This window comes from Nuphar pumila, chromosome 2 (genome assembly GCF_984573655.1).
Source record: "Nuphar pumila chromosome 2, dmNupPumi1.hap1.1, whole genome shotgun sequence".
NCBI lineage: Eukaryota > Viridiplantae > Streptophyta > Magnoliopsida > Nymphaeales > Nymphaeaceae > Nuphar > Nuphar pumila.
The window spans coordinates 71,648,495-71,792,673 of NC_143250.1; positions in this window are offsets into that span (position 1 = coordinate 71,648,495).

The window sequence follows — 144,179 nt, forward strand, 5'->3', positions numbered from 1 at the left end:
GCAATTTTCATTCATGTAAGGTGAGCATCACAATAATTTCTTAACAGTACACATATCTAATCGTTTATTGAATTTTCATTTACGAAGGGCGAACATTACAAGCCTTTGTTCACCGCATACATCACTAATCTCTTTTGCGATTTTCATTCACGTAGGGTGAGCATCACAACGATTTATGAACAATACATGTCTCTAATCGCTTATTGGATTTTCATTGATGAAGGGCCAACATTACAAGCCTTTGTACACCGCATACATCGTTAATCTATTTTGCGATTTGTAAGATATTATGTGTTTTCGAGTATCGATTTGTGAGATATGGGTTTGTTTGTTAATATCGATTTGTAAGCTATTGTGTTGAATTTTCATATATCGATTTGTAATATATTATGCTCAATTACTGTATATCGATGTGTAAGATATTATGTATTTTCTAGTATCAATTTTTATGATATTTATAATATGATTTCTATTATAGAATTACAACAAAGAATTATAACATTACAACACAAAATTATCGATTTACAACAAAGAATTATCGATTTACAACAAAGAATTATAGAACTACAACAAAGAATTATAAAATGCTAAACATTACAACGATTTGTAAGATATGAAAATTAAATGCTACAACTATTTTGAAGCTGAAGAATCCACACGCGATTCCTGTATTGCGTTGCTCGCTTTTGAATTGAACAAAGCCTGTCATGAAACAGAACAATATCAGACACTATATTAAGTTCAACAAGAAATGCTAATATTCTCCCAAATTGTTATATACCAAAAGACTTGTCATACTCATGCCATCGTTCCACTCAAAAAGGTCGTGTGGATTGCAGGTTCCAACATTATAGTGCACGTCTGTATGGTATTGGTGCATGTTGGAAATTACACAAGTAAGATATTGATAGGTTGCACGTAATACAATTTACATGGGAAGAAATATACTTTATTACATACCTGTTCATGCGAAGGGCTTGGTTGTTTCTTAGACATTTTCTTGCCAACCAATTCCAGTGCACCCTTTGTCCTCCGGCGACCGCGATTAGAGGCAAGTTTCCTTTTGATACCCTTCGCTAGGTGAATATTTTTATCATAATTTACCATGTTTACTTCTGACTTGTCGAAGATGATGTTTACGCTTCGGTGCAACTTCTCACAAGGGTAAGGGGAAGCGTGATTTTCACCTACTTTGTTCGATCCCATTTTCTTAGATTGATCTTTACGAGCTGCACCAGACTCATGGTAAATTAACTGCACTTTTTCAAGTAATTCCCATGACACGTTTTTCATACATACATAGGCTTCTTCACTTTTCGATGCCAAATCTGCAACATGCATAAGTGACCTACACAGTTGTTAGTAACGGAAGGCTATCTGGCACTTCTCATCAACACTAGATGGACTGACATTATTTGTCTCTAGCAGTTCAATCTTTGCTTGTCTTGTCCATCTTCGCATTATATATGACTCAGGTATTTCTTATATCTTCTCTTGATTAAGTGCCTTTAATGCATGACGACATAAAATACCTTTGAATTTAAACATTTTGCACATACATTCAACTATTTTGTTGTCAACATTATACGTAACATGTGCTTCTTGTCTTTTTGGATACTCTTCGCCATCCCATACAACATGGTATTTGTGTATATTCTCATATTATATACGTTCTTCTATGTTGTAATTCATGACCTGTATAACCTCCTTCTTAGTCCATTCAAATACAGTTAGTGTATACAGATCTGCAGGTCGCGTCAATATTTTTATGCCCAAAGTTATAGGGCGGGTGTTGAAGCATTTCACATCTTATTCAAGCTCATTCCGTCTAAGATCGTCTACAAATAATTCATATTATTCCATGAAATGAAACATTGTTAAACATGAATATAATATTTTTTTCAATATGGCATGCATAGATTTAGCTATTTGTGTGATTATCATACCTGCACAAAAGTATTGTCTTCCATATGCCAATGCCCACTTCTCTTTGTCTGCATATAAATGTTGTAACCACACACAGTCTTCAAGGTCGTACATTTGAATCATTTGCTTCCTGATCATGAATACATTTTAGGGTTTTATTCATATTAAACTATGCATGATTTTATAGAAAAATGTATTAAAAACTTAAGTTTATGTTAGTTTCGAGAAAATATGCAAAAAGGATAAAAAGGGGAAAAAGCTTGAAAATTAGGTTTAATTTGTAATTTAGTGCATAGATTAATTAATGTAGTAGGTTGAGTTCTTGAAATAATGAAAAAAATATAGTTAGAATAGGTTTAGTCATAGTTTTATTAAAAGATAGAAAAATTGAGGTTTTTAGCAATTAAGTTTTGTATAGAAGTAAGGTTGTTAGAATTTTCTAAAAAATTTAGAGTTGTGGTAATTTTACCACAACAAACTCCATTCCTTTTTAAACTCACGTAGAGGAGAGAAAGGCTTGTCTTCTCTTCCATGTGCATGAGCCCTCTCTTCTTCTTCTTTTTCTTCTTTCCCTTCTTTCTTCTCTGGTGGAGTGACACAGTCCGACGATGGTGCAAGGAGGAGGAGTCCAACCTTTTTTTCTCAACCAAGTCTATGGTAAAAACTTCTCCCTCATCTTATTTTTTCCTCTTCTTCTTCCCTCTTCTCCTCTTTCATTTCTTGTTTTCGATTAGTCTGATTTGATTCAAAAAAGAAAAAAAATGAAAAAATGAAATAAATTAGTTGCTAAAATAAAGTTTTACATTTCACGGTTCAGATTGTTTTGAGTCTGTTGTTTTCCTCTCACAAGTTTGTAGTTGTAGTGTGTGTTCTCTTTATTCAGTATATGCTTTCTGAATCTGCATTGCATTTTTTTATATAGGCATCAACATGTTTTTTTTCTCATTGATGCATCACATATAATCGACGCATCTGGCATCCGTTGTGAAAGAGTAAATCCGGATCTACAGGATCTTCTGCATCGGTCAGATCTTCTCTGCATCGGCCAGAATACTTCCATTTGTCGGATCCATTTTCAGTTGGCCAGATTGCTTTCATTTACCGGCATCCTGTTTTGCCGTGAATCACCCTGAACATCTGTAAATCGGTTGAAAATTCCTCTGAATATGCCGGATCTGTGATAGACCAGACAACATTCAAGCACATTTCTGGTCGGATTTCCTTGCTTATACCAGAGTTTACTTGCATTCACTCGAATCTGTTGCATTCATCAGATTTCCATTTGATTGAACGAAATCCTCTTCTGCTGCCGTGAATGCTTGATCGAACAGAATCACTCCAACGACTGCTGGAATCCAGATCGCAACTGTCGGATCCTCCTATGTCGTTGTTATCATCACAAAATTTTTCCCTCCCTCTGCGAGCGAGAGAAACGATTCTGCGAGTCAAACTTGACCAAAGTTTTGAAAATTGGTTTTGAAAATTACTCGCCTCCGTTTTTGAAAATTTACGGGAAAATTCCGTAGAATGGAACTCGCCTGTTGGTACGAGGTTCAACCATTCCTAGCGCCTTTACCAGGGGTAATTGAATCAAGGATCAATGTGTGCTTTGGCTAAGTTCAAAATATCTAATCATGCTCTATTTTCCTAAAATGCACAGAGAATCAAGCTTGTGCTATGAATTTTTGAAAAGATGCACATTTGAGAAATATGATGTTTGCTTGGAAAATACTTGGAAAAGGAATTCCTTGGAAAATCATTAATTTCATTAGAAAATGATATTTGAAATAGAAAATGGATTCTCAAGAAAATTGCAACTTTGAAAAATCGATTTTCGAGATTTGGATTGCTTTTGAAATGAAAATCGATTTCCAAAAGAGATTTGAGAATTCTGAGAAAACCAATTTCAGAAATAATTCAAGGATTTTGGGAAAATCGATTTTAAAACTTTGAAACTTGAAGTTGAAAATGTTAAAACATTGGAAAATTATGATTTGAACTTGGAAATACTTGAAATATCATTTGAAAACTCAGAGTTTTGAGAAAATCATTTTCTGAGAAAGACTTACAAAAATTTTGAGAAAATTGATTTCTCTGAAATGAAATTGGAATTTGCAAATTGAGTGAAATGAATGAATATAGATTTGAAAAACATTGTTTTGAGGAATTAAGAAAATCCTTTTGTATTTTTGAGAAATGCAGTACATTTTTGAAGTTAGCCTAAGAGTGTAGGCTGAATGTGGATAATACGAAGATCACAAATCTGGGTCTCATTCGTATTCTGACTATGGCCAAAAATATGAATTCCACCAAGTTTGTCAACTCCCTAAGAGCTTGTGCACGTACTATTTGTGTCAACCATAGTGAATTTGCATAAAAATGCACATGAATCATACATCAAATATTGAATTACGAAAGCAAACTATATGCAATGCACCATATTCTAAGCAGAAAATGTAACTCTTATTCCAAATTTACAACTTGATATTACATTGAATGAAAAAAGAAAAATAAATAAAATAAAATATTCTTCTTGAATATCCCTGTAAAATTAGAAAATAAGTTAGCACAAAAATGTAAGTTTATCTAGATTTATCCGACAATATTGGGAAATTATCAGATTTTACCCAGATATAAACCCTGATTCATATCTCCCTAATATAAACATAAATGATAAAAATAGATTGAAAATATGAAAATAGAATTTATAATTTTGAATTTGGGATGAAAATGACCAAAATGCCCCTGATAGCAAGACTATGGCCTTGAAATTAGGGTTTTTCAGAAAGATATTTTATAAAAATAAGATTTTGAAATTCAAATAAAGATAAATCAAAATCAATATGATATGATATGATGAAAATACGAAAATCAAAGTTTGGAAATTCGAAATTGAGATAAAATGACCAAAATACCCCTTATAGAAAGACTATGGCCTTGAAATCGGGGTTTTCTGAAATAATTTTTGTAAAAATGCAAATTTTAAAATTCCAATGAATGCAAATAAGATGAAAATCAAATATAATATGATCTAAAATGATTATATGTATGCTAAAACCCTAAAAATGCAAAAATATCACAAAACACTGAATTTTGCCTGATTTTTGCTTGAGTTTCGCTTTTGATTTTAAAAGTTAACTAACAAACAAGGCAAATGACTTTGAAATTGACTCAACTTTGGCATGGACACATAGACTAACCCTAAGAACAGAATGGAATCCGAAAATTCATACTTTTGGTATTTTTCAATATAGAAATTAATTAAAAATCTTAATAAAACCTGATTTTTGCTTAAAAATCTAGACCTATCCTAATGACAGTAGGGTTTTGGGTACTAACCTACCATAAAAATCTACTAAATTTTATGAGATGATAAAGGACAGTTAGTCAAGGATTTTTTTTCCTTTTACAGATCTGAGATTCGACCTATAGTCAGAGATTTACAGCTCCAGCAAGTTCAGTCAGAATCCGGTGACTCTAGAATTTAGGGCAGACTGACAGGTTTTCACAAAAAATACAGGAAAAATAATGAATAGTGGCTAAAATGGCTGAAAATTTAGGGAGATGTCTTTGACACACATAGAAACAATTCCTATTTTGACAGTTTTGACATTGGACCTATGGTTTAGGAGGACACAGAGGATTATTAGACCTCTAATTCTGATAAAACTAAACTACCAAGGAATTGACAGGTGAGTTTGTAAAATATAAAAGCCATATAACCTAAATTTTAAAAATCCTGAAACTCTGAGAAATGACAGAGGAGTTCATTAGAAACAACTCTTATTTTGATAGTTTTGGCATTGGACCTACGGATTGGAGCGCCACAGCAGATTAGGGTTGGCCTAGACCCTGAAAAATAGATGACAAGATTTTCACAGGGGCCTGTAAAATCCGATTTTTAATAGTCATCAAACCTTCTTATAAAATTTCCATAAAATACAAGAAATTAGTAGGTCTAATCACGGGTCTACTGTATTTTTTTGGGAGTAAATAGGATCTCCCATGAGGGATATATTGAGTCCACAAGTCTGCTAAAAGGGAATTTCAGGTTTTTTATAGGGTTTAAAACCCGTTTTAATATTTGATTTATTTAATGGGGTTAGAAAACTCGAATTAATTCTAAATTTCGGCAAGAAATCACAGACAAGATGTTATAACTATCATGAATTTTTCAAAAATTTTGAGTGAAAATATGTACATGAAATGACAACTGGACTTTGCATGAAACTGAAATTCTATAAATTTTAAATCAACTACTAGTAAAACTATATAAAATGAACAAAATGCATAATGAAATTAAACTAAATGCAATATTTAAATATGAAATTATATAAAATATGAGAATAAAATCAAAACCAACAGGGGCATGACCTACTTTGATATTGGCTCTCAAAATGAGAGATTCAATCCAATAGGTGGATGAATCTCGTTGTTCATATAGCCTCAATACGTAAGATGAAAATCTTATCGTATTTATCAATTTAAAAACCATGAGAAAGGAATTCATACAACTATAAATCCAATCCTTGATTTGATTCCATAACATTCGCAAATAATAAAAAAAAAATGAAGCCTAAAGGCCTCAAGCCGATGGGCGACAAGGGTGACCATCATAGGGGGTTTTATCAAAATGAAGAGCATGAATTTAGAGGATGATCAACTCACCTTGGGGGCCCTGTTGCAATAGGGAGGAATATAGCCTCAGCTAAAGGGGATCGATGGTGTGGACTTGGAGGGGCTATAGAGGAGTTTTTGCCGCTGAAACAAGGGCTGCTACAGGTTGGTGATGAAGGTGCTTTGGAGAGACAGCAATGGCTGGAACAATGGAGGGATGTCACATGTAGATCTTGGAGATGGAGCAGATGCTGACCACCAATGGCTGCTGCTATTGTGCCGTGGCGAGTGAGGGTTGGAGCAGTGGATGCTGTGATATCTACCTGCAACGGTTGAAGGTGGGAGGTAGCAAAGGTGATGTGTCAGTTGGCTGGATCCAATGGAAGCTTGCAATAGGTGGTTGTAGCTGCTGCAGTGAGAGAGTTGTTGGGGTTGTAGGTGCCGTCAATGTTGAAGTGGCTAGAGGTGGAGATGGCAGCCACAATGGGGGAGCTTGCAACAGTTGAAGGAAGCTGTAGCTGCTGCAGGCAAGAGGAGCTGATGGAGGAAGGTTTTGGAAGAATGAGAGCTACAGTTGAGAGGGAGTGAGAGATGGAATGCGAGAGGCTCAATGTGTGTGTGAGAGAGAGTTGCTATGCGTAGAAATCAAGAGAAGAAAGAGGCTAAAGTGCCCAGTCGTGTGATGCTACAGTTATGTGAGAGAGAATAGGAGAGAAGGGAGAGAGAATGAGAGGTGTAATGAATAGAATATGAAAAAGAGGCTGCTGTATGATTAGAGAGGAGAGACTTGGAGAGAAGATTAGGTTTTGCGAGAGGTGAATGTGAGTGAATTGTCTCAGCTGTATGGCATGACTTAGGAGAATTAGAAAGTAGATGGGTAATAAGGAGAGAAAGAAAGAAGGAAAGAAGAAGAAGGAAAGAAGAGGAGGAAGAAGAGAGGAAAGGAAAGAAAGAAGAGAAGAGAAAGAAGAAAAGAAGAGGAAGGGAAGAAAGGAGGAATGAGCTGTACGTGAATGAGAAGGAGAATGGAAAGAAAGAAGAGAGAGAAGAAAGGAAAGAAGAAAAGGAGAAAGGAAAGGAAAAGGAGGAGGAAAAAGAAGAGAAAAGAAAGAAAAATGGAAAAGTAGAGAAAGAAAGGAGAGGAGAGGGAAAGGGAAGAAAGGAAAGAAAAATATGAATTTTTATTATTATTTTCCTTTTTATTTTATTTTATTTTATTTTTTTACATGTGGCGCCACCATTGGAGTGGGGCCCACATGGTTTTTCCAAAAATTGTTCTCAAAGTGGGCCCACACGGTTTCTAAAAAAAGGAAATGTTGAAATAAAAACAAAAAGCTTCAGTGTGACACCACTTAGAGTGGGTCCCACTTGTGACAAAAGCAAAAAGAGTAAAATGACTTTGTAAAATTCCTCAGAAAACTTTTGGCTATTTTTGGCAGTTTTGAAATAAGTTCAGAATTTGAAGTTTTGTACCCCATTGCAGAGCAAATCCAATTTAGAATTTGAAAAATCAAGTTTAAAAAGAATCCAGATTGTTTTCTAGGGAAATTATTTCCAAATTTAGAGTCCTCAGGGTAAAAATGTCTATTTTGAAAACCCAGGGTTTGAAATTGATTTTGAAAAGCTTTAAAATTCAAATCTGGATTGAAATTTTCAAAATTAGAGTTCTGGATCTCGAAAATGAAATGAAATGTAATATAATGAAAGGTAATGAAATGACATGAAATGATGAGAAATGATATGAAATGCCATGCAAAATGCTAACCCTGAATGAAAAGTTTTAGGTATTGGACCCCGATTGACAGTTGTACCGGTTCAGAAAGTGATAAAATTGATAAAAAGGGCAAAATGGTTCAAGAAATGGTTTTTGTCTCTGCCGGGCCAGAGTGACACTAAAATTTGATGTTTGAGCTGGTTTGAACTGAAATGAACTGGATTGAGCTGGATACTAAGGTTTTAGAAATCAACTAGACTGATAAGACACTGATTCAACTACACTCCCAGACTGAATTGTCAAGAAAAGCTGTCATTTTTAGAGAAATGGCGAGAAATGGTCACCGAAGTGAAGTGAATTACAGACCAGAGCTAGATTTGAGTTGGAACAAAGATCAATAATACTGAGATAAACTAAAATTGAAGCTTAAACACTAGCTTAACTGACTGGACTCAGCTCAATTTCAACTAAATGAGCTGAAATGGGCTAAAATGGGCTCTTAGACACTTGAAAGTGGATTTGAATTGAAACTGGAGCACTTAAACTCTTGGTGAGCTCAAGCTAGACTAAGAGGAATATGATTGACTGGGAATGACTGACTCAGAGACAATTTGCTTGGATTTGAGTGAGAAAGGAGCTCATTTCTGAAGAAATGATCCCATTTTGGCAGTAATGGTCAGAAATGAACATGGTCTGCTCATTGTGAGCTCAGGTGAGCTTGAAATGACTGATATTCTAACTGTTCTGAGCTTATAAATAAGCTTGGTTGACTCTGACTGACTAGGGGCTTAGGATGACCTAGGAGTAAAATGGTAATTTTCCTAATAAAAGTGGGTAAAATGGTAATTTTCTAAGACAGACTCGGGGTTGGACTCTTATACTGACCTATCAGGGTTGACACTGCACGAGGAGGGTGACTGAGAATGGATGAGGAAAATTTGGGGTGTGTACAACCGTGAGGTCAGATTTCTCTCTGTTAGCTGCCGGAATCACTTTTCAGAGTGTCTTTACATCAGCCGAAAGTTTTCCATCCACCGGATTCCATTCCTTGCTCTGTCGGATTCTTCTACTGTCTGGAATCCTCATCTTTAGATTTGTCAGATCCCTTTGTTTGTCAGCATCTCTGCAGCCTCCGATCATTCTCGAGTCATCATCCTCAGCCGGAATCCTCATCCGATACGTCAGATTAGTGATTACCTGTCTGTCGATGGCACTGCATTCGGCACCTTGCTATTGTTGGATTTCTACCTTGTTGTTGCCAGATTTCCCATTGCCACTGTATTTACCAGATTCAGTCTTTGTTGCCGGAATCCCGACATTTCTCCGACAGCTCTTCACCTGAGTAACCATGAAGCCTCTTTTTCACGATTTGATTTTAAAACCAATTTTCAGGTGTGTGTGATTTTTAAAGCTCATTTTCATCGGCCTGTGTGTTTTTAAAACTCATTTTTACAGGTGATATTCATTTTGTATCATAAGTTTTGCATTTTAGTTTTATTTTAGTCATCGCATTTTATAAATTTTAGACATTTTAGTTTTGATTTTTTTACGTATTGCATTTGGTTTTAAGCATAACATTTTATACATTTTAGGCATTTTTAGGTAATTGAGTCATTTTAGTTTTTACATATTGCATTCTTTTATTTCGCACATTCTTACAGTATTTCTACATTTTTTTAGTATAGCACTATTTGTTTCATATTTCTGCTTTGTGTGCTTGTGTTGTGCAGGAAAGCGCGAAGTGAAGGCAAGTGAGCGAGATATGTCACGTTCGACATGCAATACAAGGCACGAGTGCAGAAGACTTTTTGCTTTTCTTTTAGAATTTAGGATTTTTCATTTAATTTTGGGGTTTGTAATAAAACCATTTTAAACCCTCTGCGTAGGGTATTCATTTGATGTAATAGTTTAGTTTTATTTTCTTATACTTTTTCCATTTGGCAATAAAGTGTAGTTTAGTTGCATATTTTGAATACAAATATCCCCCGTTCCCTGAGATCGACTTAGACTCCACGACTCGTGCGAGCCGGTTTTATTTTTGGTGTCTGGCTTTCACGTTGCTTTTCATATAAAAATATTTTAAAAAATTATTTTCTCAAAAAGAGATCAAATTTTGGCATCGTTGCCGAGGAACGGCTAAATACGAGTATTCACTTTATTGCCTTGTGTTTGTTCTCATATTTTAGGTTGTTAGTTTAATTCAGTTCTTTAATTAAGATTGTTTAGTTGATTAATTAGGATTGTTTAGTTTGCTTTTCGTAATTAGGCTTAAAACCACATGTGTGCATACCGTACAGACGAGCTTACTTCTCTGCACAACCCACCCACAAGGATCTCCTTAGAGGTGACTGTGTACGATTGGTATCGTGCACATAGATTTCATTTTTCTGCATAAACCCTACTGTGTGCAACTGCATGGTGCATGTTTATTTCCAGTTTTAGTATTTTTTTTGCTTACTCGCTTGTGGTTTGCATGGTTTGGCCGCTAGCATGTTAGTTAGGTAGAAAACCCAAAATTAGGATGTGTGCTACACCGGTCTACCTCGTGGTGTTTGCAAGGGCGATGTTTGCTTGACCCCGAGCTTGTCGAGCCAATCAAGGACCTTGAGTCCCTTATCAGGAGAGCTCGTAGAGCTGCGACCATGGTTGACAATCAGCAGATGATTCATCCTCTTAGGGAGTATTTCATGCCAAATCTGTATACTCTCGCCTTCTGCATCACGAGACCTGATGTAGGAGCAAGTCATTTTGAGATCAAGGCCAGCGTTATCCAAATGCTACCATCATTTATGGCCTTAGCAACAAAGACCCATATCGTCATCTCAACAAATTTCTTGAGATTTGCTCGACTGTGCGAATCAACAACTTTGAAGATGACGCGTTAAGGTTGATGTTGTTAAAATGAATCAGTTTTGTAAAGCCATAACCAATTTTTCTCAGATCAAGGGAGAACGGTTTCACGAAACTTGGGAGAGGATGAAGGATCTTCTCCGCAAGTGTCCCCACCACCAGGTGCTTCGCTGGCAACTGGTGCAATATTTCTATGACGATCTTACTGAAAAGAACTGTCAAATGGTTGATTTGTCATGTAGGGGCACTTTCATGCTCAAGAGTGAGGATGAGGCTTGGTCGTTATTTGAGACCTTGAGTGAAAGTGTGATGCATCATGCCTTGTCTTCACGGCTCGATTGGACCACATTTGTGCCTAGTGGTCCTAGGAAAGGTGGGATTTCTGAAATAGGGTCCGAGCACGATTTGCGAACCAAAGTCGACATGTTGTCTAGGAAATTAGATCAATTCCTAGCCAATTCTTCGCGAAGTCCAGTAGAAAAAGTGTGCAAGCTATGCGCTAGCCCTGCACACTGTGTTTTTGAGTGTCCGGCAACACCGCTATATCCTGAATTTGTTCAGAAGCAGGTGAATGCTGCCCAAGGCTTTGCTAGACCCATGCATGATCATTTTACACCCACATATAACCTAGGATGGCGAAACCAACCCATCAGTCTACCCCATCAGCCCTCCCAGACACAACATAGATAGAGTAACTTTTCACAAAGTTACTCGCATCCCATAGTTTCACAGGTTCACCCCCAGTATAGTCTGCCTTCTCCTCAGGAGCCCACATCGCACATATCATTTCAAGAGAAAATGTTAAAGGCCTTTTCTGATATTAAGGCCACTCTTTGTTTCCATACATAGTCAATAGCGAAGCTAGAGACTCAAATGGGACAGTTGACTCAGGCCTTCAGCAGACAAAGCGAGGGGCACCTATCTAGTTGACCTGTTGTCATCCCAAAGGGAGAGGATTCCATATCATTTGACCTGCACCCCACAGATTCATATCCTGCGTAGGTTAAATTTGTTACATCCCTTCAGAGCGGGAAAGCGTGTCACCCCATTCAGGAATCGACTCAGAAACCCAATGTCATACCTACTAACGAGTCAATCTCCTCCATTAGGCCTCAGGAGAAAAGGCAAGGCCCACAGTTCATATTGCCATCATATATTCACCGAGTCCCAGTCTCCCAGGCATTAAGACCATCGATTGCTTACAGCAAGCAAGAGATGCGAATGCAAAAGATGCTTGACCTAGTCAAGCAAGACCATATCCATCCTTTGTTTGAGTCTATATTCAGTGATAGTCGAACGGTCATTGACTCTCCTTTCGAGAGTAGTTTCCCATAGGAGACTAACCTCCGTTCTTCCTGTAGTGAGAGTCATGATACTACTTTTAGGGGTCAAGTAGGAGGGAACACAGTGCGCAGTATCATAAATGACACTCTTTTTCTCTGAGAGCCCGATTGAGCCTGACTTCATGTCCATTGATCTCATGGATGATGAAGGGTTTTTCCAGGGATCCGTCTGGCTAGGGATGTGAAACTTAGCGCTTTATGGGAGGCAACCCATATCTTGTATATTATTAGATTTTTCCCTTTGCATTTGTAGATTTTATTAGGTTTTATTTTTTTATTTTTTCGTTTCATTCATGCATTTTCATGTTATGTCATGTATACATTGCATTCATAATTCAAAAAAAGAAAAGATGTAGAGATGGACTCAGCTTTCCAAGTGTACAGGTATTTGATCAAGATAGGATTTATGATGACATTAGTAATTCACGATAATCTCATTAACATCTTAGGTATGCATAGAATGAGCATGTTGGAGTTAGAAGATGCAATCTTACATGTAGTTTGCTCGTTATAATATCATGGCATTTCACTACAGCAACTTACATTGGCTGGTTCAAGGCAGTACTTCATTACAGTTAGTTTATGATAGCATCTCATATCTTCTTGTATCTTTTGGTTCACTGATATCAACAAGGTATATGTTCAAATATCTACTAATTTTTGTACCTTATTGCATTCACTATGTCCTCTTATGTCACAGTAAATGAACACAGTGAATGTGTGACTCATGTTCCCTTTGTATAACTGGTTATGATTTTCATTGATTGTCTTAGGTAGTCAACCTGAGCATGAACTTCCAATCTTCAATATTCGTTGTATCATAAAGAATTCCATCAGAAGTTTGTATAACCATATTCCTGTATACATATATCCTGTCTGTATGCATATCTTGAGGTGTAGGCCAAACTGATCTTGAATCATTGAATGTTCCCTGCCCAATGCTTTCGCCAACGAGCGACTTCTTGCCTTTATGGCACTTTGCCATAGGCATTCACAGCAGCCAGTGGCTGCTGTGACTTCTTGCCTTCATGGCACATTGCCATAGGCATTCACAGCAGCCTAGCAGCCTGTGACTGCTGTGATTTCTTGCCTTAGTGGCATTTTACCATAGATTTTCATAGTAGCTTGATAAGTTGTTGTGACCTCATACATCCATAATATTTTGTCATAGACACTCACAGCCGTCCACATGCTGATGTGGCCTCTGTATATTTTCATTAACCTAATGCATCTCACACGCATTCTCGTTTTGATGGATGTATCCTCACATGCATGTAGGTGGGTGCATTCTCGTATGCATTTCATCAGTAGGCATATGTATGGCCTTAGGCAAATACCTATAGATTTTCATTTAGACTAAGGCATTACACATGCCTTCTCATATATAGATTTTCATTAGTCTAAGGTATTGCCTATATATATATATATATATATATATATTCTCATCAATATAGGGCATGCCATATGCATTTCTCATTTAGCATAAGTATAACATTTTGCATATGCATTCTTCATTAGAATAGGTATAATCATATGAATTTTTGTTTTCAATGTAGCATTTTTTAATATTTTGCATTTTGCCTTGTACTAACTCAGTTTTTGCAGGGAAAATATGGAAGATGTTGATTTCCCTTCTGTAAACACCCCAAATTTTCCTTATCTATTCTCAGACACACCCCCTCGTGCAGATGCCAACCCTGGCAGGTTAGTACAGGAGTCCAACTCCAAGTCTGTCCTAGAAAATTACCATTTTACCCACTTTTATTAGGAAAATTACCATTTTACCCCTAGGTTATCCTAGATCCCTATCAGTAAGAGTCGATTAAGCTCATTCTTAAGCTTAGAACAATTAGAATGTCAGTCATTTCTAGCTCACCAGAGCTCACAGTGAGCAGGTCATGTTCATTTCTGATCATTCCTGCCAAAATGGGTTCATTTCCTCAGAAATGAGCTGATTCCTAGTTCAAATCGAAGCCAATTGTCTCCAAGTCAATTATTCTTAGTCAATCCTATTCTTCTGAGTCTAGCTTGAGTTCACCAGGAGTTCAAGTGCTCTAGTTTCAGTTCAAAACCATTTCCCGTAGTGTAGAAGTCTATTTTAGCCGATTTCAGCTCATTTTAGCTGAAATTGAGCTAAGTCCAATCAGTTGAGCTAGTGTTTGAGCTTCAGTTTTAGTTCATCTCAGTATTACTGATATTTGTTTCAGCTCAAACCCAGTTCTTGTTTGTAACTCACTTCACTCCAGTAATCATTTATCACCATTTCTCTAAAAATCTCACCATTTCTCGACCATTCAGTCTAGGAGTTCAGTTGAGCCAATGTCTTGTCAGTCCATTTGAGTTCTAAAACCCTAGAACTTAGTTCATTCCAGTTCAAATAAGCTAAAACCTCAATTTTCAGTGTCACTCCCGGTTCAGTAGAGACCAAACTTTTTCGGAAAAGGATAAAATTTAAATCTTTTCTCTGCTGATCAACCAAAAGGATGTAAGAAATATCCTTGATATGATTAGCGAAAGAAATATTCAATTATGTTGAAAAGCTAGAAGCGAATTGATATTGTTCATATCTATGACACATGCTTAAAGATGAATTTCTGGCAATAAGGCAGTGGAAATATCCTGAGCGATAAAAAGAATCCACTCAATCCATATCTCCTTATTCATTTAAGCTGCAATCAAATACCTGCAAAAGGGATCTTTGAATTGTCGTCAAGTTGAAGACGCATATGTGAGCTAGACCCCCCGGGCCAAAAGAAGATTCAGATTATCTCCGAGATAAAGGAGTTTGTGATGGATCCTTCCAGGGAACGTACAGATCACCGTCAAGATGAAGGCGACTGCGCTGAACCTCCCAACAAACCCTAAAAGATATTTGATTTCTGCTGTCATCTAAAGATCTTTTGACCAATGAGCCAATATCACCAATATAATTCCTGAGAAAAAGAAGGATCAGAGCATCTCCAAGATGAAGGAGTTTATGGCGTACCCTTCCCCGAAGAAAAAAAGAAAAGTCAGGACATCTCTAAAATGAAGGATGATGTAATAAACTTCTCCCCGAAACCCAAGGAAGCTCAATGTCTAAAAAAGAGTGCCAAAAAAATCATTATGAGAAAAAACTCAGGATATCAAACTGCCAAAATTGTCAGAAATCATCTTTTTCTCATGCAAAATCCTTTCATCAATATCTTTTCACTGCTTGCTTTTATGAAATTAAGAGTATTTCTTCTCTATTCATATCAAGGAAATGGATAACTTCCTTGAAGAAACTCAATAACATAAAAGTTTGAATCTGACTCTGGAATTCGGGAAGTTAACCTCATTTTGAAGGAAATACTCTAGGTAAAAAGAAGGAATATCTTTCGCACATACGTGCACACTTTCAAGCATTTGAATCAATTACAATTTCATCTTATTGGCAAAATTTTTTGGTTATCCAAAAAATGAAATAAATGCTCAATATCTATTTTGATGCAACCTGGCATTTATATTTTTCAAAGAGAGTTGCCTCATTCTGGTGAGGTATTTCTTCCAGTCCCATCATGGTTTTCCCCATCAAGGAATCCACGCTTTGTATATCGATTCAAACAAGGATTATACCTGAACCTCGTCTCACGAGGTATTTTTCAAAAATATCCCATCATGGGTTTTTCAAATATCTTCGTCCCATCCAGGTTAAGGGCTAAACCTGAGTCTTTTTAAAAATTCTTTTTTTTGTCTCAGCCATGAAACTTCTTCAAAATCTCGCTTTTTTTTTACCATTTCGGGATATTCATCCCAAAGTCCCATCACGATTTCCTCATTTTCTTTTGTCCAAATTATTTTCATTCTCGAGGATTTCATCTCTTTCCAGGCCATTTAGGATAAGGTGCTAAACCAGAAAATAAAATTTTGCAAAACAATTCTTCCACACTCACTTCAGACCTTCTCACTAGGGCATTTTTAGAAGAAAATTTGGTATGTTTTCTTTGTCACTATGCTCGGCTTACAACCGGCTTAGCAGCAAAGAGGGGCATCTGTGAACACCCCAAATTTTTCAAAAAAATATAAAAATTCCCCTTTTGCCCCTGGCCCCATCTTCTGAATAATCAGATCAATTTTTAATCAAAATATCCATTCCTTTCTCGGATTCGCTGGAACCGAGACTCAATTTTCATTTTTGACCCAACTTCTGATCCAAATCGGATATCTGAATCCAATTATGATCCCAGATCCCTTATTCTTTAAAAAAATCAATTCTTTGAATTTTCTCAGATGTTTTGTCTAGATTCGATCTCAAATTAAGACCCAAACCCAATATTTTCTGAAAATCTTGATCCAGATCCATTTTGAGGTTGATTTTTTGAAACAAATCTGCATTTTTCATAAAAATCTTATTTTAGAAAAATCTTAAAGTCTTAAAACAAAAAGTTTGTAAAAATGCTTCAAAAACCTCATTTGGGTCTCGCTTGTTAAAATCCTCCCATTTTCCTTACATTTTTGGGTCTTTCCTTCAGAAATTTCAGAAAATTAGTTTGCATGCCTTTTCTAAAACCCCTCTTTAGCTAAAAACCCCTTTTTACAAAACACTTTTCTAAAAACCCTCTTTTGAAATTTTTGGAAAACATAGGGGAGCCCTATGGTAAAAACCATTACGGTTTTCCGTTATAAAAACACGATCGGGGGCTCTCTTCCTCATCATCGCGCTTCACCCCACCATATTCTTCTTCTTTTCTCAATTTTTCCCTTTTCCCACCTTTCTTCTCCTTCCTCTTTCAGCATCGCATTGCACCCCTCCACCCTCTTCTATCATCCGATTTCCTTTTTTCTCTACTTCTTCTCCTTCAGAAATCACTGATTCTCCACCCCTCCATGTTCACGATTCTTCTTCCTCTTCTTATTTCTTCCCCTAGTTTTTCCCCAATTGACAGAGGACTGCGTTCTGAGGCTTTTTCGTTCTAAAGCAACAAGTGTTCGGGCTCCTGTGTAATGCCCCAACTTTTTATAGTAAAAATTTTAGAGTAATTTTTTTTTTTGAAATAGCGGAAGTAAGAGAAACACAAGTCGGGTGCATTACAGGGTAAAACAGAGAAGTACTAAAAGCATACCATTCATTAATTAAAGCATTAATGTCATTAATTACATCTCATAACCGAAATGTAAATCTACTAATCAGAGTTCAAACATAAAACACTGAAAAACTGAGATCTCTGGACTACTGCCATATGCGACGCCCACGATGCTCCGATTTAGTTGCTTCCTGAAAAAAAATTTAAAGCAGAAGGGTCAGACTCCCCTGTCTGCGTAAGAAGCATTATATTTATATGTGGTGCTTAGTGTCCCGTGTACAAATATGTGCAACAACTGCAGATATAATTCTAAGAAAAAGATTATGCTTTATAATTCATGATACAATGCAAAAGATAGATGAACTAAAGGTACATTTATTCACATTAGTATAAGCTGTAGATTCTACAAGTTTTACGAAAGTCATATCAGTAGTTCACGATTCTTCAAGAATGAGTATTTCATTTAACTTAATTTATTTAATGTTTATCTTACTCCTACCCTGTGGGTACGCACAGGCATAGACCTCGTAGAGGACCGAGACCATACAGGTGTCTATTAATTAATAACCCGTATGACTAGCCGTACGGATATCCAAAGGGGACGGTCAATTGAAATTCCACTAGAGGGGGGGTGAATAGTGAAATATGATAATGATCGATAAAATAAAATAATTAAGCAATAAGGCACAACACATAAAACACAGAAGTTATACTGGTTCGGTCAATATCCAGACCTACATCCAGTCCCCAAGCAAACCACTTGAAATTCCACTATAACATCCGAGTTACCGGATAAATAGTACAACACCCTCTTCCCAAGAGGTCTTCTTCTCTCAACAGAGAAGGGGCACACCCTCTTCCCAAGAGGTCTTCTTCTCTCAACAGAGAAGGGCAACACCCTCTTTCACAGAGGTCTACTTCTTTAAACAAAGAAGGAATATAGTGAATAAACAGAGTTACAATACTTCCTATAGAACCTTCAGAATGATATGAATGCACGAATGAAGGATTCTAAGAATGTTCTGTTTGTCACTCAGAGGATACTCTTTGTCAAAGAGCTGGACTTGACTTTTTCTCTTTTCTTTCTTTTTCTTTTTCTCTTTCTTTTTCAAGGCTCTCTTTTCAAATCACGAATAGAATATTTTTCTCTTTGTAAGCTCACACGTCTATTTCATTCCTCTTGTCTGAATAGTTTATTTGAGTGTGTTTATATAGCCTTTTAAAAAGTAGTCGTTACATTTTGGAATTGTAACTTTTTTGAAATGTGAAATGTTATGTCATTTCAAAAATATCTTTTAGAGAAGTTCGAGAATGCCTTTTTCCATAAGAGTAAAATAGAGGGTACACTAGTCGTTGTATTATTTTAGGTAATACATATTTTATGTAAAAAGTCTATTTCTTACAATAGTACATTGAACGTTGGGTTGTAGTTTTGTCTTTATTCTAATTAATGATTTGAGGTACATTAGTACTTCTTTGCTTTAAATGAGTGTAAGTACTATGAGTGTTTTGAGATATTTATTTGTACATAGTCATGTCAAGTGTTTTCTTTATGTTGTGTTTTTCAAAGTCTCCAGAAAGAATAAGGACCAAAAGAAGGTCGACATTCTTTGAGAAGGATATTAACAAGGATTTGTTACAGGAGGCATTTAATGCTTTGTAAAGAGAATGATGACTTCAAGTAAGTCGACATTCTATGGTTATGAGAAAAAGTAACTAGAGTCCTTTCAAAAACATATTTTGTTTGTTTTTCTTTTGTGTAGCCGATTTATGTTTTTGTCTTCTTCTTGTATTAAGAAATATTTCATTAAAGAAAATAACTAAAGTCTTTTCAAAGACATATTTTATTTGTTTTTCTTATGTAGTCGATTTTGTGTTTTTGTCTTCTTCTTATAAAAAATATTTCTTTAAAGAGGGAAACTAAAGTCTTTTCAAAAACATATTATATTTGTTTTCTCCATGTAGTCGATGTTATGTTTTTGTCTTTTTCCTACATTCCTTTTTCATGTTGTCTTGTAAGGTACAATGTCAAAATGTCTTTTTCATAAAAAGTTGTAAGAAGGTACAATTATTATATGACAAAATATCTTTTTCATAAAAGGTTGTAAGAAGGTACACTTATTGGTTTTCAAAAAAGAAGCTTTTTGAAACTATCGTATACTTTTATGATATAGTGTTTATGAATGAGTATGTAATATGCAATATGCAAGTTCCTGAAGGTTCTGTTACATATGACTCTAAAGAAGAAAAAAAATCTTCATCTTGAGGTAGCTGATTTCTTCATTTGAGCTTTAGGAAAGCATGGCTCATCAAGCTTTTTCTTCAAGGAGTATGATTGCACCATAGTTGTACTTGAACAGGAAGTCTCCATCCTTATTGGGTGAGATATCCTTGCATCAAATACTCGTTAGATTTAAGGCAAAACATATTCAGTCATAATATAACATTATTTCAAGAGAACATATTATCATATCATATAAAATCAAATGAGACAGTGTATCATATTATGTGACATCAAAACCGAATTTCTCAACATTCTCCCCCTTTTTGATGATGACAAAATATGCTCCCCCTGTCAAAAAGACATTATGCATAGAAATAATAATATGATAAAAAAGTGAAATAATGTTTTAAAGAGAGAATGTTTCTCCAATAATGGAGACAAGTTTTCTCCCCCTTTGTCATGGACAAAAAGGAGGGATCATATTATGATCAGAGTAAAAAAGTTATTATAGACCAAAAAGTAATTTAAAAGTTATTACAAACTAAATATAAAAATGCGTCTATCTCGAAGGTGGAGAAGGTGAAGGTGTCCGGTTGGCACGATTCCGCTTGCGAGTCTGCTGCAACAGGGCTTGATTACGAAGGATTCGATCTTGAGTTTGCTCGATATCCATCATAGCAGAAAAGTAATTGAAGGAGGATATTGGATCTGCTTCATCAGAGCCGGGCATGTGCAGGGACCTTAGATTGAAGGTGGTAGCATCGAGGACGTGAGAGGGTCGAAGGATGACTTCGTTGTGAAGTGGTACTTGGAAGTAGTTGAAAATGGGAGTTATAAAACACCCAAAAAGAAGAGGCTCAAATTTCTGATAACGAATAAAGAGGTTGAAAATAATGGATGACCAATTTATCGGAAGAGAAGAAAGGATTGCGTAGATAAGAAGAGAGATTTTTCGAGGAACTAATCCCTGGCGGGGATGCTTGGGATAGAGGTTGTGGAGAAGAATCTGGGCAAGTAGCTGAGCTTGAGGTTGGAGATTCCTCATGTGCCACGGAAGTTGGTAGCAGTTGGTGCAGAGAAGTATTTTTCGAAGTACCGATCGGTCGATTGGTACTATGGTGTTAAGGTCGGTACCGGTGGAAGGTAGATTTAGAATTCTACCTAGGTCGGAAGCATTGAAAATCATCAGCTGTCCTCGGACTTTGCTGGTGATTGAGGTTTGTTCATGATCAGAAGAGAAGTTGGTATAAAACAGTCGAACTAGTTCAGGATAATAGGCGACTGGGGATGAAGATCCTATGAGAGGTTTGAGTTCGGGGAGATAGGTGTCTAAGTCGAAGAACATGAAGTCGTCAAAGTTGATCAATTTTCCTTCATGAATGGGGCGAGAGCAGAGTGAGTTGTAGGTGTGAAACAAATCAGGATACCTTAGATCGGCGTTGGTGATCACATTGGTAGAAGAGGAAGCCATTTTCGAGTGTCTTGAAAATAAAGCACTAGGAGAGAAAGGAGCTAGAACCGAGAGAAGGTTTGTATAAGGATAGAAAAGATCGAATGGAATGGTAAGAGATGAACCAATTGATTAAATAGAAGAAAAAAATAATTGTTGATATGAAATGAATGACATTGGAAGTGAGTAATTTTTAGATTTTAGTCAAATAAGGAAATCCGTGAGGAGTAAGTTAATAGACTTGTGAATGACAAATCAAATCAATGTTTGAAGATAGTGCATTATATTAGATTGAGGAGGACATAGTTATTGAAATATATAGATTTTACTATGGGTGAGTTTATCGACTAGTGAGAGAACCCATTAATAGAGTATGGGGTGTCATGTTGAATAACAAAATGATTGATCTTTGAGAATAATGGCCTAACAAGACAAACAACTTGTTATTCTATGTGAAGGGATTCTAAATTCGTGAATGGAGAGTTAAAGACATAAAAAAGGTGATGTGGATATCTAGAGAGGAGAGAAAGAAAATAAAGGACAACATTTACTTGATTGAGATATGACATAAAGTAAAGATAGAATAAATAAAGGTTCTTGATTTTAGAGAGATATATAATAAGAGAGAGATAAGGTCACAGATGGAAAGAAAGGTCATAGGGTGATCATGTGATATGACATTTTAAAAAAAAGTTTATGATTAATATTTGTAATAATTTTTTTTTTTTTTAAGAGTATACGTGGATATGAGAAGGACATATTTGGACTTAGACTAGTGGTGAGAGAGATGATGAGACAAAAAGGAGAAAGAGTAAAAAAAAATATATAAGAATTGAAATAAGAATAGACATGTAGGAGTCGGATTCAAAAAATGTATAAACAAAACGTATTCGAGAGATGAAATGAGGAGACAAAGAAATATTTATGAATGAAGAGTAATAAATGTGAGTTGTCATAGAGAGAGGTGAGATGACATATATGGATTTTTGTGAAGGATAAAGAAGTAATAAAAAAAGGTTGATGAAAAACATGAGGTTATGATTGATATGAATTTTTATTTATATTCTTAAAGAAACTCGACAAGGTTAGGTTAAAACAAGAGTTGACAAGAATGGAGGCTTAATATGTATATGAAAGAGATGATAATAGAGAGTTTATAGGGCTATGATATAACATATGATATAGTAAAAAAATAATTTACGTGAGAATATAGCAACTAGATCTCCTAAGAACTAAATAGTCATTTGATTTTAACTAATGAAGAGTAATAAGTTCTCATAAACTAAGTAGGACCATTTATCGTAAGAAAAGTTTTTATAAAAGGACAAAAATAATAAAGTAGTAGAGTGATGTGAACATTGTTATGATGGCTGTTAATATAATTAGTTCTTATGGATATGAGAGAAAGGAGATAGGACAAGGAGTTATAATGGATGTGTACTTGAAAGATGACAAGTTAAATGACATAAAGAATGAGTCTTATAAGAATACGTGAATATGGAAACTTAGTTTGACTAACTAAAATCGATAAGAAGGAAAGCAATTTAAAATAAGATTGAAACAAGACTTATAAGAAGTATAATAATAAGTGTGATTAATTTATAAGTCACTTAGTTTGCATATTCCTAGTTCTCTTCTAATTCGTGTGAAGTCTTCATATTTTAATGGTTTAGTGAATATGTCTGCTAACTGTTGATTAGTGGGTATGAATTCTAGTTTAATTATGTTGTTTAAGACTTGTTCTCTTAAGAAGTGGTGTCTTATTTGAATGTGCTTAGTTCGTGAGTGTAAAATAGGATTCTTAGATAGGTTTATAGCACTCGTATTATCACAGAAAATAGTTGTATTTTCAAAATTTAAACCAAAATCTTTTAAAGTTTGTTTCATCCAGATGACTTGAGTACAAGCTAGGCTAGCAGCAATGTATTCGGCTTCAGTAGTTGATAATGATACACAATTTTGTTTCTTACTGAACCATGATACTAGTGAGTGCCCTAGCATGTGACATGTTCCACTTGTGCTTTTTCTGTCAGATTTACTTCCAGCAAAGTCAGCATCACTGTATGAGATTAGATCAAATGTAGAGGATTTTGAATAGAATAATCCAAAATCAACTGTGTCTTTTAAATATCTCATTATTCTTTTTACAACTTTAAGATGTGATTCTTTTGGATTTGACTGAAATCTAGCACACAAGCAAACACTAAACATTATATCTGGACGGCTAGCAGTTAAATAAAGAAGTGATCCTATCATACCTCGGTATACCTTTGTATCAACAGTCTTACCATCTTCATCTTTGTCCAACACAGTAGTAGTGCTCATAGGAGTAGTTTTTGAAGCAGTTGAGTTCATGTTGAACCTCTTCAGAAGTTCACGAGCATACTTAGATTGATTGATGAAAACTCCATCCTTGGTTTGCTTAATATGCAGTCCAAGAAAGTAGGTGAGTTCTCCCATCATACTCATTTCGAATTCCTTCTGCATGGACTTAGAAAAATCTTCACAGAGAGTGCTGTTAGAAGATCCAAAGATGATGTCGTCGACATAGATTTGAACAATTAGGGTATGATTATTCACTACTTTGACAAATAGTGTAGAATCTGCTTTGCCAACAGAAAAACCAGTTTTCAATAAAAAGGTTTTAAGTCTTTCGTACCAAGCACGAGGTGCTTGTTTTAAACCATACAAAGCACGTTTGAGTTTAAAAACATGATTTGGGTATTGTTCATTTTTAAATCCTGGAGGTTGTTTTACATAGACTTCTTCATTTATAAAACCATTTAAGAAAGCACTTTTAACATCCATTTGAAATAATTTGAAATCCATATAGCTTGCATATGCTAAGAGCATTCTAATAGATTCAAGTCTAGCAACAGGAGCAAATGTTTCATCAAAGTCAATACCTTCCTCCTGGTTGTATCCTTGAGCTACTAGTCTGGCCTTGTTTCTTATAACATTACCTGTTTCGTCTAGCTTGTTTCTGAAGATCCATCTTGTCCCAATGATTGGATAATCCTTTGGTCTCGGTACAAGATCCCAAACGTCATTTCTTTGGAATTGATTCAGTTCTTCAGTCATGGCTAGCATCCAGAACTCATCAATGATGGCTTCATCAATCTTCTTTGGTTCAAGTTGAGAAATGAATGCCATGTTTGCAATCCGTTTTAGCTGAGCTCTAGTTTGAACCCCCTTTGTTAGTTCTCCCAAAATCTGCTTTTGAGGATGATCTTTGATATCGACAAAGGTTCTTTGGTGATCATCTTCATTAGACTTAGCTGTGTTATCTAAAAATAAATCTGTACTTTCAACATCATCATCATCATTAGTTTGTATATGAACAAATTGATCAATAGATTCACAAAAACTAACATGCATAGATTCTTCAATAGTATTATGACTCTTATTGAAAACTCTGTATGCTTTACTATGACTTGAATATCCTAAGAATATGCCTTCAACAGATTTAGCATCAAACTTATCCAGGCTATCTTTTGTGTTTAGGATAAAGCATTTACATCTAAAGACTTTGAAATAGTCTATTCTTGGAGTTCTGTCATAGAATAGTTCATAGGGAGTTTTATTTAATAAGGGTCTAATGAGAACTCCATTTGTTATGTAGCATGCAGTATTAACAGCTTCTGCCCAAAAAGATTTTGCAAGATTATTGTGTTGGAGCATAGTCCTGGCAGATTCCTGAAGGGTTCTATTCTTTCTTTCTACTACACCATTTTGAGGTGCAGCTCTAGGAAAGGCAAAGTTATGAGAAATACCATGCAAGTTACAAAAATTTTCAAAGAGTTCATTTTCAAATTCTCCTCCATGGTCACTACGGATTTTAACAATAGAACATGATTTTTTGTTTTGTAATTTTTTACATAAGATTTCAAACTGACAAAACGTGTCACTTTTGTTTTTCAAAAATATTACCCAAGTAAATCTTGAGTAATCATCTACAATGACAAAAGCATATCTATTATGATTAAGGCTAGCTACCCTAGAAGGACCAAAAAGGTCCAGGTGGAGAAGCTCTAAAGGTCTTTTACTTGAAATGACATTCTTTGATTTGAAAGAAGATTTTGACAATTTTCCTAATTGACATGCATCACAATAATAATCCTTTTTAAAAGATATGTTGGGTAACCCACGTACTAACTTATCTTTAGCTAGTTTAGACATGTATTTAGAATTGACATGGCCCATTCTCATGTGCCATAGATGTTGAGTGTCATTATTAGCTATGAGGCAATGTTCTGTGATGTTTTCTAGGTATAGTTCATATATATTATTCTTTCTTATACCTTTTAAGATGATGTTTTCATTTGTGTCAGCTATGAGGCATGCATCATGATTAAAGCTAACATTATAACCTGTGTCACACATTTGACTGATACTCAGTAGGTTATGTTTTAATCCTTTAACAAGGAGAACGTCTTTGATAAGAGGTTTGTCTATGTTACCAATATTTCCAATACCAATTATCAAACCTTTGTTGTTATCTCCAAAGGTGACGGTTCCTCCTTCTTTATGATGAAGAACAGCAAAAAGGTCTGGATGTCCTGTCATGTGCTTTGAACATCCACTATCTAGTATCCATCTGTTCTTCTTCTTTGGAGCCTGCAAAACATTAAGTAAATCTTCTTTTTGGTACCCAATCGGGTCCTTTTTTGTTAGACTTTGGAACCCATATCCATTTGGATTTGGGTTTGTCTATCTCTTTAGAGGAGTTAAAAGGATTATCAATATAATACTCCTTATTTGGTTCAGATGAACTTTTCACAAACGTGGTCTTTTGATTTATACAAGAAGGTTTTTTGAAATGAGAATAGCCAATCCCATTCTTGTAAAAGGAGACCTTCTGAGAGGATAAGAGTTTATCCAAGTTCTCTTTACCTTTAGTAAACTTGAAAACCGTTTTCATGAGGTTCTCAGTTTTACTTTTTAGCTCTGAAATTTCTACTTGCATATCTTTAGTTTTGGAGCTAGTAGAAGAAATTTCAGATATAAGCAAAAGATTTTTCTTTTTCAACTCAGAATTTTCACTGCTGAGTTTTTCATTCTCTTGAGAAAGCTCTAAATTTTCAGATTTTAAAGCTTTATTTTTGAAACTCAATTTTCTAGATTCTTCAAATAGTTCTTGAAAAGCATCTAGAAGTTCTTCAAAGGAAAAATCAGAGATTTCACTTACCGAACTTTCGTTTGCTATGAAGCACATATTTGCAGTTTCGGCTTCATCATCACTTGACTCTTCACTAGTGGATGGTTCTGAATCATCCCATTGAGCATGCAGAGCCTTTTTCTTGAAGAACCTCTTCTTTGGTTCCTCAGTCTTGGACTTTCTTTTGAGAAGGGGGGACAGTCACGTTTTAAGTGCCCTGGCTTATTACACTGAAAGCACATGGGATCTTCTTTAAGATCTTTTCTTTCCTTGTGCCTGTTTGGAAGCCGGTTCCTTCTCATGAAGCGCTGGAATTTTCTGGTAAGTAGCGCAATTTCTGATTCTTTATCTGAGTCTTCATTCTCAGATAGGGCTGGGAAAGCTAGAGTTTTCTTTACTGGTTGCTCTTCTTCCCTTCTTTCTTTCATGTGGACTTCATAGGCCATAAGATTGCCTATTAAGTCGTCCAATGTAAGCTTAGATAAATCTTGAGCTTCTTCAATAGCAGTGGTCTTTTTCTCCCAATCAGTTGTGAGAGATCTCAAGATTTTCTTCACCTTTTCAGTCTGGGAATATGTTACACCCAGAGATTTCAGATCGTTGGTGATGTTGGTGAATCTGGTAAACATCTCTGTGATGGGTTCATCTTTGTTCATTTTGAACAACTCATATTTTCTAACAAGAGATGATATTTTGGCTTCTTTAACTTTGTTGGTTCCTTCATGAATAACCTCCAAAGAATGCCAAATGTCATATGCAGATTCACATATAGATATTCTGTTGAATTCATTTTGATCAATGGCACAATATAAGGCATTCATAGCCTTTGTATTTAAGTTTGCCATTTTCTTTTCTTCATCAGACCATAAGTTATAGTCTGCGGATGGAGATGTGTATGGATGCTCAACAATTTTCCATACAGCAAAGTCTATGGATTTGAGAAAGATAGCCATTCTGCACTTCCAATATCCATAGTTGGAGCCATTGAAGAAGGGAGGACGAGATGCGTGTTGACCTTCAATATCACGAGCATAAGAGGTAGATGCCATTTGTGCTGAAAGACTTGTTACGTCGAAACCAACAAACCTGCTCTGATACCAAATGAAATTCCACTAGAGGGGGGGTGAATAGTGAAATATGATAATGATCGATAAAATAAAATAATTAAGCAATAAGGCACAACACATAAAACACAGAAGTTATACTGGTTCGATCAATATCCAGACCTACATCCAGTCCCCAAGCAAACCACTTGAGATTCCACTATAACATCCGAGTTACCGGATAAATAGTACAACACCCTCTTCCCAAGAGGTCTTCTTCTCTCAACAGAGAAGGGGCACACCCTCTTCCCAAAAGGTCTTCTTCTCTCAACAGAGAAGGGCAACACCCTCTTTCACAGAGGTCTACTTCTTTAAACAAAGAAGGAATATAGTGAATAAACAGAGTTACAATACTTCCTATAGAACCTTCAGAATGATATGAATGCACGAATGAAGGATTCTAAGAATGTTCTGTTTGTCACTCAGAGGATACTCTTTGTCAAAGAGCTGGACTTGACTTTTTCTCTTTTCTTTCTTTTTCTTTTTCTCTTTCTTTTTCAAGGCTCTCTTTTCAAATCACGAATAGAATATTTTTCTCTTTGTAAGCTCACACGTCTATTTTATTCCTCTTGTCTGAATAGTTTATTTGAGTGTGTTTATATAGCCTTTTAAAAAGTAGTCGTTACATTTTGGAATTGTAACTTTTTTGAAATGTGAAATGTTATGTCATTTCAAAAATATCTTTTAGAGAAGTTCGAGAATGCCTTTTTCCATAAGAGTAAAATAGAGGGTACACTAGTCGTTGTATTATTTTAGGTAATACATATTTTATGTAAAAAGTCTATTTCTTACAATAGTACATTGAACGTTGGGTTGTAGTTTTGTCTTTATTCTAATTAATGATTTGAGGTACATTAGTACTTCTTTGCTTTAAATGAGTGTAAGTACTATGAGTGTTTTGAGATATTTATTTGTACATAGTCATGTCAAGTGTTTTCTTTATGTTGTGTTTTTCAAAGTCTCCAGAAAGAATAAGGACCAAAAGAAGGTCGACATTCTTTGAGAAGGATATTAACAAGGATTTGTTACAGGAGGCATTTAATGCTTTGTAAAGAGAATGATGACTTCAAGTAAGTCGACATTCTATGGTTATGAGAAAAAGTAACTAGAGTCCTTTCAAAAACATATTTTGTTTGTTTTTCTTTTGTGTAGCCGATTTATGTTTTTGTCTTCTTCTTGTATTAAGAAATATTTCATTAAAGAAAATAACTAAAGTCTTTTCAAAGACATATTTTATTTGTTTTTCTTATGTAGTCGATTTTGTGTTTTTGTCTTCTTCTTATAAAAAATATTTCTTTAAAGAGGGAAACTAAAGTCTTTTCAAAAACATATTATATTTGTTTTCTCCATGTAGTCGATGTTATGTTTTTGTCTTTTTCCTACATTCCTTTTTCATGTTGTCTTGTAAAGTACAATGTCAAAATGTCTTTTTCATAAAAAGTTGTAAGAAGGTACAATTATTATATGACAAAATATCTTTTTCATAAAAGGTTGTAAGAAGGTACACTTATTGGTTTTCAAAAAAGAAGCTTTTTGAAACTATCGTATACTTTTATGATATAGTGTTTATGAATGAGTATGTAATATGCAATATGCAAGTTCCTGAAGGTTCTGTTACATATGACTCTAAAGAAGAAAAAAAATCTTCATCTTGAGGTAGCCGATTTCTTCATTTGAGCTTTAGGAAAGCATGGCTCATCAAGCTTTTTCTTCAAGGAGTATGATTGCACCATAGTTGTACTTGAACAGGAAGTCTCCATCCTTATTGGGTGAGATATCCTTGCATCAAATACTCGTTAGATTTAAGGCAAAACATATTCAGTCATAATATAACATTATTTCAAGAGAACATATTATCATATCATATAAAATCAAATGAGACAGTGTATCATATTATGTGACATCAAAACCGAATTTCTCAACATCAATGACCGAGAGAGAACTTTCCAGTGAATAGAATAATAATTAGGATGCACCCTGTACTTCTGCAGAAGACTTGGATCTACCACCTAGGACGCATTGGTAGTCTTGGCCCCCTAACTTCGTGGACTGAGGACCCGGTGAGACGCCTAGCTCTCACGAAGACAATAATGTCCACGAAGCTTGTACCACCTACCCTCTCCAAGGTAGACCATGAGTCCGGTAACATATACTATAATTCAGGTATACCCAGAGCCCAGAGAATCCGGTAACATATACCGTCTTTCAGGTATACTCAGAATCTCAAAAGTTTTATGTTTTTTTTATATTTCATTTCACAAATTCTTTATAATCATGTGCGAACCATCGCACCACAAGGGGTCCGGTAACAAATACCGTCTTACAGGTGTACCCATAACCCAACAAGCCTCATGATTTGGCATACATTTTTATTATTTTATTTTATTTTATTTCATTTTTTTCAATTATGTCCTTATGCGAGCCCTCGCACCACGGGGATTTCCAAAATCCCGAACCCAGCTCGGGGTTCCAAGCCTTGTATGCATTTGAGAACCAGATCTTTATAAGCTCCCTCAAAGTAACATTTCATAGAACATGGCTTGACTTGAAGCCCACAGTGTCATCTAAGTTAGGAGCAAGGGTGTATGCGCTTGCATCCCGCGTACCAAGCCATCTATGTGGCACAATAGTATCATATATATATCCAAGGTACGCCCAATAGAGAAGTCACATGGACTTCAACCAACAAATCGGCTGTCATAAGTCTAGTTAGTATCAGAATGAGGATTCGTCCCAACATCCACAAAAGTGATACAATGTCGCATCCGATGCCGGAGGTGGTGGTGAACCCCCGCCATTGACCAAATTGTGCCAATAGTGGTCCGCGCCACAACTCGTTCCATTGTTGCAGTCCTACAAGACTGGCCCGTTCCCGACTAGTAGTGCATACACAACATAATAATGATACCTGCCACCCAACCAAAAGGGTCGCAACTCTGGCCGAACCCAGTGGCTCACGTCTGTTTTACCCGGATCCGGTTCTGTCAGTCTGTAGCATCTTAGCCGCTGCTGGAATCGGCTCAGGCCCCCAAACAAAATGTTGGGTTACCCAGCAAATACCCACACCGGTTGGTGTGGCCATCCTGCATCGAGCCACACCGATGCAGGACAGAAACGGGTTGACCGAATGGGTCAGTCGGCCCACTGTCCTAGGTAACCAAGTGAGGCAATGGTCAATTGACCCCTGTTGACGTTTTTTTTATGCTCTTTATATCTGCATATATTTTGAATTATATATATGTAAATGCTTTCTTGAGAATTGAAATTATTCACTGAAACGTCTTATTTATTGTAGATCTTTTTCCTTGCCAAGAACATCTCAATCCTAAAATTTGTTACATTAGATCTACGACAATTGTGGGGATGGATTTGAATAATTCAGAAACACCCAAAAAGGAAAGCCAACATTTACTGCATGGTTAAAATGTATACGAAGTGCCTTTTCTAATTTTTCCCTAGTAAAAATTCTTTTACCATGGTTGCTGGAACCACCTACCTAGCTTGAGAAGATTTGTTGGAAGTTGTTTTGTAACTCAAAGCAACATTGTTGTTTTTTTTTTTTAACTCATTTATCTTCATGAGAAACGTGCAGCCAAGGACTCCAGATTTTCAACTTCCATTAAAAGAAAACAAATTTATAATAATACCACTACAGTTTACCTATTTTCATTACCTTATAGCAATGCATTTTCTATAGTTTCTTAAAGCACAAATATTTTCACCTTCAGCTTATTCATTTGATGAAAAATAATCAAGTCAAACATGTAAACACTTTCTTATCATCAAAACCAGGGAAATACTAAGAAGCCCTCTTGTCACATATCCTATGCATAAGAACATGCACGTATAAAATCCATAAGTGTCCTAATCTTCTCCTTTTCATGACTAGATAATCTGATTCTTTGTCAAGTGTAAAATAGATATAATGCCATACACATGTGTGCACAAACACACCTCACGTACACACATACATATAACAGATACATGACTTTGAAAACTAAAATAGAACAATGTCCATAACACATGAATCTGAAAGCTAAAACGGAATAATGTCCACAAGGTCATAGATAGAAACATACATACATACACAGATCAAACAACATAACGTATGCCATCTTGCCCCCAGAAATCACGTTTTCAAGCAAGCCATCATCAAAAGAAAAAAATCAGTGAATAAAACCATCCATAAGCATCAACCAAAATAAAATGTTTACTTTCTCAATACCCCTTAATAATGGGTTACTATATATATATTTATATATTGTTTTTTCTTTGTTGTAGCATGATCATGCATAATATTTGCATTTTATTAATCATTATTTATGCATGATCCGTGTTAAAATCGCTCTAAAAACCCATTTTTATTGATAGTTCTGAAAAATTGCATTGAATTGAATTTTATCAGAAATTCGTATTTTTCAAAGCTTTCCCTGCATATATTTTCTTTAGTGTTTCTATTATAGTTAGAATGTTTTAATCATAGTTTAGTTTGCTTAGGTTTTTTTTTAATTTTTAGGAAGTTTGTTTGTTTGTTCTTAGACAATAAAACTTGTTTTACTAAAATGGGTCTTTTGAAAAATATGGAAAATCGTGGACTTGTTTTGAAAATTTTCTTTTACCCTAATTTAGTATTATAAGTAATCTTCTACAGCCAAAAAAAAGTCGTCTCTCTCTCACGTTGGAATTGACGCAGCCCACTTGGAAGCTCTCTCTCTCTTCCCCTCCTCTTCTTCTTCTTCTTCTTCTTCTTCTTCTTCTTCTTCTTCTTCTTCTTTTCCTTCTCTCTTCCTTCTAGTCTTCTTCTTCTTCTTCGTCTTCTTTCAGCACAAGGGAGCAGCATGATGATCTGATACGGGAGAGACCCCTCTTTTCTCAACCACTCCAGCCGACCTTGGTAAGTCCTCCATCTTTTTCCTTCTTTTTCATCGTAGATTAGGATCATTCATTGCATGCATCGTAGTTTTGATTTTTACATCTCATAAATCATATCATATTCTGCATATTAAGATTAGATTGGATTGTATTTAGTGTTGAAAAATAAGAAAAACATAGATTTTGTTTTGATAGAATAGCCATGTAGTCGTTTCCTGTTTTGTTTTAGTTAATGGTAGCGTCTTTTGTTAATTTTATGCAGCCATGTTTCAGTGTTGTTTTATGTTTTTTTACAGTAAGTCTTTCTTTTGCAAACTGCATGTTAATGTTCTTACTTAGTGATTTTTTTAGCACCGTTTCTATACCTGCATACCACATTTTTCTTAGTCTTTAGATTCATCGTCGTTTTTTGTTAAATAAGTTCAACACTTCTTCTTTTTATTATTTAGGTCAACGTTTTTTTCCCTTTTTGTTATAGTTTATATTCTGTAACATGTTGCTTAGTTTAGTTATCATTGTGTTGTTTTATTTATTAAATTAGCTACATTAGTTATTGTTTGCCATGATGTTAATTTCTGATGTTAAGCTATTTCATCAAGCAGAGCAGCGTGAATCTTAGAGCACGTTGATCTGTGAAATTTTTATAATTGGGTGAACCAGTTTACTGTGGACCGATTAGTGGGAGACTCAGGTTACGTGTGCTGGTTAGTGTGCACCGATCTTGTGTTTTGATCTGGGCTCTTAAGCAATCTGCTGAATTTGTATCTTCAAGCATGATGCAATTAACGATAATAAATTAAGTAGAGTTGGATTTCAGCAGATTGTGATTCTCTGAGTGTATTCAAATTTTTTAGAGCCATGGGTCTTGTCATCATCGTTAATCACATCTACCAACGTAATCAACGATGATGACGCTTCAGCTAGGCAGCACTTTGTGTTGGATTGAGTAGAGTCTATCAATTATTACTGCAGAGAGTTGGGTTAACATCAATTAGTCTTAATTTCCTGTTTCGCAATTAGGTTGCTGCAAGGTTTTAGTGGTTAATGTGAGGTCAACTAATTAGTAGTTAGTATATTAGATCTATCTTCTTTAATAGTAATAGTTAGTTTAGATTTAATGTTTTACTTGTGACTTGAAGTTAAGTAGTTTATCACAATTAGGGTGCAGCTTCATACAGTTCCTTTGTTTTTAGTTACTACGTGATTAGTTTAGCATTAGCTCATTAGTGATAGTTAATTGCATTTCAGGTTTAATTAGTTAGACCATATTTATGTGTCTTCATATGTCCTTTAGTTAATTTGTCATTAGTTGGTTATAAATTAGTTAAGTTGTTTTCCTATTTTGTCTTTTAGTGTTAGGTTAGATTAGTTTGTTTATGTTTAGTTTAGTTACATAATTCAAATCATGTATTTGCTGAATATTTTTAGTCATTAGCTATTAAATTCTTGTTAGTTTTTCTCGTACTGCTTTGTTTTGTGTTTTTATGTTTTGCAGGGAAGCGTTGGATGTGCAAAGAGATCAATTTTTTTGTGCCCTCAAGTGAGCCCTCAGAGGACCCTGAATCAAACCATACCAAAGTGTTTAACCTGGAAGGGACAGGAAGGGACCACCAAAGCCTTAAGCACTGAAGACTCCTGTTTTTCTCTTTAGACTAGGCTTTTATTTTATTCAATTCATTGGGTTGTAATAAAACCATTTATTTATTTTGTTTAAGCCCTCTGCGTAGGGCCGTACTCTCGTAGTTAATTATTTAATTAATTCTTTTTATTTTGGCAATAAAGAGTAGTTAGAGTGTGTGTTTGAATACGAAGTATTTTCCGTTCCCTGAGATCGACCCGGACTCCACCACTTGTGCGAGCCGGTTTTTATATTTTTGGTGTCTCGCTTTCACTGGATTTTCATTAAAAATATTGTTTTAAAAAGGGTTTTCATAAAACTCACACCAAATTTTGGCGCCGTTGCCGGGGAACGGCAAAATACTAGTATTCACTTTATTGCCTTGTGTTTGTTCTCGTATTTTTAGGTTGTTAGTTTAATTCAGTTCTTTAATTAGGATTTTTTAGTTTGCTTTTCACATTTAGGCTTAGAACCACGAGTGTGCATACCGTAGAGACAAGCTTACTTTTCTGCACAGCTCACCCATTAGGATCCCCTTAGAAGTGACTGTGTACGATTGGTACCGTGCACATAGATTTCATTGTCATAAATTCTCTACTGAGTGCAACTGCATGGTGCTTGTTATTTCTTGTTTTCAGTAATTGTTTTTGTTACTCGTTTTGTGGTTTGTGTGGTTTGGCCGCTAGCGCGTTAGTTAGGTAGAAAACCCCAATTTAGGACGGTTACTGCACCGGTCTACCCTTTGGTGCATGCACGGGCGACGTTCGCTTGAACCTGAGCTTGCCGAATTTGTTGAGGATCCCGAATCTTTCTTTAGGAGAGCCCATCAATCCAGCCCCATGGATGAAGATCAACAGTTGATCCTTCCTCTTAGGGAGTACTTCATGCCCAACACATACACTCCTGCCTCCTGCATCACAAGACCTGATGTGGGAGCGAACCATTTTGAAATCAAGGCCAGTGTCATCCAGATGTTACCCTCCTTTTATGGCCTTAGCAACGAAGACCCATACCGTCATCTCGACGAATTTCTCGAGATCTGCTCTACGGTGCGAATCAACAATTTTGGAGATGACGCGTTAAGGTTGACGTTATTCCCCTTCTCCCTTAAGGATAAAGCCAAGCATTGGCTGAAGGCCCTCGATACAGTTCAAATTACCACTTGGGAACATATGCAAAGGGAGTTTTTAAAGAAATACTTCCCAATTGGTAAGACGAACCAGTATCGAAAAGTCATCACTAGCTTTTCACAGATCGAGGGAGAAATGTTTCATGAAACGTGGGAGAGGATGAAAGATCTTCTTCGCAAGTGTCCCCACCACCAGGTGCCCCGCTGGCAACTGGTGCAATATTTTTATGATGGTCTCACTGAGAAGAACCGTCAAATGGTTGACGCTGCCTGTGGGGGCACTTTTATGCTCAAAAGTGAAGATAAAGCATGGGCCCTTTTTGAGACCTTAAGCGAGAACTCCATGCACCATGCTTCTGCTTCACGATCTGAGAGGGCCACACCTGTGCAAGATGGCGCGAAGAAGGCTGGTATATTCGAGATAGGGACGCACCTTGAGTTGCAAAACAAGGTCGACCAACTGTCCCAGAAATTGGATCAGTTGTTGTCGGGTCCCTCTCCAGTCCTACAGGTGTGTGCGTTGTGTGCTAGCCCTACACACCATGTTGCTGATTGCCCCGTTGCGCCACAGTACCCTGAGTTTGTCCAGGAGCAAGCTCAGATGGCGCAGAGTTTCGCTAGGCCCGCACCCAATCCATATTTCAGTACATATAACCCGGGCTGGCGGAACCATCCCAATTTTTCATGGAGAAATCCACAAGCCCAACCTCCCAACCCGTCCCAAAGCCAACCCAGACAAGGCGGTTATGCGCCTGGATTTCAGAGAACCAGCTACCCTTCAGCTCAGCCTACTTATAGTCAGCCTCAGTCCTAGGAGCCTTCGTCCAGCCAGTCTTTTGAGGACAAGATGTTGCAAGCCTTCTCGGATATCAAGGCCAATCTGAGCTCCCATACACATTCTATTGCGAAGCTTGAGACACAAATGGGACAACTCGCCGAGGCGCTTAGCAGGCGAAGTGAGGGAGCTTTACCTAGCCAACCGGTGGTGAACCCTAGGGGTAAGGAGCTGTAAACACCCCAAATTTTCCTCATCCATTCTCAAACAACCCTCCAAGTGCAGTGTCAACCCTGTTAGGTCAGTGTAGGAGTCAAACCCCGAGTCAGTTTCAGAAAATCACCATTTTACCAACTTTTATTCGGAAAATTACCATTTTACCCCTAGGTCATCCCGGACCCCAGTTAGTCGGAGTCAACCAAGCTCATTGGTCAGTTCAGAACATTTAGAATGTCAATCATCTCAAGCTCATCTGAACTCACAATGAACAGGCCATTTTCATTTCTGACCATTACTGCCAAAATGGGATCATCTCTTCAGAAATGAGCTCATTTCTCACTCAAATCCAAGCCAATTGTCTCTGAGTCAGTCATTCATAGTCAGTTATACTCCCCAGAGTCTAACTTGAGCTCATCAGAAGTTCAAGCGCTCCAGTTTCAGTTCAAAACCATTTCCAAGTGTCCAGGAGCCCATTTTAGTCCATTTCAGCTCTTTCAACTGAAATTGAGTCGAGTTCAGCCAATTGAGCTAGTGTTCAAGCTTCGATTTTAGTTCACCTCAGTATTACTGACCTTTGTTTCATCTCAAACCCAGTTCAGGTTCGTAATTCACTTCATTCCAATAACCATTCCATACCATTTCTCTAAAAATGGTAGCTTTTCTTGAAAATTCAGTTGAAAAGGTCAGTTGAGTCAGTGTCCGGTGAGTTCATTTGAGTTCTGAAACTCTAAAACCCAGCTCAATCCAGTTCATTTCAGTTGAATCCAGCTCAAACCCTAATTTTCAGTGTCACTCTAGCTTGGCAGAGCTCGAAAATCATTTCTTCAACCATTTTTGCAGATTTTGTCAATTTTAACACTTTTTGAACTGATACAAGTGTCAATCGGGGTCTGACATCCAAAATTCTTCATTCAGGGTTTGCATTTCGCATAACATTTCATGTCATTTCATATCATTTCTCAGCATTTCATAACATTTCATCACATTTCATTTCATTTTCGAAGTCCAGAACTCCAGTTTTATAAATTTCAATCCAGATCGAGTTTTAAAAGCTTTCAGAAATCAATTTCAAACCCTGGGTTTCCAAAATTGACATTTTACCCCCAAGAGTCTAAATTTGGAAATATTTTCTCAAAAAAAATAATCTGGATTTATTTCAAACTCAATTTTTTTTGAATTCTACACTGAATTTGCTTCGCAACGGGGTATTGAACTTCAAAATCCAAGCTCGTTTCAAAAACTGCCAAAAATAGCTCATTTTGTTGAAAGCATTTTCTCGAGAAAAACAATTTGGATTTCTTTCAAAATTACATTTTTAAATTCTACACTGGATTTGCTTCACAACGGGGTATTGAACTTCAAAATCCGAGCTCGTATAAAAAACTGCCACAAATAGCTCGTTTCGTCTGGAAATTTTCTGAAAGACTATTTTACCCCTTTAATCGTCAAAATGAATTTCAAAAGTGGAATTTGGACCCGCTCTGAGATGGCCCATCCATTTGCTTTTTCTGTTTTAATTTATAAAAAAGAAAAAAAAAATTACCTTTTTCCTTTATTTTTTTTTGTTTGTTTTATTTTATTATTTTATTTTCCAAAGGTGGGACCCACAAGGGGGTCGACCATCCTAGCCCTCAATCCAGACCATTTCCTTTCTTTCTTCCTCCATTTTATTTTTTTTATTTTTTATTATTTTTCTTTTCTTTCCTTCTTTCTTTCTTCTTCCCTTTTTCTTTCTTTCTTTCCTCCTTTCTTTCCTCCATCTCCACTTACGTAGGCTTTTTTTCCAGCCCCCACCTTCTTCTTCTTTCCCTCTCTTTTCTTCCTTTCCTTTCCTTTTCCTTCTTCCCCTCTTCTTTCCTTTTCTTTCCCTTCTTTCCCCTTTCTTTCTTACTCCCTCCCTATTTCCTCCAAAGAAATATGGCTACAGCCATTCACGTATGCTGTTTCTTGAAACAATATTAGAAACTTAGGTTTTGATTTTTATCAAAACCTAAGTTGTGATAAGAGAAAGAAGAAGAAAAAAGAACGGCTGCAGCCTATTCCTCTCATCTCACGCATCTCTCTCTCTCTCTCTCTCCCTTGAACTCTCTCTTTCTCACCCCTTGGCTGCAGCTTCCAGCCATTGAAACAACACCCTTGCAGCCCTCAGCAGCACCAACTGGAAGCCTCCACGCACAGCACCATTGCAGCCATCGATCACAGCATCTGCATCCTCCAACTCCTTTGCTTCAGCAACTCCCTTGGAGTATCAACCGGCTCCATCATTGTTTTTGGTAGCAGCTGACCTCCACCAGCCATTACAGTATGTGAAGGCCTTTCATTGGGTGCAACCACCTCCGATTTTCAAACTGTTGCAGCCAGCTCCACCAGGGATCCACAACAGCCACCAGCTTGTAGCCACAGCAAACAACACCTCCCTTCTCCAGCCACCTGCGTCAACCACACTTTGACAGCCACCTTCATCTCCCATTAACCCATTTTTTTCATTAGAAACTTAGGCCTTTGGTTTTATTTTTCCTAAGTTATAACAAAAAGGGCACATACGGCTGTGCATCTTGACCTCTATCCTCAGCTCCCTCTCTCCTTCACAAGCTGCCATCCTTAGTCTCCTCCAACAACTATAACATCTTCCAGCCACCTTGAAGCCCAGCAACATCCTTCAGCCTCCTCCGGATCCAACCAGTTTCAAGCTTTGCGGCATCAAAGGGAGCCTCCAGCCATCTACAACCGCCTTTATCATAGCTTCCTTATTGCAGCCGAGTCCAGTCCCCTTCAAGCTTCGCAACATCAAAGGAAATCTTCAAGCAAATCCAGTCACTTCCTTCAACAACTGCAGTCTTCTACCTTCACCACCAGTTCAGCACCATCAAGATACTACTTGCAGCCCAACCTTCCTTGCAACCTTGTTCCAGCCAGCCCTTTTCATTGCAGCAGACTCCTTCTCAAGGTGAGCCACTATTCTCTTGATTTGTGATTTCTATTAGCTATTAATAAAGCCCCTACGATGTTCATCCAAGGAATCCATGGATTGGGGGTCTTTGGATTTCCTTTTGTATAAATGTCATGGAATCAAGTTAAAAGTCAGATTCGAAATCACATGAATGTCTCTTTCCTAGTTTTAAATCAAGTAGATGTGATACTCACCTTGTCTATTGAGGCTAGTGAAATAAGAGGTTCATCCACCGGTTGGATCGAATCTCTCATTTTAGAGCCAACATCAAAACGGAATCATATCCCTGTCAATTTTTATTTTTTATTTTTATTTTCATATTCCATGTAGGTTCATATTTAAGTATTGCATTTATTCTAGTCTCATTATTCATGTTGTTCATTTTGTATGGTTTTGGTTTGTATTTAATTTAGAATCTATAAGTTGTAGCCATAATACTATCATTATTTCATGTGCGAGTTCTCATTCATAAATCTCAAAAAATTTAGGTTAATTAGGTTTACTTGTTGTTAATTTTCTGCCGAAATTTTGATTCCCTTTGAATTTTATAGTCCTATTCAATAAATCTAAAACTGAGTTTGGATTTCGAACTCATTGGGAATTCCAGATCCATCTTTAGTAGACAAAAACCTCCGGCACTACCCTTGTGGAAGATGTGGATCATCCTCAAAAAATCACAGTGGATTTGTAATCAAATCTACTGATGATCTGGAAATTTTGAAGTTTTTCCAGTTTGTTTTACTCTCTGTAAAAAATCGGATTTCCCAGACCCCTAGGAAAATCTCGATTTTCTTTTGTCAGGGTATAGACAGATTCTAATGCATCAAGTCCTCCCAATCCGTAGTCCGTATTCAAAAACTTTCAACATGAACGTTGTTCCTAACATAATGTCCTGTCATTTCCCAAAATTTGGGAATTTTTGAATTTGTTTAATTATTTTTACCGGATTTTCTCTTTCTGTCTAACAAATTCCAATATCCAGAAATCTCAGAGATTTAGGTCTCTGATAACAGTATGGACTTTTCCAAACCATAACCCAAATCCCAATGGTGTCAAAAGATAAAATATTTCTCTGTTTGTCAGGGACATTTTCCCACAATTTCAGTCATTTTCTCATCTTTCTTCCTATTTTCCCACATTTTCTACCGAAACCTGTCTGTTTCCCCTAAATCCTAGAGTCGCCGGATTCCGATCCGACTTGCCGGAGTGGCACAGCTCCGACCATAGGTCAAAACCAAAAAGTGTAAAAGGCAAAAATCCTTGCCTTACTGTCCTATGTCACCCCATAAAAGTTGGGAAATTTTTATGGAAGTTTGATATCTTAAATCTCCTTTAGAATCAACATTTTAGGCAAAAATCACAAAATTTAGGGTTTTTATTTGAATTTCCATATTTAAAAATACAAAAAAATAGATTTTCGAGCTCCATTATGTTTCTAGGGTTATTTTAGGTGTCCATGCCAAATTTGGTTTAATTTGAAGTTCATTTTCTCTATGTGTTAGTTTATCTTTAAATTCAGAAGCGAAAATTAGGTTAAACTTGATATTTTATGATATTTTCGCCATTTTAGGGTTTTTATCATGTACATGAGCATGTAGAATCATATTAGGGTTAATTTGAATGTCATTTGCATTTCACATTTTTTATTTTTTTTGCAAAATTTATTTCAGAAAACCCTGGTTTCAAGGCCATAGTCTTGTTATCGGGGGTATTTTGGTCATTTTGATCTAAATTTCGAATTTTCAATTTCTAATTCTCCAAAATTTCATGCATATCATCATATTTTATCATATTATGTTTGATTTATTTCATTTGATTTTCAAAATTCCAAAATTTACAAAAAATTCTTTCATAAAACCCTGATTTCAAGGTCATCAGGGGTATTTTGGTCATTTTGACCCCAATTTCAAATTTTCAAAATTTATTCATTATTTCTCATGTTTATATCAAAGGGGGTATGATTCTGGGTTTATATCTGAATAATATCCGATAATTTCCCATATTTTCGGATAAATTCAGAAAAACCTACATTTTTGTGCTAACCTTGTTTTCTAGTTTTGCAGGAACATTCAAGAAGAAGACTTAGTTATTTCATTTATTTATCTTATTCAATTCAATGTAAAAAGCAATGTAATATTTGGAATAAGAGTTACATTTTCTGCTTAGAATAGGACTACATTGCATATAGTTTAATTTCTGCAAATTTCAATATGTGATGTATGATTCATGCATAGTTATTTCAAATTCACTATGGTTTACACGAATGGCACGTGCACAAGCTCTTATGGAGTTTATAAACTCGGTGGGATTCGTATTTATGGCCATAGTCAGAATACGAAGAAAACCAAGATTTATGATCTTCATATTAGCCACATTCAGCCTACACTCTTAGGCTAACTTCAAAAATGCACTGCATTTCTCAAAGTTTCAAAAGAATTTCTCAATTCCTCAATGAAATTCCCTTTTCAAATTCATATTCATTCATTCATATTATTCAAATTGCATTGTTTTCAAATTCATTTTCCAATTTCAATTAAAAAAAAATCAGTTTTCTCAAGAATTTCCAAGTCTTTCTCAGGATCTGATTTTCTCAAAATCCTAAGTTTTCAAATGACATTTCAAAGCATTTCCCAAGTTCAAATCAAGATTTTCCTATGTTTTCAAATTCTCAAATTTCAAAATCCCAAGTTTTCAGAAATCGATTTTCTCATATTTTCCAGTTTTCCTGAGAATTCATTTTCCATTTCAAAAGTCATTTTCCAATGAATTTCTTAGATTTTCTCAGAATTCTCAAATCCATTTTATCAGAAAAGCAATTCCAAATTTCAAAATCGATTTTCTAAAGTTCAAATTTTCCTGAGAAATCACTTTCCAATGCAAATTTCTGATTTCCAATAAAATTCAATGATTTTCCTAGGAATTCCATTTTCAAGCATTTTCCAGTCCTTGTCTAAATGCATTTCTATTTTCCAAAGCAAACATCATATTTTCTAAAACTTGCATTATTTTCAAAATTTCATAGCACAAGCCTGATTCTTTGTGCATTCTAGGAAAAATAGAGCATAATTTAGATATTTGAGTCAAGTTAAAGCACGTAATTGATCCTTGGTTCAATTACCCCTGGTAAAGGCGGCAGGAACGGTTGAACCTCGTACCGACAGGCGGATCCCATTCCACCGAATTTTCCCGCAAATTTTAAAAACAGAGGCGAGTAAATTTTCAAAATCATTTTCAAAACTTTGGTCGAGTTTGACTCGCGAAATTCGTTTCTTTCTCGCAAGGGAGGGGATAAATTTTGCGATGATAACAGGTTTGGCGACCGTGATGGGACCTGTCTTCGCCTGATCAATTATGTGCATTGACTTAGCTCAATTATCAAAATTATGCTCTATGGAATGACAACTTTAATTCCTGATATCATGTGAACCTAGGAGCCTAGGCTTGAACCCAGCTGACATGGATTGCATGTAGACTAGGCATGGTTTGGTAGGACCATATTGAGGAGAATTATGCATGCTCACTTAGACTTAGGTCTGAAATACAACACTCCTCAATCTAGGACTTGTATGAAAACAATGTTTGCTTCTTCAAAAGTTTTCAAAATTCTATCTCTTTAGGACTTAGAGCCCTCTGTTTGCCTGCATGTGATCATATTTCAAAAACCACCCTACCTATGTCTACCCGGTCTTCACGTTGCTGGGCTCTCTTCCAGAACCATAGTTCGGGACAGAGCCTCACAACTGGGCCACTTATTTGGGCTAACGCCCCCCTGCCACGTACCAAGGGTCATAGTCCAACGTATATCGGCAGGCGCTCAAGGATGTTGGGAAAACACAAGCCTAGACCCGGAGATGAGTTTTATGCCACGTACATCGATCCTCGGCTCGAGTATATCGGCATAGCATGATTAGACACAGTTGATCTGAGCCTAGAGTCAGGATTAGGGTCCTAAAGCTCTTTCAAAATCAATGCATTTAGAGTTGGCTTCTTAGGGATTGCTGTATGTGCATAATTGTTTGTAATTGAATGTATGATATTCATTTTCGTCTTATTTTCTCATATTTTTCCCAATTTTTCCAAAATACCGAACAATTTTCCAAAATACCTCATTTTCCATCTTTTGTGAAATATCTCCTTTTTCTCAAAAACCCTGGACGATTTTTCTAAATTATCCACCTTTTCTTCAAAACTCCAGGAGATTTTCCATTCTTTCATTCCTCTGGACTTCGAATTTCCAGCTTTCATTTTATCCTGCCTGCAATTTTCAAAATTCTTGTATTTTTCCAAAGTCTAATTCCAGTCTTCTTGTCCCTAAGTCCAATGGCATCTAGTCAGCTCGATTCTATTTTTCCCGAGGGTCACATCTCCTACGAGGTGCGACAAAGTCTTCCTGAGCATCGATCTCTTAGCACCGGACCCTTCTTCCTCCGGTGGTACTATGTCTGGTTCAAAAACTTCTCTCGTATGTTTCTGGACCACTTGAGCGATTGCAGGTTGGAATTGGCATCTGCAGTGGGAAAGTTGACAGTCAATGACAATCTGATTCATGCACTGGCAGAGCGGTGGAATCCACGCACTTGCATGTTCTGGTTCCCGTGGGGCAAGATAACACTATTGATGGATGAATTTTCAGAGATTATGGGACTGCCCGAGCCAGTCGGTCAGCCTGGAGATCCATTAGAGCAGCAATTTCTGATCAATGTCAAGGGTCTGGACCCCAAAGATGTCGTACCTCGCATGACAGGGGGCAAGTCTTTGCCACTGATTGAAGAAAACGAGAATGAGTACGTGAGCCTGATCGAGATCTACCGACAGCATGGAAAATTTGCAGAAGTCAACTCGCTGTCCAGAACAGCTCAAGAGAGAATTCAACATGCGATGGTTCTATGTACTGTGGGACTTGCTTTCTTTCCAGATGGACAAAATTAAGTGGATGTCAGAATAGTTCAGCTTTTGAGAAGATGAGGAAGTTGACGGACGAGCCGTCTCTCGATAGCCATGGCCGTGCTTGCTTTTCTATACAGAGGATTGACCCACTTCACACTTGGAGAGTCCATCCTAGTCGAGGGATGTACCTATGCTCTTCAGTCTTGGTTCCTTCAGCATGTGCCGAATAGAGCTAGTTCGTTCAGATACAATGGCAAGGAACTTCTTCCAGTTGCGCGGTACCGATTCATGATCGATTATCTGTAGGAAGAAGAAGTGGTGTGGGACTACTTTGATCGAGAATTATCACCTCCCAGATACACCTATGCATATGGCAAGAGATTCAAGCTACTTGGCCCATTTTCCGGTACCTACTACTATCCAGAGTGATGCATCAGGCAATTCTCTCAGAGACAAAAGCGCGTAGAAGCTCGGCTACTATCAGGGGTTATGCCAAAGTTTGACCTTACATCAGCACAATGGTCTGAAACATACCATTCTGCCATATATGGCTGAGATTCTTTCATCATTCTCACTCTTTTCCTTGGTCCTCGTGTCTCTGTTGATCGTTAAGAGTGGTGACAGACTGTCTATATACTCCCTCTTTCTCAAGTCCACTATTGATGCAATCATATTTTTACTTCAATAAAGAAAAAAAAATCCTTCAATTTTCATTCTATTATGGTTTGATAACCTCGCCTAGGTGACAAGGCATATTTGCAGTTGTTCGTTCTCCTTGCAAAGAATGACAACATAATTGTCGTGACTCCAACGGTGACCCAATCCCTAGTAATGGGATGTTCTTTCAATTATCTATCAAATTCTCATCAAATATTTTTACTATATTCATTTCTATCTTGAATCTTCATCATCGAAATTTAATCATCCATTCTACAAAGAGCATCAGTATTCCCAAGTGGTTCAGATCAGATCAAGCAAGAAGACACCACTGTATCAGGGCATCAGTGATTTTAGAAGCAGGCAAGAAGAAATGGATTCTCCAAGATCTGCCAGAAGACAGAGTTTGAATGATAGGGATGGCATTGATACTACTACATATCAAATGTTCAAGAAAATGATGATTAGGATGATGTCTGTGCAAGCTAAGGACTGTTTCAGAAAGGCTCCCATAAAAAAGAAGACATCTGTCTCCTTCTCTTAGAATATCACTGGTAAGAGTAACGAGCGATTTGGCATGTGTCTGCCCGATATTTTATTATTGCCGATGTCCTCTATCATCGTGGATTCAGTTCTAAATATTTCAGATGCCTAGACGAAGATGAAGCCAAAGAAGTTGTCCAGGAGGTACACGAAGGCATTTGCAGTAGACTCATCGGCTACCAAACTCTTATCAAGCAAATCATCCGGGCATGATCTTATTGGAAGACTATGCAGCAAGATTGCTACCATTTTGTGAAGAAGTGTGCTCTATGCCAAATACATGCACCTTCTATTCATGCGCCAGCAACATATTTGCGAATCACCATCTCTTCATGGCTATTTTCTATGTGGGCCTTTGATGTTGTGGGCCCCATCACTCCTGCTTCAAACAGCTACAAATATTTTCTTGCCGCAACAGAATATTTCACTAAATGGGTCGAAGCTATCACTTTGCGTATAATAGAAGGTCGACACATGGTCTTATTCATCCACAAGAATATTGTTGTTTCGGCATACCGCACGATATCGTGTCAGACAATGAGAGTCATTTCAAGAATAAGAGAATGAGGACATTTGACTTAAAGTTCAGAATTCAGCATCGTTTCTCCGCTCCTTATTATCCTCAAAGGAATGGTCAGGCAGAGGCCACCAATAAGATTCTGATTCGAATCCTGGAGCGAACCTTGGAAACAGGCCATAATTGGCATGAGAAGATCCACGATGCATTATGGGCATACAGAACCACCATTTGTACTCCAACTAATGCTACTCCGTCAGAACTTGTCTACGGAACTGAAGTAGTATTGCCTCTACATGTTTAGAAACCTGCCTTGAAGTTCGCATCACTGCTGGAGTTATCGCTTGATCAGTATTAGCAGCAGCGACTGGTACAACTTGATTTGCTCAATGAAAGAAGACTCAAAGCAACAGAGCACGCTCAATCATATCGTCAGAGGATAGCCAAACAATATGCAAAATTTGTCATTCAAAGAAAATCTTGAGTCAATGATCTAGTGCTCAGATCAACGGCCTATCTCAAGCACCGTCTGGGTGGCAAATGGTCGCCGAATTGGGAAGGTCCCTATGTTGTTGAGGAAGCATTACTCTGCAATTCATATCTGCTCATCAATGCCGATGGTGTGGAATTATTAGACCCCATCAATGATTAACATTTGAAAATTTTCTATACTTAAATCCTCTATTCCATCCTTTGTAATTCCTCAATATATTTTCCTCAATAATGGTCAAATCCTTCTTTCCCAGTTACACTGGGGCATTATTTTAAAATTTGTCTTCAAAACATTATGTATGCAGGCAGGATCAAACAAATCTCTCATTTTGCATACATGTGCATTCATTTACATCATTTTGCATACATTTGCATTCATTTACATTTACATGCATTCATTTGCATCCATTTACATTCATTTGCATCAAATTCATTTCCCCTTCAGGTTAAGGGATAAACCTGAACTTCCCCTTCAGGTTAAGGGATAAACCTGAACTTCCCCTTCAGGTTAAGGGATAAATCCTGAGACCCCGACAGTTGTCCAAGTCGTCGTGAGGGTGAAGACTGAAAATCTTCTATCAAAATCAATTAGTAAATTCTCAAAAATCCAGTGTTTGTGCTGGAAAGATTTTCAAAATCCAGGGTTCGTGCTGGTAAAAATTTTCTAAATCCAGTGCTCGTGCTGGTAAATTTTCAAAAATCCAGTGTTCGTGCTGGTAAGATTTTCAAAATCCAAGGTTCGTGCTGGTAAATTCTTCTAAATCCAGTGCTCGTATTGGTAATCTCTCAAAATCCAGCGCTCGTACTGGTAATCTTCCAAAACCCAGTATTCGTACTGGTAATCTTCCAAAACCCAGTATTTGTACTGGTAATCTTTCAAAACATAATGCTTGTACTGGTACATTTTCAAAATCCAATGCTCGTACTGGTACCCTTTAAAAATCTAACACTCGTGTTGGTGTCTTGCCCATTGGTCGCGTTATTCGATCTATTAGGTGCAGTCTTCACGCTGACCTTTCATCAGAATTCAAGTTCAATATTAATTATGTCAATTTCGACCTTCGGGTCATCCAATTTCTATCCCCGTTCAGGATAAGGGGATAATCCTGAAATCGTTCATAGAAGCAATCCAACTCTATATAATAGTTCTCGTTCTTCATTGAACTGATAGTGTTCCATGTGAACTGATAGTCGTTCTTCATTGAACTGATAGTGTTCCATGTGAACTAATAGTCGTTCTTCATCGAACTGATAGTGTTCCCAAGTGAACTGATATTCGTTCTTCATCGAACTGATAGTGTTCTAAGTGAACCGATGGTCATTCTTCATTGAACTGATATTATTCCCACTGAGAATCGTTCTTCATTGAACTGATAGTGTTCCAAGCGAACTAATAGTCGTTCTTCATTAAACTGATAGTGTTCCAAGCGAACTGATAGTCGTTCTTCATTGAACTGATAGTGTTCCAAGTGAACTGATAGTCGTTCTTCATCGAACTGATAGTGTTCCAAGCGAACTGATAGTCGTTCTTCATTGAACTAATAGTGTTCCAAGCAAACTGATAGTCGTTCTTCATTGAACTGATAGTGTTCCAAGCGAACTGATAGTCGTTCTTCATTGAACTGATAGTGTTCCAAGCGAACTGATAGTCGTTTTTCATTGAATTGATAGTGTTCCAAGTGAACTGATAGTCGTTCTTCATCGAACTGATAGTGTTCCAAGCGAACTGATAGTCGTTCTTCATTGAACTGATAGTGTTCCAAGCGAACTGATAGTTGTTCTTCATTGAACTGATAGTGTTCCAAGCGAACAAATAATCGTTCTTCATTGAACTGATAGTGTTCCAAGCGAACTGATAGTCGTTTTTCATTGAATTGATAGTGTTCCAAGTGAACTGATAGTCGTTCTTCATCGAACTGATAGTGTTCCAAGCGAACTGATAGTCGTTCTTCATTGAACTGATAATATTCCAAGTGAACTGATAGTCGTTCTTCCTCGAACTGATAGTGTTCCCAGTGAACTAATAGTCATTCTTCATTGAACTAATAGTGTTCCAAATGAACCGATGGTCGTTCTTCATTAAACTAATATTATTCCCAGCGATGGTCATTCTTAATTGAATTGATATTGTTCCCAGTGAACCGACGGTCGTTCTTAATTGAACCGATATTGTTCTCAATGAACCGATGGTCGTTCTCAATTGAACTGATATTGTTCCCAGTAAACTGATAGTCACCTCCTTTGAGGAAAGGAGAGGATAATTTTTGTCATGGGTGCATTAAACCGGACTTCAAATGCTCTTTTTCACCTAGGATTTCAAGAAAACTTTGTCAATTTGTCAATCAAATTATTTGTTGATTTCAGAACTTTATTGCATAAATTTTTACCTCAGTTTACCTTCAGTATTACTTCCAAAAAGGCAAAGCTTTTGAGAAGAAGGATTCAAAAATCCAAATTCTTTCTATTGGCCAACCAAAAGGATGAAGGATAAATCCTCGATATGGTCAGAAAAGAAGATTCAATGTTTTTGCAAAGCCATAGATGATTGATATTGATCGCAGTCAATGGCACATTTTAAAGACCATTCTTGTGAAAATGAGGCAGTGGAAATATCCTGAGTGCTAGAAAAAGAGAGAATTTATCCCAGCCCTGTCTCCTTAAAATCACCTAAGCTGCAATTAAATATCCGCAAAAGAGATCTCTCACTTGTCGTCAAGATGAAGGCGAATTAAGCGAGTAGACCTCCGGGGCCAAAGAAGATTCGAAACATCTCCAAGATGACGGAGTTTGTGACGGATTCTTCCAGGGAAAGTCCAAAGCACTGTCGAGATGAAGGCAGATGCGATGAACCTACCGACAATCCCTAAAAGATATTTAATTTCAGCTATCCTTCAAAAAAGAAAAAAAAAACTCCAGCCAAGAAGCCAATATCGTCAAAGAAGGATCGAAACATCTCCAAGTTGAAGGAGTTTGTGACGTACCCTTCCCAAAAGAGAGCAAGAGAGGAAAAAGAAAGAGAAAAAGTCAGAACATCTCCGAAATGAAGGAGAATGTAGCAAAAACCCAAGAGAGCCAAAAGAGTGCAGAAAGATTATCATGAGAGAAACTCCCAGGATATCAAACTGCCAAAATTTGCCAAGAATTTCTTTAAATTTGTGCAATTCTATTATCAATATTCTTTCATCAATTGCTTTCATAATATCAAATTCTCTTTCTTGGTCATATCAAGGAAATTGATAACCTCCTTGAAGAAAGTCAATCGCAAGAAATTTGGATGCTAAATCTTGATTCTACGAAATGAATCTCGTTTGGAGGTAATGCTTCAGGTAGAAAAGAAGGAATATCTTTGCAACAATGTGCATCATTTTCAAAAACTTTGAATCAACAACAAAATTTCCAACATTTTGACAATATTTTCTAGCTATCCTGACGTGAAGTGAGAGCTTGATGTCCGTTTTTGATACATCCTGACACCAATTTTAAATCCTTCTTAAGGACTTGATTTCGTCGCCCAATCAGGATAATGGTATAAACCTGAGCCTCCTTTGATGAGGTATTTCATTTTTCTTCCCAATCAGGATAAGGGTACAAACCTGAGCCTCCTATGATGAGGTATTTCATTTTCCGCCCGATCAGGATAAGGGTACAAACCTGAGCCTCCTTTGATGAGGTATTTCATTTTCTGCCCAATCAGGATAAGGGTACAAACCTGAGCCTCCTTTGATGAGGTATTTCATTTTCCGCCCAATCAGGATAAGGGTACAAACCTGAGCCTCCTTTGATGAGGTATTTCATTTTTCCGCCCAATCAGGATAAGGGTACAAACCTGAGCCTCCTTTGATGAGGTATTTCATTTTTCTGCCCAATCAGGATAAGGGTACAAACCTGAGCCTCCTTTGATGAGGTATTTCATTTTCCGCCCAATCAGGATAAGGGTACAAACCTGAGCCTCCTTTGATGAGGTATTTCATTTTCCTCCCAATCAGGATAAGGGTACAAACCTGAGCCTCCTTTGATGAGGTATTTCATTTTTCCGCCCAATCAGGATAAGGGTACAAACCTGAGCCTCCTTTGATGAGGTATTTCATTTTCCGCCCAATCAGGATAAGGGTACAAACCTGAGCCTCCTTTGATGAGGTATTTCATTTTTCTGCCCAATCAGGATAAGGGTTAAGCCTGAGCTTCGTTTCTACACGAGGTATTTTCTGTCCCATCCAGGTTAATGGCAAAACCTGAATCTCACTTCTTTTGAGGTAAATTTTTTCTTCTTTATTCTCCATTTCATATCTACCATTTTCATCAAGGCTAATATCTTCATATCTAGTCAGTTCCTTCTAACTGGGGCATTTTTATAGCCCAAATTTGGTGTGTTTTTCTTTGCCACTAAGCTCGTCTAAAACCCAGCTTAGTAGCAAAGAGGGGCATCTGTAAACACCCCAAATTTTCTTCACCCATTCTCAAACAACCCTCCAAGTGCAGTGTCAACCCTGTTAGGTCAGTGTAGGAGTCAAACCCCGAGTCAGTTTCAGAAAATCACCATTTTACCAACTTTTATTCGGAAAATTACCATTTTACCCCTAGGTCATCCCGGACCCCAGTTAGTCGGAGTCAACCAAGCTCATTGGTCAGTTCAGAACATTTAGAATGTCAATCATCTCAAGCTCATCTGAACTCACAATGAACAGGCCATTTTCATTTCTGACCATTACTGCCAAAATGGGATCATCTCTTCAGAAATGAGCTCATTTCTCACTCAGATCCAAGCCAATTATCTCTGAGTCAGTCATTCATAGTCAGTTATACTCCCCAGAGTCTAACTTGAGCTCATCAGAAGTTCAAGCGCTCCAGTTTCAGTTCAAAACCATTTCCAAGTGTCCAGGAGCCCATTTTAGTCCATTTCAGCTCTTTCAACTGAAATTGAGTCGAGTTCAGCCAATTGAGCTAGTGTTCAAGCTTCGATTTTAGTTCACCTCAGTATTACTGACCTTTGTTTCATCTCAAACTCAGTTCAGGTTCGTAATTCACTTCATTCCAATAACCATTCCATACCATTTCTCTAAAAATGGTAGCTTTTCTTGAAAATTCAGTTGAAAAGGTCAGTTGAGTCAGTGTCCGGTGAGTTCATTTGAGTTCTGAAACTCTAAAACCCAGCTCAATCCAGTTCATTTCAGTTGAATCCAGCTCAAACCCTAATTTTCAGTGTCACTCTAGCTTGGCAAAGCTCGAAAATCATTTCTTCAACCATTTTTGCAGATTTTGTCAATTTTAACACTTTTTGAACTGATACAAGTGTCAATCGGGGTCTGACATCCAAAATTCTTCATTCAGGGTCTGCATTTCGCATAGCATTTCATGTCATTTCATATCATTTCTCAGCATTTCATAACATTTCATCACATTTCATTTCATTTTCGAAGTCCAGAACTCCAGTTTTATAAATTTCAATCCAGATCGAGTTTTAAAAGCTTTCAGAAATCAATTTCAAACCCTGGGTTTCCAAAATTGACATTTTACCCCCAAGAGTCTAAATTTGGAAATATTTTCTCAACAAAAATAATCTGGATTTATTTCAAACTCAATTTTTTTTGAATTCTACACTGAATTTGCTTCGCAACGGGGTATTGAACTTCAAAATCCAAGCTCGTTTCAAAAACTGCCAAAAATAGCTCATTTTGTTGAAAGCATTTTCTCGAGAAAAACAATTTGGATTTCTTTCAAAATTACATTTTTAAATTCTACACTGGATTTGCTTTACAATGGGGTATTGAACTTCAAAATCCGAGCTCGTTTCAAAAACTGCCACAAATAGCTCGTTTCGTCTGGAAATTTTCTGAAAGACTATTTTACCCCTTTAATCGTCAAAATGAATTTCAAAAGTGGAATTTGGACCCGCTCTGAGATGGCCCATCCATTTGCTTATTCTGTTTTAATTTATAAAAAAGAAAAAAAATTTACCTTTTTCCTTTTTTTTTGTTTTATTTTATTATTTTATTTTCCGAAGGTGGGACCCACAAGGGGGTCGACCATCCTAGCCCTCAATCCAGACCATTTCCTTTCTTTCTTCCTCCATTTTATTTTTTTTTATTTTTTATTATTTTTCTTTTCTTTTCTTTCCTTCTTTCTTTCTTCTTCCCTTTTTCTTTCTTTCTTTCCTCCTTTCTTTCCTCCATCTCCACTTACGTAGGCTTTTTTTCCAGCCCCCTCCTTCTTCTTCTTTCCCACTCTTTTCTTCCTTTCCTTTCCTTTTCCTTCTTCCCCTCTTCTTTCCTTTTCTTTCCCTTCTTTCCCCTTTCTTTCTTACTCCCTCCCTATTTCCTCCAAAGAAATATGGCTACAGCCGTATGCTGTTTCTTGAAACAATATTAGAAACTTAGGTTTTGATTTTTATCAAAACCTAAGTTGTGATAAGAGAAAGAAGAAGAAAAAAGAACGGCTGCAGCCTATTCCTCTTATCTCACGCATCTCTCTCTCTCTCTCCCTTGAACTCTCTCTTTCTCACCCCTTGGCTGCAGCTTCTAGCCATTGAAACAACACCCTTGCAGCCATCAGCAGCACCAACTGGAAGCCTCCACGCACAGCACCATTGCAGCCATCGATCACAGCATCTGCATCCTCCAACTCCTTTGCTTCAGCAACTCCCTTGGAGTATCAACCGGCTCCATCATTGTTTTTGGTAGCAGCTGACCTCCACCAGCCATTACAGTATGTAAAGGCCTTTCATTGGGTGCAACCACCTCCGATTTTCAAACTGTTGCAGCCAGCTCCACCAGGGATCCACAACAGCCACCAGCTTGTAGCCACAGCAAACAACACCTCCCTTCTCTAGCCACCTGCGTCAACCACACTTTGACAGCCACCTTCATCTCCCATTAACCCATTTTTTTCATTAGAAACTTAGGCCTTTGGTTTTATTTTTCCTAAGTTATAACAAAAAGGGCACATACGGCTGTGCATCTTGACCTCTATCCTCAGCTCCCTCTCTCCTTCACAAGCTGCCATCCTTAGTCTCCTCCAACAACTATAACATCTTCCAGCCACCTTGGAGCCCAGCAACATCCTTCAGCCTCCTCCGGATCCAACCAGTTTCAAGCTTTGCGGCATCAAAGGGAGCCTCCAGCCATCTACAACCGCCTTTATCATAGCTTCCTTATTGCAGCCGAGTCCAGTCCCCTTCAAGCTTCGCAACATCAAAGGAAATCTTCAAGCAAATCCAGTCACTTCCTTCAACAACTGCAGTCTTCTACCTTCACCACCAGTTCAGCACCATCAAGATACTACTTGCAGCCCAACCTTCCTTGCAACCTTGTTCCAGCCAGCCCTTTTCATTGCAGCAGACTCCTCCTCAAGGTGAGCCACTATTCTCTTGATTTGTGATTTCTATTAGCTATTAATAAAGCCCCTACGATGTTCATCCATGGAATCCATGGATTAGGGGTTTTGGATTTCCTTTTGTATAAATGTCATGAAATCAAGTTAAAAGTCAGATTCGAAATCACATGAATGTCTCTTTCCTAGTTTTAAATCAAGTAGATGTGATAATCACCTTGTCTATTGAGGCTAGTGAAATAAGAGGTTCATCCACCGGTTGGATCGAATCTCTCATTTTAGAGCCAACATCAAAACGGAATCATATCCCTGTCAATTTTTATTTTTTATTTTTATTTTCATATTCCATGTAGGTTCATATTTAAGTATTGCATTTATTCTAGTCTCATTATTCATGTTGTTCATTTTGTATGGTTTTGGTTTGTATTTAATTTAGAATCTATAAGTTGTAACCATAATACTATCATTATTTCATGTGCGAGTTCTCATTCATAAATCTCAAAAAATTTAGGTTAATTTGGTTTACTTGTTGTTAATTTTTTGCCGAAAATTTGATTCCCTTTGAATTCTATAGTCCTATTAAATAAATCCAAAACTGAGTTTGGATTTCGAACTCCTTTGGAATTCCAGATCCATCTTTAGTAGACAAAAACCTCCGGCACTACCCTTGTGGAAGATCTGGATCATCCTCAAAAAATCACAGTGGATTTGTAATCAAATCTACTGATGATCTGGAAATTTTGAAGTTTTTCCAGTTTGTTTTACTCTCTGTAAAAAATCGGATTTCCCAGACCCCTGGGAAAATCTCGATTTTCTTTTGTCAGGGTATAGACAGATTTTCCTGTCATTTCCCAAAATTTGGGAATTTTTGAATTTGTTTCATTATTTTTACCGGATTTTCTCTTTCTGTCTAACAGATTCCAATATCCAGAAATCTCAGAGATTTAGGTCTCTGATAACAGTATGGACTTTTCTAAACCATAACCCAAATCCCAATGGTGTCAAAATATAAAATCTTTCTCTGTTTGTCAGGGACATTGTCCCACAATTTCAGCCATTTTCCCATCTTTCTTCTATTTTTCCCACATTTTCTACCGAAACCTGTCTGTTTCCCCTAAATCCTAGAGTCGCCGGATTCCGATCCAACTTGCCGGAGTGGCACAGCTCCGACCATAGGTCAAAACCAAAAAGTGTAAAAGGCAAAAATCCTTGCCTTACTGTCCTCTGTCACCCCATAAAATTTGGAAAATTTTTATGGAAGTTTGATATCCTAAATCTCCTTTAGAATCAACATTTTAGGCAAAAATCACAAAATTTAGGGTTTTTATTTGAATTTCCTTATTTAAAAATACAAAAAAATAGATTTTCGAGCTCCATTATGTTTCTAGGGTTATTTTAGGTGTCCATGGCAAATTTGGTTTAATTTCAAGTTCATTTTCTCTATGTGTTAGTTTATCTTTAAATTCAGAAGCGAAAATCAATCGAAAATCAGGTTAAATTTGATATTTTATGATATTTTCGCCATTTTAGGGTTTTTATCATGTACATGAGCATGTAGAATCATATTAGGGTTAATTTGAATGTCATTTGCATTTCACATTTTTCATTTTTTTTTGCAAAATTTATTTCAGAAAACCCTGGTTTCAAGGCCATAGTCTTGTTATCGGGAGTATTTTGGTCATTTTGATCTAAATTTCGAAATTTCAATTTCTAATTCTCCAAAATTTCATGCATATCATCATATTTTATCATATTATGTTTGATTTATTTCATTTGATTTTCAAAATTCCAAAATTTATAAAAAATTCTTTCATAAAACCCTGATTTCAAGGTCATCAGGGGTATTTTGGTCATTTTGACCCCAATTTCGAATTTTCAAGTTTATTTTCAAAATTTATTCATTATTTCTCATGTTTATATCAAAGGGGGTATGATTCTGGGTTTATATCTGAATAATATCCGATAATTTCCCATATTTTCAGATAAATTCAGAAAAACCTACATTTTTGTGCTAACCTTGTTTTCTAGTTTTGCAGGAACATTCAAGAAGAAGACTTAGTTATTTCATTTATTTATCTTATTCAATTCAATGTAAAAAGCAATGTAATATTTGGAATAAGAGTTACATTTTCTGCTTAGAATAGGACTACATTGCATATAGTTTAATTTCTGCAAATTTCAATATGTGATGTATGATTCATGCATAGTTATTTCAAATTCACTATGGTTTACACGAATGGCACGTGCACAAGCTCTTATGGAGTTTATAAACTCGATGGGATTCGTATTTATGGCCATAGTCAGAATACGAAGAAAACCAAGATTTATGATCTTCATATTAGCCACATTCAGCCTACACTCTTAGGCTAACTTCAAAAATGCACTGCATTTCTCAAAGTTTCAAAAGAATTTCTCAATTCCTCAATGAAATTCCCTTTTCAAATTCATATTCATTCATTCATATTATTCAAATTGCATTGTTTTCAAATTCATTTTCTAATTTCAATTAAAAAAAAAATTAGTTTTCTCAAGAATTTCCAAGTCTTTCTCAGGATCTGATTTTCTCAAAATCCTAAGTTTTCAAATGACATTTCAAAGCATTTCCCAAGTTCAAATCAAGATTTTCCTATGTTTTCAAATTCTCAAATTTCAAAATCCCAAGTTTTCAGAAATCGATTTTCTCATATTTTCCAGTTTTCCTGAGAATTCATTTTCCATTTCAAAAGTCATTTTCCAATGAATTTCTTAGATTTTCTTAGAATTCTCAAATCCATTTTATCAGAAAAGCAATTCCAAATTTCAAAATCGATTTTCTAAAGTTCAAATTTTCCTGAGAAATCACTTTCCAATGCAAATTTCTGATTTCCAATAAAATTCAATGATTTTCCCAGGAATTCCATTTTCAAGCATTTTCCAGTCCTTGTCTAAATGCATTTCTATTTTCCAAAGCAAACATCATATTTTCTAAAACTTGCATTATTTTCAAAATTTCATAGCACAAGCCTGATTCTTTGTGCATTCTAGGAAAAATAGAGCATAATTTAAATATTTGAGTCAAGTTAAAGCACGTAATTGATCCTTGGTTCAATTACCCCTGGTAAAGGCGCCAGGAACGGTTGAACCTCGTACCGACAGGCGGATCCCATTCCATGGAATTTTCCCGCAAATTTTCAAAACGGAGGCGAGTAAATTTTCAAAATCATTTTCAAAACTTTGGTCGAGTTTGACTCGCGAAATTCGTTTCTCTCTCGCAAGGGAGGGGAAAAATTTTGCGATGATAACAGGAGCCGATGCATGGCCTGCATATGACAGATGCCCATCAAGAGCAGGCTCAAGCGGTAATCACCCTTAGGAATGGGAAGCAATACCAAGCGAGGGAGGCTGCAGAAGAAAGAGAGAGAACGAGTGAGAAGCAGCCTGTCCCTATCGTCCCACCTCAGGAAAGCGAGAGGGCTCTACCATCTAAGCCTTCAAAGTCCTATATTCCCAAAGCCCCCTTTCCTGAGGCGTAGAGAGGCCGAAGTCATTAGGCAAACATGGAGTGAATATGCAGGAGATGCTTGAGATATTCAAGCACGTTCAGATAAACCTCCCCTTGCTTGATGCCATTCAGCAAGTCCCTGCATACGCAAAGTTTCTAAAGGAGCTTTGTACGCAGAAAAGAAAGTTGAAGTCACAAGTACTGAAGAAGATATACTTGACTGAGCAGGTGAGTGCGGTGTTTCAGCACCAAACCCCACCAAAGCTTAAGGACCCAGGGACTCCAATTATTTCGTGTGTCATAGGAGACATCACTGTCGAGCGTGCATTGCTCGACCTTGGGGCAAGTGTCAATATCTTGCCGGGTTTCTTTTATGACAAATTTAGATTAAAGGAGATGAAGCCAACACCTATGACCATGCAGCGGGCAGATAGATCAATCAAGGTCCCGCGAGAGATTTTGGAAGATGTTCTAGTCAAGGTAGAGGACTTCTACTTCCCTATCAACTTCATCATTTTAGATATGGAGGGAGTTAATGATATGCGACAGACCCCCATCATTCTTGGACGCCCCTTTCTGGCCACTGCCAATGCGTGCATTAATTGTCGCACAGGCGCGATGGATGTCTCATTTGGCAACAGGAAGATGAGGCTGAACATTTTTCATGCGGCGATGGGACCTGCCGGCGATGAGGCTTCTTTTGAGGTCGACTTCATTCAGGACCTGGTAGAAGCAGAGCATACCTGGTTATTGAGTGATCCACCTCAAGAGGAGGTTGATGAATCACTCAAAGAAGATTGCCATGGGTCGATAGAGAGTCAGACAGGTGATCTGAGTGGGACCTGGCACTTCGAGCTGCTTCCTGAATTGGCAGAAAAGCCAGCCCGACCATCCATAGAGAGTCTGTCTGAGCTTGAGTTGAAGCCCTTACCGGCCTCACTCAAGTATGCCTTCCTAGGCAAGGATCAGACTCTCCCCGTCATTATTTCCGCAGACCTGACTGACACACAGGAGTGTCAACTTTTACAGGTCTTGCACGAGCATAAAGAGGCGATTGGATGGTCGGTGGCAGATTTGAAGGGGATAGATCCCTCCTTTTGCATGCATCGGATTATCATGGATGAGGGGGCTAAACCCTCAAGAGAGGCGCAAAGGAGACTAAATCCCCATATGAAGGAGGTGGTAAAGAAGGAGGTAGTCAAATGGTTGGATGCGGGGATCATTTATCCCATCTCCGACAGTTAGTGGGTGAGCCCTACCCAGGTTGTCCCCAAGAAGTCTGGGCTCACTGTAGAGACGGATGAAAAAGGAGAAAGTGTCCCCATGAGGACTACCACAGGATGGCGAGTATGCATAGATTATAGAAAGTTGAACAGTGCAACTAGGAAGGATCACTTCCCTTTGCCGTTCATCGACCAGATCTTGGAGAAACTCGCGGGCCAGCAGTATTTTTGTTTCCTGGATGGTTATTCAGGATACAACCAGGTGGCCGTTCATCCCGAGGACCAGGAGAAAACGACGTTCACCTGTCCATATGGCACTTTTGCTTATAGGAGAATGTCGTTCGGGCTCTGTAATGCCCCGGCTACATTTCAGCGGTGCATGATGGCGATCTTCTCACATATGATGGATGATGTCCTGGAGATTTTCATGGACGATTTCTCGGTCTATGGCTCTTCATTTGACGATTGTCTCCAAAAGTTATCTCGTGTGCTTCAACGTTGTAGGGAGACAAATCTGATTCTTAGTTGGGAAAAGAGTCATTTCATGGTGAGACAGGGGATTGTTCTTGGACATATTGTGTTTGAGAAAGGAATCGAGGTTGATAAGGCCAAAGTGGAGACCATTGCTAGATTAGCTCCACCGACCTCTGTGCAGCAGGTGCGATCATTTCTAGGGCACGCAGATTTTTATAGAAGGTTCATTAAGGACTTTAGCCAGATTTCTCGACCGTTGTGCAATCTGCTAACGAAAGATCAGTCGTTTGTGTTCGATGATGCCTGTCTGAAGGCATTCTTGGCCCTGAAGGAAGCTCTGACTACTGCTCCTATTCTTCGATCTCCTGAGTGGTCAGTGCCATTTGAGATTATGTGTGACGCGTCAGATTACGCGGTTGGAGCGATTCTCGGTCAGAAGATTGAGTGACGATCTCATGTGATTTATTATGCTAGTAGGACCCTCTCTGATGCGCAAATGTATTATACCACCACAGAGAAGGAATTACTAGCCATAGTTTTTGCTCTTGAGAAGTTTCGATCATATTTGTTAGGCTCCAAGGTCATCATTTACTCAGATCATGCAGCATTGCGATATTTGATGAGTAAAAAGGATGCCAAACCGCATCTCATTCGATGGATCCTTCTGTTACAAGAATTTGATCTCGAGATTCAAGATAAGAGTGGATGTGAGAATCTTGTAGCAGATCATTTATCCAGACTGACAGTGGAGACATCCACTGATCAGGGTCAGATTGATGATTCATTTCCGGATGAGCAGCTCTTTCATGTCAAGCATTTGCCTTGGTTCGCGCATATCATCAACTTTTTGGTGACTGGAGAGTACCCTTCGCACTGGAACCGAAATGAGATAGATCGATTTTTCTCGCAGGTAAAGCACTATTTTTGGGAGGAACCAGAGTTGTTTCGATTATGCCCAGATCAGATGATTCGGAGGTGTGTTCCTGAGGAGGAGTATGACTCCATTCTATCATTTTGTCATTCCTTGGCTTGTGGAGGCCATTTTTCTAGTCGAAAGACCGCCGCGAAGGTCCTCCAGTCAGGATTTTGGTGGCCGACACTGCATAGAGATGCCCATGATTTTTGTAGGAGGTGCTTGCGCTGTCAGCAGACGGGACGCATCGCCAAGCGTGATATGATGCCCCTCCTTCCTATTTTGATTGTTGAGATTTTTGATGTGTGGGGCATTGATTTTATGGGTCCTTTCCCGCCTTCGTTCGGATTTATTTATATTCTAGTGGCGGTTGATTATGTCTCAAAATGGGTCGAGGCCGTGGCCACTCGAACCAATGATCATAAGGAGGTGCTTCGATTTATCAAGCACAACATTTTTAGCCGGTTCGGAGTCCCTAGAGCGATCATTAGTGATGGTGGTACGCACTTTCGTAATGTGCAAGTAGCTTCCTTACTTAGGAAATATTCTATGCATCATCGGATTGCTACACCTTACCACCCGCAGACCAGTGGCCAAGTTGAGGTCTCTAACAGAGAGATCAAGCGGATTCTTGAAAAGACTGTCCGACCAGACCGCAAGGACTGGTCTCAGCGCCTTGATGATGCCCTTTGGGCCTATAGGACTGCTTTGAAGACTCTGATTGGCATGTCCCCATACCGATTGGTTTTTGGGAAACCATGCCACCTTCCTGTTGAATTGGAGCATAGGGCATATTGGGCTATCAAGAAGTTCAATTTTGATATGACCCAAGCTGGCGCTGAGAGGAAGTTGCAGTTGAGTGAGCTTGAGGAGTTGCGCAATGAAGCCTACGAGAGTGCCAAAATATACAAGGCTCGAACCAAGCATTTCCATGATCAACATATTGTGAGGAAGCAGTTCGAGCCTGGTCAAAAGGTGTGGCTTTATCATTCACGTCTCCATCTTTTTCCAGGGAAGCTGAAGTCCAGATGGGATGGACCATTCATAGTCCATAGAGTTTTTCCACATGGAGCGATAGATCTTTTGGACCCTCGAACGGGTAGCATTTTCAAAGTTAATGGGCAGCGACTGAAGCCCTACATTTCTGATATGGTGGTGCAGCAAGACATTGAGGCTATTAACCTCGTGGATGCATGAGGGGGAGCACAGGTTTGTATGTTGTATTTTTAGTAGGATCTAGTAAATATCATAGATGGTTTTTCGTTATTTTGCTTTGCTTTGCTTTCTTGTATCTCATGAGTGTTTTGTTAGATCAGGTATGCATTCTTGTGTAATCGTAGGACATGCATTCATATGTCATCTCAGGTGACTTCTGCTCTTTTCTCCCAATTATTTTGTTCTCAAGTGCAGCCTCTTAGTTTCATACAAGCATGGGGGAGTGCCACTGAGGACAGTGTCATTCAAGCATGGGGGAGGGTGTAGTTTGCACACCTAAACTTTTCATGTCTTTATACTTGCATTTTTTATGTCAACTCATTAAAATTAGGCTTTTAGGGAACGAGTTTGAACTTATATGACTGCTTTGCAACATCTAATATTTTTAGAGAATTTTTAAGCCCCACGAAAAACTTTTTCTAACAAGAATCTAGAAAACCATGGTTGTTTATGTGGATTTCAAAGAAATGATTATGGATGCATGTTAGAGTTTATTTTGAATCACAAGTATGAATATGCACAGTTTTATTTTTGAAAACTAAGCAAATGAACAACGTTGCAAAAGAGCTCAAAAAGTGAAACGAGCATACGTTTAGTTGTTTGATATCTTCGTACTCCCTAGTAGCTGGGCTTAGACACAAGTTGAAGTGTTTGAGTCCATGTTGAAAAGGATAACGAAGGAAGTCAATTCTTTGTCTACGTTAATATCTGTGGCCTATTTTGTTTGAGCAAGTAGAGTCTGAGGGGTGTTTACACCTGGTGCCCTAAAGCCATCTGGTTTCGGAGTCATCGGCCCGAAAGCTCGTTACATGGACTTTATAGAGAGCCTAATAGATATTGACATTGCACATGACAGAGAAGTAGACTATACGTAAACTATAAAAAATTGAAGGTCTAGTGACTCGAGCAATTAAGTCTGAGGGATACTTTATATCTGGTGCCCTAAGGTCGTCTGGCCTGGGAGTCACTGACCCAAAGCTCGCTACACGGGTCACAAAAACTGGAAATTGGGTATAGTGCTCAGAAAAATTGATTGAAAAATGTGGAAAATTGAAAATCAAGAAAGAGAAAAGAGCTTAAAAGAGAAAAGTTCATTGCTTAAAAGCAAATATTGAGAAAACCTGTGCAGAACACATATGAGTGAGGATAAGTAAATAATGATATGTATGTATTTAAATTTCTAAGGATGAAACATAAATGATTATGCTATTTAGAAAAGTGAAAGAAAATATTTTATTCTGTAGTGGCAAGTAGAAGACTCTAATCCTGTTTTGATGATGCAATGGCATGAAATATTTGTGGAAACGAACTCCTTAAACTGCCTAATGCTTTGTGTTTTAAAATTCTTTTACATACTTGACACAGATGTTTGTGGGTAGCATCAATGCAAACCCTCACGAGACCTTACTCGTCCACTGGGGTAACTCAGGGGTTGAAAGGGCTTGTTGCATATGCTAAATGCAACCATGATTCCTACGAAAGTGAGTTAGGTATTTATTGTGTGTCTAGTTTAGTTTTTTTTGTTTTTGCTTCAGTTTGCTCGAGGACTAGCAAACGATAAGCATGGGGGTATTTGATCATGCATAATATTTGTATTTTATTAATCATTATTTATGCATGATCCGTGTTAAAATCGCTCTAAAAACCCATTTTTATTGATAGTTCTGAGAAATTGCATTGAATTGAATTTTATCAGAAATTCGTATTTTTCAAAGCTTTCCCTGCATATATTTTCTTTAGTGTTTCTATTATAGTTAGAATGTTTTAATCATAGTTTAGTTTGCTTAGGTTTTTTTTAATTTTTAGGAAGTTTGTTTGTTTGTTCTTAGACAATAAAACTTGTTTTACTAAAATGGGTCTTTTGAAAAATATGGAAAATTGTGGACTTGTTTTGAAAATTTTCTTTTACCCTAATTTAGTATTATAAGTAATCTTCTACAGCCAAAAAAAAGTCGTCTCTCTCTCACGTTGGAATTGACGCAGCCCACTTGGAAGCTCTCTCTCTCTTCCCCTCCTCTTCTTCTTCTTCTTCTTTTCCTTCTCTCTTCCTTCTAGTCTTCTTCTTCTTCTTCGTCTTCTTTCAGCACAAGGGAGCAGCATGATGATTTGATACGGGAGAGACCCCTCTTTTCTCAACCACTCCAGCCGACCTTGGTAAGTCCTCCATCTTTTTCCTTCTTTTTCATCGTAGATTAGGATCATTCATTGCATGCATCGTAGTTTTGATTTTTACATCTCATAAATCATATCATATTCTGCATATTAAGATTAGATTGGTTTGTATTTAGTGTTGAAAAATAAGAAAAACATAGATTTCGTTTTGATAGAATAGCCATGTAGTCGTTTCCTGTTTTGTTTTAGTTAATGGTAGCGTCTTTTGTTAATTTTATGCAGCCATGTTTCAGTGTTGTTTTATGTTTTTTTACAGTAAGTCTTTCTTTTGCAAACTGCATGTTAATGTTCTTACTTAGTGATTTTTTTAGCACCGTTTCTATACCTGCATACCACGTTTTTCTTAGTCTTTAGATTCATCGTCGTTTTTTGTTAAATAAGTTCAACACTTCTTCTTTTTATTATTTAGGTCAACGTTTTTTTCCCTTTTTGTTATAGTTTATATTCTGTAACATGTTGCTTAGTTTAGTTATCATTGTGTTGTTTTATTTATTAAATTATCTACATTAGTTATTGTTTGCCATGATGTTAATTTCTGATGTTAAGCTATTTCATCAAGCAGAGCAGCGTGAATCTTAGAGCACGTTGATCTGTGAAATTTTTATAATTGGGTGAACCAATTTACTGTGGACCGATTAGTGGGAGACTTAGGTTACGTGTGCTGGTTAGTGTGCACCGATCTTGTGTTTTGATCTGGGCTCTTAAGCAATCTGCTGAATTTGTATCTTCAAGCATGATGCAATTAACGATAATAAATTAAGTAGAGTTGGATTTCAGCAGATTGTGATTCTCTGAGTGTATTCAAATTTTTTAGAGCCATGGGTCTTGTCATCATCGTTAATCACATCTACCAACGTAATCAACGATGATGACGCTTCAGCTAGGCAGCACTTTGTGTTGGATTGAGTAGAGTCTATCAATTATTACTGCAGAGAGTTGGGTTAACATCAATTAGTCTTAATTTCCTGTTTCGCAATTAGGTTGCTGCAAGGTTTTAGTGGTTAATGTGAGGTCAATTAATTAGTAGTTAGTATATTAGATCTATCTTCTTTAATAGTAATAGTTAGTTTAGATTTAATGTTTTACTTGTGACTTGAAGTTAAGTAGTTTATCACAATTAGGGTGCAGCTTCATACAGTTCCTTTGTTTTTAGTCACTACGTGATTAGTTTAGCATTAGCTCATTGGTGATAGTTAATTGCATTTCAGGTTTAATTAGTTAGACCATATTTACGTGTCTTCATATGTCCTTTAGTTAATTTGTCATTAGTTGGTTATAAATTAGTTAAGTTGTTTTCCTATTTTGTCTTTTAGTGTTAGGTTAGATTAGTTTGTTTATGTTTAGTTTAGTTACATAATTCAAATCATGTATTTGCTGAATATTTTTAGTCATTAGCTATTAAATTCTTGTTAGTTTTTTTCGTACTGCTTTGTTTTGTGTTTTTATGTTTTGCAGGGAAACGTTGGATGTGCAAAGAGATCAATTTTTTTGTGCCCTCAAGTGAGCCCTCAGAGGACCCTGAATCAAACCATACCAAAGTGTTTAACCTGGAAGGGACAGGAAGGGACCACCAAAGCCTTAAGCACTGAAGACTCCTGTTTTTCTCTTTAGACTAGGCTTTTATTTTATTCAATTCATTGGGTTGTAATAAAACCATTTATTTATTTTGTTTAAGCCCTCTGCGTAGGGCCGTACTCTCGTAGTTAATTATTTAATTAATTCTTTTTATTTTGGCAATAAAGAGTAGTTAGAGTGTGTGTTTGAATACGAAGTATTTTCCGTTCCCTGAGATCGACCCGGACTCCACCACTTGTGCGAGCCGGTTTTTATAATTTTGGTGTCTGGCTTTCACTAGATTTTCATTAAAAATATTGTTTTAAAAAGGGTTTTCATAAAACTCACACCATAGCAACACACCAAATCGTGTGCACACTTGTAACAGTATCATGCGACCCCTGTGGATGCCACAGCCAGGCTGTTGGCTGAACTTCCTTAGGTCATCATGTGAGTGAACGGAGGGTTCGACACACACCCAATCTAGTGCCATCCATACTCAAGTCGATAGCACTACAGTCATATTTATGCTGCTGGGCATCGAGCACACACATACAAATTAAAATACTCCTTACCTCTTTGGAGTCTCACGATGACAACCTCCCCACTTCCTTATCTTCGTTGAAGCGGTGCACTATGTCGCTAATGGAGGTCCACTTGCACAGCAATAGGAGGTTTACACGTCCAGCAAGAGAGGTCCAAACTCACGAAAATGGAGAGAGAGAGAGAGAGAGAGAGAGAGAGAGAGAGAGAGAGAGAGAGAGAGAGAGAGAGAGAATATGAAACGTTTTCTCCTTCTCTACTTTAATTCTTTCTCTCCCCACTTAGGAGAGTTTTGTTTTTTTTAAATCCTAACTTCCAGCCCACCTTTTTAGTGGGTGTTTGGAAGTTCCAACATTGTCCCACTCTCTCATTTGTAAAAATACCCTAAATTTCAAATTTTCTCTCTTTTAGTGGTACCCTCCCCCATTTGATGGGATTGTTACTTGTTTCTTGAGAAAAGAAGCTAAAAACACTCCCACACGTTTTTGGTGGGGGGTGGTTATGAAATAAAGTTTTTTTTTTTTATATATATATATATATATAAATTGTCACTTTCCTGTGCAAAAAGAAAAATTCGTGCACAGGGGGTTTTGAACCAAGGTCTTCCACCAAAGGGGCAACGAACCCGACCACTTGTGCTATGTTGCTTTTCGTTGCAATGTGTATGAATAAAATTGTATTTACCCCTTTCAGTTTCGTTCCAGATTTCATGAAAAATATAATGCTTTTAACTTCTACGTGGGTGCCCCGGGGTTTTGAACTCGGGTTGTGGCACCACACAACCGTGCATCCTACCACAACACCACACCATCACTTGGTGTTTACTTTTGCAAGAAAATTCTATTTATGTCATATTTGAACGTTTTTCCTTGTTGATGGATTTCTTTCATTTTCAAGTTGATTTTTCACCCGTTGGTTCTAAACTTGCACTCTCTTACCTTACATGTGCTTCAGATCTCATGCTATCATCCCGAAACCATCGGGTTTCCCGTTGGGTCCCGTGAACCGGGTCGAATCATCGGATCTTACTAAAGTCCGGATCCAAGTACCCTTTCTAGTATTCGTTACAGGGTTCGCTCTACTGGCCCGCAAGCCTCAAAATCATGTTGAATATTTCATAAATCATATTATTTCACATAAACACACGTTTTTATTTCATTGAAAATTTCTTAAAATTCATGGGTTTTACATCCTACCCTCCTTAAAAAGGATTTCATCCGCGAAATCACAAACATCAATCGACAAAAAGGTTATGGTATTTCTTAGTTAATGACAAGTCTTTTCCTTCAATGGAGTTGAATCTGCTCAAACTAAATTTTCAGTAGACTTCTTCGGGCAAAACTTAGCAATATGTTCTGGTTGCTCACATTTGAAACACTTGTCATTAAAGAGAGGGCAAACTCCGAAGGGATGATCCTCATTGCACCATCGACAAATTTGTTGAGCCTTTGGCTGTTGCGATTTCCTTTGTTGTTGGCGGTTTGGGTAGCCTTCTTGCCGCATTTTCTTTTTTGTAGGTGGTGTGAACTCCCTTTCACTAGGATTTTTTCTCATTAGTACTCACCTTGATCTGTTGCTCGGGTTTATTCCATTGATTCTTTTGCTCTTTGACTCAGTCTTCTTTCAATAGTGTTGCTACCTTGATGGCTTCATCGAGTGATTTTGGACCTCGAGTGAACACCTTGGTTCTCAGAGCTGGCTTCAATCCACGAGCGAAATTCATTGCTCGATCCTCTTCCACGGTGTATACATTTGGGTAATATCGTTCCAGACAAAGAAACTTAGTGATATAATCCGCCAGTGTTGTTGCCCCTTGTTGTAGGTCTAAAAATTCTTGCATCTTCTTACTACGTTTATGCTTAGGGAAATATGCAGAGTTAAAAACCTCAACAAACTTGTCCCAAGTAATATTTTTATTCTGAAACTTGACCGTAGAGATCGTGTCCCACCACTTCTCAGCGTGGTCCTTCAAACGATAGGTACCAACATTCACCTTATGTTCCTCTGGAACATTCAAAACTCGAAAAATACGTTCTATCTCGCATATCCATGTCTCTGCAGCTTCAGGGTCTGTCTTGCCCTTAAAAGCAGGAGGATCCATTTCCATAAAGCGCTTGTAAGTGACTGTACCTATGTTCTGCCTATCTTGGGTCACCTGTTGGAGGTTCGCACCTACTTGTTGCATTGCAACCACCTGTTGTTGCACAACCTCGGCAAGGTTGTTCACAATGTCCATGATATCATTGCACCTGCCCTTCCATGCCATCTATTAGGACAAAAACATAATAATAGTTAATCGTTAGGTTACACAATTATGCTTGCTAAGTAATATCCCTAGCAATCTTTCATAGTTCTCAAATACACGGTGCACAATTCAATCAGTGCCATAATAAAATTTATTGGTGCAATAACTCATTCTATACATATATTCTTCGAATAACCTCAAGCGACACCGCATAAGGCCGCTATCGTCATAAAATCACCATTCTAGACGACCCACGTTAGAGAATTTCCACTCTAACACACTATTTGGAAAATTACCACTCTGATATCATAAATAAGGGGTCATCACTCGAATGACATCGTTAGAAGATCATCATTCTAACGACATTGCTGAAGAATCATCACTTCATTAGAGAATCATCATTCTAATGACATCGTTAGAGAATCATCACTCTAATGCCATTGTTGAAGAATCACCACTTCAACAACATCATTAGGGAATCACCACCCTAACAGCATTGTTAGAGAATCACCACTCTAACGACATTGCCTGAGAATCACTACTCCAACAACCTTCATTAGAGAATCACCACTCTAATGGCATCGTTAGGGAATCACCACCCTAGCGGCATTGTTAGAGAATCACCACTCTAATGGCATCATTAGGGAATCACCACCCTAGCGGCATTATTAGAGAATCACCACTCTAACGGCATTGTCGGAGAATCACCACTCCAACAACCTTCATTAGAGAATCACCACTCTAATGGCATCGTTAGGGAATCACCACCCTAGCGGCATTGTTAGAGAATCATCACTCTAACGGCATTGCCGAAGAATCACCACTCCAACAACTTTCATTAGAGAATCACTACTCTAATGGCATCGTTAGAGAATCACTACCCTAGCGGCATTGTTAGAGAATCACCACTCTAAAGGCATTGTCGGAGAATCACTACTCCAACAACCTTCATTAGAGAATCATCACTCTAATGGCATCGTTAGGGAATCACCACCCTAACGGCATCGTTAGAGAATCACCACTCTAACGGCATTGCTGAAGAATCACTACTCCAACAATCCCTCATTAGAGAATCACCACTCTAATGACATCATTAGAGCATCACCACCCTAATGACAACGTTGGCATTATCAGAAATCACCATCTGAGCCAACACAACTCACCACAATCCCTTTCGAATGTGGTTGGGAAACAAGAATTCTCACAACGCTCTCTCAAAAACCCTAACACCCAGAAGTCTGGTGTTATGTAGTCCCCAACTATGACCCTCTCAGGAGTCGATTGCCATCATCGACAACCCAGAAGCCATTTGCTAAGCATATAACATCATTTACGTTCTCATCACCAAGAACAACTGGGGATCTAACACATCCTCCTACGAGGAACTCAAAAGTTCAACATGCACAAACAAGGCTTTCGCCTTCTGTCCGAAAGATTATTCGGAAAGGTACCCTTCATCAATGATAGGGTCACTAACATCTCCAACGAAGTTGAAAAAGAAAAAACATTAACTTAGAGCCTCATCCGATGACTCTTATCAAAACAATCATCGTTTCCAATACGATTGGGATAATTTTGAGACTTGTTATGATTCACCAATCATTTTTTAGAAGGTAAAATACAAGCAGTCTCTGAGTTTCGGTCTAGAACTTCAACTCTCGCAGAAGTTGACACAAAACTAGCTTGGGAAGCTACGCCCTCAAGAGCATCCATATTTCCCATCCAGAAAAAAAAAATATCTATACCGTACTTTAAGTGGCACTCATCTTTTGTGTATCCTCTAATGGGTCACATGATGTAAATTGTCGCCCACCAGCTACATTGCAGCAGCCTGCCGACCTACCACTTCGGCTAGGTTATGTAGCATCTTCATAATATCATTGTAACGGTTTACCCAAGCCACTTGTTTGAGCAATAAAAAGGTTGTTACAACCTTAGTTATAAATTCATGAAAATATAATATGCAATTATATGTTTTTATCTCTACATTAAGAAAACAACATTTCAGCATACTTACAAAGCCATCGCGGTCGCAGGAAGAGCCAAGATCTCATATTTTTCAGTCCTGCTCTGATACCAAAGCTGTAACGCCCCAATTTTTTATAGTAAAAATTTTGGAGTAATTTTTTTTTTAAATAGTGGAAGTAAAAGAAACACAACTCGGGTGCATTACAGGGTAAAACAGAGAAGTACTAAAAGCATACCATTCATTAATTAAAGCATTAATGTCATTAATTACATCTCATAACCGAAATGTAAATCTACTAATCAGAGTTCAAACATAAAACACTGAAAAACTGAGATCTCTGGACTACTTCCATATGCGACGCCCACGATGCTCCGATTTACTTGCTTCCTGAAAAAAATTTAAAGCAGAAGGGTCAGACTCCCCTGTCTGTGTAAGAAGCATTATATTTATATGTGGTGCTGAGTGTCCCATGTACAAATATGTGCAACAACTGCAGATATAATTCTAAGAAAAAGATTATGCTTTATAATTCATGATACAGTGCAAAAGATAGATGAACTAAAGGTACATTTATTCACATTAGTATAAGTTATAGATTCTACAAGTTTTACGAAAGTCATATCAGCAATTCACGATTCTTCAAGAATGAGTATTTCATTTAACTTAATTTATTTAATATTTATCTTACTCTTACCCTATGGGTACACACAGGCATAGACCTCGTAGCGGACCGAGAGCATACAGGTGTCTATTAATTAATAACCCGTATGACTAGCCGTACGAATATCCAAATGAGACGGTCAATGAACGAGAGAGAACTCCCTAGTGAATAGAACAATAATTAGGATGCACCCTGTACTTCTGCAGAAGACTTGGATCTACCACCTAGGACGCATTGGTAGTCCTGGCCCCCTAACTTCGTGGACTGAGGACCCGGTGAGACACCTAGCTCTCACGAAGGCAATAACGTCCACGAAGCTTGTACCACCTACCCTCTCCAAGGTAGACCATGGGTCCGGTAACATATATTGTCATTCAGGTATACCCAGAGCCCAGAGAATCCGGTAACATATACCGTCTTTCAGGTATACCCAGAATCTCAAAAGTTTTATATTTCATTTCACAATTTCTTTATAATTATGTGCGAACCATCACACCACAAGGGGTCCGGTAACATATATCGTCTTACAGGTGTACCCATAACCCAGCAAGCCTCATGATTTGGCATACATTTTTATTATTTTATTTTATTTTATTTTTTTCAATTATGTCGTTATGCGAGCCCTCGCACCATGGGGATTTCCAAAATCCCGAACCCAGCTCGGGGTTCCAAGCCTTGTATGCATTCGAGAACCAGAGCTTTATAAGCACCCTCAAAGTAACAATTCATAGAACATGGCTTGACTTGAAGCCCACAGTGTCATCTAAGTTAGGAGCAAGGGTGTATGCGCTTGCATCCCGCGTACCAAGCCATCTATGTGGCACAATAGTATCATATATATATATATATATCCAAGGTACGCCCAATAGAGAAGTCACGTGGACTTCAACCAACAAATCGGCTGTCATAAGCCTAGTTAGTACCAGAATGAGGATTCGTCCCAACATCCACAAAAGTGATACAACGTCGCATCCGATGCCGGAGGTGGTGGTGAACCCCCGCCATTGACCGAATTGTGCCAAAAGTGGTCCGCGCCACAACTCGTTCCATTGCTGCAGTCCTACAAGACTGGCCCGTTCCCGGCTAGTAGTGCATACACAACAGCATAATGATACCTGCCACCCAACCAAAAGGGTCGCAACTCTGGCCGAACCCAGTGGCTCACGTCTGTTTTACCCGTATCTGGTTCTGTCAGTCCGTAGCATAGCATCTCAGCCGCTGCTGGAATCGGCTCAGGCCCCCAAACAAAATGTTGGGTTACCCAGCAAATACCCACACCGGTTGGTGTGGCCATCCTGCATCGAGCCACACCGATGCAGGACAAAAACAGGTTGACCGAATGGGTCAGTCGGCCCACTGTCCTAGGTAACCAAGTGAGGCAATGGTCAATTGACCCCTGTTGACGTTTTTTTTTTATGCTCTTTATATCTGCATATATTTTGAATTATATATATGTAAATGCTTTCTTGAGAATTAAAATTATTCACTGAAACGTCTTATTTATTGTAGATCTTTTTCCTTGCCAAGAACATCTCAATCCTAAAATTTGTTACATTAGATCTACGACAATTATGGGGATGGATTTGAATAATTCAGAAACACTCGAAAAGGAAAGCCAACATTTACTGCATGGTTAAAATGTATACGAAGTGCCTTTTCTAATTTTTCCCTAGTAAAAATTCTTTTACCATGGTTGCTGGAACCACCTACCTAGCTTGAGAAGATTTGTTGGAAGTTGTTTTGTAACTCAAAGCAACATTGTTGTTGTTTTTTTTTTTAACTCATTTATCTTCATGAGAAACGTGCAGCCAAGGACTCCAGATTTTCAACTTCCATTAAAAAAAACAAATTTATAATAATACCACTACAGTTTACCTATTTTCATTATCTTATAGCAATGCATTTTCTATAGTTTCTTAAAACACAAATATTTTCACCTTCAGCTTATTCATTTGATGAAAATAATCAAGTCAAACATGTAAACACTTTCTTCTCATCAAAACCAGGGAAATACTAAGAAGCCCCCTTGTCACATATCCTATGCATAAGAACATGCACGTATAAAATCCATAAGTGTCCTAATCTTCTCCTTTTTATGACTAGATAATCTGATTCTTTGTCAAGTGTAAAATAGATATAATGCCATAAACATGTGTGCACAAACACACATCATGTACACACATACATATAACAGATACATGACTTTGAAAACTAAAATAGAACAATGCCCATAACACATGAATCTGAAAGCTAAAACGGAATAATGTCCACAAGGTCATAGATAGAAACATACATACATACACAGATCATACAGCATAACGTATGCCATCTTGCTCCCAGAAAGCACGTTTCCAAGCAAGCCATCATCAAAAGAAAAAAATCAGTGAATAAAACCATCCATAAGCATCAACCAAAATAAAACATTTACTTTCTCAATACCCCTTAATAATGGGTTACTATATATATATATATATATATATATATATATATATATATATATATATATATATATATATATATATATATATATATATATATTGCTTTTTCTTTGTTGTAGCAACACACCAAATTGTGTGCACACTTATAACAGTATCATGCGACCCCTGTGGTCGCCACAACCAGGCTGTTGGCTGAACTTCCTTAGGTCGTCATGTGAGTGAACGGAGGGTTCGACACACACCCAATCTAGTGCCATCCATACTCAAGTCGATAGCACTACAGTCATATTTATGCTGCTGGGCATCGAGCACACACATACAAATTAAAATACTCCTTACCTCTTTGGAGTCTCACGATGACAACCTCCCCACTTCCTTATCTTCGTTGAAGCGGTGCACTATGTCGCTAATGGAGGTCCACTTGCACAGCAATAGGAGGTTTACACGTCCAGCAAGAGAGGTCCAAACTCACGAAAATGGAGAGAGAGAGAGAGAGAGAGAGAGAGAGAGAGAGAGAGAGAATATGAAACATTTTCTCCTTCTCTACTTTAATTCTTTCTCTCCCCACTTAGGAGAGTTTTGTTTTTTTAAATCCTAACTTCCAGCCCACCTTTTTAGTGGGTGTTTGGAAGTTCCAACATTGTCCCACCCTCCCATTTGTAAAAATACCCTAAATTTCAACTTTTCTCTCTTTTAGTGGTACCCTCCCCCATTTGATGGGATTGTTCCTTGTTTCTTGAGAAAAGAAGCTAAAAACACTCCCACACGTTTTTGGTGGGAGGTGGTTATGAAATAAAGTTTTATATATATATATATATATATATATATATATATATATCGTCACTTTCCTGTGCAAAAAGAAAAATCCTTGCACAGGGGGTTTTGAACCAGGGTCTTCCACCAAAGGGGCAATGAACCCCACCACTTGTGCTATATTGCTTTTCGTTGCAATGTGTATGAATAAAATTGTATTTACCCCTTTCATTTTCGTTCCGGATTTCATGAAAAATATAATGCTTTTAACTTCTACGTAGGCGCCTCGGGGTTTTGAACTCGGGTTGTGGCTCCACACAATCGTGCATCCTACCACAACACCACACCATCACTTGGTGTTTACTTTTGCAAGAAAATTCTATTTATGTCATATTTGGACGTTTTTCCTTGTTGATGGATTTCTTCCATTTTCAAGTGGATTTTTCACCCGTTGGTTCTAAACTTGCACTCTCTTACCTTACATGTGCTTCAGATCTCACGCTATCATCCCGAAACCATCGGGTTTTCCATTGGGTCCCGTGAACCGGGTCGAATCATCGGATCTTATTAAAGTCCGGATCCAAGTACCCTTTCTAGTATTCGTTACTGGGTTCGCTCTACTGGCCCGCAAGCCTCAAAATCATGTTGAATATTTCATAAACCATATTATTTCACATAAACACACATTTTTATTTCATTGAAAATTTCTTAAAATTCATGGGTTTTACATCCTGGACTTGTCAGAAATCCTGTAAACCAAGGTCATTTGAGAGCCCTCAAGGAGGCAGCAACACAACTTGTTGTTAACAATGTTGTAACCACGATGTATGTTGACTTACATGTATTCACTGCAAAACTTCTGTCAAGACTGACAAGGTCCTGTTGGATGCTCCTTGCTCTGGAATGGGTGTCTCCTCCAAGCTGATTGGTATGACTAGTGGTTGGCCATGCCAATCAGCATATAAATGAAGAATTTACAAAGCTTTGCTGTTAATGAGAAATTACCTAACGTTTTTGCTCAGTAGTTGGGCCTAAGTGTTGGAAAGAGGGATTCCTCTACCATAACTGAGAATGTTCTGATACTTTTGTAACAATTCAAAACGACATATGCTATTGATTTGAAATCAGGTATACATCTAACTCTCTACAAAACTGTCTGATATGATTTGCTGAGAACTGGATCCACCAATAAATCTTTTTCCACAGAGAATTCATTTCACCAATGGTCCTTTGGGAAGTCAGTCTTATCTCGAATTTGCTATCAGAGATCTTTTTGCTTTTAGAATGCCTTTTTTTATTGTAAAGTCCTTGCCTACTGTGAAGACCCTTTGCCTAAGGATATAATAGGTTCTTTGTTGCATTTCTAAAAGAATTTGCAGGAAAAGTTTCTGCATTGGGAGCTAAAGCATCATTCGCAATCAGGGTGATACATGTCTTTGAGACCTGGATTCAACTTACAGACTCATTGGCTTTCATTTTGTCATCACTAATGATTGCAACTTTTGTGCAAAAATAATCAAGTTGTGCTAAGATGATGTTTGGTCGTCATTATGGTTGAGATCATACTTTGTCCAAAATGTTTGTTCCATAATTCACCACATTATATGCAGATTCAAGTATAAAAGCTCTAATGATCCCAATGGTGATCATGGTTCCCCTGCCGAAGATTCTCATAAGCCTATCAAGGACCAGGCTGTCCAGAAGGTGCTAGAGTAAAGAGTTCCAGTGCATCCCAGAAACCACTATCGCTTGTAAATCCCCCACGAAAATCATAATAAGATGTTGGACCTGCTATAATACATGAGATGCCTCATAATCAAGATTCCTGATTTACTGTAAAATTTGGGATCCGCTGGATCGAAATTAGGTATTTTGCAAATTCAAAATCGATCTACTGTCTTATTGCTGGATATACACTGCTCCATCTCCTGCAACATGTCCACCGTCCCTGTACATCTTTTCGCTTAATACATGTTATCCATTCAAGTAGAAATTTAGATGTAATTTGATTTCAATCATATCTTGCCTTTTCCTTATTTCTCGTCTATTTTATATTGTTTGGATTTCCTATTGTACTCTGGCACCTTCTGTTTTGTATCTACTGATTTCTTCTTTCTTTCTTTTTTCTTTTCTTTCTCCTTTCTTTATCAATAGCTGAGTTACACTCTCACAATATGAATATGCATTGTATTTACTGAAGAACATTTCATCCCTGCATATTACACTCCTTCATTTATCTACAACGCCATCATACCACCGCACTTCCTTCACAAGCACTTTATGTGTTTCCTCTTTTTTTTAGTACCTGCAAAATTCATGTTAAAACAGTCATTGACATATGTAGTTCCAAGCAATGTTGGATATCATAATCCAACATTCAATTAAATATGCTGGTTTGGAGGACTGGGAATAGGTCAAAATGACAACGAATTTGGCAAGGTTGAAAGAAAGACTCTAGTGGTAGTCAAATGCAGTGGAGATATTCCTACAGACACATGACATCCTGAATGTTCTCAATTTGGTGTACCTAATCATGATCTCTTGGTATTAGTGATTCAAGGATTGAAACATGTGCCCCTGCAAAAAAGAAAAAAAAGACTTTAAGTCATAGGATGTAACAAACAATACTCACTTCTACACTTCATCACCATTACCTGCTATGCACCTGTTCTACAGCCCCACTATATACCAATTGCAGATTAACTTCCAGCACCCACTCTTGCTTTTTCACAGTTGTACCTACATTTTCAGCCATAACTACTTCATCATCAACAGCAATGCACACAGCTGCCAGTCCACACCCTCATTCGATATTTTGTGTATTTCATCAAGAGCACTCCTTATAACCCATTAGCAGCCTTTCCAGACACTTCCCACCACTTTCCTCTACATTTATCATATAGCTCATGAATGTGCATCTCTAGTATGCCATATGCACTTTTTTTTTTGTACGGATATCCTATTCAAGCATATGCATCTCCTCACTAGTTCAATGCATCACATATACATCCATTCTCCTTTATCATTTTAGGATATTATATACACATTTTGATATTCATAACTTATTAGCTTAAATACATCATTCCAAGATATATTGTGTCATTTGCATGGCATCTCCATTAACATAAAAGTACATATCTAAGCATTTCATCAGTCGCACCAGTTCAATGTGATATTTTTTTTGTAAATTGCTTTCTATATACATCCTTCATTTGGTGCTAACCTCATTTTGCAAGAGATGTGTGAAAATGCTACTTTTCTTCTTAGATTAAGGATTTTCAATTTTCAATTTTCAATTTTCAATTCAATTCAAAAACTTGTAATAGCTAGATTGTAATGAGAATTTACATTCCTTGCACTAGATTAGAGTGTATGAGCATACATCTAGGTGTTTCTTATCATTTTATTCTTTTCTTTAAAAAATTCAAAAATGGGAATACAAATGGCACGTGCACCATTCTAATAAAATGTGATTAAATCCTAAGTTGACGATTTGCATCAATGGCCATAGTCAAGGTGTAAACAAAGCTTAGGATTTTCATTTTTTATGAAATAACACTGGATCTACACTAGATCTCTTTCCAAAAATCATCATATTTTCCAAATATTTTCTCCCTTTATCAGAGTTTAACTTAAAATCTACTCAAAACATATATCAATGGTCACAGTCAAGATATATTGAGAGTTAATTTCATTTTAGACTCTATAAAGACACCAAAAATGTGTTTTATTCTTCACTTGAATTTAAATACGATTATTATATAATACATCTTATGACCATAGTCAGAGATGTATTATATTTTCAATCTTATTTCAATTCATTTAAAGAATGAAATATGCTTTTCAAATATTCAATTTTCAAAATTCTTTTAATTCATTCATCATTTAGGATAGAATCATATCATATTTTCAAAATTCTTTTTCAAAACTCTAAGCGATTTTGATAATTCTCCAAATACCTTCTTCATTCTTCAAATCAATTCTTATTTATAAATTTAAATTTAATTCTATCTCATTTCAAAATTCAAAAATTCAATTTCAAAGTCCCATTTGACTTTGAAAATTCGAATTCACTTCCATATGCCAAATTCAATTCTCAATTTAAGTCCAAATTCAAGGTTCAATTCAAAGATTCAAATTCATTTCCATTTTCAAAATTCAAAATCAAAATTCAATTTAACATTTCAGATCAGATTTCAAAGTTTAATTTAACTTTGAAATTCCCAAATTTATCATCTAAATTTCAAGTTTTACTCTTTATACTTTATTTCAGGTTCTCAAACCTTCCAGATCCATCTTCAAAGTCCCATTTGGATTTTCAAAATCTAATTCTATTTAGGATTCCAGATTTCAGATTCAGATTCATCTTGGATCCCAGACTTCAGATCCAATTCCATCTTGGATTCCGGACTTCGGATCCATATGCTTCTCGGATTCCAGATTTCGGATTCAAATCCATCCTAAAATCCAGATTTCAAATCCAATTCTGTTTTCAAATTTCACCTAGACCCAAGATCCATTATAGTTTCAGATTTTAAATCCGGAATTCAATTCTCTTTCAAAATTTCACCTCAAAATTGAATCCTAGATTCAAAATCAAATTCAAAGTTCATTCTGACTTAAAAAATTCATTTTTTTCAAAATTTTTATCTCACTTTCAAATCTTCTATTTTCCTTCATTTCTTCAAATTCCAGATTTATTTTCAAGTCTCTGATCATTCCAAGACTTGGGATTTCAAGTCTCTTCCTCCAGATCACTTTCAAATTTTGAGTTGGATTCAAAATCTAACTTTCTCAAATCAAATTTCAACTCTTTGAATCATTTTCTCCACTATATCATCAAATTTATTTTAGAATCACTTGAAAAATCCCAAAAATTTTAAAACTATTTTCTCAAAAGCATACATTTCTGCATTTGCATTGCACAAGCATGATTCTTTGTGCATATTTTGACTTATAATAAATTCTTAGACAATATTTTAGCAAAACAAAAGGCATAAATTTGATCCTTGGTTCGATTACCTCTGGTAAAGGCACCAGGAACTGTCGAACCTCGTACCGACGAGCGAATCCTGTCTCTCCCTTTTTTTCTGCAAATATTTCAAAATGGAGGTGAGTAATTTTCAAAATCTCTTTAAAATTAAGCTCAAATGAGACCTTGCAAAAGAGTTTCTCTCTCTTCTTCCTTTTATCTTCTCTCTTTTTTTTGTCTTTTATTTCTCCTTCAAAAAGGGAAATAGAGGCCAGAAAGGAAAAAGCGGAAGAAAAGAGAGAAGGATACAAGAGAAAAAAATTTGCGATGATCACAGAAGTGGCGACCGTGATGGGATTCGTCTCCGTCCGGTCGAATTTATGCCTTTTGCTTTGCTTTGATATTATCTAAGTTTTTATTCTACAAATGTTAGCCTCATTTTCATGCAAGCCTTAGGAGCCTAGACTTTGTCCTAGCTGACATAATGCATATATGATTTAAGTATGGTTTGGTAGGACCATATTGAAGAGATTGATGCATGCTCACTTAGACTTAGGTCTAAAATACAACTCTCCTCAATTCTAGGGATTGAATGCAAACAATGTATGCAAGTGTATGCTTCTCTTCATTTAAATTCTATCTTTTTAGGACTTGCATTAGAAACATCTAATTTTATTGCATGTTGAAAATATTTTTGAAAACATCCCTACCTATATTGTCTTGGTCTTCGCATTGCTAGTCTGTCTCACTAAACCATAGTTCAGGAGAGAGTCTCACAACTAGACCACTTATTTGGGTTAACGCCCTCCAACCATGTACCCAAGAGCATAGTCCAAGGTATATCGGTAGGCGCTCAAGGATGTTGGTAAGCCATTACCATAGAACCGGAGAAATATTTTATATGCCACGTACTTCGAGCTTCGGCTTGGGTATATCAGCGTACCTTGATTAGAATCAGATGATCTGAACCATAGAGGTAGGATTAAGGTCCTACGAACCATTTCAAATATTGCATCTAGAGTCAGCTCCTGGGGAGTGCTATTATGTGCATCATTGCTTGTATAATTTGATTCTTTTGTGGATATTATCTTATAAAATCCTATTTTACTTCATCTTTTCAAAACCTTGGATATTTGTTTCAAAATTTCCTCTATTTTTCAAAATCCAGGATTGTATATTTCTCATTCTTTATTCTTTCATAAATTAAAAAAAAAAAATTGGACATTCTTTTAAGTCTTCCTCTATCTTTCAAAAGTCTAGGTGTATTTTTATCTTTTCTTTTATAAATTATTCAATTCTCTTTGATCATGCCTGCAATTTTTCAAAATATCCAAGGTCTTGTCATCCATCTTCAAAATACTCTTCTTCGTATATTCTATCTTCTTCATATAAAATCCTTTTTATCAGGAGATCTCTTTCAAATCTTTTAAACTTTTTCTTCACTATCTCTCTTCCTTTCAAAAATTCTTCGATCTGAACCCTTCCTTTATTCTTCAGAAAACATCGACATTTCATCATGGTTTAAACGAGAGCAAGAAGGAGGGCAACTCAGCAACACGATGACAGTGAGGTGGAGGAAGTGAACTCTCCCAGATTGTCCCAAAGACATGATTCAGAGGAAGATGATGTTGACCCGACAATGTACAAGATATTCCAAAAAAATGATGGCAAAAATGATGTCCAAACAGACTGGGGCATGTTCAAAGAAAACATCCTCTAAAAACGAGATCAAGAGAAAGCCAGTGAAGAAGCATGTCAGGATCAACAAGAAGTGGATCCAACAGGACAACACCTCTGAGGGTATAGAATCGACAAAAGAGGAATCCGAAGAAGAGCAGCTCGTGTTCGTTCCAAGACATTTATGGCAGCCCAGGAAGGTGGCAGAAGAGCCTGAATCAGCAAACAAGCCTAGAGATGGGGTCCCAACAGAAGATTCAATTCAAGCACTGACTAAGATGGTCAAGGATCTGCAAATCCGAGATAAGGGAAAGAAAGTATATACCAGGCAAGACTTCTACCTCGGTCTAGATGGGGACAGCAGCTTGGAAGACCTCCCTAGAAAATTCATTAAATTTGATGGATCCGGCAACCCAAAGGCCCATCTTGCAATGTTTTTCGTAGAGTGTGCCAGATTCAGCGAAGACAACCATGCTCTTTTCTTGTGCTTCTCGCACAGTCTCGAAGGCATAGCAACAAAATAGTATGCAGAACACATCAACCCTATTGAACTGCGAAATTTTGACAAAGTTATTAATATGTTTGTAGAGCAATTCATGTTCAACACTGAGCACTGCCAACCCTCAATCACTTATATAATCTGAAGCAAGAGGACAAAAAAAAGGCCATAGATTTCATTCGCAGATAGAGAGACACATGCAATAAAATGAGAACCCCCATCTCAGAGGAGCACGCGCTCCAGGTCATCTTAAACAATTTATCTCAACCTCTCAGGAGCCTTATTTCTACCTATTTGTCAAAATCATTCATCAAACTTATTGAACGAGCTAAGTGGATCGAGATGGGGATGGACAATGTGATGTATGAAGGCATCACCCTCATCAAGAGCAGTCAAGATTTCAAAAAGAAGGTGAATTATATTTTCTCGACCAACTCTGGTGGCAGTAGCAGCAAAGATGGCAGGAACAAGCAGGCAGGTCAGCGAGAGGAACCCTTCAAGCAGAACGACAAGCCAGTTCTGGCCAAACAGAAGGAAAAGATAAAACGTGATGGTTGGGGTTATGACCGCCAATTCACTGCTCTGGAACAATTCCTCAAACAAGTTCTCAAATACATGTTGAGAAAAGAGATGGTCAAACTTCCGAGAGTTGCTAATCCCCTGGTCACCCTGGGAAAATGAAAAGATAAGATCTGCAAGTTTCACCAAGAAGTGGGGCACGATACCGAACACTGCTTCGTGCTCAAGAACATCATCCAGGACTGCATCGATAAAACTCTTTTGATAGAGGACGAAGACGAAGAGCAACTCCCTGTCCTGACCAAGCCTTTCCCAGACCACTCAAAGAACTAATGATGCCAAAGTTTCTATGCTTTTCTCCTTTTCTTTTAGCAGTCATCTTGTAGGGGCAAGTCAACCCCAGTCTTTTGTGATCCTTTTATCGCATACTTGTAAACATTCAAGTTTTGTTTTCAATCATTACATATCAATGAAATGTCAATTTTCTTTATATCTTTTGTGTTCAATTCTTACTTCTTTCGCCATATTGGGGCATCTTTTATTGTTAAAATTATATTTACACTTCAAAAATCTTCTTTGCCATCAAATTTCTACTCTTTTCAGGATAAGGGATAATCCCGACATCATCCACAAGAGAAATGAAATTACCTATGAGGGTTTTTCAAAATTGTGAAATCTTCTGCAAAATCTTCATCATGATCACCAAAAGTTCAAAATTTTGGTCCACTCTTTTTCAAAATCAACCATTGTGTTGATTTTCTCAGTCTCAAACCATTGTTTTCAAAAATCAACCCTCATGTTGATCTCTCTTCAAAATCAACCCTCGTGTTGATTCTTCTTCAAAGATCAGTTCTTGTGTGGATCAACCTCGCAATTGATTCTCTTTCCAAAAATGATTTTCTCATGAACATTCTCATCCTACTTTAAAGATCCCACGTGCAGGCAGGATCAAACAAACTCTTTTCCTCAATTTTTATTAATTTTTTTTGTTTGGCAATCTTTATCAGTCTTATCAATTTTTGTTCATCTTTATCAATTCTAACAATTTTATTGATTTTTCATCAATTTTATTAATTTGTTATTCAACTACCCATTCAGGTTAAGGGATAAACCTGATGCCTCTTTCCCATGAGGTATTTCTTTTTTCTTCTTTTCATACTTAGGCTAAGGGATAAACCAAAATTTTCCACTTAGGTTAAGGGATAAACCTGGATTTTCTCGCTCAGGTTAAGGGATAAACCTGAGCCTCGTCCCATGAGGTCCTTCTTCCTTCAGGATAAGGAATAGTCCTGAAGTCTTTCATCATCTTTCAAACATCGTCAATTTTTCTAACAATTTTACCAATTTTTCATCATACCTTTGTCAATTCTTTATCAAAGTTTTATTCTTCATTAATTTTTATCAATTTTCTTCATCATTTTTTATCAATTCTTTCATTTTTTCATCAACTTTTATCAATTTTGTTGATTTTTGTCAAAATTCCTATTCTCTTTCCCATTCAGGATAAGGGATAATCCTGAAACCCCTCATAGGAGCGATGATGCTACTTATGAGAATTCTTTTGTAAAACAAATTTTCATCAATTTTCCTTGATTTTATAAATTTCTATCAATTTTTTATTTCCTTTTAAAAAAAAATTCTCCAATTCTATTCTTTCCCATTCAGGATAAGGGATAATCTTGAGACCACTCATAGGAGCAACAATGCTAACTGTGAGAATTCTTTTACAAGACAATTTTCAACAATTTCCTTAATTTTTATCTTCATTTTTATCAAATCTTTCATCAATTTTTATCTCTTTTCATCAGTTCTCAAATTTCATTCTTTCCCCATTCAGAATAAGGGGTTAATCCTGAAAATCAGGCCACATACAACTAACTATGATGGTATATCTCAATCCACAAATTGAACTCTTCCTTCTTAAATTATGATCCTTAGGTTGAACCCCTATGAAATCAATAGCTTGTAGGTTGAACCCCTGTCAAACCAATATGGCTCACAGGTTGAATCCCTTCGTGAACCAAAATTCCGTCTCAACCCAGTTGATCTTTAGGTTGAACTCCTACTGATCAGTGATCTTTAGGTTGAACTCCTACTGATTTGCAATCCTTAGGTTGAACCTCTTTCGGACCATTCAAAAAGTCCATCTCTAGGTTGAACTCCTACTGATCCGCGATCTTTAGGTTGAATTCCTACCGATCCGCAATCCTTAGGTTGAACCCCTTTAGGACCATTCCAAATCGATCTTTAGGTTGAACTCCTACTAATCCACGATCTTTAGGTTGAACTTCTACTAATCTGTAGTCCTTAGGTTGAATTCCTTTAGGACCATTCCAAATCGATCTTTAGGATGAACTCCTACTAATCCGCGAGCTTTAGGTTGAACTCCTACTAATCCTCAGTGCTTAGGTTGAATTCCTTTAGGACCATTCCAAGTTGATCTTTAGGTTGAAGTCCTACTGATCCGCGATCTTTAGGTTGAACTCCTACTGATTCGCAGTCCTCATTTTGAATCCCTTTATGACCATTCCAAGTCGATCTTTAGGTTGAACTCCTACTGATCCGCAGTCCTTAGGTTGAACCCCTTTAGGACCATTTTTTTCAGTCGATCTTTAAGTTGAACCCCTACTGATCTGCGAACTTTAGGTTGAACTCCTATTGATCCGCAGTCCTTAGGTTGAACCCCTTTAGGACCATTCAAACTCGATCTTTAGGATGAACCCCTACTGATCCCCGATCTTTAGGTTGAACTCCTATTGATCCGCAGTCCTTAGGTTAAACCCCTTTAGGACCATTCAAACCCGATCTTTAGGTTGAACCCCTACTGATCCGTGATCTTTAGGTTGAACTCCTACTGATCCGCAGTCCTCAGGTTGAACCCATTTAGGACCATTCCTTCAGTCGATCTTTAGGTTGAATCCCTACTGATCTGCGATCTCTAGGTTGAACTCCTACGGATCCGCAGTCTTCAGGTTGAACCCCTTTAGGACCATTCAAACTCGATCTTTAGGTTGAACTCCTACTGATCCACGATATTTAGGTTGAACTCCTATTGATCCGCAGTCCTTAGGTTGAACTCCTTTAGGACCATTCCTTCAGTCGATCTTTAGGTTGAACTCCTAGGAATCCGTAGTCCTTAGGTTGAACCCTTTTGGACCGTTCCAAGCCGATCTTTAGGTTGAACCCCTACAGATCCACGGTCTTTAGGTTGAACTCCTACGGATCCGTAGTCCTTAGGTTGAACCCTTAAAGACCATTCCAAGTCGATCTTTAGGTTGAATTCCTACTGATCAAGGCCCTTAGGTTGAACTCCTTATGGACCATTTTTTTTTCAAAAGTCAATCTTTAGGTTGAACTCCTTTTGGACCTATGTTCATCAAAAAGTCGATCTTTAGGTTGAGTTCCTATTGATCAAGGCCCTTAGGTTGAACTCCTCTTGGACTTATTTTCTTTCAAAAAGTTGATCTTTAGGTTGAATTCCTACTGATCAAATCCCTTAGGTTGAACTCCTCTTGGACCAATTTTCCTTCAAAAAGTCGATCTTTAGGTTGAATTCCTACTGATCAAGGCCCTTAGGTTGAACTTCTTTTGGACCAATTTTCCTTCAGTCGATCTTTAGGTTGAACTCATTCTGAACCCATTTCATTTTTTTCAAAAATCCAATCTGTAGGTTGAATTCCTACTAATCCATATTCTTTTATGGTTCTCAGGTTGAATCCCTATCAAACCAAATTCATTATTCAAAAATCCAATCTGTAGGTTGAATTCCTACTGATCTATATTCATTTGCGATTCTTGATATGATTAGCGAAAGAAGTATTCAACGATGTTGAAAAGCTAGAAGCGAATCGATATTGATCATAGCTATGACGCATGCTTAAAGATGACTTTCTAACAATAAGGCAGTGGAAATATCCTGAGCGATAAAAAGAATCCACTTAATTCATATCTCCTCATTTATTTAAGCGGCAATCAAATACCAGCAAAAGGCATCTCTCAATTGTTGTCAAGTTGAAGACAAATATGCAAGTGTTATCATCGCAAAATTTTTAACTTTTGCAAATCAAACTGACCTTTGAAAAAGGTTTTGAAAATAACTCGCCTCCGTTTTTAAAATGCGGGAAAATTCCGAAGAATGTGACTCGCCTGTCGGTACGAGGTTCAACCGTTCCTGCCACCTTTAACAGGGGTAATTGAACCAAGGATCAATCTTATGCTCTAATCTATTCAACTTGTCTAAATCATATTCTAATTTCTAAATGCACGTAGAATCAGGCATGTGCTATGAATTTTCAAAAAATGCACATTTTGAAAACATGATGTTTGCTTTGAATATTGGAATACATAAAAAATGTAAATCTTGGAAATGATATCACATGAGAAATCGTGAAATGGGATTTGAACTATACTTCTGAGAGAATAAAAATAGATTTTGAGGAATCCTTGACATTTGGTGAAAATCAATTCTGAGAGATGTGAAATAACTTCGAAAAACTTGATTTCTTTGAATTCAAACTTTGAAATTGAATATATAACTTGAAAAAACAAATTTGGAACTTGAGAAATACTTGAAATATCCTTTGAAATTCAATGTCTTTGGGAAAATCGATTTTGCTATAAGACTTAGGAGATTTTGAGAAAATGAACTTCTTTGAATTGAAATTTGAATTGGAATTGGAAAATGCATGAAATGAATGAATATGATTTTGAGGAATTGAGAAATACTTTTTGTATTTTTGAGAAATGCAGTGCATTTTTGAAGTTAGCCTAAGAGTGTAGGCTGAATGTGGCTAATGTGAAGATCATAAATCTAAGTATCATTCGTATTCTGACTATGGCCATAAATACAAATTCCACCAAGTTTATAAACTTCATAGAAGCTAGTGCATGTGCCATTCGTGTAGACCATGGTGAATTTGTAAAAATATGCATGAATCATCATCCATCACACATTAAAATTATAAACTATATGCAATGCAACCTAAGCTAAGCAGGAAATGTAAATTCTTATTCCAAACTTTAATTACAAGTTACATCACTATTGAAATTTAAATACATGAAAAATAAAGTCTTCAATGTAACTGCAAAACTAGAAAACTTGGTTAATGAAAATATGTTGGTTTTTCTAGATTTATCCAACAATATCAGGAAATTGTTGGATTTTGCTAGATATAAGCCTTTTCCTTGATTCCCTTAAATAAAAATGATAAAGTATGAAATAAAATTAAATAAATATGAAAGAGAAGATATGGAATTTCGAAATTGGGGTCAAAATGACCAAAATACCCCTAATAACAAGACTATGGCCTTGAAATTAGGGTTTTTAGAAAGATATTTTGATAAAATGCAAATTTTGAAATTTGAATGGAATAAACTCAAACCAAATATGCTATGACATGATTAAAAATATGAAATTAGGGTTAGGGATTTCGAAATTTACGTCAAATGACCAAATTGCCCCCGATAGCAAGACTATGGCATTGAAATCAGGGTTTTTAGAAATAGATTTTGATAAAAACTTAGGTTTTATGCACTAAATGAAATCAAATGAGCACAAAATTAAACCTAAAGCATCCTAATATGATTATGAACATGATTAAACCCTAAAAATATATGCTTATGCACGAAAATCCAATAATATCACAAATTTTGTGATTTTTGCAGTGTTTTTGGATCTTTCAGGAACCCGGTTTTGCAATTTGCTTAATTCAGCCATCAAATGGATTCCAAAATCCATAAAAAATGGTACCTGCACTTGTTATAACCCTAATGTCGAATTGGAATTATAAAAATAATTTTTTGACATTAAATTAATCCAAAAATTGCCTTAAACCCTAAAAATATGCTATTTTTGACCTAATTCACCAACCAGTCTCAGTCCAAGACCTGAACCAGGGGTCAAATCTTCATGGAAATTTCTGAAATTTTACAGAGACTAACTAAGAATAAAAACAGAGATTTCCCAATTTACAGATCGGAAAAAGCATCTCCGGTTAGGGAGAAAACTTTCCGGCAATCTGAGCTAAAATATATCACTCTTAACAGGGATTAAAACGGCTACTTCAGATTGAAAATACAAGAATAAATAGCAATCCTAAACACAAATCTCTGAAATTTTAGTGGTGAACAGTAGATATAAAAATAATAATACTCACTTTTTACATATCTAGAATAAGATCTGTGGTTTGGGATTTATGACTAACACAAGTCTGATTAGGGTTTTGGTAAACCCTAACGAGTTTTAAATTTAAAAACAGATTCTCTAAAAGCGGAAAAATACTAAACAGTGATCAAAAAATCCGAAACTTTCACAACAGACAGATCTACTCAATGTGAATCCATAGCACTTTAAATATCTAAAATCGGATATAAGATGAGAGAAATATAGTCACATCAAGTTACCTTCTTGATTTTAACCACGATTTTAAAACTTTAAAAACCCGATTTGATGTCTGATTTTTTTGACAGAGTTTCCGAGATCCAAAACCTCTGATTTTTCTACAGTAACTTAATAACTCATGCATGCACCACATATAAAAAAATCAGAAATAAACAATGAGTGCTTACATCCGAAATAACATCATCTTTACTGTTCTAAACCTAGAACACACAGAAATTTAAGAAACTTAAAAAACCATGCATTAACTAATGTAAATAAATAAAATAAACCATAAAACAGTAAATAAAAATTATTTCTATGCTATAGAACGTAAAAAAAACATGAATAAACCATGAAAATAAAATAAAAACAGGGAATCAATGGCTGGAATTTGATATCACCTTTAAAACATAGATTTAACCCATCAAAAAGGGCAAATCATATATTTTATTGGTTATTAATGCAAAGAATCATATTAAAATCAATTCTAATGGATTAAAATCTCTGTAAATCACCCAAAACAGGGTTGGATCACCTTCTTGGATCGTTCTTGCTGATTCTTGATGGTTCTTGAGGTTGAATCCATAGTTTAATCCATGAAGATGATGGTACCAATGGCTAAATCATGTTTAAAACAATGAAAAACATTAAATAAAAACTAAAAATTAGAGAAAATAGTTACCTTGAGGTTGCTGCAATGGAGGAAGGGCTGGAGAGGAGAGAGAAGCTCCAAGAATCCAAAGGAAAGCCAATTGGGAAAATCGACCCCCTATAGCCTTCTATTTATAAAAAAAATTTAGGTTAAAAATTAAATGTTTTAAAAAAATTGGACTCTTCTAAGGGGGGCGATTTTGGGGTGGAGTTACCTAACTACCCCTAGTCTAAATTATCCTATTTAATACCTAATTAACCCCTAGACTCTCCTAAAAAATCCCCAAATGTAATGCCACTTGGCATTTTCTCACATTGGGTTTTTAAAACACCTTTAAAAACACTAGTTTTAAAAACTAACTTTCAAAATGAGTTTTTCAAAATGGTTTTGACTCTTCTAAACCTCTAACACTAACCACGACATCAACTAACCCTAGTCTAGCCCTGACTGACTCGAATATGGCACCACCCAAGTGGGCCCTACTTGAGTTTTTACAAAAAGATGATTTTAAAACTTGAAATTGAAGGAGTTTTCAAAAGAATTTTCAAAAGTAATCTTAAAATTAGGATTTTTGAAATGGCATAGGGTTCTAACTGAATTAGAATTCCTCTGGATATGGTGCCAATTGAGTGGGCCCACATCGAGTTTTAGAAATTTTGAAATACACACTGAAAATGGCTTTGAAAAGGGGTTAAAATCAATATTTGAAATTCAAAATCTTTAAAAATAGGGTCTCAAGCGAACTGGAACTCCGAGTTAGAGTCCTGAACTCTTAGGACTCTGAGATCTTAGATTTTAAAAGCCAAATGAAAGAATTTTCAAAAGATTTTATCAAGAAATGATGAAATAAGTCAGAAAACACAGTCAGGGTTAGACTCCTAACTCAACCGAACTCTAAAATAGAGTCCTGAACTAACTGGACTCTGTAAAATGACCTAAATTTCGAAAACAAACGGAAAAGATTGAAAATGGAAGTAAAACAGACTCCTGACCGGATCAGGACTCTGAGACAGAGTCCTGATCGGACTGAAACTTTCAAAGATTTGAGAAATTTGATGAATAGAGGAATTCAGAAGCGACACCACCTCAATGGGTCTCATCTGTGAATTGAAATCGATTAAAATTTGAATTTGAAATGAATCCAGATTGTTTCCTTGAGAAAATATTTCGAAATATAAAGTCCTGGGGTTGGAAAATGACAGAGTGTTGAATAAAAACCCAGGTTTTGAAATTGATTTTGAAATAAAAGCTTTTAAAATTCAAATCTGGATTGAAGGTTTTGAAAACAGGAGTGCTGGATCTCGAGAATGAGATGTAATGGCATGCAATGCTATGCAATGCGATGAAATGATATGCCGAATGCATGCAATGATATGCAATGACACATGAAATGGACAAACACTGGATGAGGGTGAAAATTTGGGGTGTTTACAGATGCCCCTCTTTGCTGCTAAGCCGGTTGAAAGCCGAGCTTAGTGGCAAAGAAAACATACCAAATTTGAACCATAAAAATGCCCCAGTTAGATAAATCTGACTGGGTATGAAGGAATTAATCCAAGTAATAATGATAGATATGAAATGGAGAATAAGAAGAAAATTTTATTTCAAAATGAAGTGAGATTCAGGTTTTGCCCTTAACCTGGATGGGACAGAAAATACCTCGTGTAGAAACGAAGCTCAGGTTTAACCCTTAACCTGACCGGGAAATGAAAATGGAATACCTCATCAAAGGAGGCCCAGGTTTATACCCTTAACCTGATTGGGTGGAAAATGAAATACCTCTTCGACGGAGACTCAGGTTTGTACCCTTAACCTGATTAGGCGGAAAATGAAATACCTCATCAAAGGAGGCTCTGGTTTGTACCCTTAACCTGATTGGGCGAAAAATGAAATACCTCTTCGACGGAGGCTCAGGTTTGTACCCTTAACCTGATTGGGCAGAAAATGGAATACCTCATCAAATGAGGCCCAGGTTTATACCCTTAACCTGATTGGGCGGAAAATGGAATACCTCATCAAAGGAGGCCCAGATTTATACCCTTAACCTGATTGGGCAGAAAATGGAATACCTCATCAAAGGAGGCTCAGGTTTATACCCTTAACCTGATTGGGTGGAAAATGGAATACCTCACCAAAGGAGGCTCAGGTTTATACCCTTATCCTGATCGGGCAGAAAATGGAATACCTCATCAAAGGAGGCTCAGGTTTATACCCTTAACCTGATTGGGTGGAAAATGGAATACCTCACCAAAGGAAGCTCAGGTTTATACCCTTATCCTGATCGGGCAATAAATGAACAGAATCCTCGAAAGAAGCGACTGTGATGGAACCTTCGGATTTCCGCACAATGAATCCGATAGGGGTTTTGCAAAAGGAAGGAAAATGGGGTCCCTAAAGTTTGAAAAGGGATTGATTTTGGGCGCCTCATTGCTGAGACTAATAACTTTTGAAATTGCCTTTTGCTGAAATTGGTGGCTTAACCTCAAGCCGAAATTGGACTGTCTATGGTGTGACAGTGGGGACACAGGGAAGTGTGCGAATCTGAGAGCCCGTGCGCTCAGATTATACCAAAGAAGGGAAGGAATCTTGAAAACTCCCGTTATCAAGTCCTAAAAGGGATAACAACTGATGCCAGGATGCACCAAAGATGAACCTCAAGCTCTCGCTTCACGCCAGGATAGCTAGAAAATATTGTCAAAATGTTGAAAATTATTGTTGATTCAAAATAATTGAAAGTGATGCGCATTGTTTTGAAAGTATTCCCTCTTTTCTACCTGAAGTATTACCTCCGACTGAGCTTAACTCCGTAGAATCAAGATTCAAATTCAAATTGCTTGCGATTGGCTTTCTTTCAAGGAAGCTATCAATTTCCTTGATATGGACGGAAAAGAAAGTATTCTTGATATTGCGAGAGTTATTGGTGAAAGAATATTGATAAAAGAATTTCACAAAATTAAAGAAGATTCTTGATAGATTTGGCAGTCTGATATCCTGGGATTCTTTTCTCATGATGATCTTTCTGCACTCTTTTTTTTTTAGCAGATTGGAGATCTCTAGGATTTTTCGGGAATTACATCATCCTTCATTTTGGAGATGTCCTGACTTGTCTCTCTCTCTTTTTTTTGGAAGGGTACGTCACAAACTCCTTCATCTCAGAGATGTTCCGATCCTTCTTTTCTCTCAGGGATTATCTTGATAGTTATTGGCTCTTTGGTAGGAAATCTCTTGATGATAGCAGAAATTAAATACCTTTTAGGGTTTGTCGGTAGGCTCATCACACTCGCCTTCATCTCGACGGTGATCTGAACTTTCCCTGGAAGGATCCATCACAAACTCCGTCATCTTGGAGATGATCCAAATCTTCTTTGGCCCCGAGGGTCGACTCGCTTAATTCGCCTTCATCTTGACGACAATTGAGAGATCTCTTTTGCAGATATTTAATTGCAGCTTAGGTGATTGAGGAGATATGAAAATTGAGTGGATTTTTCTGTATCACCCAAGATATTTCGACTGCTTTATTTTTCAAGAATGGTCTTTAAAAATGTGCCATTGACTGCGATCAATATCAATCACTCATGGCTTTGCAACAACATTGAATTCTCTTTGCTGGCCATATCGCGGATTTATTCTTCATCCTTTTGGTTGGCCAATAGAAAGATTTTGAACTTTGAATCCTTTTTCGTGAAAGCTTTGTCCTTTCGGAAGTAATTCTGAGGTAATAATTTTGTGCAATAAAGATTTTTGAAATCAACAAATATTTAATGACAAATTGGCAAAACTTTCTTGAAATCCTTTTGTGAAATCGAGCATTTGAAGCACAACGCAACACATCCATGACAAAAATTCTCTTCTCCTTTCCCCAAAGGAGAAGATTCAGAAATTGGAATTGGGAATTACTCCTCTCTTCCCTGAAGAGGAGGTATTTGCAAAACGAACTTTCGAAGAGAAATTAAGCTTTCGTCAAAACTTCCTAACATTAGGCTTCTCTTATGGAAAGGGGGCCGGAATTGATGAGGTTGGTAAATTGGTCATGAAGGAACGAGTTCATCACACTCTCCCTGAAAAGAGGGTCCCTCATGATGAAATGGCCTAGTCTGAAATTATGGGGGCCACAAGGAAAGCAAGTCTCCGTCGAGTCTCGCCCTATAAAAAGGGTTCCTTGTGTGAAATTTGGAATTTTGTTTTGCAAACGGTTCACAAAGACACGAGTCCCTTCAAACTCTCCCTGAAAAGGGGCTAAGTGAACGAATTGGATAGCATGCGAAAAGAATGAGCTCCCTCGAACTCTCCCTATAAAAAGGGTCTCTCGCAAGAGAAAATGATTGAAATTGGTATTGGATGACCAAAAGGGTCAAATTTTAGAAATTGGAATTTTGAAATTTGATATTTTAAATTGGAAATTGGAAATTGGAAATTGGAAATTTGGAAATTGATAATTGGAAATTGAAAATTGAAAATTGGAAATTGATTGGCTAAAAAGGTCAAAATTGTGAATTGGTTTATTAAGAATGACATGGATTCTATAGGGATTCATCCTAAGAATGACATTGGTTCTATTGAGAACGGCATTGGTTCACTAGGAACGACATGGGTTCGATAGGTATTCAGTCTACGAACGACATTGGTTCAATTAAGAACGACATTGGTTCACTGGGAACAACATGAGTTCAATTAAGAACAACATTGGTTCACTGGGAACGACATGAGTTCAATAGGTATTCAGCCTACGAATGACATTGGTTCTATTGAGAACGGCATTGGTTCACTAGGAACGACATGAGTTCAATTAAGAACAACATTGGTTCACTGGGAACAACATGAGTTCAATTAAGAACAACATTGGTTCACTGGGAACGACATGGGTTCAATAGGTATTCAGCCTACAAACGACATTGGTTCAATTAAGAACGACATTGGTTCCGCAGGGATTCGACCTACGAACTATCTATTCCATAGGGATTTAACCTAAGGATCATAGTTTAAGAAGGAATGATTCCAACTTGTGAGCTTTGAATAGACCAGGTGCTAAACTGGGTTTTTGAGGGAAGATTCGAATCGGAATTCAATTCTTCAAGAAAAACTAGATGAATTGGATTTTGAAAGAGAATTCGAGTCGGAACTCGAATCTTCTAGACCAGTGCTGAATTGGATTTAGAAGAAGATTCAAGTCGGGACTCGGATCTTCTAGACCAACTCTGAAGGAAAGGAAAACTCGGATCGGAACCCGAATCTTTGAAGGAAAACTAGATCCATCGTGGAAGGAGAAGAAATTTGAGTCAGAACTCGAATCCTGAAGGAAAGGTAGATCAATTTGGAAGGAGAAGAAATTCGAGTCGGAACCCGAATTCCGAAGGAAAACTAGATCAACTAGAAGGAAAGAAGATTCGAGTCGGAACTCGGATCCTGAAGGAAAACTAGACCGGTTGGAAGGAAAAGAAATTCGAGTCGGAACTCGAATTCCGAAAGAAAACTAGATCAGCTAGAAGGAAAGAAGGTTCGAGTCAGAACTCGAATCCCAAAGGAAAACTAAACCGGTCAGAAAGAAAAGAAATTCGAGTCGGAACTCGAATTCCTGAAGGAAAACTAGATCAATTAGAAGGAAAGGAAATTCGAGTCGGAACTCGAATCCCAAAGGAAAACTAGGTTAACCAAAAGGAAAGAGGATTCGAGTCGGAACTCGAATCCCGCAGGAAAACTTAAACCGGTGTGGAAGGAAAGGAAATTCGAGTCGGAACTCGAATTCCGAAGGAAAACTAGGTTAACCAGAAGGAAAGAAGATTCAAGTCGGAACTCGAATCCCGAAGGAAAACTAAATTAGTGGACACTGAATTTTAAAGTGTACCAGTGCAAACACCGGATTTTGAAAATGTGCCAATTCAAGCACTATGTTTTGAAAAATTACCAGTACGAATACCGGGTTTTGGAAGATTACCAGTACGAGCACTGGATTTTGGAAGGTTACCAGTACGAGCACTGGATTTTAAAAGGTTACCAGTACGAGCGCTGGATTTTAAATGGTTACCAGTACGAGCACTGGGTTTTGGAAATTTACCAGCACGAACACTGATTTTTTGAAAAATTACCAGCACAACACTGGATTCTGAAGAATTACTAATTGATTTTGATGGAAAATTTTCAGTCTTCACCCTCACGATGACTTGGACAACTGTCGGGGTCTCAGGATTTATCCCTTATCCCGAATGGGTAATTCGATGCAAATGAAAATCGATGCAGATGAATGCAGATGAATGCAAATGAATGCATGCAAATGCAAATGAATGTAAATGGGTGCACATGTGTGCAAAATGAGAAATTTGTTTGATCCTGCCTGCATACAGGATGTTTTGAAGACAATTTTCAAAATAATGCCCCAGTGTAATGGGGGAGTAAGATATTGGATGAAATGATAAATAATTGATATTTGATGAGAATTCTCTGAGGATAACAAGGTAAAAACTGACAATGAGCTTCTTGGTTGATCAGAGAGGCACTTTGAAAAAGGTTACCCCTTATAAGAAGACATTTAAACATTTGCAAATGAGGAATATAAAAGATGATGCCAGGCCATAAGAAAGATTGACAAATTTATTAATGCATTGAAGAAAGAAATAACAAATTGATAGAAAAACTGGGACTACATTGTCCCTTCAAAATGACAAAATGATGAAAGTGACATAGTCTCGACATTGTCAATTTTTAGAAAACTTGCTCAGGATGGTCGACTGGTATCTTCCTCATCTTCAATAAGGATATTCTTGTCGATGCAATCTTGAATGATATTTTTCAGGACGAAACAATTCTCAGTGTCATGCCCTACTGCCCGATGAAATTTACAAAATCTTTCTTTGAATCTGCCCATGATTGTTGCGGGATCAGCTGCTTTAGGTAAACGGATCATATCTTTTGCAAGCATGTATTCCAGAACACTCTCTAGTGTTTGGTCTAGAGGGGTGAACTTTCGATCCGTACTCCAATCCTTGCGCTTTGGCTTTTCTTGATCTTTCTCTTTATGCTGAGGACTAGATTGAAGAGACCTATCATTGTTGGAGAACTTTCCTTTTTGGCCCTTGGATCCCTCTGAATAGTGATCATGATTTTTCTTGTTGCTTTTGCTATTATTGGCAGAAAGAGTGAAGTGAGCCTTCTTCTTCTGCTCACTCTGATTGTTACCTTGTGTAAAGATAAAGCCTTCATAAACTCCATTTTTCATGCTTAGCTCGAGCCACTCGGCTCGTTCTGTCAGTTCGATGAAGGTTTTTGACGGTGCCGTGGAAATGAGACCTTTCAAGGGTTGTGAAAAATTATTCAAGATTAGTGACAATGCATGCCCTTCTGATATCGGGTCTCTCATCTTATTGCAAGCTGACCTCCATCGGTGGATAAAATCTCGGGCCTTCTCGCTTTCTTTCTGTTTCAGGCCACAGAGGTGGCTGAGGGTCGGGAGCGCCTCAGCATTGAACAGAAAGCGCTCAATGAACATATTCACCACCTTATCAAATTCTTTCAGCTCTATGGGGTTAATGTGCTCCGAGTACCATTTAGCTGTTGTTCCCTCCAGACTGTGAGGGAAGCAAAGGAAGAGTGCCCGATTGTCACGCTTAAATCGTGAACATTCAGCGAAAAACATGGCGAGATGAGCCTTAGGGTCGCCAGAACCATCAAACTTGATAAATTTTCTAGGGAGATTATCCAGATTGTCGTCCCCATCTAAACCATCATAGAAGTCTTCGCTGGTGAAGACTTTCTTGCCCTTGTCGCGGGCCTGCAGATCCTTAACCATTTTCATCACATCTTTCAGTTGTGACTGCGTAGGGTCGTCAATAGACTGATTCTTGGATTTGTAAGCTGACCCCTGACCCTGAGTCGACCTTCTAAATTCATATTTATTTTCACATTCCTTGTCAGCATCGTCAGCTGATTCTGACTCATCAGATATTTCCTCGTGACGACTCTGCTTTTTGTTGATCTTCACATTCTTGACGGCCTGACCCTTGTCTTTCTGTTTAGTTTGAATTTGCTCAGTACTGGCCTCAGCTTGCTCTGCCAGCATCTTGGTCATCATCTTTTTGAACATGATATACATTTGGGGATCGATGCCATCATCCGCCTGCTGACCCTGACTCTGGATTGATCGAGGTGAGTCCATCTCTTCTTCTGAAGCTACTGAATATGCGACACCTTCAACTGATGTGGTTTTCTTTCTGGATCTTGTATTGACCATCTGGTATTGCAAATGTTCTCTTAGATTTTGTTGATGCTCTCTACAGGGCAGAACTGATGGTTAGGCTTCTGAAGGAAATTTGGTTTGGAAGAAAATATTTGTTGAGAATTTTGGTAGACAATTGAAATAATATCCCATTACTAGGGATTGAGTCGTCGCTGGAATTACGACAGTTGCGTTGCTATTCTTTGCAAGATAAACAACTGAAAATAGGCCTTGTTACCTAGGCGAGGTCGTCAAACCAAAGTGAAATGTAAAAGAATTTTATTGAGGGGAAAAACATGATTTTATCAATAATACACTTGACAGAGGGGAGGGGGACGAACAATTTTCCACCACTCTACAAAATCAGAAGACACACGAGGACCAGGAAAAATAGTAAGACTGAAAAAAGAATCTCAGCCATGTCTGGCAGAATGGTATGCTCCAGACCACTGATCTGATGCGAGATCGAATTCTGACAGAACCCCCGCTAGTGGATGAATCTCTACGCGCTTCTGCCTCTGAGAAAACTGCCTGACACACCGCTCGGGATGATAGTATGCGCAGTCGTCTGCCTGACACAACGGGCCAAGTAGTCTGAATCGCTTGTCGTAAGCATAAGTATATCTGGGAGGTGATTCCTGACGATCAAAGTAGTCCCATACGACTTCTTCCTCCTGAAGGTTGTCGATCAAGAACCAGTATCGCGCAACTGGAAGAAGCTTCTCTCCATTGTATCTGAAGGAACTGGCTCGGACTGGCACATGTCGGAGGAACCAAGACTGCAAGGCATAGGTGCACCCTTTGACTAGAATGGATTCTCCGAGTGCGAAACGAGTCAACCCTCGGTATAGAAAGGTGAGTGCGGCCATGGCTATTGAGAGGCGGCTGGTCTGTCGACTTCCCCATCTCCTTAGAAGCTGAACTATTCTGATATCCATGTAATTTCGTCCGTCGGGAAAGAAAGCCAATCCCACAGTGCACAGAACCATCGCGTGCTGAATTCTCTCTCGAGCTGTCCTGGACAACGAGCTGACTTCCACAAATGCCCCCATGTTGTCTGTAGATTTCGAGCAGATCCACATATTCATTTCCATCTTCTTCAATCAGAGGCCAAGACTTGCGTCCTGTCACGCGAGCTAAAGCATCTCGGGGATCCAGACCCTTGACATTGATCAAAAACTGTTTCTCTAATGGATCTCCAGGCTGACCGGCTGGCTCGGGCAATCCCATAATCTCTGAAAATTCATCTATCAGTACTGTCATCTCGCCCCACGGAAACCAGAAGGTAGAAGTGCTCGGATTCCACCGCTCTGCTAGTGCATGGATCAAGTTGCCGTTGACTGTCTGTTTTCCCACTGCGAATGCCAATTCTAGCCCACAATCGTCCAAGTGGTCCGGAAACATACGAGAGAAATTCTTGAACCATAAATAGTACCACCGGGGAAAGAAGGATCCGGTGCTGAGGACTCGATGTTTAGGAAGACTTTGTCGCACCTCGTAGGAGATGTGACCCTCAGGGAAGACTGAATCAAGCTGACTGGATGCCATCAGACTGGAAGACATGGAAATTGGAATAAGACTTGGAAAATACTGGAATTTTGAGGAAAATGCAGGCAGGATAAAAATAAAGCAGGAAATTCGAGATCCAGAAGAAAGGAAAGATGGGAAATCACCTGGAGTTTTGAAGGAAATTAAGGGAAATTTGGAAAATCGTCCAGGGTTTGATGAAATATGAAGAAATAAATGGAAAATGAAGTATTTTGGAAAATCGTCCAAGATTTAAAACATGGACAGTACATGGACATAGATTGGGGAATTTTGATAAAATCGTCTAGTATTTTAGAAAATTCTGAAAAATATGGAAAATAAAAAGGAAATAACATATTCAATCAAATTCTGCATAAACAAGTATGCACAAACAGCATTCCCTAAAAGCTGACTCTAGATGCACAAATTTTGAAATGGCTGTGGGACCTTAATCCTAACTCTAAGGCTCAAATCATCTGTATCCAATCCAGTTATGCCTATATACTCAAGCCAAGGCTCGATGTACGTGGCATAAAATCAATTCCTCCGGTTCTAGGTTCAAGTTTTCCAACATCCTTGAGCACCTGCCGATATACGTTGGACTATGGCCCTTGGTACGTGGCAGGGAGGTTTTCACCCAAATAGGTGGCCCAGTTGTGAGGCTCTGTCCCGAACTATGGTTCTGGAAGAGAGCCCAGCAACGTGAAGACCGGGACAATATAGGTGGGGGTGGTTTTTGAAAAACATGAGCACATGCAATCAAACAGAAGGCTCTAAGTCCTAAAGAGATAGAATTTTGAAATATTTGAAGAAGCAAACATTGTTTTCATACAATTCCTAAATTGAGGAGTGTTGTATTAGACCTAAGTCTATGTGAGCATGAATAATTCTCCTCAATATGGTCCTACCAAACCATACCTAGTCTATATGCATTCCATGTCAGTTGGGTTCAAGTCTAGGCTCCTAGGTTCACATGATAGCATAAATTAAAAGCTGACATTCTATGGAAATCGATTTTGACAATTTGAACTAAGTAGAGCATTAAATTGATCAGGCAAAGACAGGTCCCATCACAGTCGCCAAACCTGTTATCATCGCAAAATTTTTAACTTTTGCAAATCAAACTGACCTTTGAAAAAGTTTTTGAAAATAACTCGCCTCCGTTTTTAAAATGCGGGAAAATTCCGAAGAATGTGACTCGCCTGTCGGTACGAGGTTCAACCGTTCCTGCCACCTTTAACAGGGGTAATTGAACCAAGGATCAATCTTATGCTCTACTCTATTCAACTTGTCTAAATCATATTCTAATTTCTAAATGCACATAGAATCAGGCAGGTGCTATGAATTTTCAGAAAATGCACATTTTGAAAACATGATGTTTGCTTTGAATATTGGAATACTTAGAAAATGTAAATCTTGGAAATGATATCACATGAGAAATCGTGAAATGGGATTTGAAATATACTTCTGAGAGAATAAAAATCGATTTTGAGGAATCCTTGACATTTGGTGAAAATCAATTCTGAGAGATGTGAAATAACTTCGAAAAACTTGATTTCTTTGAATTCAAACTTTGAAATTGAATATATAACTTGAAAAATCAAATTTGGAACTTGAGATACTTGAAATATCCTTTGAAATTCAATGTCTTTGGGAAAATCGATTTTGCTATAAGACTTAGGAGATTTTGAGAAAATGAACTTCTTTGAATTGGAATTGGAAAATGCATGAAATGAATGAATATGATTTTGAGGAATTGAGAAATACTTTTTGTATTTTTGAGAAATGCAGTGCATTTTTGAAGTTAGCCTAAGAGTGTAGGCTGAATGTGGCTAATGTGAAGATCATAAATCTAAGTATCATTCGTATTCTGACTATGGCCATAAATACAAATTCCACCAAGTTTATAAACTTCATAGAAGCTAGTGCATGTGACATTCGTGTAGACCATGGTGAATTTGTAAAAATATGCATGAATCATCATCCATCACACATTAAAATTATAAACTATATGCAATGCAACCTAAGCTAAGCAGGAAATGTAAATTCTTATTCCAAAGTTTAATTACAAGTTACATCACTATTGAAATTTAAATACATGAAAAATAAAGTCTTCAATGTACTTGCAAAACTAGAAAACTTGGTTAATGAAAATATGTTGGCTTTTCTAGATTTATCCAACAATATCAAGAAATTGTTGGATTTTGCTAGATATAAGCCTTTTCCTTGATTCCCTTAAATAAAAATGCTAAAGTATGAAATAAAATTAAATAAATATGAAAGAGAAGATATGGAATTTCGAAATTGGGGTCAAAATGACCAAAATACCCATAATAACAAGACTATGGCCTTGAAATTAGGGTTTTTAGAAAGATATTTTGATAAAATGCAAATTTTGAAATTTGAATGGAATAAACTCAAACCAAATATGCTATGACATGATTAAAAATATGAAATTAGGGTTAGAGATTTCGAAATTGAGGTCAAATGACCAAATTGCCCCCGATAGCAAGACTATGGCCTTGAAATCAGGGTTTTTAGAAATAGATTTTGATAAAAACTTAGGTTTTATGCACTAAATGAAATCAAATGAGCACAAAATTAAACCTAAAGCATCCTAATATGATTATGAACATGATTAAACCCTAAAAATATATGATTATGCACGAAAATCCAATAATATCACAAATTTTGTGATTTTTGCAGTGTTTTTGGATCTTTCAGGAACCCGGTTTTGCAATTTGCTTAATTCAGCCATCAAATGGATTCCAAAATCCATAAAAATTGGTACCTGCACTTGTTATAACCCTAATGTCGAATTGGAATTATAAAAGTAATTTTTTGACATTAAATTAATCGGAAAATTGCCTTAAACCCTAAAAATATGTTATTTTTGACCTAATTCACCAACCAGTCTCAGTCCAAGACCTGAACCAGGGGTCAAATCTTCATGGAAATTTCTGAAATTTTACAGAGGCTAACTAAAAATAAAAACAAAGATTTCCCAATTTACAGATCGGAAAAAGCATCTCCGGTTAGGGAGAAAACTTTCCGGCAATCGGAGCTAAAATATATCACTCTTAACAGGGATTAAAACGGCTACTTCAGATTGAAAATACAGGAATAAATAGCAATCCTAAACAAAAATCTCTGAAATTTTAGTGGTGAACAGCAGACAGAAAAATAATAATACTCATTTTTTACAGATCTAGAATCGGATCTGTGGTTTGGGATTTATGATTAACACAAGTCTGATTAGGGTTTTGGTAAACCCTAACGAGTTTTAAATTTAAAAACAGATTCTCTAAAAGAGGAAAAATAATAAATAGTGATCAAAAAATCCGAAAATTTCACATCCGACAGATCTACTCAATGTGAATCCATAGCACTTTACAGATCTAAAATTTGATATAAGATGAGAGAAATATCATCACAGCAAGTTACCTTTTTGATTTTAACCACGATTTTAAAACTTTAAAAACCCGATTTGATGTCTGATTTTTTTGACAGAGTTCCCGAGATCCAAAACCTCTGATTTTTCTAAAGTAACTTAATAACTCATGCATGCACCACATATAAAAAAATCAGAAATAAAAAATGAGTGCTTACATCTGAAATAACATCATCTTTACTGTTCTAAACCTAGAACACACAGAAATTTAAGAAACTTAAAAAACCATGCATTAACTAATGTAAATAAATAAAATAAACCATAAAACAGTAAATAAAAATTATTTCTATGCTATAGAACGTAAAACAAACATAAATAAACCATGAAAATAAAATAAAAACAGGGAATCAATGGCTGGAATTTGATATCACCTTTAAAACATAGATTTAACCCATTAAAAAGGGCAAATCATATATTTTATTGGTTATTAATGCAAAGAATCATATTAAAATCAATTCTAATGGATTAAAATCTCTGTAAATCACCCAAAACAGGGTTGAATCACCTTCTTAGATCGTTCTTGCTGATTCTTGATGGTTCTTGAGGTTGAATCCATGGTTTAATCCATGAAGATGATGGTACCAATGGCTAAATCATGTTTAAAACAATGAAAAACATTAAATAAAAACTAAAAATTAGAGAAAATAGTTACCTTGAGGTTGCTGCAATGGAGGAAGGGCTGGAGAGGAGAGAGAAGCTCCAACAATCCAAAGGAAAGCCAATTGGGAAAATCGACCCCCTATAGCCTTCTATTTATAAAAAACATTTAGGTTAAAAATTAAATGTTTTAAAAAAATTGGACTCTTCTAAGGGGGGTGATTTTGGGGTGGAGTTACCTAACTACCCCTAGTCTAAATTATCCTATTTAATACCTAATTAACCCCTAGACTCTCCTAAAAAATCCTCAAATGTAATGCCACTTGGCATTTTCTCACATTGGGTTTTTAAAACACCTTTAAAAACCTTTAAAAACACTAGTTTAAAAAACTAACTTTCAAAATGAGTTTTTCAAAATGGTTTTGACTCTTCTAAACCTCTAACACTAACCACGACATCAACTAACCCTAGTCTAGCCCTGACTGACTCGAATATGGCACCACCCAAGTGGGCCCTACTTGAGTTTTTACAAAAAGATGATTTTAAAACTTGAAATTGAAGGAGTTTTCAAAAGAATTTTCAAAAGTAATCTTAAAATTAGGATTTTTGAAATGGCATAGGGTTCTAACTGAATTAGAATTCCTCTGGATATGGTGCCAATTGAGTGGGCCCACATCGAGTTTTAGAAATTTTGAAATACACACTGAAAATGGCTTTGAAAAGGGGTTAAAATCAATATTTGAAATTCAAAATCTTTAAAAATAGGGTCTCAAGCGAACTGGAACTCCGAGTTAGAGTCCTGAACTCTTAGGACTCTGAGATCTTAGATTTTAAAAGCCAAATGAAAGAATTTTCAAAAGATTTTATCAAGAAATGATGAAATAAGTCAGAAAACACAGTCAGGGTTAGACTCCTAACTCAACCGAACTCTAAAATAGAGTCCTGAACTAACTGGACTCTGTAAAATGACCTAAATTTCGAAAACAAACGGAAAAGATTGAAAATGGAAGTAAAACAGACTCCTGATCGGATCAGGACTCTGAGACAGAGTCCTGATCGGACTGAAACTTTCAAAGATTTGAGAAATTTGATGAATAGAGGAATTCAGAAGCGACACCACCTCAATGGGTCTCATCTGTGAATTGAAATCGATTAAAATTTGAATTTGAAATGAATCCAGATTGTTTCCTTGAGAAAATATTTCGAAATATAAAGTCCTGGGGTTGGAAAATGACAGAGTGTTGAATAAAAACCCAGGTTTTGAAATTGATTTTGAAATAAAAGCTTTTAAAATTCAAATCTGGATTGAAGGTTTTGAAAACAGGAGTGCTGGATCTCGAGAATGAGATGTAATGGCATGCAATGCTATGCAATGCGATGAAATGATATGCCGAATGCATGCAATGATGTGCAATGACACATGAAATGGACAAACACTGGATGAGGGTGAAAATTTGGGGTGTTTACAGCAAGCTAAACCCCCAGAGCCAAAAGAAGATTCAGATCATCTCTGAGATGAAGGAGTTTGTGACAGATTCTTCAAGGGAATGTACAGATCACCGTCAAGATGAAGGCGACTGCGCTGAACCTCCCGACAATCCCTAAAAGATATTTGATTTCTGCTATCATCTAAAGATCTTTTGACCAATATCACCAGTATAATTCCTGAGAAAAAGAAGGATCAGAGCATCTCCAAGATGAAGGAGTTTGTGACGTACCCTTCCCCGAAGAAAAAAAGAAAAGTCAGGACATCTCCAAAATGAAAGATGATGTAATAAACTTCTCCCTGAAACTCAAGGAAGCTCAATGTCTCAAAACGAGTGCCAGAAAGATCATTATGGGAAAAACCTCAGGATATCAAACTACCAAAATTACCAGAAATCATCTTTTTCTCATGCAAAATCCTTTCATCAATATCTTTTCACTGCTTGCTTTTATGAAATTAAGAGCATTTCTTCTCTATTCGTATCAAGGAAACGGATAACTTCCTTGAAGAAACTCAACTGCATAAAAAAATGAATCTGACTCTGGAATTCGGAAAGTTAACCTCATTTTGGAGGAAATGCTCTAGGTAAAAAGAGGGAATATCTTTCGCACATACGTGCACACTTTCAAGCATTTGAATCAATTACAATTTCATCTTATTGGCAAAATTTTCTAGTTATCTAAAAAATGAAATAAATGCTCAATATCTATTATGATGAAACCTAGCATTTATATTTTTCAAAGAGAGTTGCCTCATTCTGGTGAGGTATTTCTTCCAGTCCCATCATGGTTTTCCCCATCAAGGAATCCACGCTTTGTATATCCATTCAAACAAGGATTATACCTGAACCTTGTCTCATGAGGTATTTTTCAAAAATGTCCCATCATGGGTTTTTCAAATATCTTTGTCCTATCCAGGTTAAGGGCTAAACCTGAGTCTTTTCAAAAATTCTTATTTTTGTCTCAAGCATGAAACTTCTTCAAAATCTCTCTTTTTTTTACCATTTTGGGATATTCATCCCAAAGTCCCATCACAATTTCCTCATTTTTTTCTTTCCAAATTATTTTCATTCTTGAGGATTTCATCTCTTTCCAAGCCATTCAGAATAAGGTGCTAAACCTGAAAATAAAATTTTGCAAAATAATTCTTCCACACCCACTTCAGACCTTCTCACTGGGGCGTTTTTAGAAGAAAATTTGGTATGTTTTCTTTGCCGCTAAGCTCGGCTTACAACCGGCTTAGCAGCAAAGAGGGGCATCTGTGAACACCCCAAATTTTTTGAAAAAATATAAAAATTCCCCTTTTGCCCTGGCCCCATCTTCTGAACAATCGCATCAATTTTTATTCAAAACATTCATTCCTTTCTCGGATTTGCAGGAATCTAGACTCAATTTTCATTTTGACCCAACTTTTGATCTAAAACGGATATTTGGATCCAATTCTGATCGGATCCAATTCTGATCACGGATCCCTTATTCTTCAAAAAAATCAATTCTTGGAATTTTCTCAGATTTTTTGTCTAGATTTGATCTCAAATTGAGACCCAAACCCAATACTTTCTGAAAATCTTGATCCAGATCCATTTTGAGGTTCATTTTCTGAAACAAATCCTGCATTTTTCATAAAAATCTTATTTTAAAAAAATCTTAAAGTCTTAAAACAAAAAGTTTGTAAAAATGCTTCAAAAACCTCATTTGGGTCTCGCTTGATGAAATCCTCCCATTTTCCTTACTTTTTCGGGTCTTTCATTCAGAAATTTCAGAAAATTAGTTTGCCCGCCTTTTCTAAAATCCGTCTTTAGCTAAAAACTCCTTTTTACAAAACACTTTTCTAAAAACCCCCTTTTGAATTTTTTGGAAAACATAGGGGACCCCTATGGTAAAAACCATAACGGTTTACCGTTATAAAAACACGATAGGAGGCTCTCTTCCTCTGCACGGCGCTTCACCCACCATATTCTTCTTCTTTTCTCAATTTTTCCCTTTTCCCACCTTTCTTCTCCTTCATCTTTCAGCATCACATTGCACCCCTCCACCATCTTCTGTCATCCGATTTCCTTTTTTCTCTACTTCTTCTCCTTTAGAAATCACCGCTTATCCACCCCTCCATGTTCACAATTCTTTTTCCTCTTCTTATTTCTTCCCCTGGTTTTTCCCCAATCGACAAAGGACTGTGTTATGAGGCTTTTTGGTTTTAAAGCAACAGGTGTTCAGGCTCCTGGTCTTGTCAGAAATCCTGTAAACCAAGGTCATTTAAGAGTCCTGAACGAGGCAGCAACACAACTTGTTGTTAACAATGTTGTAACCACAATGTATGCTGACTTACGTGTATTCACTGCAAAACTTCTGTCAAGACTGACAAGGTCTTGTTGGATGCTCCTTGCTCTGGAATGGGTGTCTCCTCCATGCTGATTGGTATGACTGGTTGTTGGCCATGCCGATCAGCATATGAATGAAGAATTTACAAAGCTTTGCTGTTAATGAGAAATTACCTGATGTTTTGGCTCAGTAGTTGGGCCTAAGTGTTGCAAAGAGGGATTCCTCTGCCATAACTAAGAATGTTCTGATACTTTTGTAACAATTCAAAACGACATATGCTATTGATTTGAAATCAGGTATACATCTAACTCTCTACAAAACTGTCTGGTATGATTTGCTAAGAACTGGATCCACCAATAAATCTTTTTCCACAGAGAATTCATTTCACCAAGGGTCCTTTAGGAAGTCAATCTCATCCCGAATTTGCTATCAGAGATCTTTTTGCTTTTAGAATGCCTTTTTTTACTGTAAAGTCCTTGCCTACTATGGAGACCCTTTGCCTAAGGATCTAATAGGTTCTTGCATTTCTAAAAGAATTTGCAGGAAAATTTTCTGCATTGGGAGCTAAAGCCTCGTTCGCAATCAGGGTGATACATGTCTTTGAGACCTGGATTCAACTTACAGACTCATTGGCTTTCATTTTGTCATCACTAATGATTGCAACTTCTGTGCAAAAATAATCAAGTTGTGCTAAGATGATGTCTGGTCATCATTATGGTTGAGATCATACTTTGTCCAAAATGTTTGTTCCATAATTCACCACATTATATGCAGATTCAAGTATAAAAGCTCTGATGATCCCAATGGTGATCATGGTTCCCCTGCCGAAGATTCTCATAAGCCTATCAAGGACCAGGCTGTCCAGAAGGTGCTAGAGTAAAGAGTTCCAGTGCATCCCAGAAACCACTATCGCTTGTAAATCCCCCACGAAAATCATAATAAGATGTTGGACCTGCTATAATACATGAGATGCCTCATAATCAAGATTCCTGATTTACTGTAAAATTTGGGATCCGCTGGATCGAAATTAGGTATTTTGCAAATTCAAAATCGATCTACTGTCTTATTGCTGGATATACACTGCTCCATCTCCTGCAACATGTCCACCGTCCCTGTACATCTTTTCGCTTAATACATGTTATCCATTCAAGTAGAAATTTAGATGTAATTTGATTTCAATCATATCTTGCCTTTTCCTTATTTCTCTTGTCTGTTTTACATTTTCTGGACTTCCTATTGTACTTGGGCACCTCCTATTTTGTATCTATTGATTTCTTCTTCTTCTTCTTTTCTTTTCTTTCTCCTTTCTTTATCAATAGCTGAGTTACACTCTCACAATATGAATATACATTGTATTTACTGAAGAACATCTCATCCCTGCATATTACACTCCTTCATTTATCTACAGCGCCATCATACCACCGCACTTGCTTCACAAGCACTTTATGTGTTTCCTCTTTTTTTTTAGTACCTGCAAAATTCATGTTAAAACAATCATTGGCATATGTAGTTCCAAGCAATGCTGAATATCGTAATCCAACATTCAATTAAATATGCTAGTTTGGAGGACTGATGTGAACACCCCAAATTTTTCAAAATCTTTTAAATATTCCCTTTTTGACCCTAAATCCATCTTTGAGCAAATGAGTCATTTTAAATCTAAATTCCAGTTCATTTCTCAAGCTTTATTGAAATTAAATTCATTTTATATGTTTAAATTGATTTCGGATCTTGATCCATTGTCCAGATCCAAATCTGAGCATCGTTGTCCAAACTTTTAAATTAAAATTACAGAAAATACCAAAAATAGTTTTTAAATAGCTCGGACAGTCCATTCGACATCCGTTTGGATCCATCATGTCGTATTTCTCGATTCGAGTGTCAAAACTCGAACATTTTCTCAAAATCTGGGTCCAAAACCCCTTTTTTCGAAGAAATTTTCCCGAAATGGTCTGAAATTCTCAGAAAAATACTTTTGTAAATATTTTTTTAGAAAAATACAAAAAATTAGGGTTTAATCTTTGTTTTCTCGTGAAACCTTAGATTTTCATTCCAAAATATAAAAAATAAAAATATTGAAAAAAGAACAAAAAATAAATAAAAAATAAATGAAGGAAATTGCAATGGTTTTTGAAAACCCGTTTTGGAAAAATCTTCCTTAGAAAAACCTCTTTTTGGAAAATTTAAGGAAAAAACCCCCTTTTCAAACCTCAAAATCGAGTTAGGGTTTTGAGAGAACCCTCTCGAGTTTTCCCTCGCTGGCCGCATCTCCTTCCTTCATCCCACCGAACCTTGGAAGCTTCCATCCTCCCTCTCTCGCCCAAATCTCCCCATGTGCGAGCTCCTCCATCTCCTGATCTTCGTCCATCTGCAACAAACCTCCATTCTCATCCTCCATCGCCCGTCCACCCATCTAAGCCCTTCATCGCCAACCGAAATCTCCATTCTCGATCCTTCTTCTCATCCCTACATAAACAACCATAGCCCTTCCTTCTTCGGCATCGCTTCTTCACCTCCCCATTTGCATCTTCTTCCTCTTTCCACCGCACCCCTTTCCTTCTCCTTCTCCTTCTTCTTCTTCCTCTCCTGTTTCCTCTTGGCTTTCCTTTTCATCTTCTTCCCCATTTATCAAAGGGAATCAATATTGCCGCTGCAATTGCAAGTAACCCGGTAAGTAATAATCATCTCCGCTTTTAGTTTTGATTTCCTGTAAGAATTGTGTTTACCACATTCCCTTCTCTTTAGTTTTTGTTATTTTTTCTTTAAAAAAAAAAAAAAAAGAGCCTCAAAGGCATGATCGACCTGCATATAGCAGGATCGATCCACCTATAGGCACATCAATGGAACTCTGTATTCCAACATATTTCCCCTTTTAACTCCTTCAGTTTGATGCATCATGTCATTTTATATATTGCAACTAACACCGACTTTTTTTTTCCTCCTTTCTTCTCTTATTCCTTCTCTGTTTTTTTTCTTCTTTCGTATGCTCCTGTAATGACTTTGATTTACCTACCATTCATGCATGTTGTTAGCAATTTTCGTTAAGGTATTTCGTCATCCGATCGTATCTACTTGCCCAATGAGTTTTTGATTTAATAACTAATCAAATACTTCATACATTTAGCTGGTTTTACATCCGTCAGAATAGACATCACGCATTTGGCTACACTGTCTGTATTCTGCCATCCTATTCAGTACCCTATCCATCAGTTCATTATTTTTTTTACTTAATTCATTTTATTTTACTTTCAATTTTGTGTATCTCTAAGATTTTGATGTAATTTGTCCCAGCATTTCCTTTATGTTAATTCATTCTTGTGTGGCATTAATTGAAATTGTGTATCACTCGAATGGCCGTCGGTCATCCTTTTGGATGAATTATGCCTGGAGGAGCATCATTCTGGTGACAGCGATTTCTTTGTCCCATTATTGTCTTTATAAACATTCCTGTTGGTAGGGTCAAATGAAGGTATAAAGCCTGGTTGGGGCTTATCTCATTGCTAAACAGAGATTGAAATCTGATCCCTAGCATCAGTTGTTCATCAACAGCAACGCTATTACTTGCCTGAATTTTTGTATACTTTGTTGGAAAGATCGTTGGCTTCATTAAATCAGGCTGGTGCTTATCATCAAATTTGTTGAAGCCATTCTCGAAAAAGGAAAATGCCTGATAAGTTCGGTAAATTTCTGGGAAAGACATATGGTGCCTGACTCATTTTTTTGAAAAAGCTCTGTTCGGCTATTCAGAAAGTGAAAATCTCATGAAAAATCAGGGACGATGCCTCAGTCCTGGTTACTATACTAAAAGGGTATTAGCCATTATCATTTCCTGTGTCTTTATAACCTCTAGGGTATTAGCCATTATCGTTTCCTGTATTTCCTCTCATTCATTTCAGAAAAAGAAGTAGAGAATGCCCTTAATTTGGTTGTTGAAGTTTATGTATGTTAGGAAAACTGTAGGTGAATTGATCAATGAGCTAAGTTAAACCTCATATATTCCCTTGTCAACTGGAAAAGCACCTGTTGCAGATATTAAAAAAAAAAAAGGGGGCTGAAAGGCTTGAGCAAAATCAAGTTCCTGCATGTTTCAATCATATTAAATTCTTTCATTAGTGTCATCAAAGAAGACATTGATCCTATATTAAATCGGATGGTATTGTTCAAATTCCAATTTCTGAGCCTCTTCCCCCCCATGGTAAGCAACTACTTTTGGACTCTTGAATTATTTTTTTTTAATGTCAGATTCTTATTCTCAATTTTTGTCTCAATTCTGGTAAGACAAGTGAGTAACCATATGTTGCTATTTCAGAAAGCATCAATGTCACAGGAGAAAAGCTCAGAATGAGAGTATAACATTGGATCAACGACCTAGGTTGGAAGGAATGATGGTGTATATAATAAAGGCATTCGTACTGAGTTGGACTAATGATGATTCACTGCAATGACTGTTTCATAAGGGAAAAGTTGAAGCTGTTATCAAGGCTCCAAGTGCTAAGTCAACTTCAAATATAAAGGATGTTCAGGGACTTGTCACCTGGGTGCTTGGAGTGTCACGCCAGCATGGGTAACACCACTTATCTCAAAAGTAGCGCTGTTACATGTTCCGGGCTCTGATGCATAACTATATATGTCACTGTCTTGTCTACTTGCTGGCCTCAAGGACCGTTGTGGAAATTCAATGCCAGCTTTAGCTCTTAGTGATGCTTGTCAAGGAGAGAAGCATTTCCTGGAAACCTCTACTCAAGTTGCTACAGCGATATAACTACCCCTTTGGATCTGGGCCATTCAAGATTTTTGTTTTTTGACTGGAAATGTTCTCCATTTTCATTAAAATCATATCATTTTTCTGTCAGAGGATTGGTATACCTCTGAATCTAAATTTTATCTTCAGTAGCTGTACATAAGCCAATCTATTTCTAATAAGAACACTCATTGAGTTCTTAACATGGCAGTGGTATACTAAGATGGAATAAAAACAGTTGATGCACTTTTGATGTGCAAACAAAAAGAGAAAACACCAGGAGATACCTTCAAACTGATCGGACACCTGAAGAAACTGCAAAACCAGGTTTTGTAACTTTATCCCATAGTTATTTAGATATCTATATTTGTTGGTTCTCTCATTAATATGCATATGAAATTTTTTCCCTCTAAATATGTGTCGTGCATATGCTCTTGTCTTAGTTTCAAATGCTTTAATTATTCATCTCATGATTACTGATGATCCACAAACATGTTCATGCCTGCATACATGTAAAACTCTCTCTCTTGTATATGTTTTTGCATGTGTGCTGGCGTGTTTGTAAACATGTTTGGGGAGAGATGGAGTGTCGGCATGTACCTCTGTGTTTTGAAATATCTTGATTACACATGCTTTTGCATTTTTTTTTTAGCTTACCTGAGCTTATAGGAAGTCCTCTGCTATAGGAAGTAATGCTTTTATGTAACTTTTGAAAATAAACTGTTCTAACCAAATCACATTGCTGAAGCTAATGGCCAAGGTCGATCTGTGAAATCAATTTATCTATAATAAACTTCTTTGCATCTGAATATATCGATGGAGTTAGTCCTCAAGATTTGCTATTTAAGAACATTCATTGTTTTGTCATTTAGGTGATGTATGTTTGGGAATAAACCATCCATATGTCACTCATTTGCAGATTGTTCATTGAAATATGTCCTCTGTTATGCATTTGGATTCATTTTTTTTTTTAGCTGCCTTGTTGAAACACACTATGGCACTCTGTTGCACTTTTCACTACATTCCTCTACATCTCCATTGATTAGCTGTAATTAAATCACCTTAGATCCATTATATCTTCAAGCATCAATGTAGTTTTACTTTCTGTATTAATTACCTTATGTTGCATCATCACCTTAGCACAATATTACTGAAAATCCTTGATGGACATTGTCAGATCTCCTGACCATGGCCCTCAGATTCGGTTTACAAAAGTTAGATTGTGGCTGACCGCTCATTTGAACCATCTCACTAAACACTTTTTACACTTACCTATGGTTATCCTCATACCTGTCCACCCTTTGCACATCATTAGTAGTCTCCTATGCCATCCCTCTTAACAGTTAATATCCTATCAACTACATCTGTGCTTGGTGCACCATACCTCTTTTTCCTGCACTTACCCTACACAGCCCTTATCATCCACTGTGCACCAAAATTGCACATTTCCAATAGCAATCTCTTGTGCTGGCTGTTGCCACATTGGTTGCATCCCTACACAGTGACATCTACCCCTGATTGTACACTGTAGCTGCACCCTGCACCTTTTCTTTCTCCCTTCTGTATTATACCCCAGCATACTTATATTTTCAATAACACAATTGTGACCTACTTCTAGCTCACAAAAGTACCATAGTGCTTACAATATCACCACTCTCATTCATCCACATTGAATATATATATATATATATATATATATATATATATATATATATATATATATATACATATGTATGTGTATGTATATATACACACTCGCATATATATAAGTATGTATATAGGTATAGACATCATTTCCTATCTTCCCATCATAAATGTCCTGACATATGAGCATTTTCTCTTACCATTAGCATCTTTTGAAATAAAGGTGATATGTATAATTCTTCATGCTAATCAAGTGTTTTGCAGGGAATAGGTGGAAAATATCATTATTTGAGAATTGTAAATTCAATTTTATAGCTTGTAATAAATTAGGTGTAAATGAGAACTTACATTTCCAGTTTTAGATAGAATAGATGAGCATTGTAAATATCATAAATTGCTTGTTTTCATACTTTTTACCTTTATTTCTCAAAAATTTCACAAATGGAAACACGAATGGCACGTGCACCATTTCGTAAGAGGTAAATTAATCCTAAGTTGATGATCCACATCAATGGCCATAGTCAGGGTGTGGACAAAACTTAGTATTTTTATCTTTTACAAAATAACACTGGATCCACACTGGATCCGTTTTCAAGATTCATCATATTTTCCCTAAATATTTTCTTTTTTTATCAGAATTTAACTTAAAATTAATTCAAAATATATACCAATGGCCATAGTCAGGGTATATTGAGAGTTAATTTCATTTTACATTTTATAAAAGCACCAAATGTGTCTTATTCTTCACCTGAATTTAAATATAGATTATTATATAATACATTCAATGACCATAGTGAGGGATGTATTATATCTTCAATCTTATTTTGATTCAGTTCAAGAATAAGATAGCTTTTTCAAAATCTAAATTTAAATTCTTTAAATCCATTCATCATTTAGGATAGAACTGCATCATATTTTCAAAATTCTCTTTCCAAAAATTCCAAGTAATGTAAATATCTTCCTCAATCTATCTTCAATTCTTATAAAATCCAATTCATCCTTTCATTTTCAAATTCAATTTCATTTTCAATCTCAAAGTTCAATTTTAACTTTGAGACTCTTGATCCATCTTCTAAATTCCAAATTCAAAAATTTAAGGTCTAATTTGACTTTGAAATTCGTTTGTATATTCAAATTCTAAATTTCATTTTTCAAGTTCAATTTAAACTTGGAAGTTCTTGATTCATCTTCTGAATTTAACTCCAAATCCATTTTAGGATCCAAAATTCAACACTCATATTGGATCTCAGACTTCAGATCCAATTCCTCCTTAGGATCCAGACTCCAATTTCACTTTGGATCTTAGACTTCAGATGCAATTTCCTTATAGGATCCAGAATCCAATTTCACCTTGGATCTCAGACTTCATATCCAAATCCATCTTAGGATCCAGAGTCCAACTCTACATTGGATCTCAGACTTCAGATCCAAATCTATTTTAGGATCCAGAACTCAACTTCCACTTTGGATCTTAGATTTCAGGTCTAAATCCACTTTAGGATCCAGAATCCAATTTCACTTTTGGATCTTAGACTTCAGATCCAATTTCCTTATAGGATCCAGAATCCAATTTCACCTTGGATCTCAGACTTCAGATCCAAATCCATCTTAGGATCCAGAGTCCAACTCTACATTGGATCTCAGACTTCAGATCCAAATCTGTTTTAGGATCCAGAACTCAACTTCCACTTTGGATCTTAGATTTCAGGTCTAAATCCACTTTAGGATACAGAATCTAATTTCACTTTTGGATCTCAGACTTCAGATCCAATTCCATTTTAGGATCCAGAATCCAATTTCACTTTGGATCTCGGATTCCAAAATCCAAATCCATTTTTAAGATCCAATTTCATTCCCAATTCTAGATTTCAAGCCCAAGGCCTTTTCCAGATCTCATTTGAACTTCCTAAATCCATTTCTATTCTTAAATACCATTTAATTTTCTCAGATCCATTCTAAATTTCAAACTTCAAAATCTAAATTCAATTCAATCTCAAGTATTCATTTCCTTTCCTAAATTCAAAGTTCAAATTCAAAGTCTATTTCTGACTTTGAAACTTCATTTCCTTTCATTTTAAAGCTTCAAGTCATTCCTTCTCATTTATTCTTCCAAACTCTGATTTACTTCAAAGACTTAGAACTTCTCTGATCTATCTCAAGTTCTAAGTTAGATTCAAACATTTCTTCACTCCCTTATCAAATTCATCTCAGAATAACTTGTAAATTTTTTAAAACATCTTTCGAAAGAGCATTCATCCTTGCATTGCACAAGCATGATTCTTTGTGCATTTAAAGTTAGAATAAATTCTTAGATTATATTTAGGCAAAGCAAAAGGCATAGATTCGATCCTTGGTTCGATTACCCCTGGTAAAGGCGCCAGGAATGGTCGAACCTCGTACCGACGAGCGAATCCCGTCTCTCCATTTTTCCCGCAAATTTTCAAAACGGAGGCGAGTTATTTGCTAAATATTTTCAAATCAAGGTCAAGTGAAAACCCGCAAAAGATTTCCTCTTCTCTCTTTCTTTCTTTCATCTTCTCTCTTTTTTTTCTGTCTTTTATTTTCCTTCCTTCAAAAAGAAGGAAAATAGAGGTTGGAAAAGGAAAAGAGAAGGAAGAGAGAGAAACCAAGAGAATAGAAAAAATTTTGCGATGATCACAGTTTTGGCGACCGAGATGGGACTCGTCTCCGTCTGGTCGAATTATGCCTTTGCTTTGCTTTTATATAATCCAAGTCTTTATTCTTTTATGTCAGCTACATTTTCCATGCAAACCTTAGGAGCCTAGACTCTGTCCTAAGCTGACATTATTGCATATAGGATCTAAGTATGGTTTGGTAGGACCATATTGAGGAGATTATTCCATGTTCACATTAGGCTTAGGTCTGAAATACAACTCTCCTCAATTTTAGGGATTGAATGCAAACAATGTATGCAAGTGTATGCTTCTTCTCATTTAAATCTATCTCTTTAGGACTTGCAATAGAGCCTTCTGGTTTTATCTGCATGTTGATCATATTTTGAAAACATCCCTACCTATATTTGTCCAGGTCTTCACGTTACTAGGTTGTCTCACTGAACCATAGTTCGGGAGAGAGCCTCACAACTGGACCACTTATTTGGGTTCGTGCCCCCCTACCACGTACCTAAGGGCCATTGTCTGAGGTATATCGGTAGGTGCTCAAGGATGTTGGGAAGCCTTTACCTTAGAACCGAAGAGATATCTTATATGCCACGTACTTCGAGCTTCGGCTTGAGTATATCGGCATACCTTGATGGAAATCAGATGATCTAAATCTTAGAGTTAGGATTAAGATCCTATTTGCCATTTCAAATATTGCATATAGAGTCAGCTTTAGGGAGTGCTATTTGTGCATCCTTGCTTGTATATCTGTGATTGTATGATATTTTATACATATATCTTTCTTATATTTTCCAAAAACCCTGGGTATATATTATTCAAAATTTCCTCTTTAAAAAAAACCCAGGTGTATTGTTTTTTCTTTCTAATTTCTTCAAAATCTTTTTGATCCTGCCTGCTATTTTTCAAAAATTTTAAATCCTTTTCATCTATTTTCAAAATTTGTTTTCCTCCATCATGAGAGAAATGATATTGCCTATGAGGATTTTCACAATCATAAAATCTCAAAAATTTCTGCAAAAGTCTTCAAAAATTCAAATATTTTGATCTAAATCCCTTTTAAATAAACTAACATGTTGATTTTCCTCTTCCAAATTAGGTTTTGAAAACCATTTGTCTTCAAAATCATCACCTCGTATTTGTTTTCTTTTTCAAAAATTGGTTTTTAAAACCACTATTTTTCGAAATCAAACCTCATGATGATCTCTCATGATGATTCCCCTTTTTAAAGGATCAGATCTCACGCTGATCAATTTTCTTGTGGTGGATTTTCTTCCCAAAAATGATTTTTCGCCTATCTTTTAAATAAACATTTTCCTTTCAAGATCCCATATGCAGGCAGGATCAGAAAAACTCCTTTTTCTCAAATCTTGTAAATCTTCAGTTAATTTTGATATCTTTATCAGTTTCATTCATTTTATTCAAGTTTATATCAATTTTATCAAGTTTTTATCAAGTTTATCAATATTTCCTCAATTCCATTAAATTTTATCAATCTTTTACCCTTTCAGGTTAAGGGATAAACCTGATGCCTCTTTTCCATGAGGTATTTCCTTTATTCTGTACCCTTTCAGGTTAAGGGATAAACCTGACCCTCGTTGTCCGAGGTGTTCCCGCTCAGGTTAAGGGATAAACCTGACCCTCGTTGTCTGAGGTGTTCCCATTCAGGATAAGGGATAATCCTGAGACCCCTTGTAGGAGTAATAACGTTACCTATGAGGATTCTTTTGTAAAATACAAGTTTTTCCAATCTTTATTTGATTTTCTAGATTTATATCAATTTCCCTTCATTGAATTTTCTTAAATTCTATTCTTTTTCCCATTCAGGATAAGGGAAAATCCTGAGACCCCTCGTAGGAGCAATAACGCTACCTATGGGGATTCTTTTGTAAATACAAGTTTCGTCAACCTTCATTGATTTTCTAAATTTATATCAATTTCTATTTTATAAAAATTCCTTAAATTCTTTTTCCCATCCAGGATAAGGGATAATCCTGAGACCTCTCGTAGGGGCAACAATGCTACCTATGAGAATTCTTTTTTTGCAAATACAAGTTTTATCGATCTTTATTGATTTCTAAATTTATATCAATTTCCCTTCAAATTCTATTCTTTTTCCCATTCAGGATAAGGGATAATCCTGAGATCACTCATAGGGGCAACCATGCTACCTGTGAGAATTCTTTTTACAAAAATAAATCAATTTCCTTAAATGTTCTACATTTTTTTCAAAATTCTATATCCTTTTGTCTTCTCAAAGTTTATTCTTTCTATATTCTCTGTCAGGATAAGGATTTAATCCTAAAAATTGGACCGCATGCCTGGTCCATCTAAATCATAGATCATAAATTCTAAATCTTGTCATATCCCTTCTAAATTCAAGTCTCAGGTTATCTCTTCATAAAATCTTCTATTTCCCCTTAAGGATAACGAATAATCCTGAAACCCCGACAATCATTCCTGCTTTAATCACTAAATATCTTAAGAATGCCGGTCTCCTTCCCGACTCTCAGTTGGAAAAACCCGGTGCTCGCACTGGCTATTTGCTAAAGTTTTCAAATCTAAAGATCAAGTTCAGTCCTCGTACTGGTTGTCTTTCAAAAGTTTCAATCTTAAATCCAAGGTCATTAAATAAAATGTCCCAGCTACTTCGTTGGTCGTTAAATGAAATGTCCCAGCTATTTTGCTGGTCGTTAAATGAAATGTCTCAGCTACTTCGCTAGTCGTTAAATGATTAAATGAAATATCCCAGCTACTTCGTTGGTCGTTAAATGATTAAATGAAATGTCCCAGCTACTTCGCTGGTCGTTAAATGATTAAATGAAATGTCCCAGCCACTTCGCTGGTCGTTAAATGATTAAATGAAATGTCCCAACTACTTCGTTGGTCGTTAAATGATTAAATGAAATGTCCCAGCTACTTCGCTGGTCGTTAAATGATTAAATGAAATGTCCCAGCTACTTCGCTGGTCGTTAAATGATTAAATGAAATGTCCCAGCTACTTCGCTGGTCATTAAAAGATTAAATGAAAAGTCCCAGCTACTTCGCTGGTCGTTAAATGATTAAATAAAATGTCCCAGCTACTTCGCTAGTCGTTAAATGATTAAATGAAAGGTTCCAGCTACTTCGCTGGTCGTTAAATGATTAAATGAAATGTCCCAGCTACTTCGTTGGTCGTTAAAGGAAATGTCCCAGCTACTTCGCTGGTCGTTAAATGATTAAATGAAATGTCCCAGCTACTTCGTTGATCGTTAAATGATTAAATGAAATGTTCCAGCTACTTCGCTGGTCGTTAAATGAAAGGTCTCAGTTTTTACTGGTCGTTAAATGAAATGTTCCAACTCCTTCATTGGTCGTTAAATGAAATGTTCCAGCTACTTCGCTGGTCGTTAAATGAAAGGTCCCAGTTTTTACTGGTCGTTAAATGAAATGTTCCAACTCCTTCGTTGGTCGTTAAATGAAATGTCCCAGCTACTTCGCTGGTCGTTAAATGAAATGTCCCAGCTACTTCGCTGGTCGTTAAATAAAATATCCCAGCTACTTCGTTGGTCGTTAAATGAAATGTTCCAACTCCTTCGTTGGTCGTTAAATGAAATGTCCCAGCTACTTCGCTGTTCGTTAAATGAAATGTCCCAGCTACTTCGCTGGTCGTTAAATAAAATATCCCAGCTACTTCGCTGGTCGTTAAATAAAATGTCCCAGCTACTTCGTTGGTCGTTAAATGAAATGTCCCAGCTACTTCGCTGGTCGTTAAATGAAATGTCCCAGCTACTTCGCTGGTCGTTAAATAAAATATCTCAGCTACTTCGTTGGTCGTTAAATAAAATGTCCCAGCTACTTCGCTGGTTGTTAAATGAAATGTCCCAGCTACTTTGCTGGTCATTAAATGAAATGTCCCAGCTACTTCGCTGGTCGGTAAATGAAATGTCTCAGCTACTTCGCTGGTCGTTAAATGAAAGGTCCCAGTTTTTACTGGTCGTTAAATAAAAGGTTCCAGCTCCTTCGCTGGTCGTTAAATGAAAGGTCCCAGTTTTACTGATCAAAATGTCCAAAATCATAAATTGCAACTAAGGGTCGCATCAAAATCTATATTGAGTGATTATTTCACGAAGAATTCTCGAAAACTTTGCCAATTTGCTAAAAGCATTTGTTGATTCTAAATATTCTTACTGCACAGAAGAATTGCCTCTGATTACCTCTAGTATTCTTTCCAAAAAGGTAAATTTTTTTCGCAAAAAAGAGGTAAAATTCAAATATTTTTCCCTGTTGATCAACCAAAAAGGATGAGAGAAATATCCTTGGTATGATTGGCGAAAGAAATATTCAATGACGTTGAAAAGCCAGAAGCGAATTGATATTGATCATAGCTATGATGCATGCTTTAAGATGATTTTCTGGCAATTAGACAGTGGAAATATCCTGAGCTACAAAAAGAATCCACTTAATCCATATCTTCTCATTTTTAAAGCTGCAATCAAATATCTGCAAAAGGGATCTCTCAATTGTCGTCAAGATGAAGACGAATATGCGAGCAGACCCCCGGGGCCAAAGAAGATTTGGATCATCTACCGAGATGAAGGAGTTTGTGAAGGATCCTTCCAGAGAAAGTTTAGATCACCGTCGAGATGAAGGCGAGTGTGATGGACCTACCGACAAACCCTAAATGATATTTGATTTCTGCCATCATCTAAAGACCTTTGAGCCAATACCATCATATATAATCCCTGAGAAAATGAAGGATCAGAACATCTCCAAGATGAAGGAGTTTGTGACGTACCCTTCGCTGAAAAAAAGAGAAAAGTCAAGAACATCCAAAATGAAGGATGATGTAAAAGCCCAAAAAAAGTTCAATGACTCAAAAAGAGTGCAAAAAGATCATCATGAGAAAACACTCAGATATCAAACTGCCTAAATTGCCAGAAGTCATCCTTTCTTATGCAAAATATCTGTTATCAATATCTTTTCTTTACTTGCTTTTATGAAATTGAGAATATTTCTTCTCTTCTCATATCGAGAAAATGGATAGCTTCCTTGAAGAAAATCATCAGCGCTAAAATTTTGAATTTGACTCTTAAAACCGAAGAGTTAACCTCGTTGGAGGAAATACTCTGGGTAAAAGAGGGAATATCTTTGCACACATGTGCACATTTTTCAAGCGTCGAAGTCAACTATAAATTTATCTTATTGGCAAAATTTTCTAGATATTCCAAGAATGAAATAAATATTCAATATCCATTTTGGTGCAACCTAGCGTTGTTCACCTCTTCCAGAAGAGTTACCCCATTCAGTTGAAGTATCTCTCCTGTCCCATCACGGTTTCGAGAAATCCGTATGGTTGTTCTCACTCAGGTTAAGGGTCAAAACCTGTATTTTCTGCGAAAAGTCATTAAATTCAAAAGCTATTTTCAGTCCCAGCAATGAGATGCCCAAGTTCATCCCCTTTTCAAAGCTTTAGGGAACCCCATTTCCTTCCTCCTTCCGCAAACCCCTTTCGGATTTGTTCGTCCAAACTCCAAAGGCCCCATCATGGTCTCTTCACTTGAGGATTCTGTATGGTCGTCCCCTTCAGGTTAAGGGTTAAGCCTGAACCTCGTACCTCGAGGTATCTTCCTTTTTCAGGTTTGGGTTAAACCTGAGTCTCGTTTCGACGAGGTGTTTCATTCCTCCAATCCCATCATGGTTCTTCCCATCGAGGAATCCATGCTTTGTATATTCATCCAGAATAAAATACTTGAGCTTTATCTCATGAGGCGTTTTCTCAAAATGTTCCATCAAGGTCATCATATATTCCCTTCCCCATTCAGGTTATTTTGAGATATATTCGCCCCATCCAGGTTAAGGGTTAAACCTGAGTCATGCCACAAAGTTGCTCATGTCTCACCCACGAGACTTGATCTAAATTCTCATCATTTCGGGATCATCACCTAAAGTCCCATCACGATTTCCTCATTTTCTACTCAATCATATCATTTTCGAGGTTTTCGTCTCCCCCAAGCCATTCAGGATAAGGTATTAAGCCTGAAACCATGTCTTTCAAATAAATTCTTCCACACCCAGTTCAGATCTGCTGACTGGGGCATTTTCAAAATTTGGAGTGTTATCTTTCCCACTAAGCTCGACTTTCGACCGGCTTAGTAGCAAAGAGGGGCATCTGTGAACACCCCAAATTTTTTAAAATCTTTTAAATATTCCCTTTTTGACCCTAAATTCATCTTTGAGCAAATGAGTCATTTTAAATCTAAAAGTTCCAGTTCATTTCTCAAGCTTTAATGAAATTAAATTTATTTTATATGTTTAAATTGATTTCGGATCTGGATCCATTGTCCAGATCCAAATTTGAGCATCGTTGTCCAAACTTTTAAATTAAAAATACAAAAAATATTAAAAATAGTTTTTAAATAGCTCGGACAGTCCATCTGACATCCGTTTAGATCCATCATGGCGTATTTCTCGATTCGAGTGTCAAAACTCGAACATTTTCTCAAAACCTGGGTCGAAAACCCCTTTTCCGAAGAAATTTTCCCGAAATGGTCTGAAATTCTCAGAAAAATATTTTTGTAAATATTTTTTTAGAAAAATACAAAAAATTAGGGTTTAATCTTTGTTTTCTCGTAAAACCTTAGATTTTCATTCCAAAATATAAAAAATAAAAATATTGAGAAAAGAACAAAAATAAAATCAAAAATAAATAAAGGAAATTGCAATGGTTTTTGAAAACCCGTTTTGGAAAAATCTTCCTTAGAAAAACCTCTTTTTGGAAAATTTAAGGGAAAAACCACCTTTTCAAACCTCAAAATCGAGTTAGGGTTTTGAGGGAACCCTCTCGGGTTTTCCCTCTCTGGTCGCATCTCCTTCCTTCATCCCACCGAACCCTGGAAGCTTCCATCCGCCCTCTCTCGCCCAAATCTCTTCATGTGCCAGCTCCTCCATCTCCCGATCTTCGTCCATCTGCAACAAACCTCCATTCTCATCCTCCATCGCCCGGCCACCCATCTAAGCCCTTCATCGCCAACCGAAATCTCCATTCTCGATCCTTCTTCTCATCCCTACATAAACAACCATAGCCCTTCCTTCTTCGGCATCGCTTCTTCACCTCCCCATTTGCATCTTCTTCCTCTTTCCACCGCTTCTTCACCACCGCACCCCTTTCCTTCTCCTTCTTCTTCTTCCTCTCTTGGCTTTCCTTTTCATCTTCTTCCCCATTTATCAAAGGGAATCAATATTGTCGCTGGAATTCCGAGTAACCCGGTAAGTAATAATCATCTCCTCTTTTAGTTTTGATTTCCTGTAAGATATGTGTTTACCACATTCCCTTCTCTTTAGTTTTTGTTTTTTTTCTTTTTAAAAAAAAAAAAAAAAGCGCCTCAAAGGCATGATCGACCTGCATATAGCAGGATCAATCCACCTATAGGCACATCAATGGAACTCCGTATTCCAACATATTTCCCCTTTTAACTCCTTCAGTTTGATGCATCATGTCATTTTATATATTGCAACTAACATCGACTTTTTTTTTCCCCTCCTTTCTTCTCTTATTCCTTCTCTGTTTTTTTTCTTCTTTCGTATGCTCCTGTAATGACTTTGATTTACCTACCATTCATGCATGTTGTTAGCAATTTTCGTTAAGGTATTTCGTCATCCGATCGTATCTACTTGCCCAATGAGTTTTTTATTTAATAACTAATCAAATACTTCATACATTTAGCTGGTTTTACATTCGTCAGAATAGGCATCATGCATTTGGCTACACTGTCTGTATTCTGCCATCCTATTCAGTACCCTATCCATCAGTTCATTTTTTTTTTTTTACTTAATTCATTTTATTTTACTTTCAATTTTGTGTATCTCTAAGATTTTGATGTAATTTGTCCCAGCATTTCCTTTATGTTAATTCATTCTTGTGTGGCATTAATTGAAATTGTGTATCACTCGAATGGCCGTCGGTCATCCTTTTGGATGAATCGTGCCTGGAGGAGCGTCATTCTGGTGACAACGATCTCTTTGTCCCATTATTGTCTTTATAAACATTCTTGTTGGTAGGGTCAAATGAAGGTATACAGCCTGGTTGGGGCTTATCTCATTGCTAAACAGAGATTGAAATCTGATCCCTAGCATCAGTTGTTCATCAACAACAACGCTATTACTTGCCTGAATTTGGGTATACTTTGCTAGAAAGATCGTTGGCTTCGTTAAATCAGGCTGGTGCTTATCATCAAATCTGTTGAAGCCATTCTCTAAAAAGGAAAATGCCTCATAAGTTGGGTAAATTTCTGGGAAAGACATATGGTGCCTGACTCATTTTTTTGAAAAAGCTCCGTTCGGCTATTCAGAAAGTGAAAATCTCATGAAAAATCGGGGACGATCCCCCAGTTCTGGTTACTTTACTAAAAGGGTATTAGCCATTATCATTTCCTGTGTCTTTATAACCTCTAGGGTATTAGCCATTACCGTTTCCTGTATTTCCTCTCATTCATTTCAGAAAAAGAAGCAGTGAATGCCCTTAATTTGGTTGTTGAAGTTTTTGTATGTTAGGAAAACCGCAGGTGAATTGATCAATGTGCTAAGTTAAACCTCATATATTCCTTTGTCAACTGGAAAAGCACCTGTTGCAGATATTAAAAAAAAAAAGGGGGGCTGAAAGGCTTGAGCAAAATCAAGTTTCTGCATGTTTCAATCATATTAAATTCTTTCATTAGTGTCATCAAAGAAGACATTGATCCTGTATTAAATCAGATGGTATTGTTCAAATTCCAATTTCTGAGCCTCTTCCTTCCCATGGTAAGCAACTACTTTTGGACTCTTGATTTTTTTTTTTTTAATGTCAGATTCTTATTCTCAATTCTTGTCTCAATCCTAGTAAGACAAGTGAGTAACCATATGTTGCTATTTCAGAAAGCATCAATGTCACAGGAGAAAAGCTCAGAATGAGAGTATAACATTGGATCAACGACCTAGGTTGGAAGGAATGATGGTGTATATAATAAAGGCATTCGTATTGAGTTGGACTAATGATGATTCACTGCAATGACTGTTTCATAAGGGAAAAGCTGAAGCTGTTATCAAGGCTCCAAGTGCTAAGTCAACTTCAAATATAAAGGATGTTCAGGGACTTGTCACCTGGGTGCTTGGAGTGTCATGCCAGCATGGGTAACACCACTTATCTCAAAAGTAGCGTTGTTACATGTTCCGGGCTCTGATGCATAACTATATATGTCACTGTCTTGTCTACTTGCTGGCCTCAAGGACCGTTGTGGAAATTCAATGCCAGCTTTAGCTCTTAGTGATGCTTGTCAAGGAGAGAAGCATTTCCTGGAAACCTCTACTCAAGTTGCTACAGCGATATAACTACCCCTTTGGATCTGGGCCATTCAAGATTTTTTTTTTTGACTAGAAATGTTCTCCATTTTCATTAAAATCATATCATTTTTCTGTCAGAGGATTGGTATACCTCTGAATCTAAATTTTATCTTCAGTAGTTGTACATAAGCTAATCTATTTCAAATAAGAACACTCATTGAATTCTCCACATAGCAGTGGTATACTAAGATGGAATAAAAACAGTTGATGCACTTTTGATGTGCAAACAAAAAGAGAAAATACCAGGAGATACCTTCAAACTGATCGGACACCTGAAGAAACTGCAAAACCAGGTTTTGTAACTTTATCCCATAGTTATTTAGATATCTATATTTGTTGGTTCTCTCATTAATATGCATATGAAATTTTTTTTCTCTAAATATGTGTCGTGCATATGCTCTTGTCTTAGTTTCAAATGCTTTAATTATTCATCTAATGATTATTGATGATCCACAAACATGCTCATGCCTGCATACATGTAAAACTCTCTCTCTTGTATATGTTTTTGCATGTGTGCTGGCGTGTTTGTAAACATGTTTGGGGAGAGATGAAGTGTCGGCATGTACCTCTGTGTTTTGAAATATCTTGATTACACATGCTTTTGCATTTTTTTTTTAGCTTACCTGAGCTTATAGGAAGTCCTCTGCTATAGGAAGTAATGCTTTTATGTAACTTTTGAAAATAAATTGTTCTAACCCAATCACATTGCTGAAGCTAATGGCCAAGGTCGATCTGTGAAATCAATTTATCTGTAATAAACTTCTTTGCATCTGAATATATCGATGGAGTTAGTCCTCATGATTTGCTATTTAAGAACATTCATTGTTTTGTCATTTAGGTGATGTATGTTTGGGAATAAACCATCCATATGTCACTCATTTGCAGATTGTTCATTGAAATATGTTCTCTGTTATGCATTTGGATTCATTTTTTTTTTAGCTGCCTTGTTGAAACACACTATAGCACTCTGTTGCACTTTTCACTACATTCCTCTACATCTCCATTGATTAGCTGTAATTAAATCACCTTAGATCCTTTATATCTTCAAGCATCAATGTAGTTTTGCTTTCTGTATTAATTACCTTATGCCGTATCATCACCTTAACACAATATTACTGAAAATCCTTGATGGACATTGTCAGATCTCCTGACCATGGCCCTCAGATTCGGTTTACAGAAGTTAGATTGTGGCTGACAGCTCATTTGAACCATCTCACTAAACACTTTTTACACTTACCTATGGTTATCCTCATACCTGTCCACCCTTTGCACATCATTAGTAGTCTCCTATGCCATCCCTCTTAACAGTTAATATCCTATCAACTACATCTGTGCTTGGTGCACCATACCTCTTTTTCCTGCACTTACCCTACACAGCCCTTATCATCCACTGTGCACCAAAATTGCACATTTCCAATAGCAATCTCTTGTGCTGGCTGTTGCCACATTGGTTGCATCCCTACACAGTGACATCTACCCCTGATTGTACACTGTAGCAGCACCCCACCCTGCACCTTTTCTTTCTCCCTTCTGTATTATACCCCAGCATACTTATATTTTCAATAACACAATTGTGACCTACTTCTATCTCACAAAAGTACCATAGTGCTTACAATATCACCACTCTCATTCATCCATATTGAATATATATATATATATATATATATATATATATATATATATATATATATATATATATATATATATATATATATATATATATATACATATGTATGTGTATGTATATATACACACTCGCATATATATAAGTATGTATATAGGTATAGACATCATTTCCTATCTTCCCATCATAAATGTCCTGACATATGAGCATTTTCTCTTACCATTAGCATCTTTTGAAATCCAGGTGATATGTATAATTCTTCATGCTAATCAAGTGTTTTGCAGGGAATAGGTGGAAAATATCATTATTTGAGAATTGTAAATTCAATTTTAAAGCTTGTAATAAATTAGGTGTAAATGAGAATTTACATTTCCAGTTTTAGATAGAATAGATGAGCATTGTAAATATCATAAATTGCTTGTTTTCATACTTTTTACCTTTATTTCTCAAAAATTTCACAAATGAAAACACGAATGGCACGTGCACCATTTCGTAAGAGGTAAATTAATCCTAAGTTGATGATCCACATCAATGGCCATAGTCAGGGTGTGGACAAAACTTAGTATTTTTATCTTTTACAAAATAACACTGGATCCACACTGGATCCGTTTTCAAGATTCATCATATTTTCCCTAAATATTTTCTTTTTTTATCAGAATTTAACTTAAAATTAATTCAAAATATATACCAATGGCCATAGTCAAGGTATATTGAGAGTTAATTTCATTTTACATTTTATAAAAGCACCAAATGTGTCTTATTCTTCACCTGAATTTAAATATAGATTATTATATAATACATTCAATGACCATAGTCAGGGATGTATTATATCTTCAATCTTATTTTAATTCAGTTCAAGAATAAGATAGCATTTTCAAAATCTAAATTTAAATTCTTTAAATTCATTCATCATTTAGGATAGAACTGCATCATATTTTCAAAATTCCCTTTCCAAAAATTCCAAGTAATGTAAATATCTTCCTCAATCTATCTTCAATTCTTATAAAATCCAATTCATCCTTTCATTTTCAAATTCAATTTCATTTTCAATCTCAAAGTTCAATTTAACTTTGAGATTTCGAAGTCATTTTTTATATTCAAATTCAAATCAGATTTCAAAGTTCAATTTGACTTTGAAATTCCAAATTCATTTTATATTCAAAACTCTAATCAAACTCAAAGTTCAATTTTAACTTTGAGACTCTTGATTCATCTTCTAAATTCCAAATTCGAAAATTCAAGGTCTAATTTGACTTTGAAAATCGTTTGTATATTCAAATTCTAAATTTCATTTTTCAAGTTCAATTTAAACTTGGAAGTTCTTGATTCATCTTCTGAATTTAACTCCAAATCCATTTTAGGATCCAGGATTCAACACTCATATTGGATCTCAGACTTCAGATCCAATTCCTCCTTAGGATCCAGACTCCAATTTCACTTTGGATCTTAGACTTCAGATGCAATTTCCTTATAGGATCCAGAATCCAATTTCACCTTGGATCTCAGACTTCATATCCAAATCCATCTTAGGATCCAGAGTCCAACTCTACATTGGATCTCAGACTTTAGATCCAAATCTATTTTAGGATCCAGAACTCAACTTCCACTTTGGATCTTAGATTTCAGGTCTAAATCCACTTTAGGATCCAGAATCCAATTTCACTTTTGGATCTTAGACTTCAGATCAAATTTCCTTATAGGATCCAGAATCCAATTTCACCTTGGATCTCAGACTTCAGATTCAAATCCATCTTAGGATCGAGAGTCCAACTCTACATTGGATCTCAGACTTCAGATCCAAATCTATTTTAGGATCCAGAACTCAACTTCCACATTGGATCTTAGATTTCAGGTCTAAATCCACTTTAGTGAAATTCCACTAGAGGAGGGGTGAATAGTGAAATATGATAATGATCGATAAAATAAAAATAATTAAGCAATAAGGCACAACACATAAAACACAGAAGTTATACTGGTTCGGTCAGTATCCAGACCTACATCGAGTCCCCAAGCAAACCGCTTGAGATTTCCACTATAACATCCGAGTCACCGGATAAATAGTACAACACCCTCTTCCCAAGAGGTCTTCTTCTCTCAAGATAGAAGGGGCACACCCTCTTCCCAAGAGGTCTTCTTCTCTCAACAGAGAAGGGCAACACCCTCTTTCACAGAGGTCTACTTCTTTAAACAAAGAAGGAATACAGTGAACAACAGAGTTACAATACTTCCTATAGAACCTTCAGAATGATATGAATGCACGAATGAAGGATTCTCAGAATGATCTGTTTGTCACTCAGAGGATACTCTTTGTCAAAGAGCTGGACTTGACTTTTTCTCTTTTCTTTCTTTTTCTTTTTCTCTTTCTTTTTCAAGGCTCTCTTTTCAAATCACGAATAGAAATTTTTCTCTTTGTAAGCTCACACGTCTATTCCATTCCGTTGTATGAGTAGTTTATTTGAGTGTGTTTATATAGCCTTTAAAAAGTAGTCGTTACATTTTGGAATTGTAACTTTTTGAAATGTGAAATGTTGTGTCATTTCAAAAATATCTTTTAGAGAAGATCGAGAATGCCTTTTTCCATAAGAGTAAAATAGAGGGTACACTAGTCGTTGCATTATTTTAGGTAATACGTATTTTATGTAAAAAGTCTATTCTTTACAATAGTACATTGAACGTTGGGTTGTAGTTTTGTCTTTATTCTAATTAATGATTTGAGGTACATTAGTACTTCTTTGCTTTAAATGAGTGTAAGTACTATGAGTGTTTTGAGATATTTATTTGTACATAGTCATGTCAAGTGTTTTCTTTATGTTGTGTTTTTCAAAGTCTCCAGAGAGAATAAGGACCAAAAGAAGGTCGACATTCTTTGAGAAGGATATTAACAAGGATTTGTTACAGGAGGCATTTAATGCTTTGTAAAGAGAATGATGACTTCAAGTAAGTTGACATTCTATGGTTATGAGAAAAAGTAACTAGAGTCCTTTCAAAAACATATTTTATTTGTTTTTCTTTTGTGTAGCCGATTTATGTTTTTGTCTTCTTCTTGTATTAAGAAACATTTCATTAAAGAAGATAACTAAAGTCTTTTCAAAAACATATTATATTTATTTTCTCCATGTAGTCGATGTTATGTTTTTGTCTTTTTCCTACATTCCTTTTTTTCATGTTGTCTTGTATATAATATAAGGTATAATTATTATATGACAAAATATCTTTTTCATGAAAGGTTGTAAGAAGGTACAATTATTAGTTTTCAAAAAGGAGCTTTTTGAAACTATCATATACTTTTATGATATAGTGATTATGAATGAGTATGTAATATGCAATATGCAAGTTCCTGAAGGTTCTGTTACATATGACTCTAAAGAAGAAAAAAGTCTTCATCTTGAGGTAGCCGATCTCTTCATTTGAACTTTAGGAAAGCATGGCTCATCAAGCTTTTTCTTCAAGGAGTATGATTGCACCATAGTTGTACTTGAACAGGAAGTCTCCATCCTTATTGGGTGAGATATCCTTGCATCAAATACTCGTTAGATTTATGGCAAAACATATTCAGTCATAATATAACATTATTTCAAGAGAACATATTATCATATCATATAAAATGAAATGAGACAGTGTATCATATTATGTGACATCAAAACCGAATTTCTCAACATTCTCCTCCTTTTTGATGATGACAAAATTTGCTCCCCCTGTCAAAAAGACATTATGCATAGAAATAATAATATGATAAAAAAGTTTGAAATAATGTTTAAAGAGAATATTTCTCCAATAATGGAGACAGGTTTTCTCCCCCTTTGTCATGGACAAAAAGGAGGGATCAGAGTAAAAAAAATATTACAGACCGAAAGTATAAAAGTAATTTAAAAGTTTTTACAGACAAGGAGTTTTAGTCAGAGTCAGTGGTATTGAGCTTGCGGCGGCGGCGACGTGAATCTTGGCCCATTGTCAAGGAGTCAAAGGCCTGTTGAAGAGAGGCTTGATTCCTGAGAAGTAGAGCCTATGTATTTTGGATGTCGACGAGGGTAGAGAAGATGTCGGGGTCAGAGCTTGCTGGGGGATCAGCTTCACTGGTGCTTTCATCGTCAGAGTGATCTCGAGGGGACCCTTCCTCAGGGAGGTATGAGTCATCGAATGCATGATCAGACCGGTGAATAATGTCTTGGTGGAGAGGCACCTGGAAGTGCTGAAGGATATGGGTGATGAAGTACCCGAAAGGAAGAGAGTGGAAGGTCCGAAAATTGATCATGTTATTGAAAATGATACTGGACCAGTTGATGGGAAAGTTGCAGAAGATTGCATATAGGAGAAGGGAGATTTCGTTTGCCACGAAACCCTTGGAAGGAAGCTTTGGAAAGACGTTGGATGAGAGGATGTGTGAGAGTATTAGAGAGTGAGGTTTGAGATTGCTCGTATGCCATGGGAAATGGGTGCAGCGAGTGGAGAGAACTTTCTTAAACACAGTTCGATCTATCGGAACTATGTTAGGAAGCTCAATGCCATAGGAAGAAAGGTTTAGAATGCAGCCTAGTTGAGAGATATTGAAGGAGATGAGTTTTCCATGTACCATGGATGTAATGGTGGTGTGGTCACGGTCTACAGAGAGGTTGGTATAAAAAATTTTGATGAGATGAGGATAGTAGGTCATGGAGTTAGTCGTTCCTAAGATGGGAACAAAATCTTGAAGAGAGGTATGGAGGTCAAAGGATGTGAAGGCGTCGAAGTTTACTAGTTTGCCAGTTTGAATTGGCAAGGTGCTAATGTACTGAAAGTGGTGAATAAGGTCTGGATACCTTAGATCTGCGGAGGTGATCACATTGGTGGAGGAGGAAGCCATTATCGAATGTCTTGAAAATAAGGCACTAGGAGAGAAAGGAGCTTGAACCGAGAGAAAGTTTGTATAAGGATAGAAAAGTTCGAATGGAATGGTAAGAGATGAACCAATTGATTAAATAGAAAGAAGAAAATAATTGTTGATATGAAATGAATGACATTGGAAGTGAGTAATTTTTAGATTTTAGTCAAATAAGGAAATCCGTGAGTAGTAAGTTAAGAGACTTGTGAATGACAAATCAAATCAATGTTTGAGGATAGTGTATTATATTAGATTGAGGAGGACGTAGTTATTGAAATATATAGATTTTACTATGGGTGAGTTTATCGACTAGTGAGAGAAGCCATTAATAGAGTATGGGGTGTCATGTTGAACCAAAAAAAATGATTGATCTTGAAAATAATGGCCTAATAAAACAAGCAACTTTTTACTCTATGTGGAGGGATTCTAAATTCGTGAAAGGAGAGTTAAGGACATAAAAAGATGATATGGATATGTAGAGAAGAGAGAAAGGTGATAAAGGACAACATTTACTTGATTTAGATATGACATAAAGTAGAGTTAGAATAAATAAAGGTTTGCTTGGAGACAAGACTTTAATGATTCTCGATTTTAGTGAGATATACAATAATAGAGAGGCAAGGTCACGGATGGAAAGAAAAGTCATGATTGCCTAATATAGAAAAAGTTTTTATGGAAATAGGTCATAGGGTGATCATATGATATGTACTTTGAAAGATATGACATTTTAGAGAAAAGAGTGCCTTAAAAAAATGTTTCATGATTAATGTGTTTTCATATTTGTAATTTTTTATGAGTATATGTAGATATGAGAAGGACACATTTTGACTTTGACTAGTGGTAAGAGAGATGATGAGACAAAAAGGAGAAGGAGTCAAAAGTATATAAGAATTGATAAGAATAGACATGGAGGAGTCGGATTCAAAAAGATATATAAAAAAAAATGTATTCGAGAGATGAAATGAGGAGACAAGGAAATATTTATGAGTGAAGAGTAATAATTGTGAGTTGTCATAGAGAGAAATGAGATGACATATATGGATTTTTGTGTAGGATAAAGAAGTAATAAAAAAACATGATTGATGAAAGACATAATGTTATGATTGATATGAATTATTGTTTATATTCTTAAAGAGGCTCGATTTGAAGAAGTTCATAGTTATTAGAGAATAAGGTTAAGTTTTAAACAAGAATTGACAAGAATGGAGGCTCAATTTGTATATGAGAGAGATGATAATAGATAGTTTGTCGAGCTATGATATAACAAATGATATAGTAAAAACAATTTACGTGATAATATAGCAACTAGATCTTTTAGAAAAAGGTAAAAGGACCAAAAAGAGTCACTCGATTCTAACTAATGAAAAGTATGAGTTCTCATAAACTAAGTAGAGAGGTGAAACAATTTATCGTAAGAAAAGTTTTCATAAAAGGACAAAAATAATAAAGGAGTTGAGTGATGATAGCTTTTAATATAATTAGTTTTTTTTTTATGGATAGGAGAGAAAGGAGATAGGACAAGGAGTCATAATGGATGTGTACTTGAAATATGACAAGTTGAAAGACATAAAGAATGTGTCTTAAAAGAATATGAAGAGCACGTGAATATGGAAACTTAGTTTGACAAAAAAAATCGATAAGAAGGAAAGCTATTTAAGATTTAAACAAAACTTATAAGAGGTATTATAATAAGTGTGATTAATTTATAAGTCACTTAGTTTATATATTCCTAGTTCTCTTCTAATTCGTGTGAAGTCTTCATGTTTTAATGGTTTAGTGAATATGTCAGCTAACTGTTGGTTAGTGGGTATGAATTCTAGTTTAATTATGTTGTTTAAGACTTGTTCTCTTAAGAAGTGGTGTCTTATTTGAATGTGCTTAGTTCGTGAGTGTAAAATAGGATTCTTAGATAGGTTGATAGCACTCGTATTATCACAGAAAATAGTTGTATTTTCAAAATTTAAACCAAAATCTTTTAAAGTTTGTTTCATCCAGATGACTTGTGTACAGGCTAGGCTAGCAGCAATGTATTCGGCTTCAGTAGTTGATAAGGATACACAGTTTTGTTTCTTACTGAACCATGATACTAGTGAGTGCCCTAGCATGTGACATGTTCCACTTGTGCTTTTTCTATCAGATTTACTTCCAGCAAAGTCAGCATCGCTGTATAAGATTAGATCAAATGTAGAGGATTTTGAATAGAATAATCCAAAATCAACCGTGTCTTTTAAATATCTCATTATTCTTTTTACAGCTTTAAGATGTGATTCTTTTGGATTTGACTGAAATCTAGCACACAAGTAAACACTATACATTATATCTGGACTGCTAGCAGTTAAATAAAGAAGTGATCCTATCATACCTCGGTATACCTTTGTATCAACAGACTTACCATCTTCATCTTTGTCCAACACAGTAGTAGTGCTCATAGGAGTAGATTTTAAAGCAGTTGAGTTCATGTTGAACCTCTTCAGAAGTTCACGAGCATACTTAGATTGATTGATGAAAACTCCATCCTTGGTTTGCTTAATATGCAGTCCAAGAAAGTAGGTGAGTTCTCCCATCATACTCATTTCGAATTCCTTCTGCATGGACTTAGAAAAATCTTCACAGAGAGTGCTGTTAGAAGATCCAAAGATGATGTCGTCGACATAAATTTGAACAATTAGGGTATGATTATTTACTACTTTGACAAATAGTGTAGAATCTGCTTTGCCAACAGAAAAACCAGTTTTTAATAAAAAGGTTTTAAGTCTTTCGTACCAAGCACGAGGTGCTTGTTTTAAACCATATAAAGCACGTTTGAGTTTAAAAACATGATCTGGGTATTGTTCATTTTCAAATCCTGGAGGTTGTTTTACATAAACTTCTTCATTTATAAAACCATTTAAGAAAGCACTTTTAACATCCATTTGATATAATTTGAAATCCATATAGCTTGCATATGCTAAAAGCATTCTAATAGATTCAAGTCTAGCAACAGAAGCAAATGTTTCATCAAAATCAATACCTTCCTCCTGGTTGTATCCTTGAGCTACTAGTCTGGCCTTGTTTCTTATGACATTACCTGTTTCGTCTAGCTTGTTTCTGAAGATCCATCTTGTCCCAATGATTGGATGATCCTTTGGTCTAGGTACAAGATCCCAAACGTCATTTCTTTGGAATTGATTCAGTTCTTCAGTCATGGCTAGCATCCAGAACTCATCAATGATGGCTTCATCAATCTTCTTTGGTTCAAGTTGAGAAATGAATGCCATGTTTGCAATCCGTTCTAGCTGAGCTCTAGTTTGAACCCCCTTTGTTAGTTCTCCCAAAATCTGCTTTTGAGGATGATCTTTGATATCGACAAAGGTTCTTTGATGATCATCTTCATTAGACTTAGCTGTGTTATCTAAAAATAAATCTGTACTTTCAACATCATCATCATTAGTTTGTATATGAACAGATTGATCAATAGATTCACAAAAACTAACATGCATAGATTCTTCAATAGTATTATGACTCTTATTGAAAACTCTGTATGCTTTACTATGACTTGAATATCCTAAGAATATGCCTTCAACAGATTTAGCATCAAACTTATCCAGGCTATCTTTTGTGTTTTGGATAAAGCATTTACATCCAAAGACTTTGAAATAGACTATTCTTGGAGTTCTGTCATAGAATAGTTCATAGGGAGTTTTATTTAATAAGGGTCTAATGAGAACTCTATTTGTTATGTAGCATGCAGTATTAACAGCTTCTGCCCAAAAAGATTTTGCAAGATTATTGTGTTGGAGCATAGTCCTGGCAGATTCCTGAAGGGTTCTATTCTTTCTTTCTACTACACCATTTTGAGGTGCAGCTCTAGGAAAGGCAAAGTTATGAGAAATACCATGCAAGTTACAAATTTTTTCAAAGAGTTCATTTTCAAATTCTCCTCCATGGTCACTACGGATTTTAACAATAGAACAAGATTTTTCGTTTTGTAATTTTTTACATAAGATTTCAATCTGACAAAACGTGTCACTTTTGTTTTTCAAAAATATTACCCAAGTAAATCTTGAGTAATCGTCTACAATGACAAAAGCATATCTATTATGATTAAGGCTAGCTACCCTAGAAGGACCAAAAAGGTCCAGGTGGAGAAGCTCTGAAGGTCTTTTACTTGAAATGACATTTTTTGATTTGAAAGAAGATTTTGACAATTTTCCTAATTGACATTCATCACAAAAATAATCCTTTTTAAAAGATATGTTGGGTAACCCACATACTAACTTATCTTTAGCTAGTTTAGACATGTATTTAGAATTGACATGACCCATTCTCATGTGCCATAGATGTTGAGTGTCATTATTAGCTATGAGGCAATGTTCTGTGATGTTTTCTAGGTATAGTTCATATATATTATTCTTTCTTATACCTTTTAAGATGATGTTTTCATTGGTGTCAGCTATGAGGCATGCATCATGATTAAAGCTAACATTATAACCTGTGTCACACATTTGACTGATACTTAGTAGGTTATGTTTTAAGCCTTTAACAAAGAGAACGTCTTTGATAAGAGGTTTATCTATGTTACCAATATTTCCAATACCAATTATCAAACCTTTGTTGTTATCTCCAAAGGTGACGGTTCCTCCTTCTTTATGATGAAGAACAGCAAAAAGGTCTGGATGTCCTGTCATGTGCTTTGAACATCCACTATCTAGTATCCATCTGTTCTTCCTTTTTGGAGCCTGCAAAACATTAAGTAAATCTCCTTTTTGGTACCCAACCGGGTCCTTTTTTGTTAGACTTTGGAACCCATATCCATTTGGATTTGGGTTTGTCTATATCTTTAGGGGAGTTAGAAAAATTATCATTATAACACTCCTTATTTGGTTCAGATGAACTTTTCACAAACGTGGTCTTTTGATTCATACAAGAAGGTTTTTTGAAATGAGAATAGCCAATACCATTCTTGTAAAAAGAGACCTTCTGAGAGGATAAGAGTTTATCCAAGTTCTCTTTACCTTTAGTAAACTTGAAAACCGTTTTCATGAGGTTCTCAGTTTTACTTTTTAGCTCTGAAATTTCTACTTGCATATTTTTAGTTTTGGAGCTAGTAGAAGAAATTTCAGATGTAGGCATAAGATTTTTCTTTTTCAACTCAGAATTTTCACTGCTGAGTTTTTCATTCTCTTGGGAAAGCTTTAAATTTTCAGATTTCAAAACTTTATTTTTGAAACTCAATTTTCTAGATTCTTCAAATAGTTCTTGAAAACATCTAGAAGTTCTTCAAAGGAAAAATCAGAGATTTCACTTACCGAACTTTCGTTTGCCATGAAGCACATATTTGCAGTTTCGGCTTCATCATCACTTGACTCTTCACTAGTGGATGGTTCTGAATCATCCCATTGAGCATGCAGAGCCTTTTTCTTGAAGAACCTCTTCTTTGGTTCCTCTGTTTTGGACTTTCTTTTGAGAAGGGGACAATCACGTTTTAAGTGGCCTGGCTTATTACACTGAAAGCACATGGGATCTTCTTTCAGATCTTTTCTTTCCTTGTGCCTGTTTGGAAGCCGGTTCCTTCTCATGAAGCGCTGGAATTTTCTAGTAAGTAGCGCAATTTCTGATTCTTTATCTGAGTCTTCATCCTCAGATAGGGCTGGGAAAGCTAGAGTTTTCTTTACTGGTTGCTCTTCTTCCCTTCTTTCTTTCATGTGGACTTCATAGGCCATAAGATTGCCTATTAAGTCGTCCAATGTAAGCTTAGATAAATCTTGAGCTTCTTCAATAGCAGTAGTCTTTTTCTCCCAATCAGTTGTGAGAGATCTCAAGATTTTTTTCACCTTTTCAGTCTGGGAATATGTTACACCCAGAGATTTCAGATCATTGGTGATATTGGTGAATCTGGTAAATATCTCTGTGATGGGTTCATCTTTGTTCATTTTGAACAACTCATATTTTCTAACTAGAGATGAGATTTTGGCTTCTTTTACTTTGTTGGTTCCTTCATGAATAACCTCCAAAGAATGCCAAATGTCATATGCAGATTCACATATAGATATTCTGTTGAATTCATTCTGATCAATGGCACAATATGAGGCATTCATAGCCTTTGCATTTAGGTTTGCCATTTTTTTTTCTTCATCAGACCATAAGTTATAGTCTGTGGATGGAGATGTGTATGGAAGCTCAACAATTTTCCATACAGCAAAGTCTATGGATTTGAGAAAGATAGCCATTCTGCACTTCCAATATTCATAGTTGGAGCCATTGAAGAAAGGAGGACGAGATGCGTGTTGACCTTCAATATCACGAGCATAAGAGGTAGATGCCATATGTGCTGGAAGACTTGTTACGTCGAAACCAGCAAACCTGCTCTGATACCAAATGAAATTCCACTAGAGGGGGGGTGAATAGTAAAATATGATAATGATCGAAAAAATAAAAATAATTAAGCAATAAGGCACAACACATAAAACACAGAAGTTATACTGGTTCGGTCAGTATCCAGACCTACATCGAGTCCCCAAGCAAACCGCTTGAGATTTCCACTATAACATCCGAGTCACCGGATAAATAGTACAACACCCTCTTCCCAAGAGGTCTTCTTCTCTCAAGATAGAAGGGGCACACCCTCTTCCCAAGAGGTCTTCTTCTCTCAACAGAGAAGGGCAACACCCTCTTTCACAGAGGTCTACTTCTTTAAACAAAGAAGGAATACAGTGAACAACAGAGTTACAATACTTCCTATATAACCTTCAGAATGATATGAATGCACGAATGAAGGATTCTCAGAATGATCTGTTTGTCACTCAAAGGATACTCTTTGTCAAAGAGCTGGACTTGACTTTTTCTCTTTTCTTTCTTTTTCTTTTTCTCTTTCTTTTTCAAGGCTCTCTTTTCAAATCACGAATAGAAATTTTTCTCTTTGTAAGCTCACACGTCTATTCCATTCCGTTGTATGAGTAGTTTATTTGAGTGTGTTTATATAGCTTTTAAAAAGTAGTCGTTACATTTTGGAATTGAAACTTTTTGAAATGTGAAATGTTGTGTCATTTCAAAAATATCTTTTAGAGAAGATCGAGAATGCCTTTTTCCATAAGAGTAAAATAGAGAGTACACTAGTCGTTGCATTATTTTAGGTAATACATATTTTATGTAAAAAGTCTATTCTTTACAATAGTACATTGAACGTTGGGTTGTAGTTTTGTCTTTATTCTAATTAATGATTTGAGGTACATTAGTACTTCTTTGCTTTAAATGAGTGTAAGTACTATGAGTGTTTTGAGATATTTATTTGTACATAGTCATGTCAAGTGTTTTCTTTATGTTGTGTTTTTCAAAGTCTCCAGAGAGAATAAGGACCAAAAGAAGGTCGACATTCTTTGAGAAGGATATTAACAAGGATTTGTTACAGGAGGCATTTAATGCTTTGTAAAGAGAATGATGACTTCAAGTAAGTTGACATTCTATGGTTATGAGAAAAAGTAACTAGAGTCCTTTCAAAAACATATTTTATTTGTTTTTCTTTTGTGTAGCCGATTTATGTTTTTGTCTTCTTCTTGTATTAAGAAACATTTCATTAAAGAAGATAACTAAAGTCTTTTCAAAAACATATTATATTTATTTTCTCCATGTAGTCGATGTTATGTTTTTGTCTTTTTCCTACATTCCTTTTTTTCATGTTGTCTTGTATATAGTATAAGGTATAATTATTATATGACAAAATATCTTTTTCATGAAAGGTTGTAAGAAGGTACAATTAGTAGTTTTCAAAAAGGAGCTTTTGAAACTATCGTATACTTTTATGATATAGTGATTATGAATGAATATGTAATATGCAATATGCAAGTTCCTGAAGGTTCTGTTACATATGACTCTAAAGAAGAAAAAAGTCTTCATCTTGAGGTAGCCGATATCTTCATTTGAACTTTAGGAAAGCATGGCTCATCAAGCTTTTTCTTCAAGGAGTATGATTGCACCATAGTTGTACTTGAACAGGAAGTCTCCATCCTTATTGGGTGAGATATCCTTGCATCAAATACTCGTTAGATTTATGGCAAAACATATTCAGTCATAATATAACATTATTTCAAGAGAACATATTATCATATCATATAAAATCAAATGAGACAGTGTATCATATTATGTGACATCAAAACATCCATCTTAGGATCCAGAGTCCAACTCTACATTGGATCTCAGACTTCAGATCCAAATCTATTTTAGGATCCAGAACTCAACTTCCACTTTGGATCTTAGATTTCAGGTCTAAATCCACTTTAGGATCCAGAATCCAATTTCACTTTTGGATCTTAGACTTCAAATCCAATTTTCTTATAGGATCCAGAATCCAATTTCACCTTGGATCTCAGACTTCATATCCAAATCCATCTTAGGATCCAGAGTCCAACTCTACATTGGATCTCAGACTTCAGATCCAAATCTATTTTAGGATCCAGAACTCAACTTCCACTTTGGATCTTAGATTTCAGGTCTAAATCCACTTTAGGATCAGGAATCCAATTTCACTTTTGGATCTCAGACTTCAGATCCAATTCCATTTTAGGATCCAGAATCCAATTTCACTTTGGATCTCAGATTCCAAAATCCAAATCCATTTTTAAGATCCAATTCCATTCCCAATTCTAGATTTCAAACCCAAGGCCCTTTCCAGATCTCATTTGAACTTCCTAAATCCATTTTTATTCTTAAATACCATTTAATTTTCTTAGATCCATTCTAAATTTCAAACTTCAAAATCTAAATTCAATTCCATCTCAAGTATTCATTTCCTTTCCTAAATTCAAAGTTCAAATTCAAAGTCCATTTCTGACTTTGAAACTTCATTTCCTTTCATTTTAAAGCTTCAAGTCATTCCTTCTCATTTATTCTTCCAAACTCTGATTTACTTCAAAGACTTAGAACTTCTCTGATCTATCTCAAGTTCTAAGTTAGATTCAAACATTTCTTCACTCCCTTATCAAATTCATCTCAGAATAACTTAGAAATTTTTCAAAACATCTTTCGAAAGAGCATTCATCCTTGCATTGCACAAGCATGATTCTTTGTGCATTTAAAGTTAGAATAAATTCTTAGATTATATTTAGGCAAAGCAAAAGGCATAGATTCGATCCTTGGTTCGATTAGCCCTGGTAAAGGCGTCAGGAACGGTCGAACCTCGTACCGACGAGCGAATCCCGTCTCTCCATTTTTTCTGCAAATTTTCAAAACGGAGGTGAGTTATTTGCTAAATATTTTCAAATCAAGGTCAAGTGAAAACCCGCAAAAGAGTTCCTCTTCTCTCTTTCTTTCTTTCATCTTCTCTCTTTCTTTTTTGTCTTTTATTTTCCTTCCTTCAAAAAGAAGGAAAATAGAGGTTGGAAAAGGAAAAGAGAAGGAAGAGAGAGAAACGAAGAGAATAGGAAAATTTTTGCGATGATCACAACTGAGAATAGGTCAAAATGACTCAGAATTTGGCAAGGTTGAAAGGAAGACTCTGGTGGTAGTCAAATGCAGTGGAGATATTCATACAAACACATGACATCCTGAATGTTCTCAATTTGGTGTACCTAATCATGTTCTCTTGGTAGTAGTGATTCAAGGTCTGAAACATATGCCCCTGCAAAAAAGAAAAAAAAAGAGTCTAAGTCATAGGATGTAACAAACAGTACTCACTTCTACACTTCATCACCATTACCTGCGGTGCACCTGTTCTACAACCCCACTATATACCAATTGCAGATTAACTTCAAGCACCCACTCTTGCTTATTCATAGTTGTACCTACATCTTTAGCCATAACTACTTTATCATCAACAACAATGCACACAGCTGCCAGTCCTCACCCTCATTCGATATCTTGTGTATTTCATCAGGAGCACTCCTTATAACCCATTAGCAGCCTTTCCAAACACAGCCCACCACTTTCCTCTACATTTATCATATAGCTCATGAATGTGCATCTCTAGTATGCCATATGCACTTTTTTTGGTACGGATATCCTATTCAGGCATATGCATCTCCTCACTAGTTCAATGCATCACATATGCAATCATTCTCCTTTATCATTTTAGGATATTATATACACATTTTGATATTCATTCCATATTAGCTTAAATACATCATTCCAAAATATATTGCATCATTTGCATGGCATCTCCATTAACATAAAAGTACATATCTAAGCATTTCATCAATCGCACCAGTTTAATGTGATATTTTTTTTGTAAATTGCTTTCTATATACATCCTTCATCTGGTGCTAACCTCATTTTGCAGGGGATGTGTGAAAATGCTACTTTTCTTCTTAGATTAAGGATTTTCAATTCAATTCAAAAACTTGTAATAGCTAGATTGTAATGAGAATTTACATTCCTTGCACTAGATTAGAGTGTATGAGCACACATCTAGGTGTTTCATATCATTTTATTCTTTTCTTTAAAAAAATCACAAATGGGAATACGAATGGCACGTGCATCATTCTAATAAAAGGTGATTAAATCCTAAGTTGACGATTTGCATCAATGGCCATAGTCAAGGTGTAAATAAAGCTTAGAATTTTCATCTTTTATGGAATAACATTGAATTCACACTGGATCTCTTTCCAAAAATCATCATATTTTCCAAATATTTTCTCCCTTTATCAGAGTTTAACTTAAAATTTACTCAAAACATATATCAATGGCCATAGTCAGGATATATTGAGAGTTAATTTCATTTTAGACTCTATAAAGGCACCAAAAATGTGTTTTATTCTTCACTTGAATTTAAATACGATTATTATATAATACATCTTATGACCATAGTCAAAGATGTATTATATTTTCAATCTTATTTCAATTCATTTAAAGAATGAAATATGCTTTTCAAATATTCAATTTTCAAAATTCTTTTAATTCATTCATCATTTAGGATAGAATCATATCATATTTTCAAAATTCTTTTTCAAAAATCCAAGTGATTTTGATAATTCTCCAAATACCTTCTTCAATCTTCAAATAAATCCTTATTTATAAATTCAAATTCAATTTTATCTCATTTCAAAATTCGAAAATTCAATTTTAAAGTCCCATTTGACTTTGAAAATTCGAATTCACTTCTATATGCCAAATCCAATTCTCAATTCAATTCTCAATTCAAGTTCAAATTCAAGGTTCAATTCAAAGATTCAAATTCATTTCCATTTTCAAGATTCAAATTCAAAATTCAATTTAACATTTCAGATCAGATTTCAAAGTTTAATTTAACTTTGAATTTCCCAAATTTATCATCTAAATTTCAAGTTTTACTCTTTATCCTTCATTTCAGGTTCTCAAATCTTCCAGATCCGTTTTCAAAGTCCCATTTGGATTTTCAAAATCCAATTCCATTTAGGATTCCAGATTTCATATTCAAATCCATCTCGGATCCCAGACTTCAGATCCAATTCCATCTTGGATTCTGGACTTCGGATCCAATTCCGTCTAGAATTCCAGATTTCATATTCAAATCCATCCTAAAATCCAGATTTCAAATCCAATTATGTTTTCAAATTTCACCTAGACCCAAGATCCATTATAGTTTCAGATTTTAAATCCGGAATTCAATTCCCTTTCAAAATTCCATCTCAAAATCGAATCCTAGATTCAAAATCAAATTCAAAGTCCATTCTGACTTTAAAAATTCACTTCTTTCAAAATTTCTATCTTAGTTTCAAATCTCCCATTTTCCTTCATTTCTTCAAATTCCAGATTTATTTTCAAGTCTCTGATCATTCCAAGACTTGGGATTTCAAGTCCCTTCCTCCAGATCATTCTCAAATTCTGAGTTGGCTTCAAAATCTAACTTTCTCAAATCAAATTTCAACTCTTTGAATCATTTTCTCCACTATATCATCAAATTTATTTTAGAATCACTTGGAAAATCCCCAAATTTCTAAAACTATTTTCTCAAAAGCATACATTTCTGCATTTGCATTGCACAAGCATGATTCTTTGTGCATATTTTGACTTAGAATAAATTCTTAGACAATATTTTAGCAATGCAAAAGACATAAATTCGATCCTTGGTTCGATTACTCATGGTAAAGAAGTCAGGAATGGTCGAACCTGGTACCGACGAGTGAATCCTGTCTCTCCCTTTTTTCTCGCAAATATTTCAAAACGGAGGTGAGTAATTTTTAAAATCTCTTTAAAATTAAGGTCAAGTGAGACCTTGCAAAAGAGTTCCTCTCTCTTCTTAATTTTCTTTTCTCTCTTCTTTTCTGTCTTTTATTTCCCCTTTAAAAAGAGAAATAGTGGTCAGAAAGGAAAAAGATGAGGAAAAGAGAGAAGGATACAAGAAGAAAATTTTTGCGATGATCACAGAATTAGCGATCGTGATGGGACTCGTCTCCGTCTGGTCGAATTTATGCCTTTTGCTTTGCTTTGATATTATCTAAGTCTTTATTCTACAAATGTCAGCCTCATTTTCATGCAAACCTTAGGAGCCTAGACTATGTCCTAGCTGACACAATGCATATAGGATTTAAGTATGGTTTGGTAGGACCATATTGAGGAGATTGATGCATGCTCACTTAGACTTAGGTCTAAAATACAACTCTCCTCAATTCTAGGGATTGAATGCAAACAATGTATGCAAGTGTATGCTTCTCTTCATTTAAATTCTATCTCTTTTAGGACTTGCATTAGAAACATCTGGTTTTATTGCATGTTGAACATGCTTTTGAAAACATCCCTACCTATATTGTCCCGGTCTTCGCGTGACTGGGCTGTCCCACTGAACCATAGTTCTAGAGAGAGACTCACAATTGGATCACTTATTTGGGTTAACGCCCCCCTACCACGTACCTAAGGGCCATAGTCTAAGGTATATCGGTAGGTGCTCAAGGATGTTGGGAAGCCATTACCTTAGAATCAGAGAAATATTTTATATGCCACGTACTTCGAGCTTTGGCTTGGGTATATCAGCGTACCTTGATTGGAATCAGATGATCTGAACCATAGAGTTAGGATTAAGGTCCTGCGAGCCATTTCAAATATTGCATCTAGAGTTAGCTCATAGGGAGTGCGATTTTGTGCATCATTGCTTGTATAATTTGATTCTTTTGTGGATATTATCTTATAAAATCCTATTTACTTCATCTTTTCAAAACTTTGGATATTTGTTTCAAAATTTCCTCTATTTTTCAAAATCTAGGATTGTATATTTCTCATTCTTTATTCTTTCATAAATATAAAAAAAAAACCTGGACATTCTTTTATGTCCTCCTCTATCTTTCAAAAGTCCAAGTGTATTTTTCTCTTTTCTTTTCTGATTTATTCAATTCTCTTTGATCCAGCCTGCAATTTTTTAAAATATTCAAGGTCTTGTCATCCATCTTCAAAATACTCTTCTTCGTACATTCTATCTTCTTTATATAAAATCCTTTTTATCAGGAGATCTCTTTCAAATCTTTTAAACTTTTCCTTCACTATCTCTCTTCCTTTCAAAAATTCTTCGATCTGAACCCTTCCTTTATTCTTCAGAAAACATCGTCATTCCATCATGGTTCAAACGAGAGAAGGAAGGATGGCATCTCAGCAACACAATGACAGTGAGGTGGAGGAACTGAACTCTCCCAGATTGTCCCGAATACATGATTCAGAGGAAGATGATATGGACCTGACAATGTACAAGATATTCCATAAAAATGATGGCAAAAATGATGTCCGAACAGGCTGGGGCATGTTCAAAGAAAACATCCTCTAAAAACAAGATCAAGAGAAAGCCAGTGAAGAAGCATGTCAGGATCAGCAAGAAGCGGATCCAGCAAGACAACACCTCTGAGGGTACAGAATCGGCAGAAGAGGACTCCGAAGAAGGGTAGTTCGTGTTCGTCCCAAGACATTTGCGACAACCCAAGAAGGTGGCAGAAGAGCTGTTATCATCGCAAAAATTTTCCCCCTCCCTCTGCGAGAGTGAGAGAAGAAACGATCCTGCGAGTCAAACTTGACCAAAGTTTTGAAAATGGTTTTGAAAATTACTCG